Consider the following 144179-nt stretch of genomic DNA (forward strand, 5'->3'; position numbering starts at 1 on the left):
TGGAAAAAATGTACTTCTTATTTGAATATGTTTGCACATACTTTAAATTTTACAGTTTTTCGCTGTAGTGCCCCTTTAACGGAACAACAATGAAGCTGATTTTCAGTCATATATCTGCAATGGATGGGAAGATGGATTGGTGCAGCTGTCAGTACTTCCCAACCAGTAATATAATTCCAAAGTAAAAAACATACAATAACGTGATCAGGTTGCTATCAGCATGTGTAAAGCCACCTTTAAAAATACAAGCAGCTAACACCACATGGGGGTGGGGGGGCTGAAAACATGTCATCAGCTCGCTGGAAATGTGACTGATCATGTAATCATCCCATCTTCCCTGTGAAAGGGGAGCAGTCCACTCACTGCACGTGCATCTTTCACTTGCAACATGAGTCATGAGGCAAATTCCTAATGGCTCTCATTTAAATTGTTATTTGTTGCTTTATATGAGCAGTTTTAAAGGTGAGATGAAAAATCTTTAAATAAGAACTGTTCTGTTTTATTTCTTTTTGGCAGTGGGGGAGGGGGACAGAAGGGGGTCAGTAGTGATGAAGTCTGAAAAAAGGGAGCTGGAGCCCTTTAGGAAAAAACGGTGCTGCCATAGGCACCTATTATAAAAGCCGCAATTAGAGTCAAAGAAAAGAAATTTGAGTGCACGGCGATGGACGCTATTGGGTGCTGAAATTTACCTTCTGCGGTTTTGCGGTAGAGGGGGGAGGAAAGGTTTAGGGTTAGGCACCACCAAGAAGAGTCTTTAGGTTAGGCACCATAGGGAAGGGGTGTCTGAGTGTTAGAAACCACCGGGGGGGACTTAGGGTTAGGCACCTCGCGGAGGGGGTGTCTTAGGGTTAGAAACCACCGGGGGGTCTTAGGGTTAGGAACCACCAGTGGTGGGGGTCTTAGGGGTTAGGCACCACCAGGGGATCCATCTGAAAATGGCACCTGTGAATAATGGCGCACGTTGTTGCCGCTAATCCGTTTGTTGCTTATCGCTATTTAACGTTAAAGCCTTATCGATATTTAGCGTTAACATACAGAACCCTCTCTGTACCTATCCCTAACCCCTAGAGCCCCTCTGGTGGTGCCTAACCTTAGCCACTCCCCTGGTGGTGCCTAACTCTAACTACCCCCCTGGTGGTGCCTAACCCTAACCACCCCCCTGGGGGTGCCTAACCCCCCTCCCCCCCAGTGTTACCTAACCACCCCCCTGGTGGTGTCTAACCCTAACCACCCCCCTGGAGGTGCCTAACCCTAAGCACCCCCCTGGTGTTGCCTAACCCTAAAACCCACCTGGTGGTGTCTAACCCTAAATCTCCCCTGGTGGTGCCTAAACCTAACCTTGACAATGCTACATTAAATCCATTCACCGTTTTGCAGTTAAATAACTTCTGCAGTTTGGCTTATGTAGGGCCCTATTGATAAATAACGTTACTGTGCACAATAACATCTGCTGTTTGGCACATGAACGGCGCTATTGATAAATAACGTTACTGTGTGCCGTTTTTCTTCTTTTTGCACTGTGCGCCATTATTATGCAGTACTAACGATAAATAGCAATAAGCGCATCTTTTTAATGCGGCGCCATTTTTATGCATAGGCGCTGTGCGCCATTATTCACTGATCCGACCACCATGGGGGGTTTAGGGTTAGGCATAAGTAGAGGGAGGGCTCTGGGTGAGGGTAGGGATAGGTTTAGCCATAGTAAAATACTGGTAAATGTTTTATTTGTAGAATATTGCTAATTTTAGCAAGATTCTACTAGCGGCAAATCCCTGCGTCCATTTCCCCTTCCCCCCCCCCTTTTTATATGTATGCCAGTAGTGATATCATGGGACCTAGCTTTTCAAAATAATATCAAAAGCAAATGAGATGGGGGAAAGACAGGGGTGCCATTTTTTATTTTTGCTTCACAAAAAATAACAAAAAATTGTCACAATCTTTGTTCCTGGATAATTATTAGATATAAAAACAAAACATAGTCTAAAAAATCAAATATTAGAATCTAGTCAGCCGACAGAATAAATTAGCGCACATGCTGACAGAATAAATAGGAGCATACAGGATCCAATTATGAATCCAGGCAAGCTTTACAATCATCACTGTCATTTTCTCATCTATGGTTGTGTGCTGTCCCATGTCTATTGTCCATATCTGCAGCAGCAGCAGATCAAAAATCACACTTCCCTTCAATCCCTTGCACCTTATATTCAATATTAAAAGCATGTATTTGTACTGAAGAGTATGTTAGTGTAGAACATGATCCAGAGCAGGCAGGAGATGGTTAATGAGCGATTCTCTGCACTGCTCCCTGATCATCATTATTCACTGCAGAGGAAAGGACTAAGCGCAAACAGTTATTAGGGATATTGGAGGCGGAGAGGTTATGCCTGGATCAGACGTCACATGACTGTCAGTGTTTTGGTACCCATGCAGGCAGGATAGTTCTCAGCATCAGTCAATACTAGGAATGGCAGGGGTATGGTAGTAGATACAAGCAGCTCCTAACACATGTGTTACATTGCCTGACCAGACGACTGAGGGGGGGATTAGCAAGGCTGGGACTGAGCTGTCACACAAACGAGGACAGGAGGCTTGGTGTGGGGAGATTACTCGCCAGGCGGGGGTCCTTTCTCTCTGGATAATGCATCAAAGCACTAAACTCCGTTCTCTGAGCCTGAGCTGCCCGGCGCGCACCACCGATGAGATGGATGCTACATTAGGGGGTCAAGACACAGAGAAACTGCCCCGGCCATGTGGGTCTAATCTGGGGTAAGAATCACCATTTTCAAAAAGCCGCCTCCACTCATCTCCTTTGTCCTGTGTTGTCCCAACCTCCACGATATGCTTATTCTTCATCTTGTAAGACATTTGCCCCTGTGTTAAACTCCTCATCCACCCCGTAGCCCCCACATTTGTGTGTGAAAAGTGTAAAGAGGTCGCTATTAACGCAAATTAAGCATGCCGCAAGAAAGGCGGACGTTGATGGTGCATTCAGGGCTAGTTAATGTTGTGCGGGGCGGACGTATTAGCATAAAGCTTAACGGGCTTCAGTGTCTTGCTGTCAGCTCTCAGCATTCTGCCGCGAAGGCGAAAGACCTTCATCTTACGCTGAGAAAAAACTGTGACTGGTAATGTGTGGTTTGTATAGGCGCTTCCATAACGCATAACCTCACGGCTGTCTTTTTATTCTTGATTAATGTTCTCTGATTTTCACCAATGTAAACAGACTATTTCTCTCTCTCTGAAAGCAGACACAGACGAGCTGTGTAAACAATAAGTGCTCTAAAAGACCTGCTTCACGCAGGCCGAACCAGGCAGAGAAATATGCAAGTTAGTTGGGAAGTGCCTGTTCTCAAACAATGCTTTTTTTTTATCAAAGGAAGCTCGGCAGCTTCCCCTCTGCATGACTCATGACATTTTATCATACATTGTGGCTGTCTACATCAGCCTGGAACAGAAAGTGAAGCTGAGATGATCACAGACGGTTTTTGTATGAGCAAAAAAGTGAGAATGGCGGTCTCTGGGGACTGCATTTCATTTGCAAAATCCTGATATTTCATCCAGGAGGACGATGATTAGGCAGAGGAGACAATAGCAGTCTCTTGTGGATTCTGGTGAGCCGTTTACTGCAGACCCATCAAAGCGGAAAGAATTGATCCACGCTTGGCTAGTTCTCTGTGCTATAAAATATACTTTGCATGTCTCCCACCAGCATTAGGCTGATCTATTGACCGGAGTGCCGACGGGGGTGGGGGGGGATGCTTCTTTTAATTTATTGCTGTACTGCAGTGCAGTTGCGCTAATATTTAGCACCACTACCAAATTGATCAATTTGAAATTCACCTTTCTGTCTTGTTTGAAGATTCAGTAAATCTTTCACCTGCATCTTTCCCCAAAACGGGAGATGAGGCGATCTATATTTAATTTCAGTTTTATACAAGTGAAATCTAGCACAGCCATGCGGGCGGTTATTTAGAATCACATGACTGAGAAAATTCTAGAATAGGAATAGAAGTAAATTGCTGCTGCTGTTCTGTCTTAACGCTACTAGCTGACCTCCATAGGGGTGAAATGGGAGTTAGGTGAGCAAGCAGTCTACAAACATGCACACTTCTATAGCAGGAGAAACCAGGTTTGTGGACTGCATAGACATCTCATGTCCTGATCAGTTAATGGTCTCTGCTGCAATATGAAGGTGCGCACAATGCCACCTCCTTCCTGTCCAAATCATCAAGACCACTGCATGATCAGCCGATACAGAGACAGGCATGTCCACCAATGATTTTCCACCATTGCCACTCCAAGAAGCGCTGCAAAATAGCATAACCAATAAATACTTCATAAGATAATGTGAGAAATTCAGGGGTGGATTGTTTTTGTATCTAAAGTGTTATAGACATATCACGTAGTTGTCTAGACTTCACCAGGCCACAGAGAAATGTACATTTCCATATTTATAGTTCACACAATATGCACGCAGTCACTATTAAGAAAGATGTAAATAAGGCGCCTTAGTCTTATTAACGTCATTAATCCAAGGGCTTTCACAACGACAATGACATGCAAAACCAGCAAAACAGGAAATTAGAAACAGGAAACCACTGTCTGTAAGGCTGACTTTTGAGAGAGAGACAGTTCTCACATGATAAAGAAAGCGTGAAAGATAGTGCTCTTCAAATGTGAAATGAGTATTATGTACCTGCCACATAAGTGCAAACTTGTGTGTGTGTCTGTGTATAGATATATGGATAAATATGACTGAATAGAAAAGTTAGAGATAAAATGAGGTGGAAAAAGAATGCCTATAAGGCCTTAAAACAGGAAGGGACCGAGGTTGCACTAAGCAATTATAAGGAGAGCTATTAAACTTGTAAAAAAGAAATTAGGCTGGCAAAGATTAAAGCTGAAAATCAAATTGCTAGGGATATCAAATCAAATCCAAAGAAGTTAAATCAACTGTAAAAAAAAGAAAGGTGGACTGTATTGGACTCTCAAAGGATGATGTAGGGAAGTAATTGGTGGGCGACCAAAATAGGGTGGAGCTATTGAGTGTTTGCTTTGCTTCTATCTTCACAAGGGAAACATCATTGTTGCAAATTACAGATGTCTTCCAATATTAATATTAAATACTTAACGCAGGATGGAGTGAAGGCAAGACTAAATAAAATCAAATCTGATAAGGCACCTGGCCTGGGTGGAAAACCTCCTCTTGTGCTAAGGGAATTCAGTTATCGATAAAGCCCTTTATCTTATCTTTGACTCTCTTTCATGTGGGATAGTTGAAATAGATTGGCATACAGCCCATATTTTTCCATTATTTATTATAGACCTGTAAGCTTAACATCAGTTGTGTGTAAACTATATGAGGGGTTCCTTAGAGATGCTATACAAGAATTCATAGCAGATAATAAGCTAATTTCTCAGCATAGGTTTACTAAGGACAGGTCTTGTTTGACTAACAATCACAGCTTTTATGAGGTAGTGAATGCCAGTGCGGATATTAGGAATGTTCTGCATGTAATATACTTGGACTTTGCATAGGCCTTGGATACTGTTCCCCACAACAGTCTGGTGCAAACATTGAGGATGCAAGGACTGGGGAAGAGTCTGTGTGCATTGATAGGGAACTGGCTAATGGACAAAAAGCAACGAGTTGAGGTCAATGGATCATATTCAAAATGGTTGACAGAAGTAGGGTCCTACAGGGGTCAGTACTGGGTCCAGTACTCTTCAATTTATTTAATAATGACCTAGTAGATGAAGTAGAAAGTAATGTTGCTATTTTTGCAGATGATACAAAATTGTGCAGAATTATCAACTGTCAAGAAGATAGTGACCAATTGCAGAAGGATAGGATGGCTATATGGGTACATAAATGGCAGATACATTTCAATGTTGAAAAATGTAAAGTCATGCATTTTGGTCATACCAACAGTTTAGCACCACACAAAGCGTATTAAATGCCAAGCAGCTGCAGCTAAAGCAAATAAAATGTTGGGATACATTAAAAGGAAAATAAAAACTTGAGATGCTAGCATAATACTGACCCTGTTTAACTTTTTAGTAAGGCCACATCTGGAATATGGAATTTAGTTGTGGGCACAGCATTACAGGAGGGACATTGCAGTTTTAGAGCAGGTGCAGAGACGAACAACAAAACTGATTAGAGGGATGGAAGGTCTCACTTACCAGGAAATGTTAGATAAACTGAGCTTCTTTAGCCTGGAGAAAAGATGCCTTAAAGAGACGACGAGGGACGCATCCATGCTTATGGGGCTAAAGGAAGCCCCGGCTAAGTAAAAAAACAGCCCCATTCTTCATATCTGGGCCTCTTTAAGGTGGCCGTACATCAGGCGCCTTTGCGGCCGACCAACCATCCCCTTCGATTTTTATAATCCGAAGAAAATCGGTGCTGCCAAGTGCATGCCCGATTGATGATGCAGCAAATGTCATGCTAAAATTGGTTGCAATAATAGGTCGGACATGCTGCAAGATGTCGGGCCGATTTGCTCGATCGGGTGTGCAGTGGTAATGGCGAGCAATAAAGGGACAAGCAACAAACACAACGAAGCCCCCGCTGCTTTTCCAGCAGTGTGTATGTGTGCTGTAAGTGTGCATTTATACATGACCTGTCCTGTGTCGTGGTTGCTGTCTGTCTTCCGCCACTCTTCATTTAGCCGCATACACGCTGCTGGCACATATGGCATGTGACGTTACACACGTGCAATACCAGCAACATGTATGTGGTTAATTGAAGAGTGGTGGAAGATAGACAGGCACTGTGACACAGGTCAGGTAATGTATAAATGCACACTTACAGCACATTTATCCTGTACATTACATACATACATACACAGCGGCAAGGCAGGTTCGGCCGATTCATCAGAGATGTCAAGCTGAAATCGATCAGGTATCAGCCTGTGGTGTATAGGCAGCTGACAGATATCTCTCTAATCAGATTCAATTACAGATTTGTCTCTTGGTCGAATCTGCCCATCATCTTTAGGTGTATGACTACCTTTAGATGAGAACTAATTAACATATTTTTATAGAGGGAAATATAAAAGCTTGGCAGATGAGCTTTTTGTCCCTAGGCTTGTGCAAAAGTGTGTGAAAAGGACTAGGGGACATTATCTGTGTATGGAGAGAAATGTGGAATGTACAGTACAGACCAAAAGTTTGGACACAACTTCTCATTCAAAGAGTTTTCTTTATTTTCATGACTATGAACACTAGATTCACACTAAAGGCATCCAAACTATGAATTAACACATGTGGAAGTATAGTACATAACCAAAAAGTGTGAAAGAACTGAAATATGTCATATTCTAGATTCTTCAAAGTAGCCACCTTTTGCTTTGATTACTGCTTTGCACACTCTTGGCATTCTCTTGATGAGCTTCAAGAGGTAGTCACCTGAAATGGTCTTCCAACAGTCTTGAAAGAGTTCCCATAGATGCTTAGCACTTGTTGGCCCTTTTGCTTTCACTCTGCGGTCCAGCTCACCCCAAACCATCTCGATTGGGTTCAGGTCTGGTGACTGTGGAGGCGCAGCACCCCATCACTCTCCTTCCTGGTCAAATAGCCCTTACAAAGCCTGGATTTTGGGGTCATTGTCCTATTGAAAAATAAATGATGGTCCAACTAAACGCAAACCGGATGGAATAGTATGCCGCTGCAAGATGCTGTAGTAGCCATGCTGGTTCAGTATGCCTTCAATTTTGAATAAATCCCCAACAGTGTCACCAGCAAAGCACCCCCACACCATCACACTTTCTCCTCCATGCTTCACGGTGGGAACAAGGCATGTAGAGACCATCCATTCACCTTTTCTGCATCGCACAAAGACACGGTGGCTGGAACCACAAATTTCAAATTTGGACTCATCAGACCAAAGCACAGATTTCCACTAGTCTAATGTCCATTCCTTGTTTTCTTTAGCCCAAACAAGTCTCTACTGCTTGTTGCCTGTCCTTAGCAGTGCTTTTCTAGCAGATATTCTACCATGAAGGCCTGATTCACACAGTCTCCTCTTTACAGTTGTTCTAGAGATGTGTCTGCTGCTAGAACTCTGTGTGGCATTGACCTGGTCTATAATCTGAGCTGCTGGTAACCTGCGATTTCTGAGGCTGGTGACTCGGATGAACTTATCCTCCGCAGCAGAGGTGACTCTTGGTCTTCCTTTCTTGGGGCGGTCCGCATGTGAGCCAGTTTCTTTGTACCTTTTGATGGTTTTTGAGACTACACTTGGGGACACTTTCAAAGTTTCATCGTGTGAACCAATCGTGTGTTTTTAAACGTTTTCTTTTAGCTCTAGGACATGGCGGACAGGTGAGCGGTTAGGGAGGGACCCCTGTGGGAGGGATGCCTGCACGGGGCGGTCCTGCTAGCGATGCAATCTTGCAATGGCGTCCAACTGAAGCCTCCCACCTGAATGCTAATGGCTGCTAGATGTGGTATGGCAGGTAAAGGGTGTATGACAGTGCATCCTGATTGGCTGACGAGCACCTGCTGACCAATTTCAAATGTAGCTGGATGCATGTACTGCTGTGTTCTATTGCTTGTGTGTGTTGAATTTGACACTTTCAAAGTTTTCCCAATTTTTCGGACTGACTGACCTTCATTTCTTAAAAGTAATGATGGCCACTCGTTTTTCTTTACTTATCTGCTTTTATCTTGCCATAATACAAATTATAACAGTCTATTCAGGAGGACTATCAGCTGTGTTTCCACCTGACTTCTCCACAATGCAACTGATGGTCCCAACCCCATTTATAAGGCAAGAAATCCCACTTATTAAACCTAACAGGGCACACCTGTGAAGTGAAAACCATTTCAGGTGACTACCTCTTGAAGCTCATCAAGAGAATGCCAAGAGTGTGCAAACCAGTTATCAAAGCAAAAGGTGGCTACTTTGAAGAACCTAGAATATGCCATATTTTCAGTTGTTTCACACTTTTTGGTTATGTACTATACTTCCACATGTGTTCATTCATAGTTTGGATGCCTTCCACGTGAATCTACAATGTTCATAGTCATGAAAATAAAGAAAACTCTTTGAATGAGAAGGTGTGTCCAAACTTTTGGTCTGTACTGTATTACCACAGGAAGTAGTTATGGCAAATTCTATATCTGTGTTTAAGGGGGGCTTAGATGATTTCCTTGCGTTGAAGGACATCCATGGCTATAATTACTGTATAATTCCCGGCGGTGTTGATCCAGGGATTTTATTGCCATCTGGGGTCGGGAATACATTTTTTCCCCTTTTGTGGCTAGTTGCACCATGCCTTGTAATGGTTTTTCACCTTCCTCAGGATTAACAGGGATATGTGAGGGTGTAGGCTAGTGTTGTACCTTATTTTCTGGGTGAACTTAATGGATGTATGTCTTTCTGACAGATGACATGAATAACATTTAACATTGGACAATGGACATTTAACATTGTTCATGTCCTTACAATGGCACCTGAAAGTGGCAGGGTAATATTACAAATGAATAGTCAGCTCTTCAAGGGAACCTGTATTGAGAGGTATATGGAGGCTGCCATATTTATTTCCTTTTAAACAATACCAGTTGACTGGTGGTCCTGCTGATCTCTTTGGCTTCAGAAGTGTCTGAATCACACACCAAAAACAAGCACGCAGCTAATCTTGTCAGATTTTCATCAGAAACATTGGATCTTCTTTGAGGGTGAAGGGCAGGGATGGACAAATGTTTTGGGGATCGGGATGCATTGCAATGCAACCCACTGCTACTCTCCCTCATCCTCCTTCCCTCCCTCCCTCCAGATTTTGTGCAGCAAGGATGATTTGTTAGACTTCACCCAATCGCTTGTTTCAGCGGCGATCTCCATGGTGATGACCGCATCATGTGACATGCTGGTACGTAATGACAGCATGTCACATGACGCCGCAGTTGCCATGGCGATCGTCGCTGGAACAAGCAAGTGGGTGAGTTCCTTTTATGTTGCTTGCAGCATGCAAATTTAAAAGGTCGGCAGAAGGAAGAGAATAAGAGCAGAGGAAGCCGGAGCTCCAGCATCGGGCCAGCTGTATGACGTCTGTGGGCTGAGTGTGGCCCATGGGCCGTAGTTTGCCCAGGTCTGGTCTAGAGCGAAGGATATGAGAGGTAGAGGATCAGCTGGAGTGCCAGACAACTAGTATTGTTTAAAATTAAATACATATGTCAGCCTTCATATACTTATCACTTCAGGTTCCATTTAAAGGTGATGTACCAGAAGCAGGAAAAAGGAAGGTGTTGTGGGTGTGGTTAGTATCTACCAACAGTGGTCCAAAGAAGGACAGCCAGTGAACTGACAATAGGGTCAAGGACACCCTAGGCTCATTGATTTGTATATAAAGAGTTGAGTACTGCAAGTGTTACTGTTTTCATTTGTATTAATAGCAAATTCTTATAAGATTAGCTTTTAGAAGGGATCCTCTCTTCTTCAGATCCTGAGATAACTGTACTGAATTCTATCTGAAGATGGGAGGTCAGCCATAAGAATCAATGTTAATGCTTGGTGATGCAAATGAAAAGAGTATCATAATGGTACTCGGCCCCTGTTTTATGCTGTTAGTGCACTGACACGGCTACAGTCATCTTATTTAGCATCGTTAAACAATCAGCAATGGTTTCAGGCACATCATGCACTTCATCAGCATTTTGTTACATCATGTTCTGGGGTAACCAAGTGCCTGAAGCTACTGATGACGAGGGACGTGGGACCTGAACTAGTCAGACCTAAATGCTCCAGATATAATTAGAGATCATAAGATGTCCTGCAATACTAGCCGGACTTTAGTTAAAACAATCAATGTTAGGTGGAAAGTGTTTTGCAGCTCTCCCTTTGGTTACACCGGACCCCTGCCAAGGTTCCTGAAAGTTAGAGGATAAGCAGTTGTTGATTACAGTTCTATAGACACGCCCATAACCTAATTTGTTTAACGAAAATCCAGGAGAACTTGTATCTGTTGATAAAGTTCTTTCCAGTGGAGCATGCATTCAACAGCAAGTGGACATCCTTTAATTCACCAACCCTTCAGCAAACATCACTGGGGTCAGATATGACCTTGGCAAGGGTCGTCTGTCACCCATCAGCAAGCAGTTTTTTAAAGTGGACCTGAACTCTTGCACAGGACAGAAGGAAAATGTAGAAAAATGCATCCTAAATGTATTTAGAGAGTTTAGCCTGTTTAATTCCCCCTCATTTGTGTCTAATCACAAGTTGTAATTTGATCCTACCCTGTGTCACCTGACTGCCTATGGCAGATAATCAGATAAGTCGATTTGAAAGCACAGGCTGTAAACAATATGTCTGTTTCCATGAATCAGGAAGCAGAAATTGTGCAAATTTATTTTAGGATTTGTATCAGCTGTAACAAATACATATTTTTTTGTTTAAAGGAAACCAGAGATGAAACCAGAGATGAACGTTTCACACAAAATAAACAGTCGATAGCTTGTACAGTATAAAAGCTCTACCTGATAATTTCGCCACTCTGGTGTGGCTTTTTTAGTGTTTTTATCCATTATTGCTCTAGGAAAAATCCAATATGGCCGCCAGCTCATATCCCTTCTGCTTCTGGGTTATGAGTTGTTCTGGATGTGCTGTCTAGGCTACATGGGACTAGGCTGCTGCAGCCTTTCATCTGTGTGCTTTCATTTTGGTATGATGTGTAGCTGCCTGTAGGAAATGTCTCTTATAGGAATGAAACTGCAGTCATCATCATTATCTATGCAGAGTGCACACAGAGCACACAGATCACATTGCAGCCACACTTCTCTGTTTCAGAGCTTCTCTCTCAGCAGAAGCAGCCCCTCCCATGTCATCAGAGCTCTCAGTATGCAAAGCAGTAAAGCTGAGCCAGGAGGGGACAGGCTTGGGCTTGAAAAGACTCCACAGAAGAGTGACTCAGCTATAATGTTTCCAGGTCAAACCTAGACTGAAGGCTCAGTCGGGGATTCTTATCACAGCTGATAACAGACTAATTAAGCAGATAAGAATGAAACTAAAAGCAGGGTAGGTGTTTACTGTCATGTTCCCACTGATAAATGTAGTAAAATACATGAGGGTGCTTCGTCTCTGGTTCTCTTTAAAGGTTATTATGCTGTTGTGTATCTTTTAGAGCAGAGAGCATTTCTGAGTTCAGGTCCACTATAACAAAACCAGATTTCTGATTATATCATATTAGTAAAATTAGGCCGATGATGTTTCCACTTGTGTAAATTATGATGGTATAGTGAATTGCACTATTGCAGTGCTAGGGCCATGGGGTTTGTATTTCAGCCAAGACACTACCTGCATAGAGTTCTTAAATTTTCCTCAAGTTTTCATCAGTTTTCTTCACATCTTAAAAACATGAGTTAATTATGAGATGGGGTGGGGGTTGTGGCCTTGGAAGGTTTTTCAAAGAATGAATGTTCGCTAAGCACTCACTCTAATCTTTTATCTTCTGCATGTACCGTATATACTCGCATACAATCCGAATTTTTGACCCCCAAAAAGGGGGTCAAAAGTTGGGGGGTCGGCTTGTATGCGAGTCTCTATTGTGGTGGTGGTGGTCCGCGGCGCCCCCCGCCCGCTCGCTCCCTCCCTCCCGCTCGCTCCCTCCCTCCGCGGCCGCTGCTGCTATTACCTCTTCAGCCGGCGGCCGCTTCCTCTACTGCGGGTGCCCCTCTCGCTCTGCTCGCCGTGTATCACAGCAGCGCGCCCGGCGCTGCTGCTGTGATGAGGCAGGAGAGAGTGGTTCCCCTGGTAACGGCGACGCCGTTACCAGGGGAACCGCTCTCTCCTGCCTCGTCACAGCAGCAGCGCCGGGCGCGCTGCTGTGATACGCGGCGAGCAGAGCGAGAGGGGCACCCGCAGTAGAGGAAGCGGCCGCCGGCTGAAGAGGTAATAGCAGCGGCGGCCGCGAAGGGAGCTGCGGGCGGACGGGAGATCTGGCTAAACTGGGCATTATACTGGCTAAACTGGACACTTTACTGGCTATACTGGGCAGTTTACTAGCTATACTGGGCATTATACTGGCTAAACTGGGCACTATACTGGCTAAACTGGGCACTATACTGGCTAAACTGGACACTTTACTGGCTATACTGGGCAGTTTACTAGCTATACTGGGCACTATACTGGCTATACTGTGCACTATACTAGCTATACTGGGCACTATACTAGCTATACTGGGCACTTTACTAGCTATACTGGGGCACTACCTACCCATACTGGGCACTATACTAGCTATACTGAGGCACTACCTACCCATACTGGGCACTATACTAGCTATACTGGGACACACTGGGGGGATCACGCGGCCTGCACCAATCCAGCATTTCCTACCCCCGGCTTATATGGGGGTCAATCATTTTTCCCTGTTTTTTTAGGTAAAAGTTGGGGGGTCGGCTTATATGCGGGTCGGCTTATATGCTGGAATGTTATGTTTATTGGAAAGAATAATAAAAAAAACTGAAGACTTATTAAGAAGATAAATGTTTTGGTAGCAGAAGGAAGAGTCTACAGTGGCTGGCACCACCTTCAGTAAAAATGTGACTTTTTATTGAAAATGTCATTAAAATGATATACAGGAATAAAAAAAATGGCCACTGCAGCCATTGCAACCTTGGGCTGTGGCACACCGCATGTCTTTTTTGCATTGGGTGCTCCTCCACTGATTTCTGGTAGAAGAAGTAACATTTTCTAAAAAACCTACAGTTGCAATGGAAGTGTTAAAGGACCGCTATTGTATAAAATGTAAAATACATGTGTACATATACATGTAAGATGTACACTTCTCTCAGATTCGAATACATTTCTCTTATGTTGCTGTTACTTATAAAAGGAAATATATCAATTGTCCTGAATGGCCATTGATCATGTTGAATTTGTAAACTACCTGATGTGGAACACTAAGCCGGCAAGCCCAGTGTCTAGTAACATTCAACCCTTTCCTACAAAGCATGACATTGGGGTCGATTCATAAAGCATTACCGCATCCGGTAATGCAGAAAACAGCTGACTTTACCGAGCACTTAGGAAAATGTCAACTCATAAAAGCTGTTACCGCATGAATAGCTGAAATACCCGAGCAGTGAGGTAAATTACTGACTAATTACCTTAACACATGTCAGTAAATGTTAACTTAAAAAGATTAGAACAGGCGATGATGGCACGGAGGAATACCGCTTGCTTTGAAGTGGTGATAAGAGAGCGAAGTATGTGTGGGACTATGTGACTCACAAGCAGAAGCAGTGACATCTCCCCCCAGGCAGCAGCAGAGCGATAGGAACAAACAAGGCTTCCCCTGAATACCTTAGGCTGTGTTTAACCTCTTGGGTTACTGTTTTTAAGGGCCCGTTCACACTTAAAAGCGCAGAACGCCGGCGATTACCGCCGGCGTTCTGCGGGAGTGATTTTCCCGCGATCAGCGCGGAAAAATCACTGGACACTGCGGTGGTTTTGGAGCGATCGCGATTAGCGTGCTATGCACGCTAATCACGATCGCAAATCGCGGAACGCTCGTCGCCGGCAAACCGCTGCATGCAGCGCGGTTGCGGTTATCGCTAACCGCAACTGCGGCAGTGAGAACACTGCCACCCGCTACATTGTGTAGCGGTTCTTGCAGAACCGCTAGCGGTTTGCCGTGAGCGGGAATCGTGCGATTCCCGCTCAGGTGTGAATGGGCCCTAAGCTGGAAGTGAACACCACAAAGCATGGCATGTATAAAATTTCTTGAAGTTTTTCTAAGCTGTGGCAATTAAATAGATTGTTAAGAAAGACTAATATTCAGAGCATATTCAGGGCAAGCAGAGGCAGTATAACAAAAAATGCACAACTAAAGGGAAGTTGGGATGCCTCTTTTATTGTAATGCTGTCTCTTCTCATGTTTCCGACAGTTTACTTCGGTAAATCACCGAACTTCTATCGCTACTGTGAACATTTTTATGAATTAACACACAAAAGTCTAAAATACAAAATGCAGTATTTTCCCGGCCATATTTTTTACTACACAGCCTTTTATGAATTGACCCCAATGTCATAATGTAGGCATACCCCACTTTCTGCGTGATTTCTCTCTGTAGAGCAATTTGCAGATTTTTCTGGACTACATTGCCATATTCTAATGACATCACCCTTTAATTGGCAATTCAGTTTTTGTTATAATCAATAGAGTATTGCAGACCTGCAGGCCTAGTGGTGCCTGGGAGTAACCTGGCCTTAATTTCTGTAACGGGTATATTTCTTCACTATCAGGATTAATACATTAGGCTAAAAATATTATATTAATTGCTGCTCCTGCAGGGAAGACATTGCTGCAGATACTACATTTTTCATCTCAGGCTCATTCAAGCTAGACTTCCTTAGAGCTTCCAGCTGGGCAGTTTTAATTAAAGCTCAGTCAACTAGCTACTTCATGGCAGATTCGGCTTTACAGTTCCATGAATTCCAAAGCATGAAGTCTCTCGTTTTCTCCTGAGTTTTTTCTCAATGTTAGACAGATTCTGTGAAAGACATCATCTAGGCCAATTAAAATATCATCATTAATATCAGCCCTTCACATCTACTGATAAGAACGAATTAAACGATTTGATCTAGCTATACAAACACAGAACACAGAGCAGTGAACTTCTTCCGCAACCATATTTGGAATAAAGACTTTTCATTGTGTTGTGCAAGAGTTAAGGGTCCACTTTAAAAAAAGGCATCAGATACAAGACATTGCTTTGTTTATACCTTCTTAGTAAAGCTACATACACACGCTAGATTGAACTTTGCCTGAGGGGGCTAATAAAGACCATCTCAGGCAAGAATATAGCATGTGTACAGTGGCGACCAACCCCCTATACACATAAGTACCCCACTCACCCCTTCCCCCGATCCATGTCACTGCTCTTCCAGCCCTTCCAGTTACATAGCAACAGAATGCTTTACTAGCCCTCAAGGCTAAGGAAACATTTGTACAGCCTTGGCCCCACACTGTCACCCAAGGGGTCGAGTATTGGTCACTCTCTGGTGACAGTCCTTGTACTGTACGTGTGTGTGAGGCTTAATTTGGCAAGGTTACACAATACATTTATTTATTAGAAACAGTTATCCCAGTCTGCAGGGTGTTGTTTTCTGATAAGGGCCGGTTCACACGGGGCTTGGAGTGCCACTTGCCCGCGATCGCGTTCGGCTCCGCAATCGTGATTTGTGGGCAAAATCCCCTGCATGCAGCGTGCTTGCAGTTGATCGAAATCGCAAATGCTGCTGTTTGAATGTATCCACAGGGATACATTAGAAGCAGTACTTTGCTAATCGCCGGCGATCAGCAAAGCGCTGAAAAATCGCCCAGTGTGAACCAGCCCTAACAAGCTTTTACAAGAAAAAAATCCTTCCTTATCTATCATTGCTTCTATGCAGCACAGGGCAAAATGAATATACATTTACATACTGGTCATAGCTTGTTTTCCATTTGGAAGATAATTTGTTCAGACTAGTTGATTTTCAGAGTTATAAAAGGGTTGTATTTTCCCATCTTGGAGCTGGTTGTGGTTCTAGTAGAGATCTTCATGGGAATGCGATAAATATTTCACCTTTTCCTTCACCTGCCAAGTAAATCTTTAACATGAACCTGAAGTTAAAATTATCTTAGGAGATAATGCATTGTATGTGTAGTAAGGATGATAAATAGAACATTAGTAGTATAGAAAAGAGTCTCATTTTTATTTTCAGTTTTATAGTTTAATTTGTAGGATCAGGCTGTCACAGTTGCAGTTTAGAATGCACACTCTGCATTTTAAGATGAAAAAAGAAGCAGAAGTAATGATCCTTTGAACTTTCCTGCAGCAAAACCTCATTATCTCCCCTCTCCTTGACAGTTATCTGCCTTTTAGCTTCTATTGAAGCTCCACTTAATTCAACAAGCTTGGAGAAGCTCATTTTTGTATAGTTGACAACAACGTTTTTTTAAGCATTGCTCTACTGAAATACAGAAAGTGGCTTCAGATAATTTCTTAGTAGGGCTGTAGGGGTAATATGTGTATATGTTTATCTCAGGTCACTTCCGTTACACTTTACACTTGATCTCAAATGTTTATGTTAGACATTGTAATCTGACAAATTTGATAATGAAATAATTTTTAAGCCTAAGTACAGTAACTTCACAAAACATTGTCTTACAATTGCCATATTTCCCTGTCAAATAAAACATAAAAAGGCAATTTTCATACTGGAATTAAATACTGAAATTACACCGTCATTGATGCTGCCAGGAAACTGCGGGTAAAATGAATACAATGAGTTTGCAGCCGAGTTCTGTACAGATGGGTCTCTAGCCTACAGGCTAGTGATGCTCAAATACCCCTTTTTAAAATTCGAGTTTGGTCGAATTCGAATAGTAAATTATTCGAGGTCAGTCGAATATTCGAGTCGAATAATTTTTACTATTCGATTCGACCTCGGACTTCGAGCTCACTATTCGAGTCGGTATTCGAGCTGACTATTCGAATTGGCCTTAAATAGCTTCCAACACTTGTTTTGAGGGTGAATGATGCAAGAAACATCTTTTTTTCCAAGTAACAACAGCAAGTGATTATGTGGGGATGTTCCTTTAAAAAAAAATGTGGAAAGAGAAGTTGTGTCCTTAATTTTGTTCAGTAGTGTTACTGTATATACTTGTTCTTCTTCTTCTTTATCTTTCTTCTTCTTCTTCTAGATCTTCTTCTTCTATATCTTCTTCTTCTTCTTCTATATTGTCTTCTTCTTCTTCTTCTTCTTCATCTTCTTCTTCTTCTTCTTCATCATCTTCTTCTTCTTCATCATCTTCTTCTTCATCATCTTCTTCTTCTTCTTCTTCATCATCTTCTTCTTCTTCTTCATCATCTTCTTCTTCATCTTCTTCATCTTCTTCTTCTTCTTCATCTTCATCTTCTTCTTCTTCTTCATCTTCATCTTCTTCATCTTCTTCTTCTTCATCTTCTTCTTCTTCATCTTCTTCTTCTTCTTCATCTTCTTCTTCATCTTCTTCTTCTTCTTCTTCTTCTTCTTCTTCTTCTTCTTCTTCTTCTTCTTCTTCTTCTTCTTCTTCATCATCTTCTTCATCTTCTTCTTCTTCTTCTTCTTCATCTTCTTCTTCTTCATCTTCTTCATCTTCTTCTTCTTTTTCATCTTCTTCTTCATCATCTTCTTCATCTTCTTCTTCATCTTCTTCTTCATCTTCATCTTCTCCTTCTCCTTCTTTTTCAATATCGTCTTCTTCTTCTTCACGTATTTCTCTTTTCAATTTTTTTTTTACAGAAATGCAGCTATTTTTGAGCGTAACAAATAGCTGGTGGGCGCACGCATGTTGGAAGCGCCATTGTATGTGCTCCCTGGCAGTGGAAACACAAAGACAGCAGGAGGTAAATTCAGCAGCAGGAGGAGGAGGATGAGTGTGTGGCAGCAGGCAGTCAATGAGGCAGGCAGCTCGCCGTGACATAATAGCCCTGGTACCTAGCGGTGAGACCAGGGCTGTAAATAAACACAACAGGAGGTCCCAGACAGCGGTCGTGCAGCCCACATTGTGTCCAATACACAACTGGGACAACACAGTTTTCAACCCGGGCACCTCAGAAAAATTAAACCTTTTTTTTTTTTTTAATGGTTTGTTTGGTTTTGGTTTTGCAACCAATATAGCTATTGTTTGACGTAATAGCTGGTGGCAGAGTGGCAGCAGAAGGTAAATCATCTGTGTAGTGTACCCTGGCAGTGGGAAACACAGACAGACAGCAGCAGCAGCAGCAGGAGGAGGTATGGAGGAGTAGTGTGAGTGTGGCAGCAGGTAGGCAGCGTGACATAATAGCCCTGGTACCTAGCGGTGATACCAGGGCTGTAAATAAACACAACAGGAGGTCCCAGACAGCGGTCGTGCAGCCCACATTGTGTCCAATACACAACTGGGACAACACAGTTTTCAACCCGGGCACCTCAGAAAAATTAAACCTTTTTTTTTTTTTAATGGTTTGTTTGGTTTTGGTTTTGCAACCAATATAGCTATTGTTTGACGTAATAGCTGGTGGCAAAGTGGCAGCAGAAGAAGGTAATTCTGTGTACCCTGGCAGTGGGAAACACAGACAGACAGCAACAGCAGCAGGAGTAATGGAGGAGTAATGTGAGCAGCTATTGTTTGACGTAATAGCTGGTGGCAGAGTGGCAGCAGAAGGTAAATCATCTGTGTAGTGTACCCTGGCAGTGGGAAACACAGACAGACAGCAGCAGCAGCAGCAGGAGGAGGTATGGAGGAGTAGTGTGAGTGTGGCAGCAGGTAGGCAGCGTGACATAATAGCCCTGGTACCTAGCGGTGATACCAGGGCTGTAAATAAACACAACAGGAGGTCCCAGACAGCGGTCGTGCAGCCCACATTGTGTCCAATACACAACTGGGACAACACAGTTTTCAACCCGGGCACCTCAGAAAAATTAAACCTTTTTTTTTTTTTTAATGGTTTGTTTGGTTTTGGTTTTGCAACCAATATAGCTATTGTTTGACGTAATAGCTGGTGGCAGAGTGGCAGCAGAAGGTAAATCATCTGTGTAGTGTACCCTGGCAGTGGGAAACACAGACAGACAGCAGCAGCAGCAGCAGGAGGAGGTGTGGAGGAGTAGTGTGAGTGTGGCAGCAGGTAGGCAGCGTGACATAATAGCCCTGGTACCTAGCGGTGATACCAGGGCTGTAAATAAACACAACAGGAGGTCCCAGACAGCGGTCGTGCAGCCCACATTGTGTCCAATACACAACTGGGACAACACAGTTTTCAACCCGGGCACCTCAGAAAAATTAAACCTTTTTTTTTTTTTTTAATGGTTTGTTTGGTTTTGGTTTTGCAACCAATATAGCTATTGTTTGACGTAATAGCTGGTGGCAGAGTGGCAGCAGAAGGTAAATCATCTGTGTAGTGTACCCTGTCAGTGGGAAACACAGACAGACAGCAGCAGCAGCAGCAGCAGGAGGAGGTATGGAGGAGTAGTGTGAGTGTGGCAGCAGGTAGGCAGCGTGACATAATAGCCCTGGTACCTAGCGGTGATACCAGGGCTGTAAATAAACACAACAGGAGGTCCCAGACAGCGGTCGTGCAGCCCACATTGTGTCCAATACACAACTGGGACAACACAGTTTTCAACCCGGGCACCTCAGAAAAATTAAACCTTTTTTTTTTTTTAATGGTTTGTTTGGTTTTGGTTTTGCAACCAATATAGCTATTGTTTGACGTAATAGCTGGTGGCAGAGTGGCAGCAGAAGGTAAATCATCTGTGTACCCTGGCAGTGGGAAACACAGACAGACAGCAGCAGCAGCAGCAGGAGGAGGTATGGAGGAGCAGTGTGAGTGTGGCAGCAGGTAGGCAGCGTGACATAATAGCCCTGGTACCTAGCGGTGATACCAGGGCTGTAAATAAACACAACAGGAGGTCCCAGACAGCGGTCGTGCAGCCCACATTGTGTCCAATACACAACTGGGACAACACAGTTTTCAACCCGGGCACCTCAGAAAAATTAAACCTTTTTTTTTTTTTAATGGTTTTTTGGTTTTTGGTTTTACAACCAATATAGCTATTGTTTGACGTAATAGCTGGTGGCAGAGTGGCAGCAGAAGAAGGTAATTCTGTGTACCCTGGCAGTGGGAAACACAGACAGACAGCAGAAGGGCAGTACACAGCAGCCCACTGTAGGTGTAAAATGTGTGGCTGCATGCGACGTAATAGTCAAAGTGAACCAGGCTGGCTTAGTGAGCAGGAGCCAGGAGGTGGTAAAGGGTGGTAAGGCACATTAACGATGGTTCCGGCAGCCAGTTCATGTCCCCCTCTCGCCGACAACAGGGGCCAGGAACTCGCCTTCCACCCACGCCTGGTTCATCTTGAGAAACGTCAGTCTGTCCACAGACTTGTGAGACAGACGTGAGCGTTTCTCGGTGACCACGCCACCAGCTGCACTGAAGCAGCGCTCGGACAGCACGCTGGAAGGGGGGCAGGACAGCACTTCCAGGGCGTACTGCGCCAGCTCGCTCCAGATCTCCATGCGCTTGACCCAATACTCCATGGGATCAACAGGGGCATCGCTGTCAAGCCCGCTGTACGACCCCATGTAGTCAGCCACCATGCGGGTCAGGCGCTGGCTGTGACCGGAGGAGGATGCTGCTGCATGCATCTCCTCTCTAGTCACTGCTGCCGGAGCCTCTACAGTCCTGTAGAGCTCGTGGCTGAGAGACAGCAGGTCTGTGGGGCGCTTGCTGCTGCTGGATGCAGGCACCTGCTGCTGCCTCTGTGCTGGCTGCTGGACAGTGGGGGTGGAAGGCTGGGGGAAGGCTTCCTCCAAGCGCTCAACAAGGGCCTGCTGCAAGCTCCTTATTTGTTGCGCTGGGTCTCCTCCTGCAGGCGGCAGGAACTGGCTCAACTTCCCCTTGAGGCGTGGGTCCAACATCATGCTGATCCAGATGTCCTCCCTCTGCTTCATCTGGATCACCCTGGGGTCCCTGCGCAGGCACGTCAGCATGTGCGCTGCCATTGGGAAGAGGCGGGCCACGTCTGCTGGCACATCGACGTCAGTGCTGTCCTCATCCTCCTCCTCTGCCGCCTCATCCTCTCTCCACCCCCGCACCAACTCAGCTGCGCTGTGCTGATCCCCCTCATCAGCAGCCAGGTCAGGGACCTCCACCAAGTCCTCCTCCTCCTCCCCCTCAGAGGTGGACTGCGCAGCTGGTTGCCGCTCCTGCTGGTCCAAGGCTGCCGCTCCCTGTTCCAGCAAAGCATCGAGGGCCCTGTTCAGCAGAGAAACCAGGGGCACCCACTCGCAGACCATAGCATGGTCCCTGCTCACCATGTTTGTGGCCTGCAGGAAGGGAGCCAGCACAAAGCACACCTGCTGCATGTGCCTCCAGTCATCATCGGGGACGATGGACGGGATGTTGCTGGTCTTGTCCCTTCTCTGAGCTGCGGAAACAGTGGCCAGGGCAAGGTACTGTTTGACAGCGTGCCTCTGTTCAACCAGACGCTCCAACATCGCCAGGGTGGAGTTCCAGCGAGTCGGAACGTCAAGGATCAGCCGATGGCGTGGCAGATCCAGCTCCTTTTGCACGTCTTCCAGGCTCGCACAGGCTGCAGCCGAGCGCCGGAAGTGACGCACAACATTCCTTGCCGTTTCCAGCAGTTCGCCCATCCCCTGGTAGGTGCGCAGGAACTTCTGCACCACCAGGTTCAGCACGTGGGCAAGACAGGGGATGTGGGTCAGGTTTCCCCTGTCTATTGCGGCAACCAGATTGGCCCCATTGTCGGCCACCACCTCTCCGACTCTGAGGCCTCTGGGGGTCAGCCAAATCCTCTCCTGCTCCTGGAGTTTGGCCAACACATGGGTTGCCGTCAGCTTGGTCTTCCCAAGGCTGACCAAGTGCAGCAGCGCTTGGCAGTGGCGGGCCTTCACGCTGCTGCTGAGGCGGGGGGTTTTGGCCAGGTGTGCCGGAGGATGGCAGAGGATCGGAGGAACCTGCTGCAGTTCCCCTGACCCTGCGGGGTGGCACCACCCACTGTGTTGCTGCTGCTGCTGTGCCCGCTGCTGCTCTCCCATCCTCACCCCCTTTCACCAAGCTGACCCAGTGGACAGTGAAGGACAGGTAGCGGCCTGTCCCGAAGCGGCTGCTCCAGGAGTCCATGGTGACGTGGACCCTTTCACCAACCGCGTGCTCCAGCCCTCGCTCCACATTGGCCATCACAAAGCGGTGCAGTGCAGGAATGGCCTTGCGGGAGAAAAAGTGTCTGCTGGGGAGCTGCCAGTCTGGGGCTGCGCAAGCAAGCAGCGCACGAATGTCGCTCCCCTCCTGCACGAGCGTGTACGGCAGGAGTTGGGAGCACATGGCCCGTGCCAGCAAGCCGTTCAGCTGCCGCACGCGACGGCTGCTGGGAGGCAGAGCCCTAACCACCCCCTGGAAGGACTCGCTCAAAAGGCTCTGGCGTGGCCTTTTGCTGGCACGGGAATCAGCAGACACAGCGGAGGAGGCCACTGAGGACTGGCTGCCAGAACAGGCCTCAGTGTCGGCGGCAGGAGTTGCAGAGGGGGGAGGAGCAGTGCGTTTCCGCACTCCTGCTGGTGCTGCTGGAGGAGCAGGAGGGCGGGTGGCTGCTGTTGCTGCTGCTGCTGAAGGCTGTGCAGTGATGGGTGTGGTGCCACTGCCAGCACCAGATGCCTTCAGCCTCTGGAACTCCTGATGCTGGTGGAAATGTTTCGCAGCAAGGTGGTTGATGAGCGAGCTGGTGCAGAACTTTAAGGGGTCTGCACCTCTGCTCAACTTCCGCTGACAGTGGTTGCAAGTGGCGTACTTGCTGTACACTGTGGGCATGGTGAAAAAGCGCCAGATTGGAGACAGAAACATCCCCCTACGGCATGGAAGCGCTGCTGCCTGTCTCCCTGTGGTGGTTGGGGGTGGGGCTTGGGGGGCTTGGGTGCGGCTGGTGGTGGTACTGGCAGATGCTGCTGCTGCTGCTGCTGAGCCTGAGACACCAGCAGGCTGTGGGACCTGCCTACTGCTGCTGCCAATGCTTGCAATGATGCGCCTCCTTGCAAGGCCCACAAGAGCATCCTCCTCCTCAGAGCTGCTGAGGACGACATCCCCTGGAGGTGGTGGCACCCAGTCTCTGTCTGTCACCGGGTCATCAACATCCTCCCCCTCCTGAAACATGTCCTGCTGGGATGAGGACCCCCCAAACTCCTCTCCTGATGCATGGATGGGCTGCTTGACTGTCGCCACAGTCTTGCTGTCCAATCCCTCATCCCCCAAAGTGCCCATCAGCATCTCCTCCTCAAGATCGCCAACAACAGCAGACAATTTACTCATGATGCCTGGGGTCAAAAGACTGCTGAATGACAGGTCGGCGAGTGACGGTGAACTGGCCTCCTCCCCAGACCCTGCTGGGCGGCTGCTGCGAACAGGGGTGGTGGTGGTGGTGGTGAGGGTGGAGGCCTCAGATGCAGAGCTGATGGCGGGCTGCTCATCCTCCGTCATGAGTTGCACCACAGTGTCTGCATGCTTTTCCTCAATGGGACGTTTCCGACCCGGCTGGAGGAAAATGGGAGCAGGTGCTACACGCTGCTGCTGCTGTGTCTCTGCAGCGTGAGTTGCAGATGCTCCTGCTGGGCGGCGCCCAAAGCGTCCACGGCCAGTGGCTATGGGAGGAATGTTAGCCACTGACGCTGCTGCTGCTGCTGCGGAACTGTGCATGGTGGCGCGCCCGCGGCCGCGGCTTGCCACAATGCTGCTCCCTCTCCTCCTGATTCCCTTGCTGCCCTTCCCCTTGCCCAAACCGCGCTGGCTGCCACTTCCAGACATCTTCAATGTTTTGGGCGTATAGACAAAAGTTTTTTAAAAGGGCGGGTGAAAAGTGGGGTACTTTAATGGAGTGGGTTGGTTGGTGAGGTGACTGAGTGAGTGTCCCCTAGTACAGTAAGTAAGTAGTAACAGTCAGGAAGTACAACTAGCAGTTACAATAATCAGTAGTAATCACAAGTAAATTTAGTGTGTGTACACTCAGACAGTGAGTGCACGCACGCAGGAGCTAGTAGCCTATGAACACAGTGACTGAGTGTCCTAGACTCCTAGTACAGTAAGAGTAAGTAGTAACAGTAAGTAGAACTAACTAATTACAATAATCAATCAGCGATCAGAAGGAAATGGAGTGTGGGTGTGTGTACACTCAGACAGTGAGTGCACGCACGCAGGAGCTAGTAGCCTATGAACACAGTGACTGAGTGTCCTAGACTCCTAGTACAGTAAGAGTAAGTAGTAACAGTAAGTAGAACTAACTAATTACAATAATCAATCAGCGATCAGAAGGAAATGGAGTGTGGGTGTGTGTACACTCAGACAGTGAGTGCACGCACGCAGGAGCTAGAAGCCTATGAACACAGTGACTGAGTGTCCTAGACTCCTAGTACAGTAAGAGTAAGTAGTAACAGTAAGTAGAACTAACTAATTACAATAATCAATCAGCGATCAGAAGGAAATAGAGTGTGGGTGGTGTGTGTACACTCAGACAGTGAGTGACCGCACGCAGGAGCTAGTAGCCTATGGACAGTGACTGAGTGTCCTAGACTCCTAGTACAGTAAGAGTAAGTAGTAACAGTAAGTAGAACTAACTAATTACAATAATCAATCAGCGATCAGAAGGAAATGGAGTGTGGGTGTGTGTACACTCAGACAGTGAGTGCACGCACGCAGGAGCTAGTAGCCTATGGACAGTGACTGAGTGTCCTAGACTCCTAGTACAGTAAGAGTAAGTAGTAACAGTAAGTAGAACTAACTAATTACGATAATCAATCAGCGATCAGAAGGAAATGGAGTGTGGGTGTGTGTACACTCAGACAGTGAGTGCACGCACGCAGGAGCTAGTAGCCTATGAACACAGTGACTGAGTGTCCTAGACTCCTAGTACAGTAAGAGTAAGTAGTAACAGTAAGTAGAACTAACTAATTACAATAATCAATCAGCGATCAGAAGGAAATGGAGTGTGGGTGTGTGTACACTCAGACAGTGAGTGCACGCACGCAGGAGCTAGTAGCCTATGAACACAGTGACTGAGTGTCCTAGACTCCTAGTACAGTAAGAGTAAGTAGTAACAGTAAGTAGAACTAACTAATTACAATAATCAATCAGCGATCAGAAGGAAATAGAGTGTGGGTGGTGTGTGTACACTCAGACAGTGAGTGACCGCACGCAGGAGCTAGTAGCCTATGGACAGTGACTGAGTGTCCTAGACTCCTAGTACAGTAAGAGTAAGTAGTAACAGTAAGTAGAACTAACTAATTACAATAATCAATCAGCGATCAGAAGGAAATGGAGTGTGGGTGTGTGTACACTCAGACAGTGAGTGCACGCACGCAGGAGCTAGTAGCCTATGAACACAGTGACTGAGTGTCCTAGACTCCTAGTACAGTAAGAGTAAGTAGTAACAGTAAGTAGAACTAACTAATTACAATAATCAATCAGCGATCAGAAGGAAATGGAGTGTGGGTGTGTGTACACTCAGACAGTGAGTGCACGCACGCAGGAGCTAGTAGCCTATGAACACAGTGACTGAGTGTCCTAGACTCCTAGTACAGTAAGAGTAAGTAGTAACAGTAAGTAGAACTAACTAATTACAATAATCAATCAGCGATCAGAAGGAAATGGAGTGTGGGTGTGTGTACACTCAGACAGTGAGTGCACGCACGCAGGAGCTAGAAGCCTATGAACACAGTGACTGAGTGTCCTAGACTCCTAGTACAGTAAGAGTAAGTAGTAACAGTAAGTAGAACTAACTAATTACAAGAATCAATCAGCGATCAGAAGGAAATAGAGTGTGGGTGGTGTGTGTACACTCAGACAGTGAGTGACCGCACGCAGGAGCTAGTAGCCTATGGACAGTGACTGAGTGTCCTAGACTCCTAGTACAGTAAGAGTAAGTATTAACAGTAAGTACAACTAACTAATTACGATAATCAATCAGCGATCAGAAGGAAATGGAGTGTGGGTGTGTGTACACTCAGACAGTGAGTGCACGCACGCAGGAGCTAGTAGCCTATGAACACAGTGACTGAGTGTCCTAGACTCCTAGTACAGTAAGAGTAAGTAGTAACAGTAAGTAGAACTAACTAATTACGATAATCAATCAGCGATCAGAAGGAAATGGAGTGTGGGTGTGTGTACACTCAGACAGTGAGTGCACGCACGCAGGAGCTAGTAGCCTATGGACAGTGACTGAGTGTCCTAGACTCCTAGTACAGTAAGAGTAAGTAGTAACAGTAAGTACAACTAACTAATTACGATAATCAATCAGCGATCAGAAGGAAATAGAGTGTGTGTTGTGTGTGTACACTCAGACAGTGAGTGCAGTGCGCACACGCAGGAGCTAGTAGCCTATATGAACAGTGACAGTGAGTGTCCCTACGGGTACAGTAAGAGTAAGTAGTAAGTAAGTACAACTAACTAACAATAATCTATCAGTAATCAGAAGGAAATAGAGTGTGTGTACACACAGACAGTGAGTGAGTGCACACACGCAGGAGCTAGCTAGTAGCCTATAAACAGTGACAGTCAGTGAGTGTCCTACTCCTAGTACAGTATAACTACAATACTATTAGTAAAGGACAGCAGAAATACTGGTATAGATGAGAGAAATAAACAGAGGACAGCTGCCCACAGAGGCAAGGCCCCCCTGAGGCCTAAACCTGTAAGCTTGCAGCAGCTGCCTGTCTCTAATGTAACACACAAGCTACTAACTAAAATACAATGTCTATCTAACTAACAACAATATAGGTGTATATGGCAGGTGTAGGTGAGCAAAAACGCTAGGTAAATGATCACAATAGAGCACTTGCTAAGCCAAAGCACAAAGGAGCAACTCTCTCTCTGTACAAGTCTCAGGCAAGCATGGAGAAACGGAACATGGCGGCCGCTATTTATAGGGTAGGGGCTGGCCAGGGTCCCCCTCTGTGATTGGCTGCCGTCAGAGGGCCTGGGAGCCCTCTGATTGGCTCTAAGGACATCAATCTGGGCTATGACGCTATTCGAGCTCGGTACCGAGCTCGAATAGCGCCGGGTTGCTCGAATAGCTCGAATAGTGAATGGGCTATTCGAGTGTACTCGGATAGCCCATTCGAATAGCTCCAGCTATTCGGAGCTCGAATACCGAGCTCGAATAGCTGAAAAAGAGCTTGAATATTCGAGCTACTCGAATATTCGAGCTCTGCTGAGCACCACTGCTACAGGCTAACAACATTCTTTTTTATTTGCTATGGAGGAGGGAAGTGGGATGTTGGTATGGTGCATGACCGAGTGGCACAGAGTGGATGGGTTATGTAGAATAATAGTATTGGTCTGCACTAGGCCAGGATAAACTGCCATTCTGTACCTCTCACAGATGCATCCGGGGATTTGGGGACCGCTGCACCCATGGTACATTCTTGTTAGAGGCAGCCCTGGCCAGCTGCTTCAGCAGAGAACCATCTAGCCTGCATAGTTCTTAAATAGGAACTTTAACCCAGGATTGAACTTCATCCCAATCAGTAGATGATACCCCCTTTCCCATGAGAAATCTTTACCTTTTCTCAAGTAGTTCCACAGGGAGATCTCTGTTGCTGATATTGAGGGGAAATCTCTACTACAGTGTGATGTCATTGCCATGGCCATGACAGATTCTTGTCTGTGACCTTCGTTGCATTGTGGGAGACAGCATCTGTTGCCAACCGCCAAGCAAGCAGTATCTCCCTCGGTATATATATATATATATATATATATATATATATATATATATATATATATATATAATACACAGGGCCGGCCCGCTCATGAGGCTGGGTGAAACATTTGCCTCAGGCGGCAGATCTGGGGGCGGCACCCGCCTGTCCGTGGGTGGGGGGCCGCCCGCCGAGCTGGAGGGGTAGCGGGCAGAAAGGGGGTATTGGGCCTAGCGGCAGGGAGGGGGATGAAGAGGCAACGGGCGGGGGAATCACTCACCTCTTCAGAGGTTCCATCGCGTGCTCCACTGACGTCACTTTCAGCAACGCTGCCCACTGTATTGTAAGTGGACGGCCTTGCAGGAAGTGACGTCAGTGGAGCGCACGATGGAACGCGGAAGAGGTGAGTGATTCCCCCGCCCGTTGCCACTTCATCATATGCAGGCTTGTACTTAACGCTGGAGGAGGAGCGCAGATCGGGGGACCCAGGCGAGGGAGGGGGGGGGGGGGTCCGACCCCCCTCCCCGCCGCTAGGCCCAATACTCCCTTTCTGCCCGCTACCCCTTCAGCTCGGTGCCCCCCCCCCCCCCCCACCCACGGCTGGGGGGGCGGCGATTTTTTCTAATTTTGCCTCAGGCGGCAAAAAGTCTAGGGCCGGCCCAGATTATACAACCTTTTAGCCTATCACACTGTTGGTGGGTGTGTTTATAGATAAGGGCAGTTTGTGCTGTCCATTTTTTTCATGTCTGCCAGAAGTAAAATGATGACCTGCGCATTCTCACGGTGCATCAAGGAACATGAATAAATTACACAGAGGGTATCAATAATTTCATGATATATTTGATATATTCTATTTTTTTTACCTCTCACTTTGCAATGTTTTTGTTATTGTTTTTCCCATACTTCTATATTTCAATAGAGTTTGTCTTTCATTTTAGATCATTACTAGATATAAAATAATCGTGGCATTTGTTACTTATAGCTTTTAAAAATAATTCAGTTCACCACTGAAGGTTTTTTCCCCTTATGGATCAGAGAAATTTTCACCTTATGGATCAGAGCAATTTTCACCTGTCAGCGCTCCTCTCTTTCATTCACCAATAACTTTATCACTACTTATCACAAGAAAATGGTTTATATCTTAATTTTCACCACCAAAAAGGCTTTCTTTGGGTGGTACAGTTTGCTAAGAATTATTTTATTTTAAATGCACTTTAATGGTAATAATAAGAAAAAGAAATCGTTATTTCTCAGTTTTTGGCCATTGTAGTTTTAAAATAATACATGCTACCATAATTAAAACTCACGTATTTTATTTGCCCATTTGTCCTGATTATTATACCATTTAAATTGTGCCCCTATCACAATGTATGGCACCAATATTTTATTTGGAAATAAAGGTGCATTTTTTTTCAATTTTGCATCCTTTACTATATCCATCACTGTTTATAAGCCCATATTTTTAAAAATAACAGTAATATACCCTCTTGACATACATATTAAAAATAGTCCAGTCCCTAAGGTAACTATTTATGTTTTTTTTTTAATTGTCAATTATTTTTTTTATGCATTTCTATGTGGGTAACTATGGGAGAATATGGGATGTAAGGAGTTAATTTAAATATGTGTAAGGTTTTAATTGAAAAAAAAAATGTATGTAGATGTAATTTTACTATTTGACCACAAGATGTCTTTGTGCATTATTTCTGTTAGCATTCTATATGCTAAACAGGAAGTAATGCTTGGACATGTTACTTCGGACATCACAATGACGGAGGCATCTCATTGATGCTGGCAATCATTGACACCAGGACTTAGGACATTGGTCTTCGGGTTAACGGCTGGTGAAATACGTATATCTACGTCCATGGAGCTAAGGTGAAGTCTCCGGGGGCATAGATATAATGTACTTAAAACATTAACTGGTTAAAAGCTATACACTGCTAAAGTTTATACTATCCCTAAAGCCCTGGCTCTCAAATCTGCACCAAGTTTTCTGTTACTGGAATAAATTTGAGGATCTGAAAAGCACTGTTATTTCTGCAGGAATCATGTCCCTTTTCTGGTGATCAGTGTGATTGCCACATTTATAAACATTCCCCTTACTGTGTATATTTCCAAGAAACGCAAGCCTTCTGGGTTTGTAAGCTGTTACTATTGCATTTACGTGTTTGAGATTAGTGAAGGGCGCAGTCTCATGTCTCCACATTTATTACATTTGATGAAGAAGGTGCAAAAAAAAATAAAATCCTGATCGCTCTTATGGTTAATGGAAAAAGATTATTAGATTTGAGGAGACAAGCTGTGAAATCACAAATCTCCTTCTGGCACCGGTACCCTTATCTGTGGCCATCTGTGCCAGAGAGCAGGCGAGGATAGGAATAGATAGAAGGGCGACCAGAATTATTTAGCTTAGCTGAAGGCTGTGGCTGCCAACAGGTTTCGTTTAACGTCATTCATATATTTCAGCTGTATGAAAAGGTTCTTAGCAATCCCCTATATAGCTTTTTCTGGGAAATCAATGAGATTATATAATCCAGCTTTACTGAAATTATCTTCATGCTGTTGGTTAAGCTACAACCATCATTCTCAGCTATCGATATCATCCCGCAATAGTAAGGTATCATTTTATCTCTGTGCTGTCCTTCAGCACTAAGCCAGCTTTCCTTTCTATAGGCTACAAGTCCATGAAGCTAAACACACAGATTTACCATGGTCAATGGACAGGCAGCAAAATGTGGTTTGATATACTCTGCAAAGAAGGAGTAATAATAGGTTTATCATTATCTTGTATTTGCATTATACAGCACTGACATCTGCCACATTGCTTTACAGAGTGCATAGTAATGTCACTAGCTCAAGGCTCCCAAGTGTCCCTCTTTTGGAGGGACATTTTCTCTTTGTGAACCCAGTTCTTCGGTCCCTCTTTCTTCAGCATTTGTCCCTCTTTCAGGACTGATGTACAGATACATGTAAATAATATATTGATTTTTCCACTGAAATATGTGTTTAACTTACTCTAAACTTTGTTCCCATCAATTAAACTGCATCTATCATACATTACCTGGTCCAGCGATCGCGTCTCCTCCACTCACTTCTTAGTTAGTTTGCTGGAGTCCTGCAGCCAGCCAATCATCTTGCAGGGACTGAAGCTGCATGCTGATTGGCTGGCTGCAAGACAGCTGCAAAGTAACTAGGAAGTGGAGGAGGCACAATTGCTCAGGACCAGGTAATGTATGCCTACACCCCTGCCTTCTCTCACACTGAACCCACCTTCTACCTGCCTAACTCTAAGACCGCCAGGTGCCTAACCCTCATCACACAACCACCCCAGCTATCACTAACCACTCCACCCCCGCTGCCTTATCCTGGACCACGCCACCCCCATGCCTAAAAATAACCCTCCCTGCTTAGTGTACCTACTCCCTGCCGCGATTAGACTCTAAATGCCCGCTATTTATCAGGCACCATAATTTATCTTCCTTGCTGCTAAATTACGGCTTTTACTATTGGAACTGACAGCGAAGCCATTTTTATAGGCGTTTGTCCTGCGCCATTTTTATCTGCTCTATATATATATATATATATATATATATATATATATATATATATATATATATATATATATATATATATATATGTATGTATACAGTTGAACCTTGGTTTACAAGCATAATTCGTTCCGCAAACATGCTTGTAATCCAAAGCACTCATATCAAAGCAAATCTCCCCTTTAGAATTCATGGAGACCCAGTTGATTCGTTCTACAATCCAAAAACAGTTATAGTAAAATAGTATAAAATAAAGATGTAAACAAAACTTTCACTATAACTAACAGAATCATTGCCATCGGTTGGCTCGCCCCAACCTTTTGTTTTTGTGTGGCTTTAAAGGGATACTGTAGGGGGGTCGGGGGAAAATGAGCTGAACTTACCGGGGGCTTCTAATGGTCCCCCGCAGACATCCTGTGTTGGCGCAGCCACTCACCGATGCTCTGGCCCCGCCTCCAGTTCAACTCTGGAATTTCAAACTTTAAAGTCTGAAAACCACTGTGCCTGCGTTGCCATGTCCTCACTCCTGCTGATGTCACCAGGAGTGTACTGCGCAGACACAGACCATACTGGGCCTGCGCTGTGCGCTCTTGTTGACATCAGCGGGAGCGAGGACACGGCAACGCAGGCGCAGTGGTTTTCAGACTTTAAAGTCTGAAATTCCAGAAGTGAACCGGAGGCGGGGCTGGAGCATCGGTGAGTGGCTGTGCCAACACAGGATGTCTGCGGCCCTGCGGGGGACCGTTAGAAGCCCCTGACCCCCCTACAGTATCCCTTTAACAAGGAACTTATCCAATGACAGTTACTTTTAAGGACTTCATGGAAATGTGACTTTGCAAAGTCTCCGCACTCAGATTAAGTACAATCCTGCAGCGCCAAAGGGAGAAGAACTATCGGCTCAGTAGTGATGATGTGACGCATGTTCACTTCTTTTGCTTGTACATCAAGACGTTGCTTGTATATCAAGTCAAAATGTTACAAATATGCTTGCTTGTATTGCAAATCACTCTCTCTTAAACCAAGTTACTCTCAAACCAAGGTTTTACTTTATATAGAGATAAATGTAGTGGGGGTATAGTACCCTATTAACTAGGCCTATGTTTAACATGAAGTCTCAAGCAAACAGAAGGCACACTTATCCGGCATTGGGCATGTGAAATGGTTTATTGAAGTTTCAGGATGAACTTTGCCTTTTAAAGAGGAACTTCAGTGAAAATAATGTAATAAAAAAGTGCTTTATTTTCACAATAATTATGTGTAAATGGTTTAGTCAGTGTTTGCCCATTGTAAAATCTTTCCTCTCCCTGATTTACATTCTGACATTCATCACATGGCGACATCTTTACTGCTGGCAGGTGATGTCACTGGAAGGAGATGCTGCTTGCTTTTTTGGCAGTTGGAAACAGCTGTACACAGTAAAACAGCTGTTATTTCCCACAATGCAATGAGGTTCACAGACAGGAAACTGCCAGGACCATGGTCCTCACAGTTTCCTGTGGGAGGGGATTCACCACAATATCAGCCAAACAGAGCCCCCTGATGATCCGTTTGTGAAAAGGAATAGATTTCTCATGCCAAAGGGGGTGTCAGCTACTGATTGGGATGAAGTTCAATTCTTGGTCACGGTTTCTCTTTAAAATAAGTCAACATTACACTGAAGGTCTTATTGGTAAATCTGTTTAATCAACTTGTGTTCTACATTAGTAGTCCTTTAATTACTCTTAATCACCATGCACAATGCAATCATCATATTTAATGGATAACATTTTCCATGGCAGCTTAAACAAATGCTTGATGAGTTAGTCACATACGATGCTTTGCATGTACATTCAGGCCACAATCAAGGGCGCATGCTGACTTACAGCGGAGACATCAAGGATAGAAATGGCCTTTAATTTGGCAAACAGACAATACAACGCATGTTTAATAAATATGCGCTTAGAGCATTTACCTAGGAAACCTGTTCCTACACGCACCATAGTCAGTGTGAGATCAAACATCATAATAAGCGAAAGTGCAAACCTGTGTCATTGGGAACAAATACATCCCCATTGTATATGGCTGCCCCCACCTATGTGGGTGGTTAGTGAGGTAGTTTGTGAGGTTTGACAGGGTTTTCCTCTTCACCTTTCAATATATTCCACTCCATCGAAAATCTCTTGATGATTAACATGAATGTTCCCTGTGATATGAAATGCATGCTTTGCTTCATAATGTGGAGCAGGAAATCAGATGGAGAAAAAAAAGTAAAGCTACATTAGTTGTAATTTTACTGAACTCCTTCTGCCATCTGATTCGTAAGATAAGTGTTCTGTGAGCCCCAATAATGGAGGACTCACCCAACACTGGACCACTGACAAAGCCCTGCAGGGCAAAACTGAATATGGTTACAGAGAAAAATATGCATTGTGGTCAAAAAAGTAAATACGGTATGTGATGTGCTTTGTGAGAAAACAGTGGTGGACATTTATCAGGACAAAATATCACATAGTATGGATACAGAGGCGCCACAAGGATAAAAATGTTTTAAAATGTTTAAACATGAGGAGGTAGTGGCCTCTGTGAGGCGCTTAGCATAGTACCAGACCTGTTTTGTATATGCCTGAGGAAGCAGGTCACTTCCGCGAAACGTGTTGTATTTTACTGTAGTATGTAAATAAATTGTTTTGCTGAAAATTGATCTGCATTTTTTTGTGCCTGCCCAGAGGAGGTAAGTCCACCACTACCTCCTCATCTTGAAACATTCTAGATCTTTTTATCCCTCTGGCACATCTGTATCCATACTACATTATACATATCCACACTTGGTGGAGGGGTGTTTCCCCTTTTTTCCTTGATCTACAGAGAGCGACTTCTTAATCCTGAGTGGGGACAGATCTAATCTCCCCACCTGCCTTTATAGTGGTTGCCTATGCGGTAACCCTGACTTGTGAGTATATTGCACATACTCTTTCCACACACCTTCATTTACCAGTGCATACTACACTATATTGGGCTCTCGGTGTCCCTCTTTTTGAGACAAAATATTGGTAGGTTTTTAGAAATGCGTGCAGAATTGTCTCAGGCATATTAATAAATCACTAAATAGTGCAATTTCCTCCTTAAACTGTTCTTAAATAGTAAGAGAGAGAAATTATGAGTATGTGAGAGAAATTGTTGTTGCTGAGGTAACCAATACATGTGCTGTATTGATACAGAAAAGAGAAGTTATCCTATATAATAAAACCTAAGTGTCCCTGCGTCATCCTCTTTCCCTGCCTGTGTGTCTGCGTTTTTTTGTACTGCGCATGTGCGCAGTACAGTGAACCATTGGGGCGGTAGGACGGACCAAGGAGCAGGGCGGACGGGCTGGGGCAGGTGCACGTGCGCGTGGCGAGTGCATGCGCACCGTGGGCGGGTGCGCATGCCGAGCGAGCCGATGCGCGCACTGACTGGCGTGGGTGGCGCGTGAAGAGACCTAGAGTCCGTTTTTTAACGGGATTTGGTCAACTAGTGATAGCATAATTATATTACTGACAAGGCATTTCCCTGATACAACTGCCAGCCTTATCACATCGTTTTGAGAACTGCAACACCACAGTGTCCACAGTGTGCTTGGGAAGCTGATCAGTGCTTACGCCTTCCAGTGCTGGGCATTGATCCACTCTCTTACTCTGCCCGATGTACTGCACTTCGGTGCAGATCAGGAGCCACGCAGAACTACATTACGCTGGAAGGGTTAATCACAGAACATCTTCTCAGGACACCAGGTGGCTCTGACTGAGGAATTTAGCAGGGGAGAAAAGCACTTCACAAATCATGCCTAGCCTGCACTGCACAATCTATAGAAATGCTATTAAGCACATCTTAATCTGCAGCAGTTTAGCAATGCATTTGCACTTTTCCTATTTGTAGCACAGACAGTTCTAGAAATTCACTCTAAATTGCCACTGTTAAGTAGGATTTAAGAAGTTTCTTATTATCACGCAGAACAGTTCCACCTGCTGGTTAGAACAGTTTAGGGAAAAAAAACGTTGGTAATGTGTTAATAATTCTGGCCCAGTGGATGTTGGGTGCAGTCAGATAATAGGCTTAACTTAAAAGACAACTGAGGCGTCATGTGACATGGTGAGATAGACATGTGTATGTACAGTGCCACGTCCAGACATAACTAGACTGTGTTCCTTTTTTTCTTTCTCTGCCTGAAAGAGTTAAAAATCAGGTATGCAAGTGACAGTTCCTGTCCGAGTCGGGCCTGGCTCGGACTTGGTCAGACTATAGCATAACCCTCACTGTTAAGTAATTACAGCAATAAAAAACTTTCCTGTCAGTAAATGGCTTCTGAGAGCAGGAAAGAGATACAAAGGGTCAAAAATTCATAGCTTTGATCTCTGGCATACTTCAATGATGGTGTCCTTGAGCAGAGACAATGAAACAGTAAAAACTTAAAAACTAGATTTAAATATAGAATAAAACTGTGAGATTTCTAAAAAAGTAATTTTTAGGATAGGGAGGATAGATACAATAGTTTTTCTCATCAGTATATTTTCATCTCAGATGTCCTTTAAATATTGGTAACCCAAAGCGACATGCTGTAGCCGTTGTGTTAATGTGCCCAGTTAAAAGGATCCAGAGGGGAGAGTGATATGGAGGCTGTCATATTTATTTCCTTGTAAACAATTCCAGTTGCCTGGCAGCCCTGTTGATCTTTTGGCATACTTGGTGTCAAAACCCTGGAACAAGCATAATTAAGTAAAACCAGTCAGAGTACATGATCTGCATATGCTTGTTCAGGGTCTATGGCTAAAAGTATTAGAGACACAGGATCCGCAGGGCTGCCAGGCAACTGGTATTGTGTAAAAGGAAATAAATATGGAAGCCTCCATATCACTCTCACCTTGGGTTCCCTTTAAAACATTACTGAAGCATCCTGTAAAAAAAAATGAAAAACAGATACACAACAGATACTCACCTATGGAAATAGAAGGTTCTGGATCTCATAGAGCTTTCCTGGTCCTCTCTCCGCGTCCTCAGGATGGGGTGTCTTATATTTAACTCTGATACTTCCTCCTTTGAAGCTGGAAGCAGGAAGTATCAGAGTTAAAGGAAAACTTAAATGAACATAAAAAAAGAGTTAACCTGGGGCTTCTACCAGCCTCCTGCAGCTGTCCTGTACTTGTGCCATCACGGAACAATCCTCCGGTTCCCCCACAGTGACTTAGGGCCGGTTCACATTACAAAATGCGGACTGCCACGCGGAACGCAACGCATGCGAACGCACGCCATCCGCGTTTGTATGCGTTGCGTGGCTGATCCCATCACTGAAAAGTGAATGGGACAGCTGCGCATTTTTGCAAAATCTGCGTGCAGCATGCGTTCCAGGACCGCACTGGTCCGGAACGCATGCAGTGTGAACATCAGACAGTGCACTCTATGCACTGTCTGATGTCGTGCGTGTCTGCCTCCTGCACACGTTTCCAAAACGCGGCTGGAAACGTGTGCAGTCTGAACGGGCCCTAAGTTTCGATTTCATCGACAGAGCCAGTCGCCCTCGATCAGAGCCAGTCATCCTCGTTCTTTGGACTTTATGGTGGTGTTGCTCCCAATATTCTCTTAGACAACCTCACAGGCCATCACAGAGCAGCTGTATTTGTACTGACATTAGATTACACATAGGTGCACTCTGTTTAGTCATTAGCACTCATCAGGCAATGTCTATGGGCAACTGACTGCACTCAGACCAAAGAGAGCTGAATAATTACGCACACCCCACTTTGCAGTTATTTATTTGTAAAAAATTTTTGGAATCATGCATGATTTTCGTTCCACTTCCCACGAGTACAACGCTTTGTATTGGTCTTTCACGTGGAATTCCAATAAAATTGATTCATGTTTGTGGCAGTAATGTGACAAAATGTGGAAAACTTCAAGGGGGCCTAATACTTTTGCAAACCACTGTAAATGCAAAGGATGCACCTGTTTAAACACCAATGAAATACATTGTACCAACTCAAACTTAAAGGGACACTTAAGTCAAACAAAAAAATGAGTTTTACTCACCTAGGGCTTCCAATAGCCCCCTGCAGCTGTCCGGTGCCCTCGCCGTCTCCCTCCGATCCTCCTGGCCCCGCCAGCAGCCACTTCCTGTTTCGGTGACAGGAGCTGACAGGCTGGGGACGCGAGTGATTCTTCGCGTTCCCAGACACATTAGCACCCTCTATGCTGCTATATGGTATATGATATATGCTATAGCAGCATAGATGGCGCTATTGTGGCCAGGAACGCGAAGAATCACTCGCGTCCCCAGCCTGTCAGCTCCTGTCACCGAAACAGGAAGTGGCTGCCGGCGGGTCCAGGAGGATCGGAGGGAGACGGCGAGGGCACCGGACAGCTGCAGCGGGCTATTGGAAGCCCCAGGTGAGTAAAACTCATTTTTTTTTTTTTTACTTAAGTGTCCCTTTAAGTAGTGATCCTGAACTCAGACTGAAGTATCTACAAAAATAAAGCTGTGTTACAGATAGACAAAACCCTGCTGCACGGGATGAGTCACTGAAATAAACTTTCACTGAGCCTAGTCAGGTTCCTGCACGAGATGGAAACAATAAGCAGTTGGGTTCTTGCTGGAAACCCCCATCCTACACGATGACTCTCTGGAGTTTGGTATAAGCAGGTAGACTGCCTGCAGCTCCTCTATCAGGAATTACAGGAAGGAAACAAAAACTGCCAAGGCTATCTCTAAAGGCCCATACCCATGACGTGATTTTTCAGGAATGATTTTTCGTGACAAATCGTTTAATGAAAATTCGATAAATTATATTTTACGATGGTTCGTTTTTGAACGACCCCCATGCTGGATGAAACCACCGAGGATTGTTCTGATCCTCATTGACAGTCGCCGGCTTTGACATTCGTTTACCATGACGCAAACAACGCTTGCAGATTCGGCAAGATGGATCGGAGAGCGATGTTTCTTCATTGGAGATCTATCTGTCCAAGGGTACTTGGCTTAAGGTGACATTCACCACGTTGTGGTGCATTGCGTCAGACAATATAAGCACATAGCGATGCAGTTATATTGTAATGGTACATTCACAGAAACTAGCCTAATGCAGCCATAAACTTTTTGCTTTCTTAGTGAGCATTCAAACTCCATAAACTTTCTTTGGATTGGGTATCCAACAGACATGACATATACCATATTTTTCAGACCATAACATGCCCTTTTTCTACCCCAAAACTGGGGAGAAAAAAATCAGTGTTTTATGGACCAAATACAGGGAGTCCCCGACGTACAAACGCTTGCCTCTATGGACAACTACCAATTAGTCGTGATTACTTGTTCGGGACTCCCTGTCCTTTGCTCCCCCAACATGTAGAGTACTGTGCAGGGAAGCAGCAGCAGCGCATCCATCTGAAAATGGCGCCTGTGAATAATGGCGCACAGTGTTGCCGCTAATCCGTTTGCCGCTTATCGCTATTTAACGTTAAAGCCTTATTGTTATTTAGCGTTAAAGCTTTATTGTTATTTAGCGTTAACACACAGAACCCTCTCTATACCTATCCCTAACCCCTAAACCCCCCGGTGGTGCCTAACCCTAACCACCCCCTGGTGGTGCCTAACCCTAACCACCCCCCTGGTGGTGCCTAACCCTAATCACCACCCTGGTGGTGCCTAACCCTAAGACCCCCCCTGTTGGTGCCTAACCCTAACCACCCCCCTGGTGGTGCCTAACCCTAACCACCCCCCTGGTGGTGCCTAACCCTAACCACCCCCCTGGTGGTGCCTAACCCTAAGACCCCCCCTGGTGGTGCCTAACCCTAACCTTGACAGTGTTACATTAAATCCATTCACCGTTTTGCAGTTAAATAACGTCTGCAGTTTGGCTTATGTAGGGCGCTATTGATAAATAACGTTAGTGTGTGCCACTATTGATAAATAACGTTAGTGTGTGCCACTATTGATAAATAACGTTAGTGTGTGCCACTATTGATAAATAACGTTACTGTGTGCCGTTTTTCTTCTTTTTTTCCCTGTGCGCCATTATTATGCAGTACTAACGATAAATAGCGATAAGCGTATCTTTTTAATGCGGCGCCATTTCTATGCATAGGCACTGTGCGCCATTATTCACTGATCCCGCAGCAGCACGTATATCTCACCTGCTCCGTGGCACCTCCACACAATGAGCAATGTGTTATCCCTAGTGCATTACTGGTAAGGAGGGGAAATGTGGCTGCTGTCGGCGCCTGATAAACATCGGGAGTCAGGCCCCAGCTCTCAATTTGTATCAGGTGCCCCCCCCCGGCAATTAGAAAGGAGCCCAAAACTCAATGCCCAAATTTACTGTTTCCAGTTTTATTTCACAGCTCAAAAGACTACAAACCATGATTTCACTTGAACAGCAGAAGTCTTGAAAGCTGTTACATGATCAAAAAACAAACAAAAGCAAAAACAGAAACTGGAGGCATACAGCTAAAAATGGCGCAGGGTGAAAAACGGCACTCCGTTCTGCCAATAAATGTATCATAAAACGCTATTTACCGTTTTAATGTAAATACATTGTTAAATACATTAAAATGGTAAATAGAGTTTTATGTTACATTTATTGGTGGAATGGTGAGCCATTAAAAATGAAGGGGGGCTAGTTTTAGGCAGCAGGTGTCAGGGAGGGGAGGCGGGGGAGAGAGGCAGTGGGACACTGGATGGAGTAGGATTAGGTGAAGGGAGGATGTGTGCATATGCATACATTACTTTTCCCAGCCGGCGATCGCTCCTTCTCTCCACTCCTTCACTTCTTCTGTTAGTTTGTTGTAGTCCTGCAGCCAGCCAATCACCACGCGGGGACTATAGCCACATGGTGATTGGCTGGAAGCAGGACAACAGCAAATTAACTGAAGAAGAGAAGGAGTGATTGCCGGCCGAGACAAGGTAATGTATGTCTCTGCACACATCCTCCCGCCATTTAAACTCCCTCCAGTGTTCCGCTGCCTCTCTCCCCTGACCCCCGCTGACTAACACTAGCCCCCCGCATTGACTTTAATTATATAACGCTATTTAGCGTTATATGTGTAAGGCACACTGCATGCACCATTTTTTAACACTTATAACGCTAAATAGCGTTATATAACTGAAGTCAATGCGGTGCCATTTCTTTTCTGCCGGCGCTGTGCGCCAATTTTATCTGTCCTGAACTGGAAAGCTGAAAAACCTTGCATGAGTTCTTAAAGAGGACCATAACCTAATAGTAACAAACTATAGAACCATTGAGCTTGATGAGACGAAAGTCTAGAACTTATTTCAGGTTGTTTTTGCTGTCTATGTCATTGACCTGCAGAATTTCCTTTATTTTTATCGCAGAGTTACCTGGGGCCAAATTTAGGCCTACCTATGAAATAACCTCCAGGGGATTTGGGCGCAGAGTAAAGCAGATATACAACTCACCCTGCTCCTGCACAAGTCCCGGCGGCATTATGTACTATTCCCCCTCCAGGTCGCCGTGGATGGTGGGGAATTATGTAATTCAGCTTCCAGCTGGTGCTGAATTGCAGTGCTTCAAAAGTAATTTGAGCTCTGTCTTTTGACTGTGCCCAAATTACTCACTGAGCACCGCTACAGCCATACTTCCTATTGCACTCAAATCTCCTGCGCTGTTCTAACAGCTCTCGAAATGTAGTGCTGTGTGTGTTCCTGTTGGACAGATTTACCCCCAGTTCTTGTTATGTTGTGCTGTTTCTTGCTCAGCCTCAGTCAAACCAACCATTTAGAAACCATTTATTTGTATTGCTATAACAAAATGACTACACATAATATTTGTATAAAGGAAGATACTCACAAAGCACTTAATCATACTTATAGAAATGCACTTGCTGTTTCCTATGCCGCCTCTTCCTCATGAATCAATGAATTCTTTCCTGGAAATATTGTATTGTGGAATGTTGGAATCTGCCGCTGCTAAGTGGTGTCTGATGTGTCATGACTTATATTTTTTGCTGCTTGGTCTCTAAGCAACCTACCAGTCAATAGCAGAAAACACAGCTTTAATGTGTACCTGCATGTCTTCTGACAAAGACAAAAAGTGTACTGCAAGCACAAATGGGGGCAGCCATTTTGTGATCTGAGGAAAATCTGCAAATAACAGGACGTGTGTCTCAAACTAATCTCTGGAGTTCAGAGTACTGTGTTGGGCCAAATACTATCTGTTCTATAGTTTGCAATTACATGAAAGGAAAGTGTCAAATGTGCCTGGGCAATAGAAACTGAAAACCTAATGACAAAGTACTTCAGAGATTAGAAGAATACGGTTGTCCATAATAGATTCCTCAATTTAAGAATGGGGTTTCCTGGGGGATGTGTCTTAAGAAGAACTGTACTTAAAATAGCATAATGAAGAAAATAACTTATTTTTGTACAGTATTCATTGATCCATTGTTTAAAAATCTTTTCTCACCCTCTCCTCCCCCTGATTTACATTCTAAAATTTATCACAGGTAGCATGGGTGTCTGCACGTTGGGCAAATTGGGGCACCTGCCCCCCGCCCCCCCGGCCGGCAGCTGACGTCCCATGGCCACCCCCCGCTGCCTAGTCACTGCAGGCAGCCCAGCGTCAGACCTCCGATCAGCCAGCGACCAGTGAGTGCAGGCGCTAGGACCTCACAGACACCGCACTAATATGCGGAAGTGACATCTCTTCCATATATGCATTGCGGTGTCCACGGAGTATACTGGGGGGCACCTGTCACTACCTAAACTGGGGGGCACCTGTCACTACATATACTCGGGGGCACCTGTCACTACCTAAACTGTGGGTCCCTGTCACTACCTAAACTGGGGGGCACCCGTGTCGGAGGCACTCTCAATCTAATTCCTACTATAGTCCTAGTCTAATGTCCCATCATTGCTAACTTCATGTAAATTTGGCTCCACCCATGACCACACCCACAGTATATGCCATGACCACACCCATTTTTGGTAGTGTGCCACACAACATACGGCCCAGTTCTTGTTACGCGATAAAATCACTGTACACTCCCGACGATCGCAATCTGCGTTTGTTTAAGCACTGTATCGTGATCGCTCGAGAATCGTGGCAAAATGCTGCAGGTAACACGTTTTGTGATTGCCGTTAATTGCGAAGCTCCCGCGACATGCGGCAATCGCGGCAGTGACATCACTGCCATAGGGTTATAATTGCTGTAGCGCTTTAAAAAGCACTTCAGCGATTAGTGGGAATCACCTGCTGATCGCCGTAGTGTGAATGGGCCCTCACAGCTGCCCTGACCCATCTGATTTCTGGCTATACTTACCTCTTCAACCTGTTTATATCTACAGAGAAACTCTTTAGGATGTCTGTTGCAAATTGCACCATGGGCTATCTTGTACTGCAACAACCCCAAAATCAGGAGCTTTAAAAACACCCAGAGGCCGTGCTTAAACTTCACGCCTCAGCATCAAAACATCCCCCGGCAGCACTCAGGAATCACGATCCACCATAATCTGTAATGCTGTGTGTTCTCTTGCCCTACTTTCTCAGAGTCTGTTTCCATAAATACTGTAAAGTCTGTAGGGCGGCTCTACAAAGCTCTGAAATGAAAGAGACAGGAATAGGAACACAACAGTTCTTTAGGGTACATTTCCACTAGAAGCATGCAATTTTGCATGCTATTTTTCTGAAGCAAAGTTGCATGCGAACACGAATTCACAAATATATGCGTCCGTATTTTATGTGTGAAATTGCATGCATAATCACTACGTTATTTTTGTTTTTGTTCTTATTGACATATTGCGAAAAACTTGCAAAACAGCGCAAACGCAAAAACGGATAAGAAAATTGCATGTGGCATCTAGAAAATTCTGACATTGCTGTTCATATTTTTCCTGGATGCATATTGCGCATCTAATGGAAACAGGCCTGTTGACTTGCATTGCTATGCAAATTTGTGTGCAGCAAATCCACACAAATTTGCATCTAATGGAAACAGGCCCTTAGAATGAAAATGGCTGTCCCTGAACTCCTTTTGAAGTGTTTAGTGATGTGATTTGAGATGAAATACGAAAGCAAATAAATTATGATAGCAGTACAAGACTGAATTGAAAAATTGTAAAATAAACATACATATAAAATATGAAAGGCATATTTACACCAGAGTAAAATGCACTATGCATTCCTTTTTTCCTATGTTGCTGTTACTTACAGTAGGTAGTAAAAGGCTGTCAGAACTGACAGATTTTGGACTAGCCCATCTCCACATGGGAGATTTTCAGCGTTAACACACGTATTTTGGCAGCTGGACTGAGAAGCTGCCTTTTAGCAACCCCTTTTGTAAATAAAATCATAATTGATGATATGGACTAGACTTCACAGATCTGACAGATTTTCACTGCCTACTATAAGTGACATTGACATAGGAAGCAAGTAATTTATCATGCATTGTACTCTGGGAGAAATGTACATTTATTTTCAATTTTACAATTTTTCATAATAGTTGTCCTTTAAAGAGGATCTGTAACTATAAAAAGTTCCCCTGGAGGGTACTCACCTCTGGATCCTAATGAGACTTCCCCGTCCTCCTGTGTCCCACGGTGGTCTTTCGCTGCCCCTCCAAACAGCGGGCATGTACATATTTACCTTCCCGGCTCCAGCGCAGGTGCAGTAGCGGCTCTTGGCTCTGAAATAGGCGGAAATAGCTGATCACAGTCGGGTCCGCTCTACTGCGCAGGTGCAAGTCGCCTGCGCAGTAGAGCAGACCCGGCTGAGATCACCTTTTTCCGCCTATTGCCGAGCTGAGAGACACAACAGCACCCTCGCTGGAACAGTGAAAGGTGAATATTGCACAGCCTGACAAATTGTTGGCTGTGCATTCAGTGGGCTGCAGCGAGACCACCATGGGACGGAGGAGGAGGGGGAAGCCTCAACAGGATCCAGAGGCTCCCTCCTCCCGAGGTGAGTACCCTCCAGGGGAAACTTTTTTTCATTACAGAGTCTCTTTAACCTATGACTCCACATGGACTAAACATCAATGAATCCAACTCCCAACACTTTAGGTTAGATAAAAAAATAAATAAATAAATGTTTTCAAGCAGCCCCAGTATTATAGTCTGGTAGCCCTTTGATGGGCAAAATTGTACTTTTTGAAAAACAAAATAAATAATTCCTCTGTTAAGGTAGCCATACATGTAGCGACGATGGGCAGATACGACAAATCTCACTCTGATTGAATCTGACTAGAGAGAAATTTGTCGGCTGCCCATACACCGCAGGTCGATTCCCGATCGACTTCAGCATGAAATCTCTCAGGAATTGGCCGAGTCCACGGCATCCACCACTACCTCCTTAGTGTATAAATGTACATGTATGTATGCATTTATACATTACCTGTTCTGTGTCATGGTGCCCATCGGTCTTCTGAATCCTCCGCTCTTCCATTAGCTATACACAAGCTGGCAGGGTGTATACCGCTAATGGAAGAACGTCAGATTCAGAAGACGGATGGACACCGGACAGGTAATGTATAAATGTGCACATACATGTACATTTATACACTAGGGAAACAGCACCGGGGCTTTTTCACGTTCGTTGCTCGTCCCGATATCGCTTGCTGTTACCGCCACACACCCGAAAATTCGCGTTTGCTTATCACTAAACTATGATATGAGTTATCACAGTTTAGTGAATCAAGCCCCTTGTGTGATGTTGGTTTCACGTTTACCCATTGATATCCTCACCTTCCTTTGATGTTGCTGATAGCAGACCCCACTTTAGTTTAGCTAAGTCGTTCCTGCAACTAAATATACAATGCTTTCTAAACCAATTATGATTCAGTTTCCAAACTCTGTTGATCCAAGCCACCTTGTGAAGTGGAAGGAAGACATTCAAGGAAACCTACTTGTGTTTATTTGGCTCACACTTGCGAAGATAAGATTCACAACTACCCTATAGTTCACTCAAATTGCTTCTAATGAGAAAACAAAACAAACAAAAACAAAACAAAACTGCAGATTGCAGGTATAATCATTGTCCAGGAAGGTGTCACTAGCTTTTGAGTTCATCCACTTTAAAACGTGTCAAGGATTTTATTTGACATTGGAAAGTGTACCAAAGGAGAAAGAGATCAATCAAATGTGAATCTACTGGGTGTTAATTTATCTGCCTCTGACAATAGCTGATCTGGCTGACAAGTGTTAAGACAGATATTGCTATCTGATAAGAAGAGGCAGGCTTGTTGTTGTTGAAATTTGAATAAAAGCACGAGAATAAAAGCCAGTAATCTCACAGATTTGGAAAACAATGACCTTTGATACACGCACATACAACGAATGGAACATTCCCTGCCCTATATAGAAAAGATCCTTATCAAGTACTTGCAGCCCTAACAAGTTTTAATTTTAAAGCTAAAGATGGCCGTACATAGAGGTGAGCGTAATGACTTAATTACGATTTCGCGAAATTTCACGTTATTAGTGTAAGTAGGATTATGGCCGTAAGTACATAATCGTAATGAAGAAGGATTTCGCGAAATTCCGCGTAAGCGTAATTTTCGCGTAGCTTTCGCATTACAGTGGGTATCGCGAAATTACGTTTGCCTTGCATGCAACCGTTTGTAAGCGTAGTTACATAACGTAATTTTGCGATAGTTCATATTACTGTAAGCGTTAATTTTCGCTTAGTTTTCGCGTTACGGTGGGTATCGCGAAATCCTACAGAAACAACAACCCACAAAAGTGAAACTAACATGGCTGCCAGATTATATACTAGGAGGGTGGGTCAAACTACAATTGGTTGTTTAGGATGTATCTCAAAAGAAGCCTGTAATATGATTGGACAATCTCCAATACCCAGACACTTTCCTGTGTCTAGTAATTACTATTATAAACGAAATTACTTTCATTTTCAAAATTAAAATGTATTTCTTTTTTATAGCTAACAAATAATTACAAAATTCGTGAAATTACGAAGAAATGCGAAATTACGTTATGGTTTAACTTGAAATTACGTTATGAACAAAACACAAAATTACGCGTTGAAAATTACGCTTACGGTATTATCAATTACGATTTTAATGGCAATTACGCTACCATAATTTCGCGTCGTAATAGCAAATTTCGCATGCATAATTATAGTAACGCGAAATTTCAAAAATTTCGGCTCAACCCTAGCCGTACATCTCTCGACTTGGCGGCTGATTGATCATGAGATTCCATAATTATTATCAAATTGGATGAAAAACATTGCCACTAAGAGCATGCCCAATCAATTTCGGGCCGCAATTGGTCACATGTATTGATCGGACATGCTGGAGAATCTCGGGCGGATGAGCTCAGTTGGGTGCACGGTGGTAATGGCATGCGATAATTGCGAATGACAAACGTGACGTCCCCCAAATGTTTGATGGACTCCTCGGTGCCCGCACATTAACACTTTACCTGTGTTACGCTGTCCCCCGAGTGTTCGCAGCTGTATCCGCACTCTTCTTTCTCACTGTTGCCCCACATGGTAGCCGGCGTATTGCACGTGGGACGTGTGTGATGTCACACAAGCGTACCCCGCGTGCAATACACCAGCAACCACGTGGGGCGCCAATGAGGAAGAAGAGTGCGGACACAGCTGCAGACACTCAGAGGATGGCGGACAGTTAAAGTTATTATGCACGGGTCTATCTAACATTTGGGAGGCTGCAGTGAATTGATGGGGTGCTGTCTCATGGCCAATTGGCCTGTGGTTTATGGTGGCTAACAGATTCCTAACAGACCCCTCTCCAATCAGTTTCGATCAGAGAGATATCTGTCTCTTGGTCGATTGGCTGCCAAATCATATGATGTGTGGCCACCTTTAAGGTTGACACAGTATTTTATTTTTAAGCACAAAGATGAAAGACCTGTATATGTTTAGATGTGGCCAGACAGCTCCAGTAGCTACATACACACACCGAGAATCTAGCGTGTTTACAGGTGTCCCCTGAGGTCACATTACTGTAAATATTGGGCACAATCGATCTTTAATGAAACCTAATTCCATTGTTCCCCTCCTCACCCCACCTGCAGGAAGTCACTCCATCATCCTCCTACCTCCATAGAAACAGACCTGTCTCTCTGTAGCTGTAGCCATAGAATGCATCTGTGCACCGCTTGTGCACGGCAGCGTCTCCTGAAGGATTGAGCGCAATGCTTGGCTTGCAGGCGACACCTATTGAGCGTGTGTATCTAGCTCTAGCAACAATAACAGTCAGCCTAGTTCTTCCAATATGCTTCATTGCTCATTCCATATTTTGTCATTGACACATACTGTGAAACCCAAATACAGGAATTATCCAAACTACCCTGTTGCTCCTAATACCAATTGCGCATTTTTATAATTCCGAAGTAATGCTTTAGACCCCAGGAACCTATCCCAAACCACCCTGAACCCTAAAGGTAGCCATACATCTAGTGATGAGCAGATTCAACCAACAGACAAGTCTCCCTCTAATCGGATCTGATAAGAGAAAGATCTGTCGCTGCCCATACACCACAGGCCAATTCCCAATCAATTTTATGCTAAAATCTATCAGGAATCGGCCTTGTGGTGCCTCATCCACCTCCTCGACAGCCCGACGATGTCCCCCCAATGTCAATTGTGCCCCCCCCCTCCCCCAGTGCACTATACTTTACCTGTTCGTATCCACTGCTGGCTCAGGGCTCCATCCTCTGACCATACAATCTGGGGCATGTGTATGGACGGAGGACGGAGCTCGGAGCCAGTGGTTGGACATGGACAGGTAAAGTATGGTGCACCGGGCCCTGGGGGGCACATTTGACATTAGGTGGGACAGCGTCAGGGGGGTTTGTCGCGTTCATTGCTCGTCCCAATATCGCTTGCCGTTACCGCCGTGCACCTTATCAACCACGACGGCCCGATATCTTGCAGCACATCCGATCGATACGTGTGGCCAATTCCGGCCCGAAAATTAGTTTCATCATCGATTGGGCATGCTCTTGTCGGCACCGATTTTCATCCCAATCAATGATAATTATCAAATTGGATGGTAAATCAGCCATCAAGTTTATATATGTATAGCCACCTTTAGTGGCATAGCCAAGGAGCTGCGGGCCCCGATGCAAGTTTTCCATTGGGCCCCCCATGCACTCCATACATAATAATTGATATGGCGCACCAAAACCTGCCAATGGCAACTACAGTGTCAAAGGTGCAAGAAAGGGATGGGGAGCAGTTTGTTAATGATTACCACTATTGCAAGTATCTATAGAAGTGAATATTATGAGCACAGGACCGATAGAGAGCTAATACTGCAGTTGAGGGAGGGCCCATCGGGGCCGCAAGGGCCCTGATGCGGTTGCAACCTCTGCACTCCCTATTGCTATGCCCCTGGCCACCTTAACTTCCCCTGAAGTTCAGAGTACCAGATTATATAAACCCTATGCTGTTAGTATTGGGAAACTGAAAAGTCACCAGAACTGACATCATGTTTATTGAATATCCATGATTAGAACTAAATTAGAACTAGAATTCTAGTTATTTCCTATAAACACAGTGTTCCATCTATCGTGTGTACACTTCAATATACATTATCACTTACTTACTTCCTGACTATTATCCTCTTATACCCAGCAGGAGCCGAGGCATCCGCACTCATCTGAGCTGCCTGTCACAGAAGTCAGATTCCCTGAGTGACTTCTCCACTCTCCAGTATGACACCAAGCAGAGCCAATCACTCAAGTAAGTCATCACAGTTCTGATAATTACATTTTTGTGCTTCACTTTATATATTACAATCAGTATGCTTAACTCTGGTTAGACATAAAAAGAATTTCTCTTTCCACAGCTAGGAACACGTAAAGGGAACATTATAAATACAGAGGCCTGTTTACAAAGAGGCGATTGTGAACTTGCGAAAGCCTCAAGCACACGTGCAACTTTTTTGCACAACTATCGTCCAAACTTGTCTGTTGGACAATAGGTTAGGCTTGTGTACACATGACAAATGGCTAGACGAGTAACTGATAAGAGGCAGTTTGCCTGATCTAGCGGGGCATCTACCGAACAATCCAGGAGGCGGAGGACGTTGACAAGGGAACGATCGGCGTGGAGGGGGCTGAAGGAAGCCCCATGTAAGTATAAAACGTTTATATTATGTATCAAAACTTGTAAAACTTTTATATCGTTTTGTCTTGGGTACACTTTAAGTTGCACGTATTATGGGAGCATTCTGATCTTTTATGGTGGCAATCAGTGTGTTGAGATGTCCGAGGTTTAACAATAAGGGGAGCATATCCTGCAGCCAGTGTGGGTAACAAAGAAGTAAACGTAAGGGTCCAATCAAAAATGTTCTAGCAGGCCCAGTGATTTGTAGTTATTATGCCTTTGCCTACTGTATCCTACCTCAGCTTCATTTATTCGAAAGGGGACTTAAATCACAAGTTGCCAAAAAGAGGTCCTCTATTCCCTTCTAATCTGTCCGCCAACCCCCACTTCTGGTGCTCCTAGAGTGATCCAGGTCAGATTTGGAAGGAAATTACAGATAATTAATTGTACATTCTGCAGAACAAAGAATTGACACAAAAAGATGCAATATTCAATAGGAAAGCTTAAACTTCTTGCACATGCTAGACAGAACTTAGCCGAAGCGACTATTCTGATCCCTCTCAGCAAGAATCTAGTCGCAGTATTGTGCATCCTGATTCAAACCTTCTAGCAAGAATCTAGCATGCATACAGTTGCACCCTTTGCTTGTATAAAGATCCATCATCATGCTGCATCTTCAACCACAGCAACGGCCTACTAACCCCAACCACAAAAAGCCATTCCTTTGGATGCTGCACAGTGCCATTATCGCTCTTCCCAGCATAGCAAGTTAGCAACAATGAGCGTTGATTACCTAAATCCAATAGTAAGGTCTGGATGGGCTTGTGCCCAGATCTTTAGTCTTAGGGATCAGGTCTCGATCCCTGCAGGCCACAGTTATAGTGTAAGTGTATGCATCTTTAGCAAGGTTAACATTCAACATTATAAAGTTACCTACAGACCTGAAGTTCTACTTGGCAAGTCCAGCTAGTTTTGGTTGGAAAGACGTCTGATTGCTGTTGTGTCTCTGGATAAATCAGTATTATCAGTGTCTGCGCGCAGCTTCCTGTCCATAAAAGGAAAAGGAGCATCAGACTAAGCCATGCAACACAAAGCCCTACGGGCAACATTAACAATACTAGATTAATTTTCCAAGGCTAACTTCATTATCATATAACAAAGTGTGTTAATTTTAAAAGCCTCATTACGCCTCATCTATTATATTGTAGCATGATATTTGTCACCACAATATTCATAAACACTTTAAAAAAAGTAGCAAGTGTGTGACTGTTGGGCTTGAGTGTATTTTGTTCTTTTTAGGTGTGTAGATGAGCAGGACGTAAAGTTTTCAAATTACAATGTGCTGTTTATTTATATAGTGAATATTCAGTGCAGCAGGGATAGTACACAATGGCCCTGTTGGCGGTAGGGGGTGAAATGTGGGGGAGGTGGAATATGGGAATGGGTTGGGGCTGGGAGCAGGGGCATAACAATAGACCCTGCAAGGGATGTCTCCGCAGGGGGGCCCAGAAGCCACAGTGGGCCCCGTGGGGGGAAAAGTTTGAGAGACTGACAAACTAAGGGCATGGAGAAAAAAACCTATTCTGCTCTCGCACCATTGTTATATTGACTGCATGTCTCCACCACACAGATAAGGAATCATACACACTTTGGAATTTGAACACTCTCCCTGCTCCCTAAGGTTCGTAAAAAACATCTGTCTCACACTACAGAAAAGTTCTGATGACTTCATGCACAACCTTACAAACAAGGAGTCACAGATTCAAAAAAAAGTTGTAGACTGTCCCTTATTCAGCAATCACTCCAAAGAGATTCCTAGATTCTTATCACACACAGGCTAATGACCTTATGGTGTCTGATTACTTTTACAACACAGCAGAGTGGGTAAGATTGATGTCTGACTGTCGCTGCCTCATTGAGAGCTTGTTGTCTCATAATGAGTCTAAGATCATGTAATAGTATCAATAAAGGTGAGGGTGATGGAGTGACAACACAATACCCAAGGAAAGTATAGGGGACAAAAAGAGACCAAAAAGCCCTCCTACTGAAAAGCAATGCTTAGTGTGATCTGCGATAATTCAGCTTTAAGTGATCAACTATGGTTACCCACAATGCATCACTTCTTAATATGCAAATTATCTCTTTATGCCCCTGAAGCCAGGCTCACATCCAGATCCGCTGTTGTATAGCATGCCTATAGCTTATACATTTTACAGAGCCACATCAACCCAACATACAAACAGCCTGTTTCAGACTTTTGGTCCTCATCACTGCATGGCAGGGATTAATTATGGCTCTATGGGATAGGGCTTGGACCAATACTACACAATACCCAAGCAGCTCGGGGTGACCGAAAACCACTAGGAAAGTCCTTCTGTCCCCCTTTGTGCCTCATTATGTGTCCTTGTGCCACCTTCAGTTCCCTTGTGTCACATCTGGCCCCCTGTGCACCCAGCATTGGATTAAGTTAAAATGGTGCCCCATGCAAGCAAGGACTTTGGGCCCACCCTTGATGGTCACCTAGCTTTTTTGGCAAGATTTGTTGGAGGTTAGCATAAACCGGGCCCCTAGACTTTCTTCAGGCCCTAGGCACCTGCCTAAGTTGCCTTGTGGATGATCTGGCTCTGTGTGCATACTGTGTGTTCCCGTCCCCCTCCTGCGCTCTCCCAGTCCAGTGTGTAAAGGCAGAGTATAGCACAGCAGAAACTGTGTTCTAACCTCCTCTCTGGAGTCCAGTGCTGTGCAACCATCCTGCCTGTTTTCTTCTCCCTTTAGTGCTAGCACCTCATGTAGCGTGTAATCGCGCTACATGCGGTAGGTAGGAGATGCTAGGCACTAGGGTGAGTGGTGAGCGGACAGGTGGAAACACAGCACTGGGCTCCAGTGGAGAGGTGAGAGCATAGCTTCTGCTGTGATATACTCTGCCTTTACACACTAAGCTGGGGTAGTGAAGGAAGGGGGTGGCCAACAAAATGCTACAGGATCGGGGGTTGTTTGTATCTCAGGGACTCCCCTGTATTATGCATCTACCCTATATGGCATATGATTTATATTGTCTAGTAGTGTGGGTGTGTGTTTTGTTTTAGGGTTTTTTTTTTGTGGCGGGGGTGGGTGGTGAGGGGGAAGGGAGGGGGGCGTGACGCGACGCAGGACTTCTTGCCTGGAGTGACAAAAAGGCTAGAAACGCCCCTGAGGCCTTTAGCAGAGATAATAGATTAGTTAAGTGGGTAAAGAAGCACGCAACTGTTGTCATAAGCAAAGAGAAGGGAAGTGGGAAGTGTGTATATGTATATACAATGTGTGTGCATGGACTTTCAGCATATGTATGTACGCTGTGTTGCTTGTGTATGGTGTGAGTGTACATGTGCAGCGCAGATCGGCCAAGTGTCACGCTTTCTCCGTGGCACTAACGATTTGCAGCCTCTATCTCGGCATCACGGGGCACTGGTCAAATGTCTCGACCTTTTAACAGAGCAGGAGAGTTTGCAGTTAACTGTTTCACTGCCCAGAGTCTTTGCAGAGAACACTAAAATACATGCATCACATCATACTCTGCAGCTTTGCCTCACGCTGAACATCATCAGCAGCACAACAACATTAAACTCCAGGCTAAGCAAGGAATGACAGAGAGACCCTGGCTATCTGGTTACAGAGCATCTGAATAGTGAGGTGGATATCTCATCTTTCAATATGCTTGTGAAGTGCTAGAAATCCTGTATGGATCAATCATATTGGTTGCATTCCTCTGTGCTATTGCTCTTATTAATAACCCATATCGAGGCATGAGATCCTTAATTAGGAATAGTTGTGTTATTTTATGCATTTACAGTCCTGGGACTAGAGCTATGCACTTGTAGGCACTGTGTTGATGTAAAGTTTTTTGGGCAGAAATAAAGAATTCAATATTTTGCACATTTCAATCTATATTTTCTTATTTAATATATTCATAACTCTTCATGTAAAGCTGTTTACTCTAAAAGCAATTTTTTAAAATTACTTTTATACCCCTCCCTCTACCAGCCTATGAAGGCGATCGCTGTCACAGGCTTCAGCCAATGACAGCTGATTGCCCCCCCCCGCCATCCAGGGGAACAGCCGTGTCACACGGCTGTCCCTAGTAAAGCACTGCTGTAGATCGCAGCGCTGTACAGAGTAAATAAACGGTGGTTTTGCCGTCTAACAGTCTCCTAGCGGCAATTGCTCCTCTCCTTCATCCAAGCGGAGATGCGTGTGCATCAGCGCGCACGATCTCCTGCAAATCCCCACCTCAGGACTTTACGCCGGCGTTAGGCGGTCCTGGGGCTGCCGCTGTGATCATGCCCATCGGCGTGACGCGGTCGTATACTGCTTAAAATTCATTGTGGTAATGTACAGAACCAACATTAGAAAAAGTTGTGTCTGTCCAAATATTTATGGACCTAACTGTAAGCTCACAAGCCTTGAAGTTACAGCATTTTGGCGACTCCCTGCTCTGGGATTTAAGGTTTTTTTTTTTTATCTCTAATCTATACACTTTACTACAATCATGGGGCTTCAGCTGCATGGCTGACTGGATCTCATTTATCAGGCCTCTGTTCAGTTCATTACTGAGCTGCATGGGGGGACATGTTCTATGTTATTTAAGTGTGACATGCTGTTGACATAATATGTATGTTTGGCATGTGTACCATGTGGCGTGTGTGATGTCATGGGGGGTTGGTAATTTACACTTGGGGGGACAGTGGCCAGGGGTCCATCACGTTCATCAGTCATCATGATATCACACACCCTTACTGCCGCACAAACTATTGACCACATCGAACAGAGATTTTACAGCTTGATCAATTGATATATTTGACCAATTTCAGCCCAAAATCGGTCGAATCACTGACCGGTCATGCTTGTTGCAGCACCAATTTTCATCCGATTTGGTAAAATTATAAAATCGGGTGGTTAATACAGCTGCATAACCGCTAGATGTATGGCCTTCTTTAGGGGTTAGAGATTAAAGAGATTCAGTCATGCCATTAACAGAATTTAAATCACCACTCTTAAAATGTTATTTCAGTGTAGTCTTATCATTGAGCAACAGGTGTTTCCTCTATATATTTTTATTCTTGCCTCTTTCAGGCACTGAACCCGACCCTCTTCACCGAAATTCATGTTGAGATGTGTCTTTATTGAAAGAGACACTGAAGCAAAAAAAAAAAAGTTTATGATATCATTAATTGGTTGTTTAGTAGGGGTAATTACCAAAACATTGGTAGCAGAAAAACTATTCTCATTTTTTTTTCAGTTATACAGCTTTTTTTTTTATAACATTTCATCATTCTCTAATACTTGCAGTTTACACATTAATCAGCATTCTAAAAGTTTTTGCATAATAGGCAGTGAACTTTTGACCTGTCCTGAACTGTTCTCTGCAAAAGAAAAACACAATACAGCTGAGATAACCTAATCAGAAGTCAGAGCTCTCCAGACTTTCAAAGTCGCAGAGCTCAATGGCTATTTGCATAGATAACAACTGGAGTTTCTTAACTCTTCATGTACTGGAAACAAATATTAGACTTATGTCTCTGCTCCTAATGCTTTATTTCTTAGCTGTACTACTGTAACAATCATGGAAGAGGCAGCCGCGGTGAACAGCGCTACCTCCGCGAGCACCCCGAGGACGGGTCTGTCAGCTGCACATAGGGTTGGTTTGTCGCGTGCGCGCGCGCACAGACAGGACCTTTATGCGGGGAGGAGGCGCGTCAGAGGAGACGTTCGCTGCTCCTTATTGGCTGATAGGAGGGGGCGTGCCAGAGGGGTCTCCTCTGCTTCATAAGCCTAGCTGAATAACTTGCAACTTGTCTGCTGTTGCAAATACTTGGTGTTAGCGCTCAGACCCTTAGAAAGTTCCGGTGTGCTTTGATCCGGGAGGAAACCGGGGATTTCACACAAGATAGGAATTATTTGATAGCCTTAAAGATTATTCATTACTGTGTTATTATTTGTGCATGACTCTGGCTCGTTCTGACTACTCTTCTGCTCAGTGACTCTGTACCTCTGCCCATCTGATCTTGCTGCCAACTCTGCCTGTTTATACCTACCTGTCTCTGCCTTACGATTTTGTACTGCATCTGTCTGTCTGTTGCCAACTCGATTAGTCTGACCACTCTACTCTCACCAGAGGGCCCTTGACTCTGGTGAGGGGCTCTGTTCTGTTAGTACCCCCCAGCTCCTCTGGTGAGGTATAGCTAAACCTATCAGTACTACTGTTGTACCAATCACAATACTTGCTATTTAGCTATCACATCAGCTTCTGATATACCAGTATTATAGGTGATTCTGCAGATCACCATATAATCAGGTATATCTCTGCATTATAGGTGATACTGCAGATCACCTAATAATCAGAATTCTGTTCCTTGCTGACACAAATCGTTACAACTACACAACCAATTCATTATATTATAATTTTTTTTTCACTTCAGTGTCTCTTTAAAGTCTAAACTTTTTATATGTCATATATCTGCCATACTTCAAATGTAGAGTTGCTTGTGTGTAGCCGGACCAAATGAATAAGCATGTGATCGGTTTGATCAGCTGACAGATTTATTTTTAAGGTTCTGATTTGCTAGCCAGGGTCATGCGTTACATTTTTTTTATTTCCTGTGTAACCCAAAGGAGGAAGTGATGACAGCAAATCAGAGCCTTACAAATCTATCACCTGACCACATGCTTCTCCTTGACTTCTGCTACATAGAAGCAACACTGTTTCTCAGTATAGACACTTTTCAATTGTCATCATAGCTTTGACAAAGCTGCCACCATAAGATGAAGGTGTTTAAGTTATATAACTGAATATAACAATGTTTTTATACATAACTGCCAGCACTAAATGTACTTTGTATTTTTTTCCTCCCGGCTGTATGTGTGAATGGCTTTACTTGATTGCATCCAAATACCCATAAAAGAAATGTCTTTGGTAATCAGGCTTTCAGTAATTATTCATCATAAGTATGAGCTGCATTTCTCCTGGGATGCAGCAGATCATTAAGCTTTTCACATCATTTAACCTCCAGATTAATGTGCTAATACTGTAGTTTCTCAGACACAGCTGTCAGCGGTGATTCATCATGTGGGCCTAACAGTGCAACACAGTATTACTATCACTCTATCTGCAGAGCAAGCTATGAAGCTGGGCCACATGGCAAAAAACAGTTACTACAGCTTTAGGCTACTGTAGACAGGGATTAGGGATAATTAAGCTACCTGCTTGGAGTTTGTATGTTGTTTACATAGGTCTCCTCAGGCATACATGTACAGGGCACAGGGTGGGCACAGGCAAGGCCTTTGCCTCAGGCGGCACTTCTGGGGGGGGGGAGGCGGCACCCGCCCGTCCGTGGGTGTGGGGGGCCGTCCGAGCTGGAGGGGATAGCGGGCAGGAAGGGGGTATTGGGCCCCCCCTCCCTCGCCTGGATCCCCCGTCCTCCGCTCCCCTCCAGATTTAAAAAGTTACGTCGCTGGCTGCAGCTATAAGAGGCAACTGGCGGGGATCACTCACCTCTTCCTCGTTCCAGCATGCGCTCCACTGACGTCACTTCCTGTGGCGTAGCAGGGGGCGGCGATTTCGTTAAAGCTTGCCTCAGGCGGCAAAAAGTCTAGGGCCGGGCCTGGGCACAGGGTGAAGCTGAAAAATGTCTCACCCTGCTCCTGCAAATTCCCGGCAACATTAACCACTTAGGTACCCTAGGCTTACACCCCCCTAGTGACCAGGCTATTTTTTACTTATTGGTGCTCTGCAGCTTTAATAGCTCGCTGCAGAGCACTACATCTTAGCACACAAATGACTCCCCCCACCCTTTTCTGCCCACCAACAGAGATTTCTGTTGGTGGGCTCTGATTGCTGCTGCCAGCTGTTTTTTTTTTTTTATTAATTTATTTCTTCTTTTTTTTTAATAAAAATCACAATTTTTTTAATTTATTTTGTTTGCCCTCTCCCTCCCTCCACCAATCAATCCCAGCGATCGGCTCTCATAGACATCAGCCTATGAGAGCCGATCACTCTTTGAGCCTCCCAGGGGGACAGCCGAGCTACACGGCTGTCCTCAGTACAGCGCTGCTGTAGATCACAGCACTGTACAATGTAAATAGATGGCGGTTTCGCCGTCTAACAGTCTCCTAGCGGCAATAGCCACTGGGGGACTGATGACCTGTTCCGTCATTCAAGCCGGGATGCGCGCGATCCCCAGCAAAACATGCCCTAGGACTTCACGCCAATTGACATTGAGCGACCGCTTAGGGAGCCGCCACGTTCACTTCATGCCAATTGGCGTGGAGTGGTCGGCAAGAAGTTAATTACTATTCCCCCTCCAGGCTGCCATGGATTCATGGGGAAAAGATGCAATTCGGCTTCCAGCTATTGCTGCCTAAGGCAGCGCATGGTGCGCCCAAATTTCCCGGCACCATTTTGTGCTTTTTCGCTCCTCAAGGGTCTCTGGTTTTCCTCTTAGATATAAGAAACATACAGATAAGTTAAAGGACAACTGAAGTGAGAGGGGTATGGAGGCTGCCATATTTATTTCCTTTTAAGCAATACCAGTTGCCTGGCAGTCCTGCTGATCCTCTGTCTCTAATACTTTCAGCCATAGACCCTGAACAAGCATGCAGCAGATCAGGTGTTTCTGACATTATTGTCAGATCAGACAAAATTAGCTGCATGCTTGTTTCTGGTGTGATTCAGACACTACAGCAGCCGTATAGATCAGCAGGGCTACAAAGCAACTGGTATAATTTAATGGGAAATAAGTATGGTAGCCTCCATGTTCTTCTCACTTCAGTTGTTCTTTAATTGGTCCCCCCAAAATAGCTTTAGATTACAACAGGCCAGGGTCATAAGATACACACCGTACAATTTTCTGGCAGATTTACCTGCCAGAGTGATTATTTCCAACATGACTGATCTGAATTTCGATAGATTTTTTGATCGTTTTTCCGATCGGTTTCCGACCTTCTATGGAAATTGATAGAAAAATTGATCGAAATTCACATCGCACATGTTGGAAATAATCAATCTGCCAGAAAATTGTATGGTGTTTGCCTAGCATAAGACTTTGGTAGGATTAGATTGTGAGCTCCTCTGGGGGACAGTAGAGAGGACTATATACTCTGTACTGTGCCGTGGAAGATGTCAATGCTTTTTATATATGCAATAATAATGATACCACTTTAAAGAGACACTGAAGCGAAAAAACAATTATGATATAATGAATTGTATGTGTAGTACAGCTAAGAACCAAATTAATACCATCAATTAAATAACAATAAAAATCATATCACACACAAGTAGCTCCTCTACTCAACCACACTGTCACTGACACTCACATCCAGACAAATCTATGCAGAGACCTTACACACCTCTCACACTGAAAAGTCCTGCAGGATCCTGCTAATGAGCCTGATGGTTCAGAGCAGCAGTTTGAGGATGCAAAAATATGCGAGCAAACACTTCAGTGGCAGATTAAGGATCCACTAATTCCAATAAAAAGTTCCACAATAAAACAATAAATTCTCTGGATCAATGTCAGTGGTATATATTATCCTCTTAGTAATGTAAAGCATAACACAGCGTTATAAGGCTGAATACTCACGACTCCTGTTATGAGTAGTGGTAACGATTTTTATCAGACATTGGCGACTTCTAATGAGTCCTGTTACATGGTAGGTATATCCGCGTACGTACAAAAAGGGCATCGGGAAAAATGGACGTGGGGTGTAAATGATAATATAGTTTTGCATTTAGTGTACAAATAATGTTTTACAAATCTATAAATCATTAAATAATGTGTATGAAATTGGCAATCGTGAAAACGTTAATCTTCTCTGTTTCAAAGTGAAATTTATAATTACGTTTGTTAAAAAAACGATAATATATGTTTAATCGTTATCATTGTATATTATTGTGATTAACCTTCATTTATAGTTTCTTCTTATAATAAAATCTGAAAATTTTGTTTATAACAATGATATAAATATAACTACGTTCGTAATAAGTGCTGTAAAACATTAGTAAGTATTACTAAAATTTTACTGAAACTATACCTAACCCTACTACTCTCACACAGAACACTCCCTGTACCTATCCCTAACCCCTAGACCCCCCTGGTGGTGCCTAAACCTAAGACTCCCCTGGTGGTGCCTAAACCTAAGACTCCCCTGGTGGTGCCTAAACCTAAGACCCCCCTGGTGGTGCCTAAACTAAGACCCCCCTGGTGGTGTCTAAACCTAAGACCCCCCTTTTGGTGCCTAAACCTAAGACCCCCCTGGTGGTGCCTAAACCTAATACCCCCCTTTTGGTGCCTAAACCTAAGACCCCCCCTGGTTGTGCCTAAACCTAAGGCCCCCCTGGTGGTGGCTAACCCTAACCACCCCCCTTAGTGATCGCTTTATTATGTGGATAATAATGTTTTACAAATAGTGACTGTAAAAAATATATTGCAATTTAAAGTTACGTACTGATCGCTTTATTTAGTGAATAATAATGTTTTACAAACAGTAAGGGGTAAAATGTTAAATAATGTTTTAGTTAAATAGGTTAAATATGTTTAGTATTTTTATAAACATTATTCATCACGGGTGCATTTTCTAAACGTAAATCATCACAAGCACAGTTCAGTTATAAAACATTAAAAATCTCCAGGCGCCGTTTGTAAAACGTTATTTATCCCCCGTGCCCTTTTTTCCTGTTCGGCGCCCATTAAACGATATTTATTATGGGATTGAATGGCGGCGCCCTTTCTGTCCACTAGCTGCCTGCACCCTTTTTTCCCAGCCCCGGTATATCCAGTATAGCTGAACATATTGTTTCCAGTACACGAAGAGTTAAGAAACTCCAGTTGTTATCTATGCAAAAGAGCCATTGAGCTTGTTATCTCAATTGTCAGTCACTGTATTTTCTTTTTCTCTCCAGAGGACAATTCAAGAGTTCACTGGGCCGCTCTGTAAAATCATTTAGAATGCTGAGCAGTGTGTAAACTGCAAATATTAGATAATGATGCAACGTTATAAAAAACACTATATAACTGAAAATAAAAATATGAGAATATTTTCTTTGCTACAGATGTTCTAGAAATTATCCGTACTACACAACCAATTCATTAAGTCACAACTTTTTTCCCGCTTCTGTGTCTCTTTATATGAGCTGTACAGTACTTGGGATGCATGGTCACCGCTCCCCTCCTTTCCTCTTCTATTTACAGCCATAGAAGGTAGGCCATTGCATCTAGTGTTGTTAATGATGTGCCTGCCCACTACAACAATGCTTTGTAGAGGGAGACTTTCACCTGACTGTCAGGGTATAGGACTCTACTGACATGGAGGAAGTATGACCAGGGGTTATGTGACCATAACTATAGCATAATGAACAAACTTGTTTACCAACTTTTTCTTTTTAAACGTATCCCTTTCGGGACCGGATGGCTATGACCTCTTAACTTTTTTTTAACATTACCAGATGTATCCTTTAAGGCTTAAAGCCCCTGGAAGCCTATGTGTCCCTCGCCACAGCTCCGCTCTCAGGCAGTCTCGCGCTATCCTAGCTGGGAGCTTTCTGCGCAGGCATACAGAGGCGCACTCGGTGAGGGACGCACAGGCTTCCAGGGGCTGGAGGAAGCCCCAGGTAAGTAAATCTGATTTTATTTTTTAAATTGCAAGATATACAGTAGCTTTTAAAGGGAATCTGAAGTGAAAATAAACTTATGAGATAATGATTTGTATGTGTAGTACAGCTAAGAAATAGAACACTCGTAGCACATATATGAGTCTCAGGAACAGTACAGGAAGAGTTAAAGAGAAGTCAAAATAAACACAAATACGTCATACTTGCCTCCTGTGTTGTCTACTCATCAATGTCTTTCTCCTCTCCTCCGTCGCATTTGTGCACTGTGATCAATGGAATTCTCTGTCCTCCATTGTGAAAAAGTGGTAAGCATTTAATATCCATCATTTGCAGCTATATCATGTGTTTATTTTAAATAATTTGACTCAGCTCAGGTTCCCTTTAAAGGGGAACTTCAGCCTAAACAAACATACTGTTATTAAGTTACATTAGTTATGTAAATTAGAATATATAGGTAATATAATCTTTTACTCATCCTGTTTTAAAAGAACAGGCAAATGTTTGTGATTCATGGGGGCTGCCATCTTTGTCATGGGGGCAGCCATCTTTTTGGTTCAAAGGAAGTGACAGGGAGCATGAGACACAGTTCCAACTGCCCTGTGTCCTGATAACCCCTTTTTTAATCGCGCGCTACCCTTCAAATGTCAAATTCAATATGTAAAAAAAAAAATTGCACCAAAACAGCAGAACGAGAACAACAACAACATCAGAAATCCCATCATGCTTTGCACAGCAAAAGGGGAAAACTGCCCGGGCAGTTTTCTTCTGTGCAGCTAAAAATGAGGCTTGTATAAGAGAAACAAAGTTCTGATGCTGTGAAACTGTTAAAGAAACACTAGGCCTTTTCAGTGCTGCTGAGTCGATTTTTAGTCTGGAGGTTCACTTTAAGAAACTTCATTTGTTATCTATGCAGAGCTTCTCTGAGCTCTCTGACTAATTTAGTCAGAGAGAAATGCTATTTTCTGAAGCACTTATCTCAACATGTCTCTCACTGTTTCTTGTTTACTTAAAGAGACTCTGTAACAAAATGTTTAGCCTTATTTCTTCTATCCTATAAGCTCATATACCTGTTCTAATGTGGTCTGGCTTACTGCAGCCTTTTCTAGTTGCACTGTCTCTGTAATAAATCTTATCTTCTTTCCTCTGCCGGCTCTGTCGGGCTCAGGCTGGAATGTGTGGAATGTGCAGCACTGCTTGTGATAGGCAGAAGCTTTACACACCGTCTCCAAGCTCTCCTCTCAGCCTATCACACTCTGGTTAGCAGCCATGTCTTTTGTTTGTAAACACTGCCTAAAACTGGCAATTACAAGCCAGGATTGCAGCAGGGAGTGGTAGAAACAGCACAGAGGGGCCCAGGAGAACATAATCAATAGAATGGTATGCTTTTTATTGTAAGAATTTTAGAGTACAGATTCTCTTTAAGGTTTTTCTGCCAGGAAGTTCAAAGGGTCATTAGCTCTGGTCTGTTTCATCATTTAAAATACAGAGTGAAATTTGTAAAATGCAAATATTAGAGAATGATGCAACACTATAGAAAAAAATAGATTATTTTCTTTTCTACTACTTTTCTATTACTTATCCATACTACACTTACAATTCATAGGCCCATATGCAATTAACTTTTTCTCCCTAGTTTTCTCCTAGGTGATATTTTCAAAATTGTCAATAAAAGGCAGTTTAAACCACTAACAAGTAAGAAAATACTCCAAATAATTTTGATGGTACCTTTTCACCAGCTTTTGAGTACTTTATCAATTGTAAAATGTGTAAAAGTTATATTAAAGAGAAGATGAAAATGATCTACTGGGAGATAACTCAGGTGAAAAAGTGAATTGCATATGGGCCATTATATCATAAGTTGTTTTTTTCTTCAATTCAGTGTCACTTTAAAGCGGACCCAAACCAAACATTTTTTTTATTAAAAATATTTAGTTGCACCACTTTGACACATACAAAGATAAATAAACACTCCTTAAAACCTATGATCATTTCAGTGCATGCTTTTCACCCTTCTCTTTTCATAGCTAGGGTTATACTGGGGGCAGCCATTAGCAATTCCTCCATTGCCGGACACCATCTACTCCACCAGTTTGCCGGAAAAATCCCGGCAATTTGAAAGGAAGGGAGGGGTTCCTCCAATAAATGTAAAATATTTTATATTTGTCATCATGAAAAGGCTGCTATTTATTATTATAATTTAGAAAATAGATTTTATTTCTGAAATATTGTATTTTTAGTTTAAGGACCAGAGCCGTCCTTTCCCTAATGTGCCTTGTCAGGACTGATTATCATCTGAGAGAGGTTATTACAATGACAAGTTTGTTGTACATCAAACCATTGTTGCCCTGAGTTCGCATATCTGATAGACGGTTCAGCTGTATAATGTTCCCTGTGTTCTAGAACCAGAAAACCAAGGATTATGTATATCTTTCGCTCCCACAGACGGCTGACCGCAGAGGAGACTAGGAGGTGGGCCCGCTCATTTGATCTACTCCTGTCGCATAAGTGTAAGTATACAAAAGTTTATAACCATGCTTGGAACTTGTTCTGACCTAAACAAAAACTATTCCCTTATGAAACAATCTCTCTTGGGCCTGATTCAATTTCAAATACAAAAAAAAAACACCTCTGAGGCGTATATGTGCACATCACAAGCAAATAAACTCCTATAGCATGCAAGCTGGAGGCACTCTGCAAATTAAGTGTAAACCCATTTTGTATGCCTCATCTTACATGTACGTAGTCTAGTCTTTGCTCCTGGCAATTTTGCTTTAAATAACTCACTTGTTGAGAATGTGTTGCTTGTTTGTGTTGTAGAAAAAGCAATAAATTTTTATTCTCAGTTTTTATTTAAATTTTATGTTTTTGGGGAGAATTATAAATGATGATGTAATAAAGGTAAAATCTAGCAAAGCATATGTACATTATGTTTATCTCTGGCCGCTAAATCTTATTTAATTCCTTATTAAAAAAAAAAAAAAAAAAAAAACCTGTTGACTAAGAATTTGTATGGTACATAAACTGTTATTTAGACTAGTATGTTAACTTAAACTCTGAAACAATAAAGTCCTTCAAATTTTAAAGATATGACACTTAAGGTGCCCATAGACTACGTCGATTTCCTACCGATATACAGCAGATTTGATTACTGTGATTGAATCTGCTGTGAAAACGATAACGCATACGCGACCGGTTGACCGATTTCCATCTGAAATTGAGCGATTCAGTCGATCCGTCCAGACGGAAAACTTTACTTGATCATCGGCGTTTGATTCGGCGATGACCGACGCAGCTGATCTTCTTCTGCATCTCCTCTTCACTTCCTGTCCCGTCCTGTGAGAAGGGGAAGTGGAAGTTCAAACAGTAGAGCGCCCTCTACTGTTTAAACTTCCGGCTTGTCACAGGACGGGACAGGAGAAGATGGAGAAGAAGGCCAGCCAGAGAAAGGGACAGCACGATCCCGGAGACTCGCACCGGCGGACAGGTGATGTATTGCTGCTGGCCGGGGGAGCAGGGGCAGCGAGGCAGGTAGAGGCAGCGGCAGCTGCACAGATTGTGAATTGATTTCATGCTGAAATCAATTCAAAAATCTGTGTGCAGTGTATAGACAGCTAATATAGATCTCTCTCTGATTAGATCAGAGAGGGATCTATCTGTTGGTCGATCTGGTGGCAATCGATCAGTGTATGGCTGCCTTGAGCCAGCTGTCCACTACAAGGCCTATGAGGCTGTGTTCCCACTTGAGCTTAGTTTTGTATAAGATTTCCATTTCCACATTTCCACAGTGAAAACCAACCCTGTCGGGTGAAACTGATAGAAAACAAATGCAAAATGATTCTGACAGGACAGGACTGTACTGGACCGGAAATGTACAGATTTATGTGTACTAAGCCTTAGAGTTTATCCTCTGCATCCCTTTAACATTCATAGTAGGAAGGTTTTCCAGCTGCCCCAGCCCATATCTAATTCAAAATCTTAGTTATTGATATGACCAGGGCCGGGCCGAGGCATAGGCTGGAGAGGCTCCAGCCTCAGGGAGCAGTGTAGGAGGGGGCGCACAATTCATTTTGCTATCATTGCCCTATTGTGTTTGAAGCACAAAGAAATAAGAAAAGGGGATACATAGCAGTGACTGCAAGCCAGATAACTAGATATAAAGGTGTTGGGGAGGTTGTGGGCCCTGTGGTGCCTCTTAGTCTAATAGCAATCAGTGTGTGACGGCTGGGGAGGCAGGGATGGAGGCGCGCACTTTGGTGTCTCAGCCTTGGGTGCTGGAGGACCTTGTCCCGGCTCTGGATATGACCCCAATTATTAATTAATTTCTAGCTAAAGAGATTCTCCCCCAAAATCACACACATTTACCATTTTCAGTTTTGGATACCCTTCAGAAATATTCACCCTCTAAGTGGACAAACCTACCCTTACATAGCAAGGGATGACTCCAAAAAAATGTGTTACAATTTTGACTCCCATAAATTGTGTCCCACCTCCCAAAAATAAAGCATCCTGCAATTGTGGGATGCAGATCTGATATACTTCTACCTGGCCCTAGCCATATGCTCCACAGGGACAATTCACTATACCAGGCAAGAAATGGCTCCATCCTCATCTGTCAACAGTTTGCACTTCATTCTATGATTAAATAAGCCTCAACCAGATGAAATCACTCAATAAGCAATAGTTTGCACTTGGGAATGATGGGGTTCTCATCAATGTCTGGACCAGAAATACACCTTGCCTGACAACAAAAAAAAGAGTATTAAACCACATAATAATTTGCTTGTTCTAAAAATAAAAGTAAGAGACACTCTCTCACTGTATTATCTCTCTCTCTGTGTCTCTCTCTCTCTCTCTATATATATATATATACAGTATATATATATATATACCGTATATATAGGCTTTTTAATCTTCCATTATTTCTGCTGTAGGGAAATGTATGTGTATAGAATTCGTTATCTCTATATTCTTTACGTACATTTCTTATATGGTTTAAATTAAATGTATTTTATTAAATACGTTTAATTATCTAGCATAATTCATGGTTTGGTTGAAGAAAAGATATCCATCCATCAAGTGCAACCATAAAATAAATAAATACATAAAAATTGGTATTTATAATAAACAAATAAATAAAATGTTCTCTGTGGAGGAAAACCTTTATCTGTCAGCAGGATGTTTCTAAAGAGAATATATAATTATCATGGCTTTAGAACAAATACATATTTAAAGCGCACAATGTACAGTATTTCCCTACAGGTGTGCTTTTAAAATATTTACTCAGTACAAACTATGATGATAATAATACTAGTAATACAAAAACAATAATGCAGCTACTGCTACTTATAATAAAGGATATAATGCTTAAAGAGAACCCGAGGTGGGGCTCTGACAATGCTAGCTGCACACAGAGGCTGGGTCTGCCTATACAGCCCAGCCTCTGTTGCTATCCCAATCCCCCCTAAGTTCCCCCTGCGCTCTGCTATCCCCCATAAATCACAGCCGTGCTGTCGACATGCATCGGGCTGTGTTTACCTCTTTAATGTCACTCTCGCCGCTCCCCCCGCCTCCTGCATAGCTCCGGTCCCCAATCAGCGGGGGAGGGAAGGGACGCGGGCGGGGACTGGAGCTATGCAGGAGGCGGGGAGAGCGACAAGAGTGACACTACAGCGGTAAACACAGCCCGCTGTGATACGCTGCGTGTTGACAGCGTGGCTGTGATTTATGGGGGACAGCAGAGCGCAGGGGGAACTTAGGTGGGATTGGGATAGCAACAGAGGCTGGTGCTAATAGTTGCAAAGACACACCACTAAGGGTGTGAAAATGTGTTTACAGAGCACAATCTATGTTCTGGCCCATACAATAGATAAATATACAGCAATCAGTGTACATAATACAACAATAAATAACAATATAAAAATATTGAATAAATAATGCATACAAAACCACAGGGTAGTAAAGAAACCACAGGGTGGTGCAAGGAAAGTGAAACAGTCACTTTTTGTTGACAGTGGCCTCAATTCACGGAGCATTATCAAACGTTTATCAAACATTTTATCAAACGTTTGATAATTTACCTCATGTGTAAAATCTCATTTTGAATTCACTAAGGTGTTATATATTTGTTGAATGTTTTATCGGTAAAACATTTGATAAATATATAACACCTTATTAGTGACTTTAAAATGAGATTTTACCCATGAGGTAAATTATCAAACGTTTGATAAAATGTTTGATAAACGTTTGATAATGCTCCGTGAATTGAGGCCATTTAGTTATATCTCATCTGATCTGAACAGGTAAGGGCTTGATTCACTAAAGGATACGGCGCTCAGCAGCGTGGGTTAAATCCCAGAGCGTGCGCTATGCTCAGAGCTGTCGAGTAGCTTGCACTCTTTGAAGTTATGGGCTCTCCCTTGAAAACCACGCGATAGGCTGTAACGCAACCGCGATATTTTAACCAGTGCGACTGCTACTACATTAATTACTGTAGTTGCGACGCTAAAGTATCGCGGTCACGCTACATCCTATAAAGTGGTATTCAAGGGAGCGCACGCAACTTCAAAGAGCACCAGCTACTCAACAGTAGAGTTGGGCCGAACGGTTCGCCTGTGAACGGTTCCATGCGAACTTCCATGGTTCGCGTTTGCGTCCTTTGCGGAAGTTCGGTTCGCCCCATAATGCACATGGAGGGTCAACTTTGACCCTCTACATCACAGTCAGCAGGCCCAGTGTAGCCAATTAGGCTACACTAGCCCCTGGAGCCCACCCCTCTTATATAAGGCAGGCAGCGGCGGCCATTACGGTCACTCGTGTGCCTGCATTAGTGAGAGTAGGGCGAGCTGCTGCAGACTGTCTCTCATAGGGAAAGATTAGTTAGGCTTAGCTTGTTCCTGGCTGCATACCTGTTCTGTGAACCCACCACTGCATACCTGTACTGTGAACCCACCACTGCATACCTGTTCAGTGAACCCACCACTGCATACCTGTTCTGTGAACCCACCACTGCATACCTGTACTGTGAACCCACCACTGCATACCTGTTCAGTGAACCCACCACTGCATACCTGTTCTGTGAACCCACCACTGCATACCTGTTCTGTGAACCCACCACTGCATACCTGTTCAGTGAACCCACCACTGCATACCTGTTGTGTTCAGTGAACCTGCCACTGCATACCTGTTCTGTTCAGTGGACCCGCCACTGTATACCTGTTCAGTGAACCCGCCACTGCATACCTGTTGTGTTCAGTGAACCTGCCACTGCATACCTGTTCTGTGAACCCGCCTCTGCATACCTGTTCTGTTCAGTGGACCCGCCACTGTATACCTGTTCTGTTCAGTGAACCCGCCACTGTATACCTGTTCAGTGAACCCGCCACTGCATACCTGTTCTGTTCAGTGAACCTGCCACTGCATACCTGTTCTGTGAACCCGCCACTGTATACCTGTACTGTTCAGTGAACCCGCCACTGCATACCTGTTCTGTTCAGTGGACCCGCTACTGTATACCTGTTCTGTTCAGTGAACCCGCCACTGCATACCTGTTCTGTTCAGTGAACCTGCCACTGTATACCTGTTCTGTTCAGTGAACCCGCCACTGTATACCTGTTCAGTGAACCCGCCACTGTATACCTGTTCTGTTCAGTGAACCCGCCACTGCATACCTGTTGCGTTCAGTGAACCCGCCACTGCATACCTGTTGCGTTCAGTGAACCCGCCACTGTATACCTGTACTGTTCAGTGAACCCGCCACTGCATACCTGTTCTGTTCAGTGAACCTGCCACTGTATACCTGTTCTGTTCAGTGAACCCGCCACTGTATACCTGTTGTGTTCAGTGAACCCGCCACTGTATACCTGTTCTGTTCAGTGAACCCGCCACTGCATACCTATTGTGTTCAGTGAACCCGCCACTGTATACCTGTTCTGTTCAGTGGACCCGCTACTGTATACCTGTTCTGTTCAGTGAACCCGCCACTGCATACCTGTTCTGTTCAGTGAACCTGCCACTGCATACCTGTTCTGTGAACCCGCCACTGTATACCTGTACTGTTCAGTGAACCCACCACTGCATACCTGTTGTGTTCAGTGAACCTGCCACTGTATACCTGTTCTGTTCAGTGAACCCGCCACTGTATACCTGTTCAGTGAACCCGCCACTGCATACCTGTTGTGTTCAGTGAACCCGCCACTGCATACCTGTTCTGTTCAGTGGACCCGCTACCGTATACCTGTTCTGTTCAGTGAACCCGCCACTGTATACCTGTTCTGTTCAGTGGACCCGCTACTGTATACCTGTTCTGTTCAGTGAACCCGCCACTGCATACCTGTTGTGTTCAGTGAACCCGCCACTGTATACCTGTACTGTTCAGTGAACTCGCCACTGCATACCTGTTCTGTTCAGTGAACCTGCCACTGCATACCTGTTCTGTGAACCCGCCACTGCATACCTGTTGTGTTCAGTGAACCCGCCACTGCATACCTGTTCTGTTCAGTGGACCCGCTACTGTATACCTGTTCTGTTCAGTGAACCCACCACTGCATACCTGTTGTGTTCAGTGAACCCGCCACTGTATACCTGTACTGTTCAGTGAACCCGCCACTGCATACCTGTTCTGTTCTGTGAACCCGCCACTGTATACCTGTACTGTTCAGTGAACCCGCCACTGCATACCTGTTCTGTTCAGTGAACCTGCCACTGCATACCTGTTCTGTGAACCCGCCACTGTATACCTGTACTGTTCAGTGAACTCGCCACTGTATACCTGTTCTGTTCAGTGGACCCGCTACTGTATACCTGTTCTGTTCAGTGAACCCGCCACTGCATACCTGTTGTGTTCAGCGAACCCGCCACTGTATACCTGTACTGTTCAGTGAACCCGCCACTGCATACCTGTTCTGTTCAGTGAACCTGCCACTGCATACCTGTTCTGTGAACCCGCCACTGTATACCTGTACTGTTCAGTGAACCCGCCACTGCATACCTGTTCTGTTCAGTGGACCCGCTACTGTATACCTGTTCTGTTCAGTGAACCCGCCACTGTATACCTGTTCTGTTCAGTGAACCCGTCACTGCATACCTGTTGTGTTCAGTGAACCCGCCACTGTATACCTGTTCTGTTCAGTGAACCCGCCACTGTATACCTGTTCAGTGAACCCGCCACTGCATACCTGTTGTGTTCATTGTGGTCAGACCAAATTTGATCAGCTGGACAGTCACTGTCCTGTCATTCAGCTACATCAGCCAGGCGACCATATGGGCTGTAAAGCCACCAAAACCTGCACTCTTGCCATGGTGCGCACCAGTCCAGCACGGCCGTCACTACACAAACAGCTGTTTGCGGTGCGTTACACGGTGAGTTTGGTGTGTCAGTGTGAAGCAGTACCTTAATTACACTACCTGATTGATGTATACACATGCAAGATGTTTTAAAGCACTTTAGGCCTGTCATTTAGCATTCAATGTGATTTCTGCCCTTAAAACGCTGCTTTGCGTCAAATCCAGATTTTTCCCGGGGACTTTTGGCGTGTATCCCACTCCGCCATGCCCCCCTCCAGGTGTTAGACCCCTTGAAACATCTTTTCCATCACTTTTGTGGCCAGCATAATTTTTTTTTTTCAAAGTTCGCATCCCCATTGAAGTCTATTGCGGTTCGCGAACTTTAACGCGAACCGAACGTTCCGCGAAAGTTCGCGAACCCGGTTCGCGAACCTAAAATCGGAGGTTCGGCCCAACTCTACTCAACAGCTCCGAGTGTGCACTCAGGGATTTACCCCGCACTGCTAAGCATCGTATATTTTAGTGAATCAAGCCCTAACTAATAATTATAATGTAGAGTAAAATACTTTGAGTATTGAAGTTGTGAATGTGCTGAAATCAAGTAAAGTGATCTTAAAAAATATTTTACAGTAAAGCCTCATATAAATGCTCAGTAATTGTCACCTGAAATGATCATTGGAAATAATTCCAAGTTACACGTTTCCAAATGAGTGGTACACAGACAAAGATGTTTGGTAATTGCATAAGAGGATGTACTTCAATGTCTTGATTTCTCCGTTTCACTCAACATTCCTATGTCCTCACCCAAGCAGGTCGTGTGTATTAAAACACAATGGCCCATATGCAATTCACTTTTTCACCTGAGTTTTCTCCTACGAGAAATTTTTGAACTTGTCAATAAAATACCTTTTAAACCATCAGAAAGCAAACAAATGCTCAAAATAATTTTGATAGTACTTTTTCACCTACTTTTTTTATACTTTTTCCATTGCAAAGTGCTAAAAAGTTATTATAAATCGAAGATGAAAAATTATCTCCTTGGAGAAAACTTAGGTGAAAAAGTGAATTGCATATGGGCCAATATGCAATTAACTTTTTCTCCTGAGTTTGCTCCTTGGAGATAATTTTTCATCTTCTATTTAAAAGAACTTTTTAGCACTTTGCAACTGAAAAACTACCAAAAAGTATGCCAATAAGTACTATCAAAATTATTTTGCGTATTTTCTAGCTTACTGGTGGTTTAAAAGACATTTTATTGACAATTTTGAAATTATCTCCTGAGAGAAAACTCAGGAGAAACTGTTAATTGCATATGGGCCAGTATGGCTTAAATTGAGTCCCACGTCACCTTGCAAGTTTGCAGGATGGAGGATGAAAAACACATTTGTATGCCTTGTTTTTCAGAGACCACTGAAGACCAATGATTATGGACTTGAATGTTTCAGTATGTAAATAATAGTGACAGTTACAGGGGATGGCTGCATACCCTATATGGAGGGAATGACAATTTGTGGATGGCTGCCACATGGATTTTGGGAGGAGATGGCACTTGCTACACTGGGGGGAAGAGGGGTGGCTGTCACATGTTATATGGGGTGGGAAATAGCTGTCACATTTGTTATAAGGCGAATGGAGGCTGTATTTATTTTTGGTTGTAGTGGTTGCAACAATTATTATGTGGGAAAATTATGTTGCATGCATTATTTTTGGGGAATTATTTCTGCATTTCATATTTAAGGAGAATAATATCTGCATTTATAATTCAGGGTAATGATTACAGTATTTGTTTTTCAGGGGTAGTGGTTGTTGCATTTCTCATGTAGAATGATGATTACTGTATTTGGGGTTAATTAATTATTGCTGTATTTGTTATTTGGGGTAATGATGGTTTTTATTTTGTAATGAGGATTGGGGGTGAGGATTGTTTCATATGTTATTTGGGGGTAAATATTCATGCGTTTATTATTTGAGGTTGTGATTTCTGCATTTGTTGTTTGTGGGTAATGATTGCTGCATTCATTATTTGAGGTAATGATTGCTGTATTTGGTATTGGGGGTAATGATTGCTGATTTATTATTTTAGGTAACAATTGCCGTATTTGTTATTTGGGGTAATTATTGCTGCATTTACTATCTGAGGCAATGGTTGCTGCATTTGTTATTTGGGAGTAACTATTGCTGTATGCATTATTTGGGGGTACTGTTATTATGTCTGCATTTGTTATTTGAGAAGAATTAATGCTGTATTTATTGTTTAGGATAATGATTACTGTATTTTGTTGGGGGGGGGGGGGGGGCAATGATTGTTGCATATAAGTTAATTGCAATTATTTCTGCATTTATTATTTCAGCTAGTGATTACTGTATTTGATATTTGTGGGTAATGAGTTTAGAATTTATTTTTAGAGGTAATAATTGCTGTACTTGTTATTTTGGGGTAATGATTACTGCATTTATTATCTGAGGCAATGATTGTTGCATTTGTTATATTGGGTAATATTGCTGCATTTATTAATTGGGGGTAATGACTGCTTTGTTAATTATTTGAGCTAACAGTAATTATTATTTCATGTATTATTTAGGTAATGGTTTCTGCATTTTTTTATTTAGAGGGTATAATTGCTCTATTTATTTTTTTGCTTTTTATGGAAAATTATTGCTGTATTTGTTATTTGAGGGTAATGTTTGCTGAACAATAGGCTAATATGTTGGTCAAAATAAACAGTTTACATAAAATCATTTTTTTAAAAGCTTTAACCATTATTAGAAATCTACAACTTTTCTATCAAAATACTGTGAGCTGTAGATAAATTTTTTATGCAAGCTTGGCCTGAGATCCAAAATATTTTGGTAGGGTTCCTCCAGGCAAAACTGGTTGAGAAAGGTTGCTCTAAGGATCTGCAGTAAACAAGGCTGCTCTCCAATCCTGGCTTCATCGTGGCTCTTCATTTTCTGCTTAAGTTCAAAGCAGGAAGTAGAGAGGAAAGAAAGAGATTATGTTTCATTCAATTACGTGATTAACTAATGTGCAGATTAACCTTAGTGATTTCTAGCAAGATGCCCGGTTCCTGAGGCTGGGCACTAATCTCTTCTCACCATTTCCTGCACAAACACAGACAATCGTAAGACCAACCTATACACTGTATTGTCCAGTAATCTCTGTTTATAGGTCATACAGAAATAACCAGTTATGGTAAGTTATGAAGAACCAGCAAGGTTTTTTTTTATAGTGGGCAAAAAGGAACCTACTTTGTTTTTCTAAAAGAAATCGTGTTGCTTTTAGTTCTGCATCACCTAAATGTTTATCCTGTAAAGCTACTGACACAAGTCATACCATGGATTCATATTAATCCATACCTGGTACTCATGATGAAGGTTAAAACCTCCTGAAATAACAGTCTATAAGCAGAGATGCTTTAGGATGGAATGAGGCCCTAGGCAAGGTAGTAAATTTGGGACCACCTTGTGGTCCTTTTGGTAAACTGAAGTGGTAAGAGGTCAGAGAAGATGACAGGTGGGCCCCTTGACACCCACTAGCCCCAAGCACCTGCCTAGGTTGCCTGGTGGATGATCCCGCTCTGTGTATAAGTGGAATCAATGTATCTGTAAGGATTAAAGAGAACCTGCACAGAAAAAAATACCTCAGTATCTCTTCTTAGACCCCACTGTTCTTGCGGAGGATCCCTCGTAACATATCCAACTTGAACTAATGTTCTCATGCCTACACAAGCGGCGTTGTGCTACAGTGCCTGCGTGTGCGCAGACCGCGCTCTCGCAGGAGTAGTATGACCACGCTTGTACATAGAGAGGAGCGCAGCAAGAAGAGGACACAGGCATCAGCAGAGTGATTAAGGACGATGTGGAAAGCCTCTTGAGCAAACGGGCTTCCCAATACTTAGGTAAGTATCTAGTTATTGACTTTTTTGACATTACAAGTTTGCTTTAAAGAGACACTGAAGCGAAAAAAAATATATGATATAATGAATTGGTTGTGTGCTATGAATAATTACTAGAAGATTAGCAGCAAAGAAAATATTCCCATATTTTTATTTTCAGGTATATAGTGTTTTTTCTAACATTGAATCATTCTCTAATATGTGCAGATTACACAACACTCAGCATTCAAAATGATTCTTTCAGAGCAGTCTGTGAACTAATGACCTCTCCTCTGCCAGAGGAAAAGTAAATAGTTAACTAACAGTTGAGATAATAAAAGTCAGAAAACAGCCCTCTCCACGACTTTGAAAGTAAAGTCGTAGAGATAATGACTTTTTTGTATAGAGATAACAACTGGAGTTTCTTAACTCTTCCTGTACTGGAAATAATTAGACTGATGTATCTGATCTTAATGTGTTATTTCTTAGCTGTACTACACATACAAATCATAATATCATAGTTTTTTTTTCGCTTCAGTGTCTCTTTAAAGGGTATGTATGCCCTATAAACCAGCATGCAATGCTTACAAGGACATGATAAAATTATTTGAATTGCTTCATCCACTATACTGAAGTGATGCATCATGGTCTTGCCTTTTGAACCGGTGCTAGAAACAGTATCTTCAAATGCCTTCTGCATTAAGATGTTAATTCTGCACTAAGCAGCATATCCAGTAAAATTAGGGACTGGTCAGTATTTATGCAGTGAAATTAGGGCAAGTGTATTTTGACCAGTGATTTTCTCTCGCAGATGGGCGCTCTGCATTTCGTGCCTTCCTGCAAACAGAATTCAGCGAAGAGAATCTGGAGTTCTGGATGGCCTGTGAGGAATACAGGAAGACCCGTTCCATGAACAAGCTGCCAGCAAAGGCTCGACGGATCTTCCAGGAATACATTGACGTTCAGGCTCCCAGAGAAGTAAGCTGAAATAATCTAATACTGACCTGTTTGATTTGTCTCACTAATGACATACTAAATCCATGATTCCAGGCATCTAATTACTGAAAGATGGCGTGCAATTCACTATCTGTCATAATCTTATAGCAGAACCAAGTTCAAGTAAATAAAGACCATCATATAGCAACGTAAAGGTAGTAACAATGTTTAAAGAGACTACACAGGCTAAAATCAACATGCTATGTATCATGTTCATAGGCAAACACAGGGGGGGATTAGAGCTGCCCAAAATCCCCCGTCAGACCAAGGCTGGTGCAGTGTCTGTGGATAGGCACAAGTTGAGACACCAGAAAATCTGCAGGCATCCGGCAGCTCACAGCACCGCCCCCTTTCTTTCCCTGCTACAATTGACTACAGCTGTAGCAGCAGTGTGTGTACAGAGCATGGAGCAGCAGTGTGTTTACAGAGCATGGAGCAGCTCTGTCTGGGAAACTTAAAGGCAACCAGAGACCTCGCACATTAAAGATTTGATACTTACCCAGGGCTTCCTCCTGCCCCATAAACATATCGAGCAGGAAATTGCTCGAGTTGAGCAGGTAATTGCATTATGTGTACCCAGAATGATGTCCTACCATATTATTATACTGTATGGTGCGTGGTTGAGGGAGACCTTTCAGGAATCTCGCCCTTGAAAATCCTGGGTTTGCCCCTGATTGTTCTCTTAAATCATTGTATTGCCTTCTCTGATCTTTCTTGTCTAACTCACCCTTCAAGACTAGATTGAGTTAGTCAGCGCTTAGCCCCGGCTGCTTGCAGACGAGTGCTGCGGAGCTTCTGTGGCACTCTGTATCCCCGAGAGAGTGCTTGGGCACTTGTTTGCAAAGTGGCGGGACTGAGCAACAGCATCTGCAAGGGGCGGGACTAAGCTCTGGAATTTGGCACACACTTTAATTGATGTTGAATTTCAATGAAAGACCATCTAAACCCACCCAACAAAACACACTTGGCCTGTTGGTGACTAGTTCAGGCCTATTCATGCAGTTCTGACTGCCATAGACTAGGCTATGGTTAGTGTAGGGGCATGTCAACACTAGTCTATTGGAGCCAGGAGAATGGAGGAGACACCAGGAACATTTAAGATGTTGGCAAAGAAGGATAAAGCAAGTAGTGCAATGAAGATCCCCCTCCTTGCCTATGAAAGGGTGACACTGTGTGGGGCAAGCCTTACAGGCCAGTGGTGAATTAGTCAGAACTAGCCCAACTCAATATTTGAGTAGGGTAGTTTGGAGTACTGAAGAAAAAAACACAAAGACAACGGGAGCCCAAATGGTGCAGTATGTCACAAAAGGATGAGAAAATAGGGTAAAGGGGGGTTCGACAAAGGAATACTCACAAAGGTGGATTGCACAAGGGGCAATCGACCACTTTAAGCAGGTGGAGTATCTTGACCTGACTCCACTCAGGTATACCAGCAATCCTGGAGGCGGTCGCATTCTTGGAAAAATCCCATACACTCTAGACCAGGGGTCCACAAACTTTTTGGGTCAAGGGCCAGGTCACCATACTTCAGACTGCTGGGGGCCGGAGTATACATAAAACAATGTAGAAGTCTTAGCGGGCCAGACAGTGAAGCATACCCAGGTGACAGCCTGCAGTCCAATTGGACAGCCGTGTCACCTGATGTGTAATTTGATTGGAAACCAGCGAATTACTGCTTTCTGGCTTCCATGTGGATATGTGGTGCCAGTACTGCTATTCCATATGTGGACCACCAATATTTAAAAATGTAGCTGACCGCATCTATAAGTAATATATTTGGTGTTGGGGGCCGGTAAAAAATCCTCAGGGGCCACATTCGGCCCGCGGGCCTTAGTTTGAGGACCACTGCTCTAGACCTATGAAGTGGTGGGGTTCCACCTTGGGTTAGGTGTGTGGAACTCCCCTCACTTAAAAGCGGGGGGAGTACAGTACAGGAGGTGAAGAGGCGCCCAGTCAGGGTATAAAACACTTTAAAAACAATAATAAAATTTGAAAGGAAGAGGTGGCTTACCTCATAGATGACAAATCACTTTAGAAAAATGAATTTAATAGTAATACACAAGCACAGGCAACGCGTTTCGTGGGACCCAGCCCACTTCCTCAGGCCAAATAAAGTGCTGCTCTATCTGTCAAGCCACGTTTGGGGCGCCTCTCTCTGAGGTAAGCCACCTCTTCCTTTAAAATTTTATTATTATTTGAGTAGGGTAGTTTGATTGGCATTAAAATTAAAGTTCCACAAGCTTGTTAGTCTGCAGCCTTGTGCTAGAAGACGTGCAAGGCAGTGAGAGATGTCCTGCTCTAACTCAGTACCAGCCTGTGCCACTAGGGGCATAACTACAAGGGAGCAGCCCCTGCGGCTGCAGGGTAGCCCCAAGCTGTAAGGGGATCCCAACTACTACTTTAATCGCTCTGGTAAAAGGATCCATACTTCAAATCAGGTGTTTTTGTGACTACATTTCTTATAGGTGTGAATATTATGATGGCCACGCTTGATTTATGACCCTTGCAAGATGAGCCCCCCAGGCTGCGAGGGTCACCAAGGGATAGGCAAGGGAAAGGGTGTGAACATTATGGGGCCCCTATCAAAGTTTTGCTGGGGGCCCCCTTGATTTGTAGTTACCCCTGTGTGTCACTACTCATTCTGATGGCATCTAGTGTCCCATCTCTGTGGAGGGGACTCATGTGGTAAGTTAAAGTGTAACTGTCGGGCATAAAATCAAAAATCAATTCTTTATTTTTATCTGATAAACAAGTAATAAGGATGCTAACCAGGCAATCCAAAAGTTAAAATCACTATTACTTTTCTTGTTGATAAATGATCATTCCCCAGTTTACCTGACTCTTATTTGGTACACACAAAATTTGGTACACAAAAAGGAAGTTGCAGGGCATGCTGGGTTATCCTTTTTTGCTTCTGTATTTTCCCTCAGACTAAACTAATGCAGCCTGATTCGCTGAAGCCTCTTTCCCTCCTGTTTTTCTCCCCCACACCTCTGTGGCCAGTATTTATCATGCTGAGACAATGCACTTTCTATAGTGAAGGGCAGGCAAATCAGGCAGAGGAGAGTAGGGCAGGAAATGACATCAGAATTGGCTTCAAAATAGTAGAAAAATCACTAAAATCAAAACGTGGACAGTGCAATACATATGTTATGTAAGTAGAGCAAGTATTTATCTACTATATATGTGGTTTTTTTTTCTGAGATAGTATGACTGACAGTTCCTCTTTAAGGAAACTTCTGCTCTAGCTACAGTACTTAAAATATAAGTACTTAAAATATAAAACAGACATGAGCAATTACAGATTAATTACAGCACGCCCTGCCAGTACAACTCAAGTATGCAGTAAAATCTAATTTGTTTCAGAAAGCGTTTTAATTACTTGAAGCATAAACTCATAGTTTTTATGCATGTTTAAAATTCCTTAATTAATCTTAGAAAAGTAATTTTGTATTTTTTCCATACTGTGGGAACAGAACTTTATTTCTTGTAAAACTTTTAGGCAATATTAATGTCCACATTAAACCAAATAACTTTTCTGAAAAAGACATATATTCTATTAACAAAGATTATCCCAGCTAAAGAGCATGCTGGCATGGTGGGTAGGACTCTTGTCTTGCAGCGCTGGGTCTGTGGTTCAATTCTGGGCAGCCACATTATCTGCATGAAGTTTGTATTTTCGCCTCATGTATTGGTATCCTCTGGGTACTTTGATTTCCTTCCACAAAATACAGACAGGTTGTTTGGTCCCCACAAAAGAAAAACATTGGCCTTAAGGTGGACATATCTATCATTCTGGTGGCCCATCGGGTGGATCAGCGTGACTGGGATTGAGTAGATTCGTCCGACAGATCGCTCGTGGGTCGCTCGGCAAATCGCTCGCAGGTTGGGCATGCGCGGTTCTCTAAAGACTGAACCACACATGCGAAGTGCTCTTACGACGGCCGGCGCGACAGCTACGCAGTTGGGGGTGAGCATGTGTGACTTCACCCAAATGAAGAGCCGCCAGCGGGACAGCAGAGGGGGCCAGCAGGATGCCGGGGACCTCGCGGGCAATGGTGGGCTGGAGGAAGCCCCAGGTAAGTCCTTTTTTTTTAAAGCGACAGCTCAAGGTCCCTTTAATGCCTCTCTGGGGACATCCACCACATCATTTCAAAGTTACAACTGATTCTGGGATGGAGGTCCTCAAAAACTACAATAAAATCACAGTGCAAACAGTTACTCATTTCAGTGCTAGCTGGTTATGCTGATAGAGGGCCTGCAATAAAAAGCGACCCTGTATAACTGCCATGTGCCTAGAAAGGCCCCTCTCTTATTCCCCTTGACAGCATCACAATCCTCGCCTATGGACTGGGTAAAATAGGAGGAGTTCATGTTATTGCTGCTGGACAAACAGTTACTGGTGTTCTGCAGTCTTGTGACAAGCGGGCTTTAAATTGCTTAACCCAAACTTAATTTCAGGAGGGTCACCCAGAAAGTAACAGCCAGCTTTTATCTGCCGTGCAAGGTATTCTTTTTGTGTAATTTAACTTACATTTATCAGTTCTTCCCTCACTTCATCGCTTGTCACATGACTGCAGAACACCAGTAAGTATTTGTCCAGCAGCAATAACATGAAACCCCCCCATTTTACCCAATCCATATGTGAGGAGTGTGATGATACTACATCAAAGCGATTGAAAAGAAACCCTGTAAAAACACATAAAACATGCTTAAATAAAGGAAGTGACAGTGTGATGAAATAATCAGACAATACAGTGGCCCTTATCCGATTAACTTTCTTTCCAGTGTTCCTCACAGGAGATAATTTAGCTATAATTTAGTTTTCTCACAGGAGATAATTTTTCATCTTATCTAAACATAGCTTTTTTTTTACCGCTTAGCAATTGAGAGAATACTGAAAAGTAAGTACTTGTTTTGAGTACCGGTAATTTATTGCATGGTGAAAACTTTGAGGCCGCTTGCACTGCTCCGCCTAGTGTTGGGCAAACAGTGTTCGCCACTGTTCGGGTTCTGCAGAACATCACCCTGTTCGGGTGATGTTCGGGTTCGGCCGAACACCTGATGGTGTTCGGCCAAACTGTTCGGCCATATGGCCGAACTAAGATCGCATGGCCGAACGTTACCCGAACGTTCGGCTAGCGCTGTGATTGGCCGAACGGGTCACGTGTAGTGTTGGGCGAACATCTAGATGTTCGGGTTCGGGCCGAACATGGCCGAACTCCGAACATAATGGAAGTCAATGGGGACCCGAACTTTCGTGCTTTGTAAAGCCTCCTTATATGCTACATACCCCAAATTTACAGGGTATGTGCACCTTGGGAGTGGGTACAAGAGGAAAAAATTTTTAGCAAAAAGAGCTTATAGTTTTTGAGAAAATCGATTTTAAAGTTTTAAAGGGAAAACTGTCTTTTAAATGCGGGAAATGTCTGTTTTCTTTGCACAGGTAACATGCTTTTTGTCGGCATGCAGTCATAAATGTAATACATATAAGAGGTTCCAGCAAAAGGGACCGGTAACGCTAACCCAGCAGCAGAACACGTGATGGAACAGGAGGAGGGTGGCGCAGGAGGAGAAGGCCACGCTTTGAGACACAACAACCCAGGCCTTGCATGAGGACAAGAAGCGTGCGGATAGCAATTTGCATTTTGTCGCCATGCAGTCATAAATGTAATACAGATGAGAGGTTCAATAAACAGGGACCGGAAACGCTAACCCATCACAGATGTTCATTGTTCATGTTACTTGGTTGGGGTCCGGGAGTGTTGCGTAGTCGTTTCCAATCCAGGATTGATTCATTTTAATTTGAGTCAGACGGTCTGCATTTTCTGTGGAGAGGCGGATACGCCGCCGATCTGTGACGATGCCTCCGGCAGCACTGAAACAGTGTTCCGACATAACGCTGGCTGCCGGGCAAGCCAGCACCTCTATTGCGTACATTGCCAGTTTGTGCCAGGTGTCTAGCTTCGATACCCAATAGTTGAAGGGTGCAGATGGATTGTTCAACACAGCTACGCCATCTGACATGTAGTCCTTGACCATCTTCTCCAGGCGATCGGTGTTGGAGGTGGATCTGCACGCTTGCTGTTCTGTGTGCTGCTGCATGGGTGTCAGAAAATTTTCCCACTCCAAGGACACTGCCGATACCATTCCCTTTTGGGCACTAGCTGCGGCTTGTGTTGTTTGCTGCCCTCCTGGTCGTCCTGGGTTTGCGGAAGTCAGTCTGTCGGCGTACAACTGGCTAGAGGAGGGGGAGGATGTCAATCTCCTCTCTAAAGTCTCCACAAGGGCCTGCTGGTATTCTTCCATTTTGACCTGTCTGGCTCTTTCTTCAAGCAGTTTTGGAACATTATGTTTGTACCGTGGATCCAGAAGGGTATAAACATAGTAATTGGTGTTGTCCAGAATGCGCACAATGCGTGGGTCGCGTTCAATGCAGTCCTAGGCCGAAGAGGTCATAGCCTAGGGTCACAAAACCTGTTTATTTGGGCAATTTCAATGGTGGCGAGTCTGACGTACATAAATCGCAGCAATGGCCGTTAGCAACGTCTGAATCTCACGAAATGTCTCATGCAGGTAGAAGACATATTGTTAGACTTGGGCTCCAAAGATGGGTTCCCTACATCTCTGCAAACCAGAGTTACAGGGCTCCAAATTTGGTAAAATCCCCTATAGGCTTTCATTGGGCCTCCTATTTACAGTTCCAAAATCTCACATCTTTTCAAAGGGCAATTACTCAGCAGTGGCAAATTTTCTAGCATTGTAGGGACCCTTAGGGGGAACATGACTGGTGAGTTTCGGGCCCCTAGGCTGAAGAGGTCATAGCCTAGGGTCACAAAAACCTGTTTATTTGGGCTATTTCAATGGTAGTGATGGTGGCGTACATAAATCTCAGCAATGGCCGTTAGCAAAGTCTGAATCTCACGAAATGTCTCATGCAGGTAGAAGACATATTGTTAGACTTGGATTCCAAAGATGGGGTCCCTACATCTCTGCAAACCAGAGTTACAGGGGTCCAAAATTGGTAAAATCCCCCATAGGATTTCATTGCCTCCCTATTTCACCTTCCAAAATCTCACATCTTTTCAAAGGGCAATGGCTCAGCAGTACCAAATTTTCTAGCATTGTAGGGACCCTTAGGGGGAACATGACTGGTGAGTTTCGGGCCCCTAGGCCGAAGAGGTCATAGCCTAGGGTCACAAAAACCTGTTTATTTGGGCTATTTCAATGGTAGTGATGGTGGCGTACATAAATCTCAGCCATGGCAGTTAGCAACGTCTGAATCTCACGAAATGTCTCATGCAGGTAGAAGACATATTGTTAGACTTGGATTCCAAAGATGGGGTCCCTACATCTCTGCAAACCAGAGTTACAGGGGTCCAAAATTGGTAAAATTCCCCCATAGGATTTCATTGCCTCCCTATTTCACTTTCCAAAATCTCACATCTTTTCAAAGGGCAATGGCTCAGCAGTACCAAATTTTCTAGCATTGTAGGGACCCTTAGGGGGAACATGACTGGTGAGTTTCGGGCCCCTAGGCCGAAGAGGTCATAGCCTAGGGTCACAAAAACCTGTTTATTTGGGCTATTTTAATGGTAGTGATGGTGACGTACATAAATCGCAGCAATGGCCGTTAGCAACGTCTGAATCTCACGAAATGTCTCATGCAGGTAGAAGACATATTGTTGGACTTGGATTACAAAGATGGTGTCCCTACATCTCTGCAAACCAGAGTTACAGGGGTCCAAAATTGGTAAAATCCCCCATAGGATTTCATTGCCTCCCTATTTCACTTTCCAAAATCTCACATCTTTTCAAAGGGCAATGGCTCAGCAGTACCAAATTTTCTAGCATTGTAGGGACCCTTAGGGGGATCATGACTGGTTAGTTTTGCCACTGCTGAGCCATTGCCCTTTGAAATGGTGTGAGATTTTGGAACGGTAAATAGGAGGCCCAATGAAAGCCTATGGGGGATTTTACCAATTTTGGACCCCTGTAACTCTGGTTTGCAGAGATGTAGGGACCCCATCTTTGGAATCCAAGTCTAACAATATGTCTTCTACCTGCATGAGACATTTCGTGAGATTCAGACGTTGCTATCGGCCATGGCTGAGATTTATGTACGCCACCATCACTACCATTGAAATAGCCCAAATAAACAGGTTTTTGTGACCCTAGGCTATGACCTCTTTGGCCTAGGGGCCCGAAACTCACCAGTCATGTTCCCCCTAAGGGTCCCTACAATGCTAGAAAATTTGGTACTGCTGAGCCATTGCCCTTTGAAAAGATGTGAGATTTTGGAAAGTGAAATAGGGAGGCAATGAAATCCTATGGGGGATTTTACCAATTTTGGACCCCTGTAACTCTGGTTTGCAGAGATGTAGGGACCCCATCTTTGGAATCCAAGTCTAACAATATGTCTTCTACCTGCATGAGACATTTCGTGAGATTCAGACGTTGCTAACGGCCATGGCTGAGATTTATGTACGCCACCATCACTACCATTGAAATAGCCCAAATAAACAGGTTTTTGTGACCCTAGGCTATGACCTCTTCGGCCTAGGGGCCCGAAACTCACCAGTCATGTTCCCCCTAAGGGTCCCTACAATGCTAGAAAATTTGGTACTGCTGAGCCATTGCCCTTTGAAAAGATGTGAGATTTTGGAAAGTGAAATAGGGAGGCAATGAAATCCTATGGGGGATTTTACCAATTTTGGACCCCTGTAACTCTGGTTTGCAGAGATGTAGGGACCCCATCTTTGGAATCCAAGTCTAACAATATGTCTTCTACCTGCATGAGACATTTCGTGAGATTCAGACTTTGCTAACGGCCATTGCTGAGATTTATGTACGCCACCATCACTACCATTGAAATAGCCCAAATAAACAGGTTTTTGTGACCCTAGGCTATGACCTCTTCGGCCTAGGGGCCCGAAACTCACCAGTCATGTTCCCACTAAGGGTCCCTACAATGCTAGAAAATTTGGTACTGCTGAGCCATTGCCCTTTGAAAAGATGTGAGATTTTGGAAAGTGAAATAGGGAGGCAATGAAATCCTATGGGGGAATTTTACCAATTTTGGACCCCTGTAACTCTGGTTTGCAGAGATGTAGGGACCCCATCTTTGGAATCCAAGTCTAAAAATATGTCTTCTACCTGCATAAGACATTTCGTGAGATTCAGACGTTGCTAACGGCCATGGCTGAGATTTATGTACGCCACCATCACTACCATTGAAATAGCCCAAATAAACAGGTTTTTGTGACCCTAGGCTATGACCTCTTTGGCCTAGGGGCCCGAAACTCACCAGTCATGTTCCCCCTAAGGGTCCCTACAATGCTAGAAAATTTGGTACTGCTGAGTAATTGCCCTTTGAAAAGATGTGAGATTTTGGAACTGTAAATAGGAGGCCCAATGAAAGCGTATGGGGGATTTTACCAAATTTGGAGCCCTGTAACTCTGGTTTGCAGAGATGTAGGGAACCCATCTTTGGAGCCCAAGTCTAACAATATGTCTTCTACCTGCATGAGACATTTTGTGAGATTCAGACGTTGCTAACGGCCATTGCTGCGATTTATGTACGTCAGACTCGCCACCATTGAAATTGCCCAAATAAACAGGTTTTGTGACCCTAGGCTATGACCTCTTCGGCCTAGGACTGCATTGAACGCGACCCACGCATTGTGCGCATTCTGGACAACACCAATTACTGGGTTTATACCCTTCTGGATCCACGGTACAAACACAATGTTCCAAAACTGCTTGAAGAAAGAGCCAGACAGGTCAAAATGGAAGAATACCAGCAGGCCCTTGTGGAGACTTTAGAGAGGAGATTGACATCCTCCCTCTCCTCTAGCCAGTTGTACGCCGACAGACTGACTTCCGCAAACCCAGGACGACCAGGAGGGCAGCAAACAACACAAGCCGCAGCTAGTGCCCAAAAGGGAATGGTATCGGCAGTGTCCTTGGAGTGGGAAAATTTTTTGACACCCATGCAGCAGCACACAGAACAGCAAGCGTGCAGATCCACCTCCAACACCGATCGCCTGGAGAAGATGGTCAAGGACTACATGTCAGATGGCGTAGCTGTGTTGAACAATCCATCTGCACCCTTCAACTATTGGGTATCGAAGCTAGACACCTGGCACAAACTGGCAATGTACGCAATAGAGGTGCTGGCTTGCCCGGCAGCCAGCGTTATGTCGGAACGCTGTTTCAGTGCTGCCGGAGGCATCGTCACAGATCGGCGGCGTATCCGCCTCTCCACAGAAAATGCAGACCGTCTGACTCAAATTAAAATGAATCAATCCTGGATTGGAAACGACTACGCAACACTCCCGGACCCCAACCAAGTAACATGAACAATGAACATCTGTGATGGGTTAGCGTTTCCGGTCCCTGTTTATTGAACCTCTCATCTGTATTACATTTATGACTGCATGGCGACAAAATGCAAATTGCTATCCGCTCGCTTCTTGTCCTCATGCAAGGCCTGGGTTGTTGTGTCTCAAAGCGTGGCCTTCTCCTCCTGCGCCACCCTCCTCCTGTTCCATCACGTGTGCTGCTGCTGGGTTAGCGTTATCGGTCCCTTTTCCTGGAACCTCTTATATGTATTACATTTATGACTGCATGCCGACAAAAAGCATGTTACCTGTGCAAAGAAAACAGACATTTCCCGCATTTAAAAGACAGTTTTCCCTTTGAAACTTTAAAATCGATTTTCTCAAAAACTATAAGCTCTTTTTGCTAAATTTTTTTTCCTCTTGTACCCACTCCCAAGGTGCACATACCCTGTAAATTTGGGGTATGTAGCATGTAAGGAGGCTTTACAAAGCACAAAAGTTCGGGTCCCCATTGACTTCCATTATGTTCGGAGTTCGGGTCGAACACCCGAACATCGCGGCCATGTTCGGCCTGTTCGGCCCGAACCCGAACATCTAGATGTTCGCCCAACACTCCGCCCCGCGTTACTTTTCCACTCTGCTTACCCGCCACAAGTGCCATGCAAGTCTATGGAGATTTTGCACAGTTCAAGCGTTGCAGCGCAATGTAACAATGCACCAGAAGTAGCAAAATCACCACAATCCCGACCAGGGCCGGCGCTACCATTAAGGCAAAGGAGGCAGCTGCCCCGGGGCCCCAGAGCTTGTAGGGGCCCCCAGTAGCTACAAGAGGAAAAAAACATTTCATTTCATATTGGGGGTCCCTATTCCTGCCTACCTATACTGAAAACAACTGTGCCTGGTTACCTATATTGGGGGTCCCTATTCCTGCCTACCTATACTAAGAACATCTGAGCCTGGTTACCTATATTGGGGGTCCCTGTTTCTGCCTACCTATACTGAGAACATCTGTGCCTGGTTACCTATATTGGGGGTCCCTATTCCTGCCTACCTATACTGAGAACATCTGTGCCTGGTTACCTATATTGGGGTTCCCTATTCCTGCCTACCTATACTGAGAACATCTGTGCCTGGTTAACTGTATTGGGGGTCCCTATTCCTGCCTACCTATACTGAAAACAACTGTGGCTGGTTACCTATATTGAGGGTCCCTATTCCTGCCTTTCTATAATGAAAGCATCTGTGCCTGGTTACCCCTATTGGGGATCTCTATTTTTGCCTACCGATACTGATAACATCTGTGCCTGGTTATCTATATTGGGGGTCCCTATTCCTGCCTACCTATACTGAGAACATCTGTGCCTGGTTAACTGTATTGGGGGTCCCTATTCCTGCCTACCTATACTGAGAACATCTATGCCTGGCTACCCATATTGGGCATCTCTATTTTTGCCTACCGATACTGATAACATCTGTGCCTGGTTATCTATATTGGGGGTCCCTATTCCTGCCTACCTATACTGAGAACATCTATGCCTGGTTACCTTTTACTTGTGGTCCCTGTGAGGTAATTGCTACATTGTATACAGGGGTGATAAATGCATTTATTATGTGAGATGATTACTGCATTCGCTATGGTAGTAGATTGGTGCAATGTACTGTATATGTGGGGTGATTGCTACATTGTATATGGGGGGGGGGGGGTGATAAATGCATTTATTATGCGAGTTGCCATACAATGGCAGTTTCTAGGCATCATTTTCATGCAGGGGTTAACTGAGATTTGAAAAAAAAAATGTAAGGGTTCCTTGGCCCAAAAAAAGGCTGAGAAAGGCTGACCTAGACGCAAACAAACTTACCAACTACTTTATGCTAAAATAAAGACAGACAACCAGGTTGGAAGAAAAATATTGTTTTATTGGGGCTTTGTAAATGTTTGTTTTCTTTCTTTAATTACAATTCAATTTACACGTTTATTTAGATTCATAAACATTCCTTTATTGAAATACCATATAAGCAAGAAACCGAAAACATTAGACTGCGAAGCAGTTAAACACAAACCACATTTATCAGAGTGTCCGCTTTAACCGGGCGACATTACCCAATTACATCCCCCCTTTCAAGCAGGTGACACACCCCCAATAAAATTCATAGGGCTAGCGACAATGTCTGGGAGGGAGGGCGGGGGCTGAACGCTGATGAGATCTTCAGAGCAGGTGTGTTAGCAAAACTATTGCAAACCTTTATATCTAGCTCCCTCCGCTATGATTGGGCAGCTAGAAGCCCGCCGATCCACTACCAATGACCATCCAGCTTCAGGGGAGGCAGATTATTCTCCCCTGAGAGACAGCACCTGGAACACAAAAGACAGCCAGCAGCCAGAGCCTACCAGGTGAACTTACTTACTAATTAGGGCAGGTCGGCATGGTAACAGTAAAAAAGGGTGCAGGAGGCTAGTGGACAAATTGGACGCCGCCATTGACTCCCATAATAATTATCGTTTACTGGGCGCCGAACAGGAAAAAATGGCGCCCGAGAATAATAACGTTTTCCAACGGCGCCCGAAGATTTTTCATGTTTTATAACTGCTTGCGATGATTTACGTTTCTTATTTCAATAAAACATTATTTTAAATGTTATCCCTTACTGTTTGTAAAACATTATTATTCACGAAACAAAGCGATCAGTACGTAATGTAAATTGTAATATATTTTATCCCTTACTGTTTTTAAAACATTATTCTACACACAATACAGTGATCACTAAGGAGGGTCTTAGGTTTAGGCACCACCAGGGGGTCTTAGGTTTAGGCACCAACAGGGGGGTCTTAGGTTTAGGCACCAACAGGGGGGTCTTAGGTTTAGGCACCAACAGGGGGGTCTTAGGTTTAGGCACCAACAGGGGGGGTCTAGGGGTTAGGGGTAGGTACAGGGAGGGTTACTTAGGCACCAACAGGGGGGGTCTTAGGTTTAGGCACCAACAGGGGGGTCTTAGGTTTAGGCACCAACAGGGGGTCTTAGGTTTAGGCACCAACAGGGGGGTCTTAGGTTTAGGCACCAACAGGGGGGTCTAGGGGTTAGGGGTAGGTACAGGGAGGGTTACTTAGTAATTTTTTTTTTAAACGTTATTATATGTTTCAATATTTAAACGGAAGATTAACGTTTTTACAATTGTCGATTTAATGTACATTATTTAAAGATTTATAACTTTATAAAACATAAATTTTAAACGAAATACAGTACAATACATTTTTAAACGTTATCCATGCTTATCGTTTAAAACCCCGCGCCCTTTTTTCCCAGCGCCCCTTTTTAACGTACGCGGTCGGCATACCCATGGGCTCCACATTAATTAATGGTGTCACTGCCCTAATAGCTGTTGGTGCAGTCTAGATTTTCCTTGTCTGCCAGTAGTAAAGATGATTACATCTCATTGTGGGTCACACAACATGAACGAATTACATGACGAATATCAATCATTTCCTGATCTCTGTTCTATTCTTTAACTTCTCACTTTGCAATGTATTGATTCATTTTTTCCTCCCTACTACTATTTTTCGGTAAAGTTCCTCTTCAAGTTCACAGTCAACAGCAGCTGAGTCTCTATGGGATGGGGGGAGAACACGACAGAGACTGAGTAACAGTCAGACAACAATACCAGTACAATAACCTGGGTCATGCGATTTCACATCATTAGCTCTGGCTAGTACGGTGTGCTATTTATAACCGGCTGTGGCCTCTTACATCAGCACAGATACGCCACAGACAAATATAGAAAAAAAAATATAGAATTATTCATTTAAATGACTGACATGGATAAAAATAATTGCAGAACTACATTCTCCTCTCATAAGGTCATCAGATTTTTTAGGCAAATTTAATCTCATCCACCGCTGGTGATTCAGATATTGAATAGGTCATTTCAGCCTGTTCCTATGAATCATAAATCACAGCGTTTCAGTTCAGTTCCTTGTATCGCTGACGCGAAAAAGTTTTTATTCTGTTCTGTAAATTGGTCTACACAAGACGTGATTAGCTGCTCAACCGAACGCCATTGGAGGAAAAAAAAATATTATCAGCTGAATACGTATTACTGGGCTACTTTGGTTAATTCCTAGTCTGAATCAGTTTAATATTCATGACTTGATTCATTTTGCTATTTATACTCTCGCTCCTATTTCCTGAGCGCGCAGAGTATGATATGAATAAGTAATGTGAAATAATTGTAACTTGCTGCTTATATATTCCATTACAATCCAGACACACACATGGACTGAGAAATGAAAATGGCTTGATCTACTACATTATTGCCATTCATGAAAACATTTCTACACATAATGCAGACATTTCATCTGTGGCGCTTTGATAATGGGGTACTTTGGAGCTTAAGAACATTCCATCAGTGGTGCTCAGATACCACTTTTCACTATCTGGAACTAATTCAGATCCGGATATCCAGATATCCGATCCGGGTCGGATATCCGAGTTTGACATTTTTAAACCCGAATTGAATTCGGGCCGGATTTGGATATCCGGATTGAAAACCAGAAATAGTCTTTTCAAGGCTTCTTAACCATTTTAGAAGTTAAAAACATACCACCACCACCTCTCTCCCTCTCCCTCTCTCTGGTCTTCCAGGGATTTGTAGTATGACAAAAGCAAGCTCACATAAATTGGCCAGGAATTGAACCCAGGTCAACTGCTTGGAGGGCAGCTATGCTGACCACTGTACCAACAACCACACTCACAGCAAAGGACAGCACTTTGAAGTCTGGAAGATTCCAGGGTAAGGGTGGGAAGGATGAAAAGCTAGGTGGCCATGCAACCATTCCTGCTAACCTAAAGCTTACTTATAGACAGTCATATGAGACACATTCCGGGTGCAGGGCTGTGTGGAGAGTCAACACATTGGAGACTTAAGACTTTACCAAATCCAATGCTTCAATATGGGGAAGCTTCTCTGCTGTTTGCTGTTTTTATTTTTGTTTTTAAGTGTGGTGTCACAGTTCACTCATCTCTTCAACCACAAGAAAGGCCCAGTCTTAGCTACCGTAATATCTATGTTACGGCAGGACCCTTATAACACTTTCTCTTACAGGGCTATGGAAACCGTTTTGCCCATGCGATAAAGCGAGGTGCAAAAATGAAACCATGCCTAGCAGAGGATGGTTTTGATCCATCAACCTCTGGGTTATGGGCCCAGCACACTTCCACTGCACCCCTCTGCTGCCACACAGGTATTGCTTTGTTGTAGAAAAAAGTGGCGTTAAACTTCTTGAAACAGAGTTACTTCCTCCCTCCAAAAGACACACATACATCCCCATAAAATCATTTAGCAGCAACAACTAGTCTCTGTGGCACAATTGGTTAGCACATTTGGCTGTTAACCAAAAGGTTGGTGCCAGGTTCAAGCCCACCCAGGGATAGCATTGTGTTTTGTGAAGGGAACTAATGTACCCTTCTTAAACTTGAAGATTGTATACAAATGTAAGCAGACTGCAGAGTGGTGCAGCAGGAGTGTGCTGGGCCCATAACCCAGAGGTTGATGGATCGAAACCATCCTCTGCTAGGCATGATTTCATTTTTGCACCTCGCTTTATCGCATGGGCAAAACGGTTTCCATAGCCCTGTAAGAAAAAGTGTAATAAGGGCCCTGCCGTAACATAGATATTACGGTAGCTAAGACTACTCCTGGGCCTTTCTTGTGGTTGAAGAGATGAGCGAACTGTGACACCACACTTAAAAAAAAAAACCCAGCAAACAGAGAAGCTTCCCCATATTGGAGCATTGGATTTGGTAAAGTCTTAAGCCAATGTGTTGACTCTCCACACAGCCCTGCACCCGGCATGTGTCTCATATGACTGTCTATAAGTAAGCTTTAGGTTAGCAGGAATGGTTGCATGGCCACCTAGCTTTTCATCCTTCCCACCCTTGCCCTGGAATCTTCCAGACTTCAAAGTGCTGTCCTTTGCTGTGAGTGTGGTTGTTGGTATAGTGGTGAGCATAGCTGCCCTCCAAGCAGTTGACCTGGGTTTGATTCCCAGCCAATGTATGTGAGCTTGCTTTTGACATACTACAAATCCCTGGAAGACCAGAGGGAGAGAGAGGTGGAGGTGGTACTTTTTGCCACTGAACTTGTAATCCAGATTCAGGTATCTGGGAGAAATCCGCGGCTATCCGGGTCGGCAGTGAAACTAGCCGCAGATAGGTATCCGGATTTCTGCCCAAGTATCCGGAAGCCGGATAGGGTAAAAATGGTCGGATACCCGGATATCCGAAATCCGGATGAGCATCCCTGCATTCTATATTATATATTCAATAATTAGTGACAAGGAAAAAAGTTTGCTTAAAATGTACCTGAGATGAGGCAAAATACAAAATGTATACATACCTGGGGCTTTCTCCATCCCTCACTTCGTTGTCGGCATCCTCCGTTGCCTGCAGCCTCCACAACTGGCCCTGGTAAGTCGCCCAGTAGGGGCCAGTCAGCGCAGGTGCAGTCCAGCCGTGTGTGCTCCCCCAGTTTGTTTTTCGGCTGCATGGTAATACTGTGCAGGCGCAGAACGCTCCCGGCCGCGGAAGTGCTACCGGGGGTGCGCGCAAGGCTTGCCGTGTATGCGCAGTATGCCCCGGACCGGAGAAAATTCCTAGGCCAATTTTGTGGAGGCTGCAGACAGCGGAGGACAGTGGTGAGGGAGCGATAAGGCCGGAGGGGGCTAGAGGAAGCCCCAGGTATATATACATTTTTTTATTTTGCCTCATCTCAGGTTCTCTTTAAAGAGGAACTTTAACCAAGGATTGAACTTCATTCCAATCAGTAGCTGATACTCCCCCCCCCCCCCCTCCCAGATTCCCATGAGAGAGCTTTACCTTTTCTTGAAATAGGTCATCGAGGGGGGGGGGGGGGGGGTCTGTATGGCCAATATTATGGTGAAATCCCTCCCACAGTGTGATGTCATGACCAAGGCCCTGACTGTTTGCTGTCTGTGAACCTTGTTGCTGTAATGCTGGGGGGTCATACTTTCGGACCATACTTTCTGACCACCCAGCACAACAAGGTTGAGAGCTGGATAATGGAAGAGGTTACACAGGCTGCCCAGAGCAACTGCAGCTCTGGGCTTCAGATATCGCTACAAATAAAACACAATGGCAGCGCAGTGCGATGTTACGCTGCCTTATGGTGGCCACTAATGATCCAATATTTTTCATCCAATCTTACCAAATCTATGTAGTATAAGAGTAAATTGAGTAAATATACTGAATGATACTTCAGGCAATTACCTTATATTACATATAAATGGTATGATTGGATGAAAAAGATTGGATCATTAGTGGCCACCTTTAGTTTGCACTGTGCTGCCTTAGCGATAGCAAGCACACAGACAGGTACAAGACTGGACTATAGATTGGAGCGTAACCAGTAGCAACCACAGCTCACAGTCACGTCCACAGAAGCAGAGCAAGCAGGCTAACAACAGTCACCAGCAAGCATCCACCCAGGCAACTGCAACCTATAGTTACGTTCCTAGAAACTAGAGTAGCAGGAATACTACCAGTCACCAAAGTGGTCATGGCAGAATCCAAGCTATTTGGATAATGGACTTTACTGACCCATCGCGGATGCAGCGAACATCCATCAAGCATGGAACTAGGCAATACACAGTAATAAGAAAAATAACAAACGGCTCAACTAATGGATAAATATAAATATTAACAAGTCTGCATATATATTTATCAAGGACTATAATATATAAATAGAGGAACATATGCTAGGATTTATCAAAAACTAGCTAAAGCATAAGTAATAAGGTCGCATAGAACTACAATAACAGAACTATACAGAGTAACAAGGTGCCAGCAGATCAGCATACTGACCACTATGATGGGCGGGGTATGAAATGGGAGGCAGACTTTTATGTTGGCATCAGCCAATGGATGCAGCTATGCAAATCTCCACACAGCTGAATGGTAATCACTCAATCCTGAGCTGGCTTGATTACCATTTGCTAGCTGGCTGTGAATGCAAAGGACCCTCATAAGAAATACATGCAGAATTATGTAACAACATGCATGCAGGCAATCCAGGGCTATCTGGCCGCAGCTCAGCGGCAACAAGCAATTGGTGGATTGATGACAGAATCCTGAGCTGCCCAGAACTGCAGAGCGATTGCAAATGACAATAAGACCCATTGCAAATGCACAACTGAATGCAAGCAGATAAGCCAGAACTGTCCATTTGCAGCTCCACTGCAACGGACAGAATACGCTACAGGAGGGATCCTTACAGTTGCATTGTGGGAAAAAACAGCTTTTTCCAACTGCCAAGACAGCAATATATCTCTCTTTACACGAAACTCTCAGTAACGAACATTTTGTATGACACACATGGCAGAACTAAAGATGTCACCACCAGTGATAATTTTCAGAATGTAAAGAGGAAAAGATTTTACAATGGGCAAACACTGACTGAATGATCTATAAATGAATATTGTAAACAGTAATTAATTGTATTCATTATGTTAATTTCACTACATTTCCTTTTTCAAAAAAAGGGTATGAATGGAGACAGACATACATTGTTTTACCCAGAATAAGTAAGCTCAACACTAATCCTTAAATGGACACCATACACATAAGCACAGTGGTGCTTGTTAAAGGGAAGGTCCAAGCAAAATAAAAAAAATGAGTTTCACTTACCTGGGGCTTCTACTAGCCCCATGCAGCCATCCTGTGCCCTCGTAGTCACTCACTGCTGCTCCAGTCCCCCGCTGGCAGCTTGCCGACCTCAGAGGTCGGCGGGCCGCATTGCGTACATTTTTACGCATTCCCGCTAGTGGAGGAACATTAACACATACATTTTTATGCATTACTGGTTCAATGCATAAAAATGTATGCATTGAACTAGTAATGCGTAAAATTGTATGTGCTAATTTTCCTGCACTAGCGGGAATGCGTAAAAATTTACGCAATGCGGCCCGCCGACCTTCGAGGTCGGCAAGCTGCCAGCGGGGGACTGGAGCAGCAGTAAGTGAGTACGAGGGCACAGGATGGCTGCATGGGGCTGGTAGAAGCCCCAGGTAAGTGAAACTCATTTTTTTATTTTGCTTGGACCTTCCCTTTAAAGGGGTTCTGTGGAGGGTGAAAAAAACCCCCCAAAACTGACACTTACCTGGGGCTTCTATCGCCCCCCCCCCTGTAGCTGCCTTGTTCCGCGCCATCCTCCTACGATCATCCGTTCCCTGCCACCAGTCTTGTTCAATTATTTGTCTATCTAGACGAATAGCGTGCGCTCCCGCTCGCGTCTCCTGAATACTTACTGCGAAGGCACAGTACAAGGTTTTCTCGTACTGCGCCTGCGCAGTAAGCTCCCGGAGATGGGAGCGAGCACGCGCCCGGCCACGGCCACACAGCCGCAGTCTAGATCGAAGAATATTTAGACCAGGAACAGCAGCGGGGAATGGATGATCGTAGGAGGACGGTGTGGGACATGGCAGCTACAGGGGGGGGGGGGGGGGGGGGGTAGCGATAGAAACCCCAGGTAAATGTCAGTTTTGTTTTGTTTTTTTCACCTTCCGCAGAACCCCTTTAAGCCTCTCCAACAATTTCCAATGTTCTACAAAACTAGCTTTGACCAGTCAGCAATCAACGGACATTTTCTATCAAGAAAATTCCCTTCCACAGGTACGTCCAGCTAAATATTGTTCCTATTATAGGACCACTGCAGTGAAAAAATTAAGCAGTTAAAATATGATGGAACCAACAGATTTTGGACCAGACCATCTCCTCATGAGGGATTCTCACAGTTTTATTTGTTTTCAAAAACATTCCCTGAATGTCAGTTGCTAAGTTTGACTGCCAAAATAGTGTGCAAGTGAGTAGGGAGACTGGCTGGTATCTTACTATTTTGGCAATTAGACTTAGGCCTCGATTCACTAAAGGGTGCTAAGTGTTAGCACGCCCGTGAAAAGGCACTTAGGATGCAAAAACAGCCACTTCACGCACTAATATGCGCGCAAGCGTTTGCACGTGCAAAGGTTAGCGCTGAAAAGCCTGAAAAGCTATTTTACATCTAACGGTGCGACATTTCGGCGCACCAACTTAACCTGTTGCCGCCCGCATCACGCCAATGGGCGTTGCCGTGGCGGCAGCCCCAGGACCACCTAACGCCAATTGGCGTAAAGTCCTGGGGCTGTGTTTTGCAGGAGATCGCGCGCAGGGTGCGCGGGCATCTCCTGCTTGGTGGGCGGAGCAGAGCTCCGCCTTCAGTCTCCGAGCGGCGGTTGCGTAATCGCCGTCTATTTACATGTACAGCGCTGCAATCAGCAGCAGCGCTGTACTGGGGACAGCCGTGTGACACGGCTGTCCCCTCCTGAGCAGCAGAGGTGATCGGCTGTCATAGGCCGAAGCCTATGACAGCTGATCACGGGGATTGGCTAGCGGGGGGGGGGGGGGGGGGGAGGGGGGTTTACAATTTATTTAAAAAAAAACTAAGAAAAGGGGGGAAGAATCACGTGTGTGCTGTGTTGTGCCGCCCTGCAGCTTGACCTTAAAGTTGCAGTGGCCAATTTATTGAAAAATTGCCTGGTCTTTAGGGGGGTTTAACACTGCGGTCCTCAAGAGGTTAACGCACGATCAGTAACAGCTTTGGACATGCAAACTACTTAGCACCCTAGTTTGCACATCCAAAGCTTTTAGGCCTGCTAACTGTGTTAGCATCCTTTTGTGAAGCCCTTAGTTAGCAACTGCCGTTCAGCAAATGCTTTTGAAAACATAGAAAACCCTGAGAATCCACCATGAGGAGATGGACTAGTTCAAAACCTGTCAGTTCAGTCAGATATTAACTGCTTACTTTTTTCACTGTAGTGGTCCTTTAATTATCTGATATGCAAGTAAACAGAATGAGAACTATCTATATTTAAAAATCATAACAGAAGAGATCCATTACTCATAGGCACAATACCCAGACTAGAGTAGGATGAAGTGCAAGATCATGCATGATTCACACGTTACACTTCCTGTCATGTTACCTAGCAACTACCTCTGCTTCATGTATATTTTTCTAGCATATATTATTTTGTTATGGTGTTGTTAACCAAAAATAACACACACATATATCTTCTGGAAAGTAGCAGCCGTTTTCAATTAATCAATTAAAGTAACAGTTTATAATTTTATTTTAGACGCACTAGGCCCTATTCAATTTACCTTTCTCTTGGGTTTTCTCACAGGAGGTATTTTCACACTTTATCACTAAAACACCTAGGGCTTGATTCACTAACCGGCGCTAAGCCTTATCTGATGTTAGCGTGCCTTATCTAAGTTAGTGTGCCTTATCTGAGGTTAGTGTGCCTTATCTGAGGTTAGTGTGCCTTATCTGAGTTAGTGTGCCTTATCTGAGGTTAGTGTGCCTTATCTGAGTTAGTGTGCCTTATCTGAGGTTAGTGTGCCTTATCTGAGGTTAGTGTGCCTTATCTGAGTCGCACCTGCTATACTGTACAAGATGCGACCTTAAAGAGACTCTGTAACAAAATTTTCAGCCTTAGTTCTTCTATCCTATAAGTTCCTTTGCCTGTTCTAATGTGCTCTGGCTTACTGCAGCTTTTCCTAATTGCACAGTGGCTGTGTTATCTCTGTTATATGATCTAATCTGTTTTCTTCTGTAGGCACAGTCAGGCTAAAGGTCCGTACACACGCCGGACTGGAGGCAACGACGGGTCCGTCGTCACCTCCCGCTGGGTGGGCGTTCCAACGACAGTCCGGCGTGTGTACGCACTGTCGGCGGACTGATACAGCTCGGATCGCTCAGAAACAGCCGTATCAGTCCGCCGACAGTGCGTACACACGCCGGACTGTCGTTGGAACGCCCACCCAGCGGGAGGTGACGACAGACCCGTCGTTGACTCCAGTCCAGCGTGTGTACGGACCTTAAGGCTGGAATGTGTGGATTGTGCTTGGCTGCTTGTGATTGGATAGAAGCGATACACACCCCCTCCAGGTCCCCTGCAGGCTCTGTATGACTCACACACTCTGCTTATGTGAGCCTATCACAAGCTGGTTAGTTTGTTTGTAAACACTGCCTAAAACTGGCAATTACAAGCCAGGTTTGCAGCAGAGAGTGAAAACAGCACAGAGGGGCCCAGGAGAACATAATGAATAGAATGGTATGCTTTTTGCTGTAAAAATTTTAGAGTACAGATTCTCTTTAAGGTCGCATAGGATGTGACCTAAACGGCGCATCAGTGCACCATTATCGTCGCATCCTATGCGACCTTATAGTCACATCATATACAGTATAGCGGGTGCGACGTTATCGTTGCACCATGCGCTAAGATCGACGCATTACGCTGTGCGCGGTGCAGTGCGCGATGTAGCTTTGTGCAACTTTTAGTGTGCACAAAGCTATTTAAGGGGCACTAAGTTCAGATAAGGCACACTAACCTCAGATAAGGCACACTAACCTCAGATAAGGCACAATAACTCAGATAAGGCACACTAACCTCAGATAAGGCACACTAACCTCAGATAAGGCACACTAACCACACTAACCTCAGATAAGGCACACTAACCTAGATAAGGCACACTAACCTCAGATAAGGCACACTAACCTCAGATAAGGCACACTAACTCAGATAAGGCACACTAACCTCAAATAAGGCACACTAACCTCAGATAAGGTTAGCGCTGTAGTTTGTGCCCACTAAGTGATAAGGCACACTAACCGGCTTAGTGCCGGTTAGTGAATCAAGGCCCTTGAAAGCCCCCAGCAAGCAAGAAAACTATCAAAACAAGTTTGATAGTACTTCTTCAATTGAGAAGTGCTGAATAGTAAAGGTAGCCATACAATACTATAATATTGCGACATGATTTACTCTCCAATTCAATACATTTACCAAATTGGAAGAGAATCGGTGCTGTAACATGGCCGCCCAATCAATCTTTTCAATTTATTTCCTGCCAAAATCGGTCGATAGGGTTGATCCGACGTGCTGGAAAATCTTAGTCGCAAGTGCTTGATCGAGTGCACGGTGGCAATGGTGTTTGATACCCTGGCGACCGATGTACCTGATGGATCCACAGCCGGTTTCCCCCCCAAGTGTGAAAGTGTCCCCTCCGCCTATGTGCAGTGTAAACGTCTCACCGCAGGGGCAAACCCAGGATTTTCAAAGGGGGGATTCCTGAAAGGTCTCCCTCAGCCATGCACAATACAGTATAATAATATGGTAGGACATCATGCTGGGTACACCTATCCGATAAACCAACAATGGGATAGATCGGGAGCAGTTTGTATACAGAAAATAATGACAGCCAACATTAGTAATGAAGGGGGAAGCAGAGGCACAGGGCTGTGTTCATACCTGACTCTGTTAAGTTCCTTAGAGCTGCTCCATGTTCTGTACAAACACTGCTGCTCCTTGCTCTGTACACACGCTGCTGCTCCATGCTCTGTACACACGCTGCTGCTCCATGCTCTGTACACAAGCTGCTGCTCCATGCTCTGTACACAAGCTGCTGCTCCATGCTCTGTACACACACTGCTGCTCCAAAGTCAACTGTAGCAGGAAAAGAAATGGGGCAGTGCTTGGAGCTGCAGGATGCCTGCAGATATTCTGGTGTCTCAACTTGTGCCTGTCCCCAGACACTGCACTGGCCCTGGTCTGAGGGGGAATTCTGGGGAGCTGTAATCTCCCCCCCTGCATTTGCCTATGAACCTCTCTACCATCGTGGCTTGCGACCTCCTCCAGTGTACAACTTCACGTAGAGTGCTTGTGTCATGTGGCACTACATGTGTCTGGTGCCACGTGGTACAGGCACTCACAGTGATGGTGAACACTGGAAGAGGCCAAAGGTCACGCCAGCAGACAGGTAAGACTTTATTGAACTGAGGCACTGGGGGGCACTTTTGCACATGGGGGTGACCAAGCAGGCAACGGAGGCATCGGCACTAGGCTGATTTCTTATAGATTTCATGCTGAAATCTATTGGAAATCAGTGTGTGGTGTTTGGGCAGTCAACAGATCTCTCTCTGATCAGATTCGATGAGCCTGTCTTGCTTGTGTGTCCATTGCCGTAAACATTCTGTGCACACGCAGTTCATTCTTTCAAGAACTGCACGCGCAGAACGCTTACTGCGATGGGCAGGGCCGCACATGCACACTGGCCCACGGCTTCGGCCGAAGTCGTCACTTAGCGGAGCCACTGGGGAGCAGAACGGAGGGAGCCTGGAGGAGGCCGAGGGACTTCATCAAATACGAGGGGTTAGAGGAAGCCCCAGGTAAGTTCATTTGCCAGTTTTAATGTACTGCTCAGGGTTCTTTTAAGTGCTGCGGTGGGACATGGGTGGTTGCAAAATTGGATTGGAAAGGGTAACAGAGAGGCTGACAAGCGCTGTCAACTGTGCGTGGAAATTATCTGTCACTGAGTTCTGGTCTTATTTTTTCTGCAGCAGCTCCCACAGGTCTAGTTGGAGAAGTCAATCACAACACTGGTGGGTGTATAAGCTCTATGATGACAGGTAGAACTGTCAAAAACATCTTTCTTGCTGAGATATTTGCCAGTCTGTAGGTGGATTTGCAGATTGTCAAGGGTGTGATAAAAGTGTTGCTCCTGTGGTTGCTATGAGACTCTTAAATTTAAAAAAAAAATCTCTAGAGCAATAATAGTAACAGATGTATGTGCTAGCTATAGTATGAAGCATTATGGGTGATCATTTTATGCGCAAAATTGTTTACTTAACCAAAATACATTTCGGTGTCCTTACATGCAGAGATAGTTTGTTTTGCTTTTGATCTTACTTCAAAAATAGAAGACATATTTTGTGTATTTATAGCACAGAATAACAGGAGCAAGGCACACTATAGACTAGACTATAATGGAAGTGTAGCATTTTGGACCATAATAGGGGATTTTAAAGAGGAGCTGTCAGCCATACTATCTCATAAAAAACTCATATATAAGTAGATAAATACTTGCTCTACTTACATAACATGTGCATTGCACTGTACACGTTTTGATTTTAGTGATTTTTCTACAGTAAAAAAAGAGAAAATCCTTCTTAGCATTTCCCATATTAACTGTGGCTATTTTGAAGCCAATTCTGATGTCATTTCCTCCCTTAGTCTCCTCTGCCTGATTTGCCCACCCTTCACTATAGAAAGTGCATTGTCTCAGCATGAGAAATATAGGCCGATTAGAGAGGAACAGAAGTGTGGGAGGGGAAAACAGGAGGGAAAGAGGCTTCAGCCAATAAGGCTGCATTAGTTAAGTCTGAGGGGAAATAGAGAAGCAAAACAGGACAACCCAGCATGCCCTGCAACTTCCTTTTTGTGTACCAAATTTTGTGTGTACCAAATAGGAGTCAGGTAAACTGGGGAATGATCATTTATCAACAAGACAAGTAATAGTGATTTTAACTTTTGGATTGCCTGGATAGCATCCTTATTACTTGTTTACCAGATAAAAATAAAGAATTGATTTTTAATTTTATGCCCGACAGTTACACTTTAAAGACACCTGTAGCAGTCCATTTTTTACATCTTGTTTTCAAGAAAACATGGAACACTGTAAAATGTAAATAAAAGACAACACTCACAATGGTTTGAAAATCATTTAAATATTTTGTTTAATTGCATAAGATAGTATAAAGACAAAATATGGAATGTTAAATCTGAGAAATTACATTGTCTTTTCGTTTTCTTTTCTTTTTTAATTGTGTGACCAGTAGACCCAAGCCCGTTTAAAAACGGGCTCTAGGTCTGTTTTTTTTACTTTGCATGCGCGTGCAAATGCCCGCCCGCCTCACTGGCCCCGTCCTCCAGTCCCAACTGCTGCCCGGGTCCGTGCTACGCACATGCGCAGTAGCAAAAAACACGGACCCAGCTACACAGAGACAACGCTACGCAAGTACACAGGGGTTTTATTACAAAGGATTATTTTGAATTCAACCTCCTTGGCGGTAACCCCGAGTCAGGCTTGGGATGGAAATCTGTAGCTCAGAGTGGTAATCCCGAGTTAGTTCCATGGAAGGTGTGTAATGTGGAGGGCTGCCACAGATCTATATAGTAGTATGATTTTTGGGGTCTAAAAGCTTGTTAAAAAATTGCACTGCTTTTAAACAATAAAATCTGGAAGTAATCATACCGCCAGGGAGGTTTTAATGGAAGTAATATATTAAAAGAAAAACTAGAAAAGTTTATTTATATTTTATAGAACATCTTAAAGTGAACCCGAGCTGAAGCTCAGGTTCAAAAGAAGTTCTTACCCTGCAGGGAGGGAAGCCGCAGGATCCTATTGATGCTTTCCTCTCTTGTCGCAACCCCCGCTGCAGGGCATAGCTCCCTTTCCGAATCAGGGCCGCGATGCTTCACTTCCGTATTAATGGCCACACTGTAGCCTCGCGAGCCTGCCCGCTCATGCGCAGTAGCACAGACCCCGCACCTCCGGCTTACTGCACACGTGCGGACGGGTTCAATCGGCTATTGTGCGGCCATGTACACGGAAGAGGAATTGCGCAGCCCCGATCTGATGCATTGTCGCTAATCTGCAGGTGAAGGGGACAGCAGAATAGAGTGGGGAGCCTCAATAGGATCCTGACGCTTCCCTCTCTTTAGGTAAGTACCTGATTTTGTGTACTCGAGCTTCGGCTCAGGTACACTTTAAAGTGAATGGGAATTACATTTAAAAAAATGAGACAGATACTTACCCAGGGAGAGGGTAAGCTCCTCTCCTGGTCCCCTCGATCCAGTGCTGGCTCGCCCGGTAGCAGTATTTGACTAAATTAGTCAAATACTGCTTTATCCGGCCGAAGGAGGCTTCAGAAGTCTTCAGGGAGCCCAAGTGCTCCTGAAGAAGGGTGGCCCTGTACTGCGCCTGCGCAAGCACGCTCTCTTGCACGCTCACACCTGTGCAGTATGAGCCCCCGGCTCCGGAAGACTTCCAAATACCCTTTCGACGGAGGATTGAAACGGGAGGGGAGCCAGCACAGAATAGAGAGCACCGAGAGAGGAGACGGAAGGCTCTATCTATACAACCCAGAGCCTTCCCTCTCCTTAGGTAAGTATTTGCTTCATTTTTTTAAAAATGCGGTTTCTATTCACTTTAATTCTACGAAAATTAGGTTGTTTGGTGACTTATGAAAAAAAAACCCACATACACCAGAAACACTTCATACTTTATCTATTTATTGTTGTACATTGCTATGTAACCCCGCCCTCCCAGTGATGCTTAGCCTCGGCAATGATACCATGCAGCCTTTTCCCAGAGCACTCTGGTATATGGTTCACTTCACAGAAAGAAATTAAAATGCCACCGTGATTCACCTTACCACCTTAGTGATGCCGGTGTCTATAATAAATGTAAAGGGAACCTGAGGGAAGAGTAATATGGAGGCTGCCATATTTATTCCCTTTTAAACAAAACCAGTTGCTTGACGATCTTGCTTGGTGTAATTTTCCTTTTTAAAACAAAAGGTACTTTCGATAATTCAGCTTTAAGTGGACATCTGTGGTTACCCACAATGCATCACTACTGAATATGCAAATTATATCTTCAGTAGCGGTGCATTGTGGGTAACACTAACCACAGATGTTCACTTAAAACTGAATTATCGCAAATACCTTCTGTTTTAAGAAGGCAAATCACACCAAGCATTGCTTTTTAGTCGGAGGGCTTTTTTAGTCTCTTTTAGTCCTCTACACTTTCCTAGTGGTTTTGGGTCACCCCGAGCTGCTTGGTTACTCTGTTGATGGTCTTGCTGATCTTCTGACATCAGTGGCTGGAAAGCGTACTGGCTGAGGGCACCACCTTTGACATGGGAGACCAGGGTTTGAATCCTGACTAGGGTCAGTTGCTATTCAGTAAGGAGTTCAAGACAAGGCTCCCTAACACAGCAGGGTGGCCTCTTGTGCGCCCTTAGTGGCTGAAGCTTTTGAGCGCTTTGAGTCCTACAGGAGAAAAGTGCTATACAAATGTTAAGATTATTATTATTATAGAAGTGTCTGTATCCCAATCTTGAAACAAGTATGCGGCTAATCCAGTCAGACTTGAGTCAGAGAACCTGATCTACATGCTTGTTCAGGGTTTATGGCTAAAAGTATTAGTGTCACAGGAGCAGAGATATAGTCAGGCAATTTGCATTGTTTAAAAGGAAAAAAAAATTCAGCCTCCATATCCTTCTCACCTCAGGTTCACTTTGAGAATGTAAATTCGGTTAAAGAGGAACTCCAGTAATAATAGTGTAATAAAAAAAGTGCTTCATTTTTACAATAATTATGTATAAATGATTTAGTCAGTGTTTGCCCATTGTAAAATCTTTCCTCTCCCCGATTTACATTCTGACATTTATTACATGGTGACATTTTTACTGTGGGCAGTTTATGTAGCTGCTGCTAGCTGTTTTGGCCGTTGGAGACAGCTGTAAACAACTATTTCCTGTCTGTGAACCTTGTTACATTGTGGCAAACTGCCAAAAGTACCGCGGTACTCAGAGCTTCTTGTGGGAGGGGTTTCACCACAATATCTGTCATACAGCGCCCCCTAATGGTCTGTTTGTGAAAAGCAGTAGATTTCTCATGTAAACGGGGGTATCAGCTACCGATTGGGATAAAGTTAAATTCTTGGTTGGAGTTTCTCTTTAAGCTAAGATTTTACAATGGGCTATCATTGAATAAATGATTTATAAATCAATATAATAGAACATAGCAATTTTGCTTATTGAGCTATGTACAGTAATGTCTATTTTAATTTACTACAACAGATTGATTTCTTCTTCATGTACCAAAATAGTGTTTGAAAACTTACATTATATATTGAAGTAACTTGCAAAGCCTTTAAAATTATTGAAGAACCGTATTTCTTACTGTGACTTTGTACATTCATGCTTCTGTAACCTTGTGTTTTTCAAAAGGTGAATATTGATTTTCCGACCCGGGAAATGACAAAGCGTAATCTCCAGCACCCGACATTGTCCTGTTTTGACCTTGCCCAACTGAGAGTCCGCAGTCTAATGGAAAGAGATTCCTATCCAAGATTTCTCCGATCTCAAATCTATAATGACCTACTCAGCCACACGCAGAAGAGTCCATGCTAATCCTGTTGGTGGCTATAGAGACATGGTGGTCACTTGGTCCATCCTAAGGACAGTCTTGCACTACGGCCAGAAGGACAGAGGTGATCTGATTATTACTGCTTATGACAATAAAGCATCTTCACTGCCACCATTGAACATCTCATTATCATCTGGCTAGTCTATTCAGTGGCTTCATACTACTACGGCTACAGCCCTGCAGATCATTGGCTAGAGGATGTTCTAGAAGTCTAAAGAAAGACAGACCAATGTGGAAGAGTTACGAGAGTTCTGATGAAATCCATTCCTACAGTACAAGTTACTCTGTTGATTAACATGGTCAATGTTTGAATTCTGTATGTAATTATGCCATTAATTGAACCAACACGTTCATATGCAAACTCTAAACTGCTGCATACTTCACAATAACTTAGGATTCTGTTATGCAAGCATAGATTTCCACGAACAAGCCAAAAAAACTGTTATGATGACTTCAGTTAATTTGAAAAGTGTGTTGTCTAATTGAACAATGAGAGCTCTGAGGGGATCCTAAAAGCATCAGTGAGGCATGTCAAAAATTGTAATGAATTTTCTAGGAACATTCAATTACAGTAGATGTCTGGAAAGGCTTCAGGGTTGATAGACTGGGTCCCATGAAGGCTGACTATATAAGGCTGTCTCTTCTGACAATACTAAGCTAAGGAGAATCAGAAAAACTAAAAAGAGGTTACCTTATGCAAAAAATGCAGTCAATATTTACGGTATACATAGAATATATATGTACAACCTTCAGAAATGTGCTGGAACTGAAATTATTTAAATTCAGATTGCCATTGGGGCATTTATACAGTATAATCACAATTAGGTCCATCTATGACCTGAAGATACCTACAGATATATAGTAAATGGTTGTGTCGCAATTCAGCCATCTCCATGAAGTTAGCAATTTTATGGAACTCTCAGTACCATATAGCTGATCTTCCTGTTCACATACTGGTTTGGATGGTTGTTGTTGTCAGATCATGCTTTGCACAGCTAACAACAATATGAAATATGTGCAAGTGTTACCAAAAGTAGACAAGCCAATGTCATTTTCACAGGTAGTGCAAAGGCTGATAACATACTGTATTAAAATATATAAGGATTTTGATCTGACATGAGCCTAAGGAATTCAAATTCTCTGCAAATTGTAACACAAATGGGTGTGTGTGTGCTACTGTTTTCATGTGTTTTATCACCCCCGCCCCCCATTTATTTGTATGGAATAGAACCAGGCCCCACAATGCTCCATCTATCATGTGTGCACCTTTACTTTGTGAAACCCTTATGAATACTAAACATTTGCAAATACCCACTCACAATAGGGTTGTTTCACACCTAAGTAGTCCAAGTGTTAGCCTTGTTATCCTCGCAACGGTTTTGTTACTTAGGTAACGCAGGTTGTGCTAATTAGCAACGCGCGTACCAATGTCAGCGTTAGTGATGGTAAAATTGCCATGGGCAGCCTGCACATGGCAATCTTACTGCAAGTTAGTGAATCAGGGCCCTTATCTGCTTTTTTTACCTTATCTATAACACTTTTTAAGCACCCAAGAAGAAAAAACAATATTAAAAATAAAGTGGGGAAAAATAATATCAAATTTAATTTAATAAGAAAAAAAATGATGATTATTGTTTTTATGTTTTATTTTTTGCTCTAAAGTGTTAAAAAGAAATGTTGTGGTTCAGATGAAAAATAAGTAAAGATAGATAATTCTGGAGATAAGCTTTGTGAATAAACCGCATTGTGTGAACCAGAGATGGGATAAGTAGTTGCCATGTCCCTGTCTGGCCTTCTACACAGCTATGCACTGATTTGCTTTTCCTGGAAGTGGAATTGAATGATGTCCTTCTCTATGTGATGTTTAACAAGGTTACATTAGTTCTGCGAATCGTAGGAAGATCAGACAATCCATGCTTAATACATTGCTGCTTTTTAGATGCGGCAACGACCTCAATGCTAGCTTCTTAGAAAAGATAGACTGTTAGTTGTTAATAAGATTCAGAAGAATCCGAAAATTCAGTTATACAATTAGCGTACATCAAACAGCACTTTGCTGCTGCTTCCAACGACAGATATCGATCTTCGCACTTAGAAAAGTTCTGAGTAGACACCCACGCTGGACACCTACGCTTTTCAGTTTTAGCTCCAGAGATGGAAGCCCACCTTTTACAACATCAGTGTCATGACTTGTTGAGACTCACCAAGGTCCTTTTGATGTCTCTATAGTGTAGGTCCAAACTAATCAAGAAGTATAGCAAAACAATTTTTCATACTTTGATGAACACAGAAGATGGTGTCATAATGCAACATTTTCCATAAGCAGATGTAGTAATCATTTTAAACATCCGTCACCTGATGGGATATGTAGTGGCTTTGAGAATAATCCATGCACCATTTTAAAGGCCCACTATTGCAAACATTTGTAAAATTTATATTATGCACGTGTATAAGTAGTATATTTCTCCCAGAGTAAAATGGACTATAAATTACTTTTCTCATTTGTTGCTGTCGCTTACGCTTACAGTAGGCAGTAAAAATCTGACAGGTTTTGGACTCCTCACGGGGATTCTCAGTATTTATTCTTTATAAAGGCAATTCTTGTAAAGTGTCTAAACAAAGATGCCGGCTAGCCACCCTACTTATCTGCACACTATTTTGGCAGCTGGACTGAGCCACTGTCATTCAGTAAGTGCTTTTGAAAAAAAAGAAAAGTCTAATAATCTCCCATGAGGAGATAGTATTGTCCAAAACTTGTCAGATTTTTACCACCTACTGTAAGTGACAGTAACATAAGAGAAAATAAATGTATAATGCATTTTACTCTGTCCGACGTTTATACACATGCATACATGTGCATTTTAAATGTTACATTTTTTTATGATAGTGATCCTTTAAAGGGACTCCGAGCTCATCTTAAGAATGAAAATTGTACTCACCCGGGGCTTTCTCCAGCCCAGTGCTGGTCGGGAGGTCCCACGATGGCGTCCTGGCTCCTCTCCTAGTCCCCGCTCCGGAATGGCTGACCGGCGGCAGCCCGGGCGTCATCACGGTGGCCGGCGTGAAAGTACTGCGCATGCGCGATTAAAGCGCGCATGCGCCGTACTGCCACGCCGGCCGCCGTGATGACGCGAGACGGCCGGCGTGTGACGTCAGCCGCGCCATACGCGGAAGAAGAAGCCCGTCGTGGGACCTCCCGACCAGCACTGGGCTGGAGAAAGCCCCGGGTGAGTACAAATTTCATTTTTAAGATGAGCTCGGAGTCCCTTTAAGTCAACAAATAATTAACCTACCAGGTTTTAAATTGGAGTTACTTTCAAAAAAAAGATTAATTATTTTTATTTTTTTTTAATTACCCTATTAGTCAAAACATTTAATAATACCTGTGTACAATTCTCTTTAATCTAGTACTAATTAGTGAAAAGCAAAATTAAATGCATCCCTATGGTGCACAATTCTGGTGCTTGACCTTATTTGGCTTCTTAGCTTCCCAACAAGCATTTGGGACTCCACAAAGATTTGATCATATTGGCATATGGTCCAGTATGTAGGACCTGAACATTACTTGCCATAGACAAACTTCTGGATTAAGAAACTATAATGATACAAGTGCTCTTACTTCTTGCTCATGTAGTATTGGAGCAGAAGGCAGTTAAGTAGTTTTTGGTGCAGATTAACTGTAAAAAGTTCACCATGATAGGAAACTTTCACAGATTCCAAGTGTTCTGTTCTCATCCTTGTTTCTTTTTATTTACCGTAGTTTGGTTGTGGGGAATAGGATGGAATGGATTATGAACTCATACTAAGAGAGTATTTGGCCACAATTTTTAATTACCAACCAAAATAAAAAGAACATATTAATCCCAATATTTCACTGCATACAATTAACAAAACCTTTACTTTCTCAAGAGGATGCATGCAGCTTGAGTAAGTATAAGGACCTTTCCCACTGGAGAGTAGCAAGAACCCCCCCCCCCAAGAAAACCTTTCGTGAGGTTCTCTAGCCCACCTTAACTGAGAGGGATAGGAAGGCTGCCATATTTATTTTGTGTTATACCAGTTGCCCGGCAGTCCTGCTGATCTCTTCAGGTGAAGTAGTATCCCGGTAACACACCTGAAACTAGCATGCAGCTAATCTAGTCAGACTTCAGTTAGAACGATTTGATTTGCATGCTTGTTCTGGGTCGATGACTAAGGCTGCTTTCACTGTAGGCTGTTAAAGTCCCACGTTACAGCAGCCTGTAACACAGCCCAACTCACAGCACTGAAAAATCAATGTGCTGTTCACAGTGCACACGTTGCGTTAGAGTATAACGCTGCACGTTTAATGAAAGTGCAGCATGCTGTGCGTTACACTCGTACTTTGCTGCGTTACACTGCTTGCACATGCTCAGTAATGTCTGTTTTTTTGGTTTGTTTTTTTTAAGCATGCGCCGTTTTAGTTGTAGTTGCTAATGAGATTATGATTATACATAGCTGACATGGCTCTGTGTCCTCTGCTGGCCCTATGCTGTGATATTCAGTGCAGGAGAGGTGGAGGGGAGAGTCCGCTATTGTGACTAGCCACATGGTTAATTAATGTTCACTGCACTGTGCTGACGTAACGTGTTTACTTCCTGGAGCGGCCGCTTTGTGCGACGATTGGCTGGCGGGACCACATGATGCGGAGTTTTCCGATCACGTGGTCTCCACAGTCTTTTGACGCATGCGCCATTTTCGTTCTATCAGTATAGAACGAAAACAGCGCACCAAGAGCCGCTTAACGCGGCTGAATCTGATGTTTAACTTCAACACCACCATGCGTTGCGTTAGAGACACGTTATGCGACCTTAATGTCACCTAAAACGCAACGTCTTGGTGTGAAAGAGCCCTAAAAGTATTAGAGGCAGATGATCAACAGGACAGCCAGGCAACTGGTATTCTTTAATTAAATAAGGCAGCCTCCGTATCCCTCTCAGTTCAGGTGACATTTAACTGTGTCAACCAGTGTCTTCCCCACTTCTGCCACTGGATTTTAGTACATATGTCTAGTGACTCAAGATATAGAAAATACATTTCCACAAATAGAGTAATAATATATCCACAGAAAGAAGAGCACAACATTTGGTTGGCACTAGATGAGCAGACAGGCAGATCCAGGGGTAGCAGGTGGACAGTCTGTGCCTCCGGATAGAAGATATTGATACAACCAGTGAGAATGAAGAAATAAGTATCCGGGCACCAGCCAGCAGTAATGCTTAATTCACACCTTTAATTCCTCCACCTGGAATTCCAAACATACAATACATACAGTCGGCCTAACAGCCGTTTCGCAGGAGCACCTACTTCTTCAGAGGCAACAATTAATTGTTGCCTCTGAAGAAGCAGGTGCTCCTGCGAAACGGCTGTTAGGCCGACTGTATGTATTGTATGTTTGGAATTCCAGGTGGAGGAATTAAAGGTGTGAATTAAGCATTACTGCTGGCTGGTGCCCGGATACTTATTTCTTCATTCTCACTGGTTGAATAATAATATATGTAGGAAGTTGCTTTCCTCAATGGGATAGGAGCCCAGGGCCATAAAGGTATAAGGTAAGAGTACTAGCCACTTAACTACCATTAAGCAATAAATGTAAATGAGTATTACAGTGTACTGGTTTAAATGGCTGGTAAATGAAAACTTTTGTACAGAAATCATAAGACTATAGCCTTATCTAATCATTAGAAATCTGTCCAGCTCATCCGAAATCTCCTGGCTAATGGGGTCAAATAAATTGGCTGGGCTGATTTTTCCAGCTGATTGATGTTGTTTTCCCCAGTGTGTGAAGCATTCCCTGCTTGACCCCTCGCTCCTCCATAGTATGTAGGACCGTGCACAATCAGCGGAGCAAAGTGTGTGTATTGCTATACAGATATATTGTCAGAATGTTCATCTGTGGCTCACACTTGGTATTTGCACATTGAACTATGTTCTGAGATCTGTACTTAGCTTTAGTGTTCTTCTTGTACACGTGCATGTAATTGTGGTCTGGAGAATTATTTGGTGGCTACCTACCAAGTGTTGGAGACTCTTTCTGCATTTCAGCCTGTGTATCACCTTCCATGACACTGTATACCAGCCTGCCTGAGTACTGCTCCTCACACACAGTGGATTACCGTCATTGCATAATACTGTTGCTGCTATGCTGTTGTAAATTTGATAATATGGTCCTTGTGTAAGCTGTCTTATACTGTTGTGGCAACATGTCCATACAAACCTGAGATGTACATATATTTTTGGGCTGTTTTAGGTTTGCATTTATAAACTAGAGATCCACTTGATTCCTCATTGTGCTACAAAATAAGCACATTTAATTTATTAATTTAATTATTTACATTGCTTGAGTGCCATCGCTACAATGAGGGGCGTAACTAGACCTAATAGGGGTCCCCTTGCAAAAATGATACCTTAGGGCAGTGTTCCCCAACCCTGTCCTCAAGGCCCACCAACAGTGCATGTTTTGTGGAAATCCTCAGAGGCAGTAAGGCCCTGTTCATATTATGTGCGTGTGGAAAACGTGCAGAACGCATGTAGTAAACGCACTGGAAAAACGCATGCGTTTGTACGCGTTTGTACGCGTTTTTGTAATGCGTTTGTATGCGTTTTTTCCTTATGCGTTTTTGATCATACCTGAAAGAGTCAGCTACACTTCCGACGAGAAACGCACCTCCGAATACGCATACAAAAACGCATGCCATGCGTTTTTAGTGCGCGCCCATTGACTTTCATTATAATGCGTTTCTGTGCGCGACGCACAGAAATGCATCCAACTATGCGTTTCTGCCACGCATACGTTTGCCACGCGTATATGTGAACGAGGGCCATACCTTTGCATTGATTTTTCTGGCCCTCGCAAAACGCACACAAAACGCGTACCTTAAAAACGGACACAAACGCGTGCAGTGTGAACGGGGCCTGAATCAGCTCTGCTGAGATGCTAATTACCTCACCTGTGCATGTTTGTGGTTTTCTGCAAAACATGTACTGTTGGTGGGCCTTGAGGACAGGGTTGGGGAACTCTGCCTTAGGGCCCCCTTGGTACCCAAACCCCATGCAGGTCATGTGATCGGGAGCTGGCGAATGGCAGCAGAGAGTGTTCTGCTGTGAAGCAGTGTCTGGAAGCAGGAAAAAAATTACACATGCTCCTGCATGCGATTTCTGTGAGGTTTTTTTTGCTAATTGGCTGCCCCCAAGCCTCTGGGCCCCCCAAGCCTCTGGGCCCCCTGCGATGGCAAGGGTCGCAGGGGTGATTGTTACACTCATAGATGAAATACAAAGCAGTGTATAGTGGCTATTCTGTTACAACATTATTCTTCATTCAACTTAAGGAGGAACTGTAGTTAAAATAACAATTAATACAGTTGCTTTTCTTATTACAATATTCATTTAGAAATCATTTAGCCAGTGGCTGCCATTGTAAAATCTCTTTTTACCCCCATTTTCATGTTGAAATGTATCACAGTTGTCAACATCTTTAGTCCTGTCAGGTGAAGCTTAACGGAATGTTTGTTTCTGAAAATTGCAAAACCAGTAAAAATAATGCCTGGTCCCACAGAATGCTCTGGGATTAGAATTCTGCATAACTAAACAGCCTAGGCTAAGCATCACTGAGAAGGCGGGGCTACATACCAATATACAGCAATATATAGATATATATAGTTCCCCATAGGCTATATGGGGAACGCATCCGCCTGACCCAGGATTAAGACGGACTGCACAGAAATGCGTTTCGTAACTGCAATGTATACGATCGCCGGCGCCTCTCACTTGCCGCTGGTTTACTCTCTTCTACATAGTTACTGATACACACTAAACTTCCTGTTAAGCAGGAAGTTTAGTGTGAATCAGTGACTATGTAGAAGAGACCAGCGTCAAGTGAGAGGCGCCGGCGATCGGAACCAGGGAGGTGAGTTGTTATCTCTGCTGCAGTCTGCATCGGAGGGGGGAGCACAGAGGGTGGCCCGGAGAGGAAGGGAGGGAGAGGTCGGGCTGCCCTCCCCGCGCTGCGGCTCCCCCCTCCATCACGGCTGCCGCACGGACATGTTTGCCCCCCATCACCCCCAGCAACGGCACCAGGGGGCGGAACGGGAGGACCCAGCCGGGGCCACAGCGGCAGCCTCCATATTAAAACATGCGGTCAGAGGACAGGAGCGCCCCCTGGAAGCCGGCGCCCTGAGCGATCGCACCGGTCGCTCAGGTCAAAGGCCGGCCCTGCTAGTGAGATCACAGCCTTAATAATGGACTGTGAAGCTATCCCTACTGCTTCTACATTGTTATGCTAGGTACACACCATACAATTTTCTGTTAGATTTTCTGTTAGATTTACCTGGCAGCTACATGTTGGAAAAAATCTAGCTGGCAGGTAAATCTAAAAAAAAATTGTATGGTGTGTACCTAGCATTAAATCGACTCTCTAAATTCATTAGCATATCTTTTGTGACTTGCTGATAGCATCTGCAAACGCGTACGTTAAAAAGGGGCGCTGGGAAAAAAGGGCGCCGGGTTTTTAACGATAAGCATGGATAACGTTTAAAAATGTATTGTACTGTATTTCGTTTAAAATTAATGTTTTATAAAGTTATAAATCATTAAATAATGTGCATTAAATCGGCAATTGTAAAAACGTTAATCTTTCGTTTAAATAGTGAAACGTATAATAACGTTTAAAAAAAAAATTACTAAGTAACCCTCCCTGTACCTACCCCTAACCCCTAGACCCCCCTGTTGATGCCTAAGTAACCCTCCCTGTACCTACCCCTAACCCCTAGACCCCCCTGTTAGTGCCTAAACCTAAGACCCCCCTGTTGGTGCCTAAACCTAAGATCCCCCTGTTAGTGCCTAAACCTAAGACCCCCCTGTTGGTGCCTAAACCTAAGACCCCCCTGTTGGTGCCTAAACCTAAGACCCCCCTGTTGGTGCCTAAACCTAAGACCCCCCTGTTGGTTTTTTCGTTTAAAAATAATGTAAAAAAAAAAAAAAAAAAAAGTACTGTTTTTCGTTTAAAAATAATGTTTGAAAAAAAATATTGTACTGTTTTTCGTTTAAAAATAATATTTAAAAATGTATAAATCATTAAATAATGTGTAATCATGAGAAGCAGTAATAAAACATTAAGTCTCCGGGCGCCGCTTTTAAAACGTTATTTTTCTCCGGCGCCCTTTTTTCCTATCGGGCGCCCATTAAACGATATTTATTATAGGAGTGAATGGCGGCGCCCGATTTGTCCACTAGCCTCAGGCGCCCGAATTTACTGTTACCTCTGCAAACACGGAGTAGAGTATATAGGTTGTTCATAGCTCAGTGTGTAATGTAAAGATTGGCAAAGATACAGCTTTATTTTACAACAAAAGCAGATCAATAATACAAGAACATTGCACTGTTGGTCAGAGACTCATTATTTTGAGCATACTCATTTACAGGTACGCTAACACTAAGTAAAAGAAACAAACTGTACAAAAGCCATTTTACAGGCTATCATACCTTACAATGTAACTCTGATCAGCGTTCAAGTGTGAATGAGCTTGGCCTAACTGGTTTAGACAGGCTTCGAACCAGGTCTTCCAAAGAATGCCATACCACACATGATGGGGTTCTGTGACATGTAAGGACATGTAGGCTGTTATTCCATTCTCAGCATTGACTGCGCAAGTAAAAGCTGAGTAAATACGGATAAACTGTCAGTTTAAGAAAAACTTCACTTAGGGCCTGAGCCCACTGACGCAGTTGTGTCCACTTTTTAGTTACACATCAATGTTACAGATGCTGAAAAGCAGACAGAAGTGGATACAAATGTGTTAGTGGGCTCAGGGCCTAACTCTTTAAAGGGAACCCAAAGTGACCTGAGCTGTGGAAACTGAGGTCATAGGCATGGGAGCACGCACAAGCCTGCGTAATAGGGAATCGGGTTTTCAATTCGATTTGTGTGGACTTGAAAGCCTGCGCATGCACCGGTACACTACTTCCAGGGCAAAGATCTAGCCATGGCCACTAATACTCTGAATACAGGTTAGTTTTTTAGCTGATTAGATGGTTCGATAGATTTCCGACATGTCCGATGTCCCTTTCGTTTCCTTTGCCGCTTGATTTCTGATAGAAATGAATGGAAAAAGATAAGAAAAATGAGCAGAAGATAAGAGAATCGACTACAGAAATGTTCAGGAGGAGCAGAAACGCATGGCAGAAACAAACCGTGTATTCCCAGCATTACGGAGGTGTTTACTAGAACACAGAGCGTTTCTGCAGGAGACAGACACAGCAGTAGATGTCTGCTCCCATGTGAACAACACTGTATGACCTCAATTTCCACAGATTTGGTCACTTTGGGTATCCTTTAAGGTTTTTATAATGTTTGTTCAAATATTATTTGTTTGAAAGTTGCAACGTGGATCTGCTACTGCTGTGCTTTGTTGACTTTTTTTTTTCATTTAACAAGACCTTACAACCTTCTTCAGCCATCTTCTCCTAGTCCTAGCATCAGCCATTTTGTGCTAGGCCCATGGGTGCAATACAACTTTTACTATAGCAACACTACGTTCAGTGCAGTGTGTAGTGGTGGTTACCCCTTAGAATGTCTGTTCAGACTGTATAAGAAAAAAAATTATAATGTTTCTCCTAATTCCTTGTAGTGCTCAGTCCAACAAATGTTTGTTAAGAAAACTTCCAAATAGTGTGTGATTCCCTACCTGTATGCACATCACTATAAGTAAGCAAAACCATGTAGAATTGTGATCGTGAACTCAATACGGTGTAAACATGTTTACTGTTCATGTTGATCATATTATGTAACATTTTTTTCTTTTATTATGCTTGTTATCTGGGGTTGGTAATCATGAATATGATACCATCTTTACCTATAACATCAATATCTATTTGTACATCATTAAGAGAACTGCCAGATTCTTAACTTAAAGGGATACTGTAGGGGGGTCGGTGGAAAATGAGTTGAAGTTACCCGGGGCTTCTAATGGTCCCCCGCAGACATCCTGTGCCCGTGCAGCTACTCACCGATGCTCCGCCCCCCCTCCCTCTGGTCCACCTCTGGAATTTCAGACTTTAAAGTCTGAAAACCACTGCGCCTGCGTTGCTGTGTCCTTGCTCTCACTGACGTCACGCAGGCACAGACCATACTGGGACTGCGCAGTACGCTCCTGGTGACATCAGAAGGAGCGAGGACACAGCAACGCAGGCGCAGTGGTTTTCAGACTTTAAAGTCTGAAATTCCAGAAGTGAACCGGAGGCGGGGACGGAGCATCGGTGAGTGGCTGCGCGGGCACAGGATGTCTGCGGGGGACCATTAGAAGCCCCGGGTAAGTTCACCTCATTTTCCCCCGACCCCCCTACAGTATCCCTTTAACTACTGAAAACATAAAAATATGGCTGTAAACATTAAAAAGGAACTGTAACCAAGGACTGAACTGACAGTTTCCTATCTGTGAGCCTTGTTGCATTGTGGGAAATAATGGTTGTTTCCAACTACCAAGCAACCAGTCTCTCTCTCTGTTCATATGAATATCTATTAAAAAAAACAACAACCTTTTAGCCTATCGGATTGTTAGGGGGTGTGGTTATAGATAATGACAGTTAGTGCTGTCTGTTTTTTTTCATATCTGCCAGCAGTAAAGATGATTACGTGCAGGCTGATTGTGGATCAAACAATATGAACAAATTACATGGCAAATATCAATAATTTCTAGATCCCTCTTCTATTTTTTAATTTCTCACTTTGCAATGTATTGATTTATTTGTCCCCCCCTTTTATCTAAAGTTCCCCTTTAAGTTATTAACTACATATTTATTTATATGTTCCTAAAGAATCTGTCAATCTCTTGATGAAGGAATCTGAAAGCTACATACACAATGGGATGACATGCTGGGAGCTTCACAGACAATAGAAGGGGCAGTTTTGCCCAAAAGGCATTACTTATTATTATTGACCTAGCTGGAGGAGGTAGAAAAGTCCACTAATTGTTCAACAAAAGCCAAACTATGGCACATAGTCCTTACAGGGGGTATAAAAGACTGTTATAATGATCATGAATGCCTGATTGGTGGAGCAAGAGACAAAGTAATGCTGGGAGCTTCACAGGCAATAGAATAGGTAGGTTTGCATAAATAACACTACTTCTTCTTGTTGACACAGCTGTAAGGGGTTGAAAAGTCCAATTGTTCAATAAAATGTACGCCATGGCACACAGTCCTTACAGGGGCGCGAAAGACTGTTATAGTAATTCTGAAAACAGATTACAAAGCGAACAAAATTGATATTTGGAACAGCTGCATGAAACTTTTGTACAATGTTTTAGGGTGGCTTCCTTGATAGGCTTTCACAAACAATGAGATATTTATTAGGAACTTTTAAGTCTTTGTGAAAATGTTAATGATTCCAATTAGCATCATTGGCACAAAGACTTTATTGCTCTGAGTAAGTCAACCAAAAGCTCATTAAGGAATTTTCGGTGAATTTGCTGTGTTAAGCAGAAAAGCCACTTAAAATCTTCCCCATTGCTTAGCATTACACAAAATCAATGGCTGGAATCTCTGTATATAGCTATTAAAGGAATAAGTTGGAGTGGAAATGGAGACCTTGACATTAGAGTCGTGGAATTTTCAGTCAGCAGATGACTAAAACATGTCCGAGGCAGTCCCAGAGGCGTAGCTAGGGCTTTCAGCACCCGGGGACAAAGTCAGTTTTTGCTCCCCCCACATGACAAGATGTGAACTAGGGGGGGGGGGGGGGGGGGGCATCATTTTACCAGTAACAGAATAATTTTTGGCATGTCCGATCTGCACCTGATCAAGAACGGGATAGATTTTCAGATCAGCACTGCACTGTTCTCGATCAGGAGCAGATCGGACATGCCAGAAATGATCAATTTGACCCGTCGATCTGACAGGAAATTGAATTGCGTGTACAAGGCTTTAGAAAGTTGGGAGATATGCAGAAATACATATGATATACTTTGCTGATGCAAACATGGCAAGTGCTGATTACATCAGTGAGATAAAATAAAACAAAACTCCGGGCGGAGAGCAGGAGGAAGGAGGGGAGAAGATCGGATCCTTCCTCCTTCTTTCACAGACTTTTTGGGAAAAGAAGGAGGAAGTGAAAGTAAAACCTGTAACAGCGTCCCAAGATGCAGCGCCCGGGGACAGATGTCCCCTCTTGCTCCCCATAGCTACGCCTCTGGGCAGTCCTCCCATATACTGTATCGAAATATCTTAGAATGGACCTGCATACCACTTACCAAGATATGAACATCAGCAATCATCGTTTGTTGTTGTGGACCATTGTCGTCACCAATGATCTTATCATATGAGGTGTAACTGTCTCCTGGAATGCCAATAAATATCTGGAACTCATTGAAATGAAAAAAATAAAATAAAAAATATATCCTTATTTTTTCTAGTGTAAAGCAATCTAGAGCTGTTCTGTACCCGATTCCTTGTCATGCATTGTTTTGAAAAGCACTGTTGATTATATAGATTTTTGTTATCTGACCCATTCAATTCCTGTTATGCCCTGCTGCTATCTGTATAAAATGCTCACGTAGCACTACAGTAATAAAAATAAACCTATATTTAATATACTGGTGCATGTACTGTATGTTTGACTGAACTTGTTATATGTTTGACTAATTACAGTATATACCATATATACTCGACTATAAGTCTAGAAATTCAAATCTGAATCAGTAAATAGTATAGGGATCGACTTGCACTTGAGTCAGACCTATATTTCTGACCGGGGATGGATTAAGATGTAATGGGGCCTTAGGCAAGGTAGTAGATTTGGGGTCTCCTTGAGGTGTTTTTGGTAAGCTGAAGTGGAGAGAGGTCAGAGAAGGTGGCTGGTGGGCCCCCCAACACCCACTAGGCCCGAAGCACCTGCCTAGGTTGCCCGGAGGATGATCCTGCTCTGTTTCTGGCTCATAGCCATGGGGGTGGGGGCAAACCAACCTTTGCGGAGTGAACCCCAGCAACCAGCATGCTTTATAACCTCCCTCCCACTGTCACCTTTTGAAAAACACAAAGGCATAAAGGCAATGGCAAAAAAATACGGGTCTGAAAGTCCTGGCCACAACAATTAATAAGGACATGGCAGGGGGAAAGATTCTGAGCTGCAGTGCTTACTAAGAAGGGGAGTGGATAATGGCTGGGGACCTGGAAAAGTTATTGGCTGAAATACTGTATGCAGTGCATTCATTAACCCCTCCTGATCCCCAAGTTCAGTTGTTAATTATTCCTGGTCCCCAAGTGCAGCCATTAACTTTCTTGGTTAGACTTATTTTCCAGTCAATTAAAAATCCAGCGTAACCACTTAAACCCCCGCGGTACGAATTTCTCTGTCCCTTTTTTCCCCCCTAAAAAACCAGGGACGGAGAAATCCGTACCTTCCGCGCTACCGCCGCTGTCCGCGCTCCCGCCGCTCGTGCGCGCGCACCCGCCGCTCGTGCACGCCGCCGCCTGCTCGCACGGAGATCAATGAACGGGAAAATCCATTCCCGTTCGTTGATCTAAGCCCCCGCAATGATCGCGCTGCTTCTATTAGAAACAGCGCGATCATAGTGATTCTCCCAGCCTCCTACTGCTTCCTGTAAGCATCCGGAAGGACGCTTACAGGTCGCATGTAAACACACTGTGGCCATCTTGTGGCCAAATAGTAAACTACACCCTAAAAGCATTTTACATAAACAAACATTACATTTACACAATAAATTAACTCATTACCTCCCACACTCCCCAATTTTTTTTTTATTTTTTTTTGTAATGAAAAAAAAAAAAAAACAATTAAAAAAAAAACATAAATAGTTACCTTAGGGACTGAACTTTTTAAATATTTATGTCAAGAGGGTATAACACTGTTACTTTATAAACTATGGGCTTGTAATTAGGGATGGATGCAAAACTGAAAAAAATGCACCTTTATTTCCAAATAAAATATTGTCGCCAAACATTGTGATAGGGACATAATTTAAATAGTTTTATAACCGGGACAAATGGTTAAATACATTTCATGGGTTTTAATTACAGTAGCATGCTTTATTTAAAAACTATAATGGCCGAAAACTGAAAAGTAATTATTTTTTCCCACATTTTTTCCTATTTTCCCATTAAAACACATTTAGAAAAAAATAATTCTTGGCATAATGTCCCACATAAAGAAAGCCTAATTGGTGGCGAAAAAACAAGATATAATTCATTTCATTGGGATAAGTAATAATAAAGTTATAGACGAATTAATGGAAGGAGCGCTGAAAGGTGAAAATTGCTCTGGTGTTCAAGGGGTAAAACCCCTCAGTGGTGAAGTGGTTAAGAGGGTCAAATATTGCAGTTGACTTATACACGAGATCAACTTATATTCAAGGATATACAGGTAAATGGTTTACCGGTATATTAACCTGAAAAAAAAACCACAACAAATTACTGAATTATAACGGGGAGCTGATTTAACCGCTAACTAGAACTAGTTCATCTGGAAGAAGGACGTTTTGGAGATGCGACTGCAGCAGAGTGCAGCGGCCAGAGGCGGTGACCAGGGTGAGTAAACTCTGCCTGCAGTGGTTTTCATATGTAAAGCTTCATGTTCTGACCCAAAGCATTTACAACGAAGTTCTGAATTCAAACCCATCAACACTACTATTAAAAACACCTTTGCAATGCAAAACAATTACACGTGAACAAAGACAAGTCTTAAGTAGGCTCATCATGGGGCATATTACTAAATATCAGTAAAGTTGCCATGCACAGGAAGCACATAATAATTGTATCATTACTTATGCTTAACACGTAGTGCACATTGTGCAATTAACACAACCTGAGTTACCTTTGGTAAGGTGAGTGTTGTTAGGGCACTGCATGCTACGCTACTTGCATAACTCATGATACCCTAGTATTGCTCACATTACTGAGGTAAACTGAGTTTCATTAACTGTGTGACGTGTACTACGTAGATGCTGGATGTAGCGTAAAATTACTGTGCAATCCATGCGCACTTATTGTTTTACCGATAATTAATGAAGTAGCAGCTTGCAGCACAGTAGTACTGCATCTACCATACACAGCACTACAGGTTCAGTTCCCAGGCTCTATCCATGTCAAATTTGCATGTTCTCCTCAATTTCATGGGTGTTTTATCCCTTGGCCTAAAAACATACTGGTAGGTAAATTGGCTTTCTACTATAAAACTGACTCTTGAATATAGTGGGGGTAGCAGATTATGACTGGGTACACACACAACCAAGATAACTTATTGAGTGCCTGCTAAGTGCCCCTGCTGTCCATAGCTGCTGCTGTACAGGGAAAAATACTTTGCAAATGTTTGCTCATACCATTTGAAGCCCTACTGATGAAACAGATCTTGCAGAGAAGGCAGGGCAGTAATAGAACATCATTAAAAAGCAACTCAACACAAAATTGAACAATTGAACAATCAGGTTGCCAAGTGAATATAAACAGTGTATAGAAGCAAAGCGGTGGACTAGCTTCAGTCCTCTGTAGATGTAGCTGGAGGTTAGGCCAATGAAGAGTGCCCATGTGACTCCCGTGGGACGAACAATAGAGGCTAGACTAGATTTCCCAGCATTTTAGTACAAAAAGTATTGCAGTAGGCGTGGCATAGGGCAGCGAAAGAAGCAGTGACAAGGGTAAAGCATAGGAATACTGTACTTTTCACGTTTCTTTAGCTGCACAGTACATTGCCAACCACATTCATATTCCATCCACAAAAATCGGATTACCAAACTAATTTTAGACCAATCACTAGACTTGAATACTAGTGAGTATTTCTGAGTCTTGTGATTGGTCTAAAATTTTCGTGGAATTCTGATTACCGTGGTAACATTCTGCACTCTCTGATTGGTCCAATACAGTATTATAATTAACTAACTTTATTAACAAAATGAAAAAAAAAACAAACAAACAAGACTTTGCTCCAAAATTGGCAATGGGAAATCGGATTTCAGAAATCCATGGAATCGGTAATCTGCATTTTCGGTAATCAGAATTTCTGCGGAATCGGAAATCAGCATTTCCGACCATCCTTACAGCCCAGCACAACTATGAAACAGATTTTTACATTGGAAAATACAACGTCAAATGTAATACCTATAATTTATACTAAACATCAAATTTAGGTTTAGTTGGGCTTTATATCTGTTAAAAGTATACAGTAACTTTATTACTATACAATTGGTTAATGAATGACTTCAATTTTTTTTCCTGAGCATCGGGAACTTTCTATAGTTGTTTACATTTGTCTACAAAGAAGGGTGGAATGTGCATAAAGAAGGGTGGAATGTGCATTTTCCCTTTCTGAGCATTCCACTGTTAGCTGTAGATAGCAGAAGATCACTGAACAGTATCAACTAGGATACAACCATGAATACTTCCACTAGACTAGGGATGAGCGTAATGACGTAATTACGATTTCGCAAAATTTCGCGTAATTAGTGTAATTACGATTATGGCCGTAAGTACATAATCGTAATGAAGAAGGATTTCGCGAAATTTCGCGTAAGCGTAATTTTCGCGTAATTTTCGCATTACAGCCTCAAATTTGGAGAATATATTAAGTAATTTCGCGTTTCGTTCATGCCGTAATTTCGCATTAAACGCTACCGTAATTTCGCGTTAAAAGCCGCCGACTTTAAGGGTTAATAGCAAAGCCCCCTTAAATGCTAGGAGCCTCAAATTTGGAGAATATATTAAGGAGATCAGGAGGAATAAGAGGAAAAATTTTTTTTTCAAAAAGACCTTATAGTTTTTGAGAAAATCGATGTTAAAGTTTCAAAGTAAAAATGTATACATTTAAAAACCCGCCGACTTTAACGGTTAATAGCAAAGCCTGCTTAAAGTTTAGGAACACCAAATTCCCAGGGTATATTAAGGGGATCAGTGGGAATAAGAGGAAAATTTTTTTTTTCAAAAAGACCTTATAGTTTTTGAGAAAATCGATTTTTAAGTTTCAAGGGCAAAAATGTCTTTTAAATGCGGAAAATGTCAGTTTTTTTTGCACAGGTAACAATAGTGTATTAATTTCATAGATTCCCCCAAGTGGGAAGAGTTTTACTTACTTTGTTCTGAGTGTGGGAAATATAAAAAAAAAACGACGTGGGGTCCCTCCTCCCAGACCTCTTAACCCCTTGTCCCCCATGCAGGCTGGGATAGCCAGAATGCGGAGCACCGGCCGCGTGGGGCTCCGCACCCTGACTATACCAGCCCGCATGGTCCATGGATTGGGGGGTCTCGGAAGGGGAGTGGCAGCCAAGCTTTCCCCTCCCCCTCCGAGCCCTTGTCCAATCCAAGGACAAGGGGCTCTTCTCCACCTCCGATGGGCGGTGGAGGTGGAGGCGCGATTTCCTGGGGGGGGGGGTTCATGGTGGAATCTGGGAGTCCCCTTTAAAAAGGGGTCCCCCAGATGCCCACCCCCCCTCCCAGGAGAAATGAGTATAGAGGTACTTGTACCCCTTACCCATTTCCTTTAAGAGTTAAAAGTAAATAAACACACAGACACTTTGAAAAAGTATTTTAATTGAACAAAAAACATAACCACGAAAAAAGTCCTTTAATATTCTTAATTAACCATTAATACTTACCTGTCCCTTTAAATGATCCCTCGCAATATCCTCGGAAATGTTCTATCAGTTACAATGTAACAAAGTTATTACAATGTAACAACTTTGTTACATTGTAACTACGCCACACCCGACGTCACTCGCCGCCGCCGCACCCGCACGACCCGACAGAGCTCTGAGCTATATAGCTCAGAGCTCTGAGAAGCATCTTTGTATTTGGGCTCCAAGGAGCCCCATTGGTCCTTAGCAGACCAATGGGGTTCCTTTAAATCAGAAGGAACCCCATTGGTCTGCTAAGGACCAATGGGGCTCCTTGGAGCCCAAATACAAAGATGCTTCTCAGAGCTCTGAGCTATATAGCTCAGAGCTCTGTCGGGTCCGTGCGGGACGCTAAGTCCCCGCCGCCTCCCGCTGTCCACCCCGCCCACATCTGTCACCCACATGTCACCCACATGTGGGTGACATGTGAGTGACATGTGGGAGAGGCGGGGTGGACAGCGGGAGGCGGCGGGGACTTAGCGTCCCGCACGGACCCGACAGAGCTCTGAGCTATATAGCTCAGAGCTCTGAGAAGCATCTTTGTATTTGGGCTCCAAGGAGCCCCATTGGTCCTTAGCAGACCAATGGGGTTCCTTCTGATTTAAAGGAACCCCATTGGTCTGCTAAGGACCAATGGGGCTCCTTGGAGCCCAAATACAAAGATGCTTCTCAGAGCTCTGAGCTATATAGCTCAGAGCTCTGTCGGGTCGTGCGGGTGCGGGTGCGGCGGCGGCGAGTGACGTCGGGTGCGGCGTAGTTACAATGTAACAAAGTTGTTACATTGTAATAACTTTGTTACATTGTAACTGATAGAACATTTCCGAGGATATTGCGAGGGATCATTTAAAGGGACAGGTAAGTATTAATGGTTAATTAAGAATATTAAAGGACTTTTTTCGTGGTTATGTTTTTTGTTCAATTAAAATACTTTTTCAAAGTGTCTGTGTGTTTATTTACTTTTAACTCTTAAAGGAAATGGGTAAGGGGTACAAGTACCTCTATACTCATTTCTCCTGGGAGGGGGGGTGGGCATCTGGGGGACCCCTTTTTAAAGGGGACTCCCAGATTCCACCATGAACCCCCCCCCCAGGAAATCGCGCCTCCACCGCCCATCGGAGGTGGAGAAGAGCCCCTTGTCCTTGGATTGGACAAGGGCTCGGAGGGGGAGGGGAAAGCTTGGCTGCCCCTGCCATTCCGAGACCCCCCAATCCATGGACCATGCGGGCTGGTATAGTCAGGGTGCGGAGCCCCACGCGGCCGGTGCTCCGCATTCTGGCTATCCCAGCCTGCATGGGGGACAAGGGGTTAAAGAGGTCTGGGAGGGGGGACCCCACGTCGTTTTTTTTTTATATTTCCCACACTCAGAACGAAGTAAGTAAAACTCTTCCCACTTGGGGGAATCTATGAAATTAATACACTATTGTTACCTGTGCAAAAAAAACTGACATTTTCCGCATTTAAAAGACATTTTTGCCCTTGAAACTTAAAAATCGATTTTCTCAAAAACTATAAGGTCTTTTTGAAAAAAAAATTTTTCCTCTTATTCCCACTGATCCCCTTAATATACCCTGGGAATTTGGTGTTCCTAAACTTTAAGCAGGCTTTGCTATTAACCGTTAAAGTCGGCGGGTTTTTAAATGTATACATTTTTACTTTGAAACTTTAACATCGATTTTCTCAAAAACTATAAGGTCTTTTTGAAAAAAAAATTTTTCCTCTTATTCCTCCTGATCTCCTTAATATATTCTCCAAATTTGAGGCTCCTAGCATTTAAGGGGGCTTTGCTATTAACCCTTAAAGTCGGCGGCTTTTAACGCGAAATTACGGTAGCGTTTAATGCGAAATTACGGCATGAACGAAACGCGAAATTACGCGTTGAAAATTACGCTTACGGTATTTTCAATTACGATTTTAATGGCAATTACGCTACCGCAATTTCGCATCGTAATCGCAAATTTCGCATGCGTAATTATAGTAATTAGAAATTACTAAAATTTCGGCTCAACTCTACACTAGACACAGCAGGAATCAGCAGCCTGAACAACATTAAAGGAAAAGATAAGTAATCAATTCCTTATTGACTGCAGATGTGATTAACTCACTGTCCTGACTAAGGGCCGGTTTACACGGACGCTTGACGACATTTACCGCCAAGCGTCCGGGACTTGTCGGTTAAACGTTCCCATCCAAGTGAATGGTAGCATTTAACATAGCGTGTTTACAGTCGATTACCATCGATTGCGCAAATGCGGCATTCTGATTCCTATTTTCCCTGTCGTTTTAGCCGACCCTAGAAGCCTCATGTGGCATCTAGGGTCGATTCACCGCCGCGTCAAGACGCCAACGATCGCTGCAGAAAAGGCCCCAAACGAGACGCCACGAGACAGACAAGACAAGAAGCCAGAAGCAGCCCGTCTGAACCGGCCCTTAAGGCTCATATACACCTACCAACAATCTGTCCAACTATCTTCCAAACTTGTCTGTTTTTAAAGATAAGTTGGGTGTGTGTACAGCTGACAAGCAACCAGATGACCAACTGATAACAGGCTGTTTGCCAGATCCAACTGGTGGATCAATTGTGCATTAAGTTGGACGTTTGTATGAACCTTAAAGAGAACCTGAACTGAAAATAAAAAGTCAAAATAACCATACACAGGTAATACTTACCTCCCTTGTAGTCTACTCATCAATCTCTTTCTCCTCTCCTGCTTCCCATTTATCCAATGTGATCAATGGAATTTTCCATCCTCCATTTTAAAAATGGCCATTACCCCATAACAACTTCCTGGTCAGCACACTGTTAAACTGTAATATCACCCACTTGAGCCATAGGGAAACATGGACATTACCTTGCACATTCAGTTGTAACTGACAGCTGCTGATATATAACTAATAGCAACTGGTATATTTCAGTTCTGACAAAATCTTGTCAGAACTGGAAGGAATCACTGTATGAAGAAAATGGTGAGCTTCTGAGAGAAACTGATGGTGAGGTTAGTATGTAATATTTATTTGCAGCTACGTCATGTGTTTATTTTAAATAATTTTACTCGCTTCAGGTTCCCTTTAAAGGCTCATACACTCACTCAATCAAACCACCTGATTGTCATCTGATTCAATCAATATATATGTACATGTGGCAAACAACTAGAAGACCAACTGATAACAGGTGGTTTACCCGTTCCAACCGGGGGTTCAACTCACACAGCTGTTGGGCTGATATTGTGCAGTTGGCCACGTGTGTACAAGTCATTTGAACGACCCGTACTTGTTTTGAATACGGCCATGTCGTTGTTCCGCTTGCTCGTGCAATATACAAATAAAAATGACCATTCAGTTGATTGGTGCGCGGAAAACACAAGTCATGTAGTTGCTTGGTAGAGTTGGGCCGAACCTCCGATTTTAGGTTCGCGAACCTGGTTCGCGAACTTCCGCGGAAGGTTCGGTTCGCGTTAAAGTTCGCGAACTGCAATAGACTTTAATGGGGATGCGAACTTTGAAAAAAAAAAATAATTATGCTGGCCACAAAAGTGATGGAAAAGATGTTTCAAGGGGTCTAACACCTGGAGGGGGGCATGGCGGAGTGGGATACATGCCAAAAGTCCCGGGGAAAAATCTGGATTTGACGCAAAGCAGCGTTTTAAGGGCAGAAATCACATTGAATGCTAAATGACAGGCCTAAAGTGCTTTCAAACATCTTGCATGTGTATACATCAATCAGGTAGTGTAATTAAGGTACTGCTTCACACTGACACACCAAACTCACCGTGTAACGCACCGCAAACAGCTGTTTGTGTAGTGACGGCCGTGCTGGACTGGTGCGCACCATGGCGAGAGTGCAGGTTTTGGTGGCTTTACAGCCCATATGGTCGCCTGGCTGATGTAGCTGAATGACAGAACAGTGACTGTCCAGCTGATCAAATTTGGTCTGACCACAATGAGGCAACGACCTTATTATCGTGGGTGTGCCCCCCGAGACACTCATCTAGGTGCCGGTCATTGCTTCATTGTGATACGCAAGCCCCTTCACCACGGCAAGGTAATGATCACGAAGGGGAATGGGCGCATGTACATGCCTTTTCTTTTGTTGTTGCAGCTGCCCGCAGTGCAGCCAGAAAAATTAGGCAGTCATGTACACGCACCCGAAAAATTATTACAGCGGCCGCTGCTAGCAGCGGCCTAAAAAATTCAGCAATCCGCCTGGAGTCCCGGACCCTGTTGGTGGTGGCGGAGAAGGTAGTCAAGCGGCCTGCAGGCAGACATGCTGTGTGGAGGGACTGGGAGCGACTTAGTCTTCTTGGGGCAGGCCAGGCAGCCAGTCACACGGCGTGCAGGCAGAGATGCTGTGTGTGCGGGGACTGACTTAGTCTTGGGGCGGGCAGCAGCCCTCCGGGATCCATGCCTCATTCATTTTGATAAAGGTGAGGTACTTAACACTTTTGTGACTTAGGCGACTTCTCTTCTCTGTGACAATGCCTCCAGCTGCGCTGAAGGTCCTTTCTGACAGGACGCTTGCGGCAGGGCAGGAGAGAAGTTGGATGGCAAATTGGGACAGCTCTGGCCACAGGTCAAGCCTGCGCACCCAGTAGTTCAAGGGTTCCTCATCGCTGTTCACAGCAGTGTCTACATCCACACTTAAGGCCAGGTAGTCGGCTACCTGCCGTTCCAGGCGTTGGTGGAGGGTGGATCCGGAAGGGCTACGGCGAGGCGTTGGACTAAAGAACGTCCGCATGTCCGACATCACCATGAGATCGCTGGAGCGTCCTGTCTTTGACTGCGTGGACACGGGAGGAGGATTAGTGGCAGTGGTACCTTGCTGGCGTTGTGCCGTCACATCACCCTTAAAGGCATTGTAAAGCATAGTTGACAGCTGGTTCTGCATGTGCTGCATCCTTTCCACCTTCCGGTGAGTTGGTAACAGGTCCGCCACTTTGTGCCTGTACCGAGGGTCTAGTAGTGTGGCCACCCAGTACAGCTCATTCCCCTTGAGGTTTTTTATACGGGGGTCCCTCAACAGGCAGGACAGCATAAAAGACGACATCTGCACAAAGTCGGATCCAGTACCCTCCATCTCCTCTTGCTCTTCCTCAGTGACGTCAGGTAAGTCAACCTCCTCCCCCCAGCCGCGAACAAAACCACGGGAAGGTTGAGCAGCACAAGCCCCTTGCGATGCCTGCTGAGGTTGTTCTCCTGCCGCTGTCCCCTCCTCCTCCTCCCCCAAAGAAACACCTTGCTCATCATCCTCTGAGTCTGACTCGTCTTCTGCACACGACTTCTCTTCTTCCTCCTCCTCCCCCCTCTGTGCTGCCGCAGGTGTTGAGGAAACAGCTGGGTCTGATGAAAATTGGTCCCATGCCTGTTCCTGCCGTAACGGTTCCTGGTCACGCTCATTTACAGCTTCATCCGCCACTCTACGCACAGCACGCTCCAAGAAGTAAGCGTAGGGAATTAAGTCGCTGATGGTGCCCTCACTGCGGCTCACCAGGTTGGTCACCTCCTCAAACGGCCGCATGAGCCTGCATGCATTTTCCATCAGTGTCCAGTTGTCGGGCCAGAACATCCCCATCTTCCCAGACTGTTTCATTCTACTGTAGTTGTAGAGGTAGTGGGTCACGGCAATCTTCTGTTCTAGCAGGCGGGAGAACATGAGCAGGGTCGAGTTCCAGCGAGTCGGGCTATCGCAAATGAGGCGTCTCACCGGCATGTTGTTTTTGCGCTGAATTTCCGCAAAGCGTGCCATGGCTGTGTAAGACCGCCTCAAATGCCCACAGAACTTCCTGGCCTGCTTCAGGACATTCGCTAAGCCAGGGTACTTTGCCACAAATCTTTGAACCACTAGATTCATGACATGTGCCATGCAGGGTATGTGTGTCAGCTTCCCCATATGCAAAGCGGCAAGCAGATTGCTGCCGTTGTCGCACACCACGTTGCCTATCTCCAGGTGGTGCGGGGTCAGCCACTCATCCACCTGTTTCTTAAGAGCAGCCAGGAGAGCTGCTCCAGTGTGACTCTCCGCTTTGAGACAAGACATGTCTAAGATGGCGTGACAGCGTCGTACCTGGCATGCAGCATAGGCCCTGCGGAGCTGGGGCTGTGTAGCTGGAGAGGAGAACTGCCACTCAGCCAAGGAGGAGGAGGACAGCGAAGAGCATGTAGCAGGAGGAGAGGAGGTGGCAGGAGGCCTGCCTGCAAGCCGTGGAGGTGTCACAATTTGGTCCGCTGCACCCTGCTTGCCATTGTTCACCATCAGGTTCACCCAATGGGCTGTGTAGGTAATGTAGCGGCCCTGCCCGTGCTTGGAAGACCAGGCATCCGTGGTCAGGTGTACCCTTGACCCAACGCTCTTCGCAAGAGATGACACCACTTGCCTCTCAACTTCACGGTGCAGTTGGGGTATGGCCTTTCTCGAAAAATAAGTGTGGCCTGGCATCTTCCACTGCGGTGTTCCGATGGCCACAAATTTACGGAAGGCCTCAGAGTCCACCAGCCGGTATGGTAACAGCTGCCGAGCTAACAGTTCCGCCACGCCAGCTGTCAGACGCCGGGCAAGGGGGTGACTGGCCGAAATTGGCTTCTTCCGCTCAAACATTTCCTTCACGGACACCTGACTGCTGCTGTGGGCAAAGGAGCAGGAAGCGCTCAAGGGCAGAGGCGGAGTGGAGGAGGGTGCCTGTGAAGGTGGAAGGGAGAAAGCGGCAGAAGCAGATAATGCACCTGATGGAGGAGGAAGAGGAGAAGGAGGGTGGCTTTGCTTTTGTGTGCTGCTGCTGCTTTTGCTCAGGTGGCCATCCCATTGCTGTTTGTGCCTTTTCTCCAGGTGCCTTCGTAAGGCACTTGTCCCTACGTGAGTGTTGGCCTTTCCACGGCTCAATTTTTGTTGGCAGAGCGAACAGATGGCTTTGGCCCGATCTGAGGCACACACATTAAAAAATTTCCACACCGCTGAGCCACCCTGGGATGTGGGCACTATGGGGACCTCAGCAGCTGATGCTGAAGGGCAAGTTGGCTGGCTGTACATAGGTGGCGATACATGGTGCCGGACTCTGCCACCAGCTGTTTCTGACGAAGAGCTGCCCCAGCTTCTTTCAGCAACTTCTCTCCTCCTACTACTCTCAGACTCCCCCTCTGAACTGTCCCCCTCTTCATCTCCTCTATTGGGAACATACAGAGGATCCCTATTACCGTCATCATCATCGTAGTCATCCTGCCCAGCTTCGCTTGCCTCAGACAAATCCAAACTTGCACCATCAGTAGGTCCTTCATCCTCCTGACACGTTACATCCATAGTGTTGCCGCGTAACTCAGACATATGAGCTGGTGAAAATTCATCTGGCTGTAACAACAATGGCTGTGCATCAGTGATTTCACCACTAAATAATTCTTGCGAAGTGTCAAATGCAGCGGAAGTGGTGCTAGTAGTAGCGCTGGTGGCTGAGCAAGAAGAGGTGTTCTGTGTCGCTAAATACTCAACCACGTCCTGACAATCTTGGGAGGTGATGGGACATGCCTTCTTCCGAGCACTGTACTGTGGGCCAGGTCCACACGAAATTACATTTACACGACCTCGCGCAGACCTGCCGGGTGGCCTTCCTCTGGCTCTGGCACTACCTCTTCCTCTACCTGTTTTGTCCATATCGGGTATGCACGGAGTGGTATATCACACTGCGTGCACTCACGTAGGTAGGTGGGTTCACTTAACTGCACAGGTATGCGCACTGATGCGGTGGGTTCACTGAACAGAACAGGTATACAGTGGCGGGTTCACAGAACAGGTATGCAGTGGCGGGTCCACTGAACAGAACAGGTATGCAGTGGCGGGTTCACTAAACAGAACAGGTATACAGTGGCGGGTTCACTAAACAGAACAGGTATACAGTGGCGGGTTCACTAAACAGAACAGGTATACAGTGGCGGGTTCACAGAACAGGTATGCAGTGGCAGGTTCACTGAACACAACAGGTATGCAGTGGCGGGTTCACTGAACAGGTATACAGTGGCGGGTCCACTGAACAGAACAGGTATGCAGTGGCGGGTCCACTGAACAGAACAGGTATGCAGTGGCGGGTTCACTAAACAGAACAGGTATACAGTGGCGGGTTCACTAAACAGAACAGGTATACAGTGGCGGGTTCACAGAACAGGTATGCAGTGGCAGGTTCACTGAACACAACAGGTATGCAGTGGCGGGTTCACTGAACAGGTATACAGTGGCGGGTCCACTGAACAGAACAGGTATACAGTGGCGGGTTCACTAAACAGAACAGGTATACAGTGGCGGGTTCACTAAACAGAACAGGTATACAGTGGCGGGTTCACAGAACAGGTATGCAGTGGCAGGTTCACTGAACACAACAGGTATGCAGTGGCGGGTTCACTGAACAGGTATACAGTGGCGGGTCCACTGAACAGAACAGGTATGCAGTGGCGGGTTCACTAAACAGAACAGGTATACAGTGGCGGGTTCACTAAACAGAACAGGTATACAGTGGCGGGTTCACAGAACAGGTATGCAGTGGCAGGTTCACTGAACACAACAGGTATGCAGTGGCGGGTACACTGAACAGGTATACAGTGGCGGGTCCACTGAACAGAACAGGTATGCAGTGGCGGGTTCACTAAACAGAACAGGTATACAGTGGCGGGTTCACTAAACAGAACAGGTATACAGTGGCGGGTTCACAGAACAGGTATGCAGTGGCAGGTTCACTGAACACAACAGGTATGCAGTGGTGGGTTCACTGAACAGGTATACAGTGGCGGGTCCACTGAACAGAACAGGTATGCAGTGGCGGGTTCACTAAACAGAACAGGTATACAGTGGCGGGTTCACAGAACAGGTATGCAGTGGCAGGTTCACTGAACACAACAGGTATGCAGTGGCGGGTTCACTGAACAGGTATACAGTGGCGGGTCCACTGAGCAGAACAGGTATGCAGTGGCGGGTTCACTAAACAGAACAGGTATACAGTGGCGGGTTCACTAAACAGAACAGGTATACAGTGGCGGGTTCACAGAACAGGTATGCAGTGGCAGGTTCACTGAACACAACAGGTATGCAGTGGCGGGTTCACTGAACAGGTATACAGTGGCGGGTCCACTGAACAGAACAGGTATGCAGTGGCGGGTTCACTAAACAGAACAGGTATACAGTGGCGGGTTCACTAAACAGAACAGGTATACAGTGGCGGGTTCACAGAACAGGTATGCAGTGGCAGGTTCACTAAACACAACAGGTATGCAGTCGCGGGTTCACTGAACAGGTATACAGTGGTGGGTCCACTGAACAGAACAGGTATGCAGTGGCGGGTTCACTAAACAGAACAGGTATACAGTGGCGGGTTCACTAAACAGAACAGGTATACAGTGGCGGGTTCACAGAACAGGTATGCAGTGGCAGGTTCACTGAACACAACAGGTATGCAGTGGCGGGTTCACTGAACAGGTATACAGTGGCGGGTCCACTGAACAGAACAGGTATGCAGTGGCGGGTTCACTAAACAGAACAGGTATACAGTGGCGGGTTCACTAAACAGAACAGGTATACAGTGGCGGGTTCACAGAACAGGTATGCAGTGGCAGGTTCACTGAACACAACAGGTATGCAGTGGCGGGTTCACTGAACAGGTATACAGTGGCGGGTCCACTGAACAGAACAGGTATGCAGTGGCGGGTTCACTAAACAGAACAGGTATACAGTGGCGGGTTCACAGAACAGGTATGCAGTGGCAGGTTCACTGAACACAACAGGTATGCAGTGGCGGGTTCACTGAACAGGTATACAGTGGCGGGTCCACTGAACAGAACAGGTATGCAGTGGCGGGTTCACTAAACAGAACAGGTATACAGTGGCGGGTTCACTAAACAGAACAGGTATACAGTGGCGGGTTCACAGAACAGGTATCCAGTGGCAGGTTCACTGAACACAACAGGTATGCAGTGGCGGGTTCACTGAACAGGTATACAGTGGCGGGTCCACTGAACAGAACAGGTATGCAGTGGCGGGTTCACTAAACAGAACAGGTATACAGTGGCGGGTTCACTAAACAGAACAGGTATACAGTGGCGGGTTCACAGAACAGGTATGCAGTGGCAGGTTCACTGAACACAACAGGTATGCAGTGGCGGGTTCACTGAACAGGTATACAGTGGCGGGTCCACTGAACAGAACAGGTATACAGTGGCGGGTTCACTAAACAGAACAGGTATACAGTGGCGGGTTCACTAAACAGAACAGGTATACAGTGGCGGGTTCACAGAACAGGTATGCAGTGGCAGGTTCACTGAACACAACAGGTATGCAGTGGCGGGTTCACTGAACAGGTATACAGTGGCGGGTCCACTGAACAGAACAGGTATGCAGTGGCGGGTTCACTAAACAGAACAGGTATACAGTGGCGGGTTCACTAAACAGAACAGGTATACAGTGGCGGGTTCACAGAACAGGTATGCAGTGGCAGGTTCACTGAACAGAACAGGTATGCAGTGGCGGGTTCACTAAACAGAACAGGTATACAGTGGCGGGTTCACTAAACAGAACAGGTATACAGTGGCGGGTTCACAGAACAGGTATGCAGTGGCAGGTTCACTGAACACAACAGGTATGCAGTGGCGGGTTCACTGAACAGGTATACAGTGGCGGGTCCACTGAACAGAACAGGTATTCAGTGGCGGGTTCACTAAACAGAACAGGTATACAGTGGCGGGGTCACTAAACAGAACAGGTATACAGTGGCGGGTTCACAGAACAGGTATGCAGTGGCAGGTTCACTGAACACAACAGGTATGCAGTGGCGGGTTCACTGAACAGGTATACAGCGGCGGGTCCACTGAACAGAACAGGTATGCAGTGGCGGGTTCACTGAACAGGTATACAGTGGCGGGTCCACTGAACAGAACAGGTATGCAGTGGCGGGTTCACTGAACAGGTATGCAGTGGTGGGTTCACAGAACAGGTATGCAGTGGTGGGTTCACAGCACAGGTATGCAGTGGTGGGTTCAATGAACAGGTATACAGTGGGGGGTCCACTGAACAGAACAGGTATGCAGTGGCAGGTTCACTGAACAGGTATGCAGTGGTGGGTTCACAGCACAGGTATGCAGTGGTGGGTTCACAGCACAGGTATGCAGTGGTGGGTTCACAGCACAGGTATGCAGTGGTGGGTTCACAGCACAGGTATGCAGTGGTGGGTTCACAGCACAGGTATGCAGCCAGACAGGAACAAGTTAAGCCTAACTAATCTTTCCCCGAGAGACAGTCTGCAGCAGCTCGCCCTACTCTCACTAACGCAGGCAGCACATGAGTGACCGTAATGGCCGCCGCTGCCTGCCTTATATAAGGGGGGGTGGGGCTCCAGGGGCTAGTGTAGCCTAATTGGCTACACTGGGCCTGCTGACTGTGATGTAGAGGGTCAAAGTTGACCCTCCATGTGCATTATGGGGCGAACCGAACTTCCGCAAAGGTTCGCCTGCGGGACGCGAACGCGAACCACGGAAGTTCGCATGGAACCGTTCGCAGGCGAACCGTTCGGCCCAACTCTATTGCTTGGTTGTGTTGCTGGTCATGTCGTGGAGTTAGTCGTGTACTTTGTTGAACGTGTACTTTGCTGAATAATAGGTCTGCCAAGAATAATCTTTAAAAATGTCCCAGCAACAGTAAAAGATGGCGGTTATCATCCATGTAGACCGTTCTGTCCTGGCAGATCAATTTGGTTGATAATTGGTGTCAGTTGTTTGTACCAAACGATAACAAACAATCGATCCATGCAGAGTACTCACAAGTGATGAATTTTGCACTTCCAGGTCCTCATTTTCGCTTCACTAACCATCCGCTCAGCGGACTGCTGTTGTCTTGTCGCTGAATTCAAATGTGCTCCATCTTTGTTCGCTCATCGCTAACAGCCGGGGATCACTCGTTTTTTACTGATGGTAAACAAACCCTGCGAGATCTGTTGTTATGGAGGAGGAAGAAGTGAGAACAGTGCAGCGGACGATGGGGCAGCCTATAGTGGGCCGGGGGGAGGAGGAGAACAATGTGCCTGACCCCTCCTGCATCATGTTTCTGTGTCTTATCTTGTGGAATACACCCCTTCCAATTCATTGTACGGAGCTGCATAATATATTGGCACATTATAAACAACTTATAGTAATAATAATAATTGCTGGACCTCATTTAAAAACATAAGGGAGCCCTTTCTTTCTTTCCACTACTTGATACCTAGAACCCTTTACCCTGAGGTCTCATTCACAGTGGGGAGCTTATTGCACTGCAATGCTAATCCTGTGAGACGTTCACAGAGCGACGTTAGCGTTGCACTGTAACGTGTAGTGTTATGGTAACATCGTGACTTTAATGTTGCATTACAAAGAAACTTCCCACTGTAAATGAGGCACATACACAAAAAACACTGTAAAAGTAGAAACCTATTAAAATGGAATACCCAGAAAGGTCATGGTGACCCAGAACCACTAGGAAAGAACTATATAAAGGGCTAAAAGAGACCAAAAAACACTTTGTTAAAAAGTAATGCTAAACGTAATGTTGCCCTCTTAAAACAGAAGGTATGTGTGACTATTTAAGTGAGCAACTGTGGTTTCCCATGATGCATCACTAAATGGCTCCTAGAACTAAGATCTAAATTTTCCATACCTAAACACCATTTTTTATTTTATGGTCAGCTTAGAACTTTTGTCACAAACAATGTAGCCAAATTGTCCTTGCTAGTCTCATTGAATGATTTTGATGCCTTCTTGGCCTCTCACATCTCGAGGTTATCTCTTTCCACTATTCAATCGAATCTTCAACGTATAAACATATCTACCAAGGCTCTGCGTATATTTCACTTGGTGATCCAAAGACATACCTGAAGATGATGTAGAGTTAAAAATTTTAGAGAGTTACAACGTCTGTTGATGTTTATTGATTTGTTAAAAATGAATAAAAATATATATAAAAAAAATAAAAAAAGGAAAAATTATTTTTAAACTGTCTTTTTCTGCGTCTAAACATTTTTCTTAGCATTTTGTATCATTGTCATTATTCCCCTTATTATACCTAGCAATTTTGTCGGCATCAAATTATGCAAAAATTACGCAAAATTTATTAGAGATGGCCCGAACGGTTCGACCGCGAACCGATTCGCGCGAACTTTGGTTGTTTGTGGTGAACCGCGAACTATATGCGAGTTCGACCCGCCCCATATACTACATCATTAGGGTCAACTCTGACCCTTTACATCACAGTCAGCAGACACAGGGTAGCGAATCAGGCTACACTCCCTCCTGGAGCCCCCTCCTTTATAAAAGCCAAGCAGTGTCAGCCTTTTCACTCACTCGTGTGGCTGCAGTAATTAGAGAAGGGAGAGAACCTGCTTTAGACATAGGGAAAGCTTAGTTAGGCTCTTGTGTTAGGCTTGTTAGCTTGCTCCTTGCTGATACTTATTGCTAAAAAGCACCCCTTAACAGCTCTTTTGAGAGCTAATGTTGTCCTTGTGATCTATTTTTGTGTGTGTGTGTCCCACAGACACTTCTATTGCGTATACAGCCCTGTCAGTCAGTCGCAGCTGGCCCTTGGCCCCTTGGTAATTCCTACTGTGCCACTGCCAGGCCCAGCACATTCAGTGACTACCTGTGTGTGTGACAGCTGCACATTTGTAATACCAATCACTGCATACCTACCTGTTCAGTGCACCTACCTACGTGAGCGCACACAGTGTTATGTACCACCAGTCACTGCACCTGTTCACGGTACCTGTGTGTGTGACAGCTGCACATTTGTAATACCAATCACTGCATGCATACCTGTTCAGTGCACCTACCTACGTGAGCGCACACAGTGTTATATACCACCAGTCACTGCACCTGTTCACATTACCTGTGTGTGTGACAGCTGCACATTTGTAATACCAATCACTGCATACCTACCTGTTCACAGAAGTTATTTGGTGGGGAATTCACTGAATTACAGCTATTATTGTTACAACAAGATGAAGGCGCTAAGCAAGTTACACGACCTCATATGTCTGAGTTAGGCGACACTATGGACGTAAGGCGTGAGGAGGAGCATGATGAAGTACCTGCTGTTGGTGCAGTTTTGGAGGTTTCTGATGCAAGCAAAGCTGAGGAGGATGATTATGATACTGCCATGGATGCCACGTGGGATCCTAATAGACAAGATGACCAAGGGGACAGTTCAGAGGGGGAGTCAGAAAGAAGTAGGAGGAGATGCGTTGCTGAAAGAAGCAGGGGGAGCTCGTTGTCAGAAACAGCTGGTGGCAGTGTTCCGGCGCCATGTATCGCCACCTATGGATAACCAGCCAACATGCCCTTCAACGTCAGCTGCTGACGCCACCATAGTGCTCACACCCCTGGGCTCAGTTGTGTGAAAATGTTTTTGTTTCTCTGCCTAAGATCAGAGCAATGCCATCTGTTCTCTCTGCAGCCAAAAAGTGAGCCGTGAAAAAGCAAACATCCGCGTAGGGACAATTGCCTTACGAAGGCACATGGAGAAAAGGCACAAACTGCAATGGCAAGACCACCTGAGGAAAAGCAGCACACAAAAGCAAAGCCACCCTCCTTCTCCTCTTTCTCCTTCAGGTGCATCATCTTCAGCCACTTTCTCCCTTGCACCTTCACAATCACAGCCACCCTCCTCCACTCCGATGTCTGCCAGTTACCCCCTTGCCCGGCGTCTGACAGCTGGCGTGGCGGAACTATTATCTCGCCAGTTGTTCCCATATCAGTTGGTGGACTCTGAGGCCTTCCAAAAATTTGGGGCCATTGGAACACCGCAGTGGAAGATACCAGGCCGCAATTATTTTTCAAAAAAGGTGATACCCAAACTGTACCGTGAAGTTGAAAGGCAAGTGGTGTCATCTCTGGAACACAGCGTTGGGTCAAGGGTCCATCTGACCACAGATGCCTGGTCTGCCAAGCACGGTTAGGGCAGGTACATTACTTACACAGCCCATTGGGTCAAACTGGTGACCGCTGGCAAGCAGGGAGTACGTGGCTGTGATCTCCTCTCCAGCTACACAGCCCCAGCTCCACAGGGCCTATGCTGCATGCCAGGTACGACGGTGTCACGCCATCTTAGACATGTCTTGCCTCAAAGCAGACAGTCACACTGGAGCAGCTCTCCTGGCTGCTCTTATCAAACAGGTGGATCAGTGGCTGACCCCGCACCAACTGGAGATCAGCAACGTGGTGTGTGACAATGGCAGCAATCTCATTTCAGCTTTGAATTTGGGAAAGTTGACACATGTACCCTGCATGGCACATGTGCTGAATCTAATAATTCAGAGATTTGTGTCTAAGTACCCAGGCTTACAGGACGTCCTGAAGCAGTCCAGGAAGTTGTGTGGGCATTTCAGGCGGTCTTACACGGCCATGGCCCGCTTGGCCGATATTCAGCGGAGAAAGAACTTGCAGGTGAGATGCTTGATTTGCGATAGCCCGACTCGCTGGAATTCAACCCTCCTTATGTTTAACCGCCTGCTACAACAGGAGAAAGCCGTCAAGCAGTATCTCTACAACTACAGTAGAAGGACACACTCTGGGGAGATGGGGATGTTCTGGCCGAAGTACTGGACACTGATGCAAAATGCCTGTAGGCTCATGCAGTCGTTTGAGGAGGTGACAAACCTGGTGAGTCGCAGTGAAGCGCCATCAGCGACTTGATCCCATATGCTTTCTTCCTGGAGCGTGCCGTGCGTAGAGTGGTGGATAAAGCTGTGGAGGAGCATGAACAGGAACAGTTACAGGAACAGGAGGAAAAGTTGTGGGATCAATTCTCAGAACCAGATGTTTCCTCAACACCTGCGGCAGCCAGTGGCGTAGTAAAAGGGGTTGCAGAGGTAGCAACCGCATCGGGGCCCTTGGGTCAGAGGGGCCCCAAGGGGCCATCTTTCAAGTACAATATTAGCTCTCTATTGGCTCTGTGCTGGTAATAATCACTTCTATAGATGCTTTAAAGAGACACTGAAGCGAAAAAAAAAATATGATATAGTGAATTGGTTGTGTACGATGAATAATTACTAGAAGATTAGCAGCAAAGAAAATATTCTCATTCTTTTATTTTCAGGTATATAGTGTTTTTTCTAACATTGCATCATTCTATAATATGTGCAGATTACACAACACTCAGCATTCAAAATGAGTCTTTCAGAGCAGTCTGTGAAGTAATGATCTCTCCTCTAGCAGAGGAAAAGTAAATAGTCCAGGAACAGTTGAGATAATAAAAGTCAGATAACAGCCCTCTCCACGACTAACTTAGTCGGAGAGCTTAATGGCTTGTTTGCATAGAGATAACAACTGGAGTTTCTCAACTCTTCCTGTACTGGAAACAATTACACTGATGTATCTGATCTTAATGTTTTATTTCTTAGCTGTGCTACACATACAAATCATAATATCATCATTTTTTTTCGCTTCAGTGTCTCTTTAAATAATAGTAATCATTAACAAACGGTTTCCCATCCCTTCTTGCACCTGACACTGTGGAAATGCTTGGCAGGTTTTGGTGCTTCGGGGGCCCCATGTAAAACTTGCAGCGGGGCCCATAGCGCCTTAGCTACGCCACTGGTGGCAGCACAGAGGAGGGGGGAGGAGGAGGAGTTGTGTGAAGAAGAGGAGTCAGATGATGAGGAAGGTGTTTTTTTGGAGGAGGAGGCGGAAGGACAACCGCAGCAGGCGTCGCATGGGGCTTGTGCTGCTCAACTTTCCCGTGGTATTGTTCGTGGCTGGGGGAAGGAGGAGAACTTACCTGAAATCACTGAGGAAGAGCAAGAGGAGATGGATAGTACGTCTGCATCCAAATTTGTGCAGATGGCATCTTTCATGCTGTCCAGCCTGTTGAGGGACCCCCGTATAAAAAAACTCAAGGGGAATGAGCTGTACTGGGTGGCCACACTACTAGACCCTCAGTATAAGCACAAAGTGGCGGAGATGTTTCCAAATCACCAGAAGGCAGAAAGGATGCAGCACTTGCAGAACAAGCTGGCAACTATGCTTTGCAGTGCGTTTAAGGGTGATGTCACAGCACAACGGAATAAAGGTACCACTGCCAGTAATCCTTCTCCCATGTCCACGCAGACAAGGACAGGACGCTCCAGCGTTCTGATTGTGATGTCGGACATGCGGACATTCTTTGGTCCAACGCCTCGCCTTAGCCCTTCCGGATCCACTCTCCACCAATGCCTCAACCGGCAGGTAGCCGACTACCTTGCCTTAAGTGTGGATGTAGACACTGTGAGCAGCGATGAACCCCTGGACTACTGGGTGCGCAGGCTTGACCTGTGGCCAGAGCTGTCAGAATTTGCCATCCAACTTCTGTCTTGCCCTGCCTCAAGTGTCCTGTCAGAATGGACCTTTAGCGCAGTTGGAGGCATTGTCACTGATAAGAGAAGTTGCCTAGGTCACAAAAGTGTTCAGTACCTCACCTTTATCAAAATGAATGAGGCATGGATCCCGGAGGGCTACTGCCCGCCCGAAGACTAAGTCAGTCCCCACACACAGCATCTCTGTCTACATGCCGTGTGACTGCCTGCCCCAAGACTAAGTCGCTCCCCACACAGCATCTCTGCCTGCAGGCCGCTTGACTGCCTTCTTCGCCACCACCAACAGGGTCCAGGACTCCATGCGGATTCCTGAATCTTTAAGGCCGCGGCCGCTAACAAAGCCAATAACAATTTTTTCTGGTGTGTGTACATGCCTGCCTAATTTTTCTGGCTGCACTGCAGCTGCAACAACAAAACAAAAGGCATGTACAGTTGTGTTCAATATTAGAGTGTTTTGGCAAGTTTGAAATTGATTTTGATCATTTCAGTCATCTTGTTTACAATTAAATCAAAGAGGCACTTGTAAGTCAGACAAATATAACATAACATTTATAATTAAATAACCACAAATGTCTGTTCTGTGCTCACATCATTATCAGTTTTATTCAACCCCCAAGTGACATTCATTCTTAGTACTTAGTACAACATCCTTTTCCAGTTATAACAACTTTTAAACTTGAAGCATAGCTTGACAGTGTCTTGCAGCGATCTATGGGTATCTTAGCCCATTCTTCATGGGCAAAAGCCTCCAGTTCAGTCACATTCTTAGGCTTGCGGGCTGCAACTGCTTTCTTGAAGTCCCACCAGAGGTTCTCAATCGGATTTAAGTCTGGTGACTGTGATGGCCACTCCAAAATGTTCCAGCCTTTAATCTGCAACCATGCTCTAGTGGACTTGGAGGTATGCTTGGGATCATTGTCCTGTTGAAAGGTCCAACGTCTTCCAAGCCTCAGGTTTGTGATGGACTGCATCACATTTTTATCCAATATCTCCTGGTACTGAAGAGAATTCATGGTACCTTGCACACGCTGAAGCTTCCCTGTACCTACAGAAGCAAAACAGCAAAACGTAGCATTGATCCATGGGCCCAAACAGTTCTAATTTTGTTTCATCAGCCCACAGAACACTACCACAAAAGTTTTGGGATAGTGTTCTGTGGACTGATGAAAATGTCCTGAATATTTTGGGGGATTCGCAGTGGGAAGAAAATTGGATATTATGTACCATGGATGTAGCCTCCCTGTACACTATAATTGAACATGAAAGAGGGCTGGAAGCAGTGCAATTACATCTGGAGAAGGATGAATCAATGGACCAGTTGCAGAGATGCTTTATTCTTAAATCCATTAGATTAATCCTGGAGCACAATTATTTTGAGTATGATGGGAAATGGTACTTACAGGTTGGGAGGACTGCCATGGGGACCAGGTTCGCTCCGGCCTACGCAAATCTGTTCATGTCCTATTGGGAGGAGCAGTATGTGTTTGGTGAAAGTGGTGCGGGTACGAACCTGGTCCTATGGCATTGTTTTATTGATGACGTACTGCTGATATGGAGGGGTGACTCTTCCTCCCTGGAAAGATATATTGAAGTGGCGGGTGATAATGATTGGGGTATTAAATTTATGGTGGATATCAGTGTACATTTTCTGGATTTGGAACTGTACATGGGAACAGGCTCCCTTAGCACAAAGACATTCCAAAAGACAGTGGATGTCAACTCAACTGCTATATTTTATACACAAGTTGTCACCTCCCTAGGTGGCTAAATAATATCGTAAGGGGCAGTTCACCAGGGTGCGCCGCAATTGCACCAAGGTTGAAGAACTTTGGGTACCCCAAAGAGATGGTGGAGAAATCGAAAGTGGCAATCAGACAAACAGCACGTGAGGATTTACTAACTAAAAAAAAATAAGGAAGAGTGGGAGGGGAATGACTTTAGTGTAGTGCTCCAGTATAGTGCACAATCAAGTAAAGTAGCTGGCATTATCCGCAAACACTGGGAAGTCCTAAAGAAGGATAAAGTGTTGGGAGAATCATTGCCGGCAGAACCAAAGTTAATCTTTAAGAGGGTCCCCAATGTCGGATTATCTATAGCCACAGCTGCTACTGAGAAAAGTAATGATGAACATACAGGGGGTAGAAAACAGGGCAGAGGGGGATTCATTAGGTGTGGTTTGTATCTAAACTGCAGGAGAACGAAGAATCCTGGGAAAATTGTTGAGATTGAAGCACCGGATTCAGCAGTATATAAAATAAAGGATCAGATTACATGTACCACTTGTGGGGTGATCTATTGTATTCAGTGCCCATGCAATAAGAGGTATGTGGGGAGGACAAAAAGAACCCTGCAAAGAAGGATAGGGGAACACTTCAATAATATTGAAAATAAAAGTGAAGGTCACCCCCTGTCTAAACATTATAAAGAAAACCATGGTGGAAACTTAAAGGGCACTATCTTCTATGGGTTGGAGATAATACAACACAATAGAAGAGGTGGAAACTTTATAGATAAGATGTCACGGAATGAGTCCAAGTGGATTTATCAGCTGGCTGAAACGCATTGAGGTTTATTTTTGAAATTTGCAGTAATCTGCTACAAAGATTCAGAACTTGGTCAGCCGTATAGCGTGCAGCGGCAACCAAAAATACAATGTTCCAGAGGTCTAAGGTGACGTCACTGAAGTGTAACAGATAGCTGACACCAGCTGAACGGATGTGCGGCGAGCAGAACTCTGGGTTTTACAACCGGAAGTGACGTATGCCGCTGACAGAAGCTGACAGCGGGAGGTAACGAGTGCACTACTACTGAGGAAGGATCCGTCCGGGCATAATAGATTACCGGTGAGCGGACCAGTGGTTCGGGAAAAGACTGATCTCAGGCTAAGACTGTACAGCTGAAATGTGAGTTATACCCACATAGTGAACTGTGGGAGCATGAGAATAGCTGGCAAAGTGAAATGTGATCAAGGAATTGGTTAGCCCATATGACTTAGTACTGGAAACAGTACAAACTTTGCCTTTTGAGCCATTTTTTGGAACCGTTTTTAATGATTTTTGGGAAACTCGGAATCAATATAGCCACATAACAAAGATCTGTGCATTCAATTTTTTATATTTTTCCCTTGTCTGAAGGGCCCTTCTATGACGGGTATGAGTGTTGG

At 44.4% G+C, this 144179-nt stretch overlaps 1 protein-coding gene across 3 annotated transcripts; it reads left to right on the forward strand.

Annotated features, from left to right (window-relative positions):
- Positions 1-2467: 2467 nt before the first annotated feature.
- LOC137521001 (regulator of G-protein signaling 8-like) lies at positions 2468-105165 on the forward strand. Of its 3 annotated transcripts, none has more exons than XM_068239686.1 (5): positions 2468-2769; positions 49345-49452; positions 63860-63966; positions 75428-75594; positions 104856-105165. In XM_068239686.1, exons 1-5 carry the CDS (start codon positions 2642-2644, stop codon positions 105036-105038), a joined length of 693 nt encoding a protein of 230 aa, XP_068095787.1. In that variant the 5' UTR covers positions 2468-2641; the 3' UTR covers positions 105039-105165. The 3 variants fall into 3 exon arrangements, with proteins under 3 accessions (XP_068095787.1, XP_068095789.1, XP_068095788.1); XM_068239688.1 differs by having other exon boundaries at positions 63902-63966; XM_068239687.1 differs by having other exon boundaries at positions 49348-49452.
- The last annotated feature ends 39014 nt before the right edge of the window (positions 105166-144179 follow it).

Source organism: Hyperolius riggenbachi, chromosome 6, assembly GCF_040937935.1.
Source record: "Hyperolius riggenbachi isolate aHypRig1 chromosome 6, aHypRig1.pri, whole genome shotgun sequence".
Classification (NCBI taxonomy): Eukaryota; Metazoa; Chordata; class Amphibia; order Anura; family Hyperoliidae; genus Hyperolius; species Hyperolius riggenbachi.

What these genes read in the sequence shown, in the direction of transcription:
- LOC137521001 (XM_068239686.1), top strand. Translation starts at nt 2,642, where the DNA reads ATGCATCAAAGCACTAAACTCCGTTCTCTGAGCCTGAGCTGCCCGGCG. An exon ending in AAGCAGAGCCAATCACTCAA is followed by an intron (nt 49,453 to 63,859) that starts GTAAGTCATCAC and finishes CCTGTGTTCTAG; the next exon opens with AACCAGAAAACCAAGGATTA. An exon ending in ACGTTCAGGCTCCCAGAGAA is followed by an intron (nt 75,595 to 104,855) that starts GTAAGCTGAAAT and finishes GTTTTTCAAAAG; the next exon opens with GTGAATATTGATTTTCCGAC.